This window comes from Gigantopelta aegis, chromosome 4, assembly GCF_016097555.1.
Source record: "Gigantopelta aegis isolate Gae_Host chromosome 4, Gae_host_genome, whole genome shotgun sequence".
Taxonomy (NCBI): domain Eukaryota; kingdom Metazoa; phylum Mollusca; class Gastropoda; order Neomphalida; family Peltospiridae; genus Gigantopelta; species Gigantopelta aegis.
This window is the reverse complement of record NC_054702.1, coordinates 13,044,783-13,159,254: the sequence shown is the minus strand read 5'-3', so window position 1 is coordinate 13,159,254 and position 114,472 is coordinate 13,044,783. Positions and strand designations below refer to the sequence as shown.

Sequence of the window (114,472 nt, the reverse complement as noted above, 5' to 3'; positions counted from 1 at the left end):
CTTAAATTGCCAGGAATATTTACAAAACTAATAACTGAAAAACGATGGGATCCTTCGGACCTAATTTAAACGAATCGGCGAGGATGCCAAGTTTGAAGCGTGATACTCATGCTAAACTCATGATACTCATGTAATCTACTGTTTTCGTCCAGTGGTAAAGCGCTCGCTTGATGCGCTATCGGTTTGTGATCGATCCCCGTCAGTGGGCCCATTGCGCTATTTCTCGCTCCAACCAGTGCACCACGACTGGCACATCAAATGACGTAGTATGTGCTATCCTGTCTATGAGACTGTGCATATAAAAGATCCCTTGCTGCTAATCGAAAAGACTAGCTCATGAAATGGCGACAGAGGGTTCCCTCTCTCAATATCTGTATGGTCCTTAACCATATGTCCGACGCCATATAACAGTAAATAAAATGTGTTGAGTGCGTCGTTAAATAAAACATTTCTTTCTTTCTTTCCTTCCTATTATTTTCGATTTAGTATTCGACAAGTTTCTTTGTATTCCGTATGAATACAGACTTAAGTCACAAGTTCGTTCAATAACACAATGTTGTTCTTGTTACTGGAATTAAGAAAATGTCTACGGAAAAAACATTAGGTGGAAGAAAATCGAATATAGGCCACAGAACACCACGGGATTGCGTTGTTCTTACAGTATACAGGTTCAGGCAGTAAGTGAGTTTCAATCGCTGACATCAACGCACGAAAATTATTATTATTATGGATTATCGTGATATAATGCAGTATGTACAGTTCATATTGAACAGCTTGTCATTCGGGTACAGGTTTTCTAAAACAAATTTTGCATCACGCACCATTTAAAACAATATTTAAGATACGAAAAATGAAAGTGAACTTTAACTACCAACAAACAGTTTCAAAATCCTTATTTGATTCATTGTAGAAGGAAAAAGTGAAGGTTGTTCCCCCCATAATGTTTTACTATGTGACCCTATTGTATTACAAATATCTTCTCAAGATATATATATATATATATATATATATATATATATATATATATATATATATATATATATATGTATGTATTTATGTATGTATTGATGTATGTATGCATTGATGTATGAATATCTATATAGTGTATGTATGTCGAGGTTGACTTTTACATACATAGATATTAACGCACTGGCGCAGGGGATAATTAAATCCTTTCTGGCCTCACAAATTGTCCCATGCCGTTGCTGGGACTCGAACCTGTGGCACCGAATCGTCCGCAGATTGGCAGACTAACCACGATGCGCTCTGAGCTATCGATAAATCCATAAAAAGGATGCTCTTTAACTAGGTATGTATGTGTGTATGTAGTACAATCATACATACATACGTACACTCATACATACATACATACATACATACATACATATGGATGCTACATACATATGGATGCCTGGATAGCTCAGAACGCATGGTTGTTAGTCAGCAATTTACTGGCGATTCGGTGCCATAGGTTCGAATCCAAGCTACGGCATGGACAATTTGTGAGGCCAGAAAGGATTTAATTATCCCCTGCGCCAGTGCGTTAATATCTGTGTGTAACAGTCAACCTCGACATACATACAGTATATAGATATTCATACATGAATACATACATACATACATATAGGAAACATGTAGCGGGTTTCCTCTGGTGACTACGAGTCAGAATTACTACGTTTGACATCCAATAGTCGATGATAATTAATCAATGTGCTCTAGTGGTGACGTTAAAGAAAACAAACTTCTTATTTTATTCTCCGTATACCTCTTACAGTACGCGCAAATCGTGACACAAGTTTGAACATTTTCGAACACGTTTCGTCTCCACCCCACAAGTAAAAGCCCAACACCTATTTATAAAAACGCCAATTGAATAAGCTCCGTGTAGTGTAGGGAACGGGTTTGGTGGCAGTGAAATGTTTGTCCTGCTGATCTGTGTTACTTCCCCATCTCAAATAGGTAAATCATATCACCGGGTATATACGAGATATATCGGAAGCGGATCTAGGCGTCGACCCAAAAGGCCCGGTTCTTCTATTTGTGGTGGGTATAAATATCACTGGGTTGTAACTATCAACGCAATTGCACGAGTCTCCTCTGGGTTGTCATGCCACGACCAGAAGAGGTCAGGTCCTTATAAGGACCCTACGGACAACCTAGGGAGACAACCAGCATCACGAAGGTCTATAATTAACGAGCTACTCTCGACCCACTAACGAGCTATTCTCGATTCAAAACCTATACTAGCTCGCACATTTACCTTTCGACCGACCTTTCAAAATTGCGCCAAATTTCCTCAACAAAAATGCGCACCTTTTCTCTTTGGCATTAACAGCTCCATTCAAATTCCATAGCACCACCACCACCCCTCCCGCCTGCTACCGATTCAATCGGGCTGCTGGTGCTCCCTTGCACCTGCCAGTGTAGGCGGTCCCTCCTCTCCCCCCCCCCCCCCCCCCCTCCCCACCTTTCCTGTCATGGACGGAGGAGCCGGCCAAGGCCGGCTCTTGTGCCCACGACAGGCGTGCGCTACAACAGCTTGTTCTGAATGTGCACGTAAAACACTTTGACCTTGACCTTGACCTAACTATCAACGCCACCTGTCTACATCACATTAATATCGAAGAACGTACCGCAAACCCTAGTTTCTGAGGTATGTGAACAAATAATTTTGAGTTAGTACAAATATGAGGATAACCATAAACATTTTGGGTTTGCTGAAATTGATAATTTAAACAAGAAGTAGTAGGTAATGTGTACGTTAACGGTACCACTCACTCCCGAACAAAAATCCCCTCTACCGAAAAAACAAAAACAACCCCCCCCCCCCCCCCAACACCAAAAAAAGAAAAGAAAAAAAAAAAGGAAAAAAAGAAAAAAAAGAAACAACAACAACAACAACAACAACACAACACCCAAACAAACAACATCTATCCATCGCTTAGTTAGTATTGAATCCTACAGATATAAAATGATAAAACAATTTACAAAGAAAAGACATTTCATTAAATCGCCTGGCTGCTAATGAAAACTAAATATCACGGTGGGTCACTTCCGAGAACACAGCGTCGTAATTAACAAATGTTTCACACTCAATATCCTATGAATAATAACTATGTTCTAGTTGTGTCGTTAAACAAAAGTAGGTTTTTTCATTAAATCGTTATAGAAGATAAAACAACACAAATATCAGCTTTATTAACCAGACTACGGAAATAACCGACACGGCTTGTTACGCACATAATAAACTAAGATATATATATCTATATTTATAATTTGTGATAACCACAACGGGTTTTTTTTTTTTATATATACTACTCAAAAGAATTTAAGGGTCAAAAATTTATAACCAAATAAGTTTCAGAGTGTATTAGATTGATGATGTAAACTACACCAAAAATTTAATTTATTGTTCCATATTCACAAAAAACCACACAAATAAACGTCACTGTATACAAGAAAGTCACATGACATGCTGTCAAAGTTGAAGGTTGTCAAACATGGATTTTACACATTAGAACATTCGTTTAATAGTGTGTGAATCCACCCCTGGCGCGAATACACTCGACACATCGTTGCCTCATGCTGTTGATCAGACGTCTGAAGAACTCTTGGGGAATGGCCTGCCACTCTGCCATAAGAAGTTGACCCAGATCATGAAGGTTGGCCGGAGGGGCATGGTTATCCCGAACTCTCCTGCCTAATTCGTCCCAGGCGTGCTCTATTGGGGCCAAGTCAGGCGAATATGCTGGCCAATCCATCCTGGCGATACCTTGTTGTCTGAGAAAGTCCGTTACCACCCTGGCGCGGTGGGGTCTGGCATTGTCATCCTGCAGAACTGCCCCGCCGCCAATATGCTGAAGGCCTGGGAGAACCAACGGCCGGATAATCTCATTCAGATAGCGGATTCCATTCAGATTGCCATCCACCATATAGAGGGGGGTCCTGTGGTGGATAGAGATGCCGCCCCACACCATGACGCTGCCACCACCGAACCGGTGACGTTGTCTAACGTTAACATCAGCGAAGCGCTCCCCAGGACGTCTGTAGACACGAACCCGACCGTCGTTGAACTGGATACTAAACCTGGACTCATCAGTGAACATCACTCGACCCCACTGAACACGTTGCCACCGCAGATGAAGCGTGCACCAGTGACGTCTGGCCGTTCTGTGACGTGGTAGGAGTGGTGGTCGAACAGCCTGGCGACGGCAGCGTAGATTATTGGCTCTCAGACGATTGCGTATGGTTTGATCAGACACTCGAGTTCCAGTCGCAGTCCGCAGATTGTCACGTAATCGGCGTGCAGTGGTTGTGCGTTGACGTAGAGCCATATTGGTGATGTAGCGGTCCTCTCTATTTGTAGTGCTTCGGGGTCTTCCCGAACGTGGACGATTTCGAACAGAATTCGTTGCTTGGTACCATTGCCACAGTCGGCCAACGACACTCTGACTGACACCAAGTCTCAGAGCAACATTTCTTTGCGTATTGCCATCCTGAAGCCAAGCAATAGCTCTTCCTCGATCTTCGATAGTCAGTTGACGTCGTACCATTGTCAAATTTGGAGTGTGCACCGTACACGAACGCAAGCTCCAATTATACGGAAATTCAGCATTGGGAACATGGAATACACACGCAAAGCGTGCAAATGAAGCGCTTTGTGAAAAAGCAAGTTATGGGCACTTAGCAGACCTTTCGCTTTCGCCCTAATTTACATGCAAATGTAAGCATGTTTTCGCCATTAGAACTAGTCGACAGTGTCAATGACAGTGGATTTTAATTCATTTATGGGTTGCTTAGACCCACTTTCGTCAAAATGGAACAATACCATGCGTGACATTATGGTCTAGCTAATATAATTGACATTCAGAAAATAATGTCGAAAATATCGTCTGACCCTTAAATTCTTTTGAGTAGTATAGATTACATCTTTCGGATGAGATGGACTGACAAATAAAAGTCATTAGTTTTAATAATATTACTAATATTAAGCAAGATATCCCCTACTAGTGTGATTTAGTTGATATTAATAAACTTAAATTGCGTTAATGCTAGGTGGAGTAGTGTTTGGTGGGTACTGAACTCGCACCTTGGTATCAGTTCCCACCCAGGGCGTGTCTGACTGGGTCAGTGTTTATATCTACGGCCATTACATAGGTTTCCCTCTTACTAACAACTAAACATTAACCTGCTGACCCAGAATGTGATATATGTGCCCATGGCAGCGTGCTTGAAGCTCAGTTGAATATAAGTCCGATAATTAAAGGGAATGTCCTGAGTTTGTTCTTATTAGTGTTGTGAATCGATTGGAATTTCTTCATCGATCATCGGTTATAATCGGTTAGCACCAGCCGATCAACTTTCGACTACACAATCGTAGTTAGAATCATATGAACATAATAAGGGTCATGTATCTGTGTTCACCGGGTTCTGTACCCTACAAATGGTACATTTTACCTTTAATAACTATATAATATATATTTTTATTTATGTAGACATGAAAATAAACACTAACCCCAACATATTAAAATCAATTCTAGTATCTAACTTGAGGGTACAGTTACAGTTAACATTTTCCCATACAATCGATTATCAAATTGGTTGAGCCAAACTGATAAATTTTCGATTATAATCGATCTTTGAAAGATCACTAGTTCTTATTGTTAAGACGTTAGCGTCTAACAGAGGCGTATTAATGACTTCAAATACATATTAAATACTTTTTCTGCATCAAATATTAGTAGCTGTATAGTACATGTGTTTTTGATCGTTCTGGTGTTGGTATTAGGTCAAACGTCCAATTTATTTCCTAATGTATGTTTTTCGTTACAAAGAAATTACTTAGACCAAATCCAGTTTGAGCCACATACAATCATTACAACGACTAGAAGGAAGGAAGGAAATGTTTTATTTAACGACGCACTCAACACATTTTATTTACGGTTATATGGCGTCGGACACATGGTTAAGGACCACACAGATATTAAGAGTGGCAACCCGTTGTCGCTACTTCAATGGTCAGAAAGGAAATGTTTTATAAGGAAATGTTTTATTTAACGACGCACTCAACACATTTTATTTATGGTTATATGGCGTCGGACATATGGTTAAGGACCACACAGATATTGAGAGAGGAAACCCGCTGTCGCCACTTTATGGGCTACTCTTTTCGATTAGCAGCAAGAGATATTTTATATGCACCATCCCACAGACGGCATACTGCATACCACGGCCTTTTTATACCAGTTGTGGAGCACTGGCTGGAACGAGAAATAGCCTAAATGGGCCCACCTAGATTGATCGCACATCAGACGAGCGCTGTACCACTGAACTACACCCCGCCGTTAGAACGACCAGTTCTAATCACATTGGATATACAGACACTGATATCTAAAGACGGAACTACAATGTATATGCAATTATAGTCGTTAAAATGTTAGTAGTCAGAAGCATCTTACAATGGCAGCAAACTCAGAACAGTCTCTTTGAGGGGGCGGGACGTAGCCCAGTGCTAAAGCGCTCGCCTGGTGCGTGGTCGGTTTGGGATCGGTCCCCGTCGGTGGGTCCATTGGGCTATGCATCGTTTTAGCCAGTGCACCACGACTGGTATATCAAAGGCCGTGGTATGTACTATCTTGTCTGTGGGATGCTGCATATGAAAGATATATTTGACATCCAAAACCGATGATTAATAAATCAATGTGCTCTAGTGGTGTCGTTAAACAAAACAAACTTTATGTCTCTTTGAGTTAAAAAGAAACCAAATTACGGTCTTTGGTTACAATATTATAACATCGTTTACCAGTGCGAAATACAAGCTCAGTGGAAATCGCTATCAACGGAAATCGTCAAAAGTATAAGCTCAGTTCGCCATCTGTTCCGCCATACAAAAATTATTTAGATACTCTTTCTCCGATTATAATCCAACGGCCATGGCGTCCCGCTAACATCCACTGCTCGGGCCCAGCGGAGTGCGATGTGTGTGCGCATCCGAGCCCAGCATGCCTGCACAATATCAGGCGCCTATCTCACTCCGTTCGTCCGCAGTAAACCCAAAATAAGTTGATCATAATGTTAATGTCCTATTCCATATCAAGTATTATTCCTTGCAAACCCCACCAAGGCAATGGGAATATAATAATTCGCTGTCTACAACAGTTATGCAGTTGATAGATATTTAGATATCTGTTTAGATATTTGCGTGTGTATTTCTATGTTACATAGTAAACCAATCCAACTTTGATTAACAGTTATTAGTATTTTGTTCTCAAAAGGTCTGAGACGATCCGTGGCTGACTTCAATCATCGTTGTGGACCAACAAGCAACTGTGTCCGAGTCATAGTCGATTTTACAAATATTCTGTCTTGCAGGTTATATTTCTACAAATAAAGTGCTTATTTAAAACAAAATACACAAGTATGAGTAATCCAAAATATTGCATAGTAATTGTTTAATGCATAAAATACAATAAACGGATATTAGCTGTGATTAAAACACCACCGAGGGCATCCGACTCACGGTCAGTTTACCCTAATACACACTTAAAGAGAATAATTTTGCTATTTTAACTTTTTGTTTTGTTCTGGTTAACATAGCTCATCTAACGATTATAATACAATGTTTGTATATTCGTCGTATTTTTGTTTTGTTCTGGTTAACATAGCTCATCTAACGATTATAATACAATGTTTGTATATTCGTCGTATTTTTGTTTTGTTCTGGTTAACATAGCTCATCTAACGATTATAATACAATGTTTGTATATTCGTCGTATTTTTGTTTTGTTCTGGTTAACATAGCTCATCTAACGATTATAATACAATGTTTGTATATTCGTCGTATTTTTGTTTTGTTCTGGTTAACATAGCTCATCTAACGATTATAATACAATGTTTGTATATTCGTCGTATTTTTGTTTTGTTCTGGTTAACATAGCTCATCTAACGATTATAATACAATGTTTGTATATTCGTCGTATTTTTGGTCATCTTGAAGCTTGCTTGAACTACATTTTATTTATTAATTTGTTTTTCTTCATATTTTAAGTTACCTCGAACATAAAATCATGACTCGAAACTCGTTAGGTATACGGGACACTGATATTTTAAAATGTATTTAATATACAATTGTGGTCGTTAAACTGCTTCTATTACTATGGATTTATAAAGAGAAAAAACATAGTACAATGACCAGGAAGTCAGCATGGTTTTCTTTAATGAGTTATTTGTGTTTTGTAATTAGAAATTATAGAGATATTGGGGCAAAATATGCTATCCGAAGACCTTTTTTACCGTGTTTATCCATGATTTTTACCTGCAACATTAGTTGTAATCCATGTAAAAATGTGCAGTGATTCGTTTGCAACCCTATATAGCTGATTTGCATAAATACTAATATGAATACAATTTAATGTTGTTATCCAGATTCGGGCATTTTCGTTTAATTCGGGCAAAAACCAGCCTGCCACCCTCTAAAAATAGGATCCCGTACGCCTATGAGTAAGAAAAAGAAAAAGAAATGTTTTATTTAACGACGCATTTAAAAGATTTAACCTATGGCCATATGACGTTAGACATACGATTAAGGACAACAGAAACAATGAGAGGAAACCCACTACCATCGCACAATGAGCTACTCTTTTCGAGGGCGGGACGTAGCCCAGTGGTAAAGCGCTCGCTCGATGCGTGATCGGTCTGGGATCGAGTCCCTTCGATGGGCCTATTGGGCTATTTCTTGTCCCAGACGGTGCACCACGACTGGTATAACAAAGGCCGTGGTATGTACTACCCTGTCTGTGAGATGGTGCATATAAAAGAACCCTTGCTGCTAATCGAAAAGAATAGCCCATGAAGTGGCGACAGCGGGTTTCCTCTCTCAATATATGTGTGGTCCTTAACCATATGTCTCACGCCGTATAACAGTATATAAAATGTGTTGAGTACGTCGTTAAATAAACATTTCTTTCTTTCTTTTTTCACTCTTTTCGATTAGCGGCCATGAATCTTTTGTAAGCATCATCCCACAGACAGGTCTCAGACATATGGTTAAGCATCACACAGTTAATGCGAGAGGAAACTCACCGCTGAACTCCATGGGTTATTCATTTCGATTAGCAGCAAGGCATCTTTTATAAGCATCATCCCACAGACAGGACAGTATGAACCGACAGAGGTAAAGTGGCCCGAAATATTGATTACCGTTTTTCATCTTATTTGCTTTATCAGTTTGCATTTTTGTTGGTTGATTCATAGGCACTTGGTAACAGAATACTTCTTCCCAATATGCCTCCAAAGAACACACCCAAAGCATGTAGTATAATAAAACTGTATCATCAAATAAATAAAATGTAATTTCTGATGACGTTTTAGAATAACGAGTTAAAAACATATTTTATGTTTTTTTTCTAGAAATTAGCGTCCCAGCCACGAAACCGTAACCTATATTATGACAAGCGTTTTTCTGACGTTGTCAATGATGTTGGCTTTTCCCCATACTCTGAACACAGGTTTGTAAATGTGAAAAACATACCTGAAATATAAAACAATTATTAAGAAAACATTTTAAATCTCTAAGTTACTGAGTAAAGATGCTATAAAATGTAAAATGTAGTTATTATACCCACTAATAAAAATACGTACCAGATCAGACTCAGATACATACTAAGTGACAAGGCAAGCAACTTTTAACAAATCATCTAGGACTGAAGTGCCCTTTATTATTCCATGTCAACCAGGTCAACGAATGCAATTTGTTTTTTAATCAGCCCCTCCAGATCAACAACACGAGGAGTGATGAAGAAACAGTACATGGCCTATATTCAGTTTGCAGTATGTAATATAATGGTAAGTGGTGCACAGTAAAATAATATAATAATGATTTGCTTAATAATCCAATTCAGTCTACAGTTTTATACCGATGTTGGTGCTTTTCGTATAGGGAAATGATTGTGAAATGACATAACAGCGTTACATGATTTTATTGGTGTATTTCGTAAGGTGCATTCATTCATCGTGTCAAAACAGTGATGATAATCCTGCAGCAGAGGCCAGCAAAAGTAATGTGCACCGGGGCTTGAAGTATAACTTTTGTCACTATGGCTGAAATTAATCTGTAGGATGTAGAGTCCATAAGATGACATATTCGAAAATATTAGTGTAATTAGTGGAAAGTGTAATTAACATATTTTGAAGAATACTAAAACAGCATATAACCCACAATTGAAATGTTTGTCTGAAATGACAATCAAGATGAGGTACATGTGCTATACCATTGATCAAATTGTTGTTTCACTGAATAATGAATAAATGATTGAATTATTGATTGACTGAATGGATTGTTTATATATATATATATGTATATATATAAAGTGAGTATCTTCTGATACCACGTTAGCTTCATCTGACTGTCAACTGGCGTAACTTTGTCTGCGGATCTGCACACTCATCATACTCATCTGGTTCATATACACTTCTTTCCTGGCGTTGTTCATGGTTGCCCATCATCTACTTTGAAGCACAAGAAATGGGTCATCACTTTCATACCAGTTTGTTCAACAATTTTGGCGAAGATTAAAACCTGGTTGATCAGCTTTGGTACCACATACCGAAAAAGTGTTTTTTTCGGTCATTTTGGAAAACTGCCTCCATCTTGTCTGCACGAACTTCAGAAAATGACATCTTATATGCTAATGAACTCCACACGAATAGAATAATTTCAGCCACAGTGACAAATTCTATACTTCCGGCCCCGGTTCTTCAAAAACAAAAGCTCTTTTTCAGCCTCTGCTGCAGGACTCTAATGTCAGGTGTTCATGAAAGATGAACATATCCTGCCTCACCGGTGATACCCGTCATGAGTACTGCCACCACAGTTGTGTAGTATCCAGACATCGTTGTTGTTTGGTATTATTATTATTATTTTTACAAATCTCAAATATGTCTAATACATTTAATTGAATAATTCTTAAACTTGATAAATAGATATTCGCAAGTGGTCCTTACAGATTAATGAGTAATAGTCTTCTAATAAAAAAAATAAATAAATAGCGAAGCTCACTAATCCAGAATACCTCTTGTTTAGGAAATGGATTACACAAATAACCAATATTGGAAGAAATACTGCCGGGTACTTCATCTACAAATCGTCATCAAAAACAAAACTATACTCAAAATGACAATAAAACTTACAATGTCTAAATTTGCAGGTAAAATGGACCATGAACGGATTAAAATAATAATAATAATAAGAAGAAGAATAAAGAATGTACATGTTTCGATCATTTTATTGTTTAGTGCTTCTACATCACGTTTTCAGACTCAGTACAATTCTATGGTACAGACAACGTCACTGTGTGTGGAGACGACCCCAACGTAAACGTTGTTCTCTTGTCGACCAGTTCCTGACCCTGGTACGTCACTTTGACCAGATAATCACCATGGAAACCATCAACAGAAAACTGATCTCCAAACAGGGACAACTTGCGGTACTTTCTGGTCATCCACTGGTTTTCAAACAGATCTAGGACGCGCTCACCAGCGGCGTTGATCTGAAACGAAGATACGTTTATCAGTCACTCTTGTATAATATATTGTGAGAAACGCTAAATCGTAATGATTTCATATACATGTGCCAGCAAAAGAACATTTACTATCGTGATTTAACTCGTAAATGATCAAAATAAAGGTCAACATGACGTGACGAGAGAGAGAGAGAGAGAGAGAGAGAGAGAGAGAGAGAGAGAGAGAGAGAGAGAGAGAGAGAGAGATTCAGGCAGTCAAGTGTATTTTCACATAGAACGATGTTGGAAGATTGACAACCTGTTACACAATCTGTTAGTCTTATCCTCATTATAAACAGGATATGAATACTTCACACTCCAGCTATGGATTACCGTGAGTCACTCACCGTGAACTCTGGTCCAGACACTAGAGCCGCTTGTTCTCCGTAACCATGGATCGGCCCCCAGAAGCCCCAGAACATGATCCCCTCCACTGCAGGGTGTGCGTACAGCACGCGCAGTACCGTCTCGAACATGTCCGCTAGTTTGGTGTAGTTGTCGCTCACGATGCTCAGTTCCGTCACCCAGATAGGAAGACCAACCTCGGCTAGGGTGTCTAATCGAGCCTGAGAATTAAATACAAAAGTATGATAGAATTGTTCTATTTGCTGTAGATAAACCCGAAGTTAGAATTCAAACCGCCGACTTTTTGTAATAGTTTAACCTGATATCGCTTCGCTGGTGCAACCACATTTTGTAGTTATGTTTCGATTTGGAAAAAAAGAAAAAAACAGAAAGAAAAAAACAAGCCTCTGAAATGTTCATAAGAGGCCGTTCAAATAGAATGTAACGCTCCGCAACGCCTTTGATATACCTGCAAATTTTTTTTCACTGTAATTACATGATTAAAGAACAGTTTATTTTGTCCGTAAAATGCTTCATCTTCCGTAATGATGTAATTTTCCGCCTGAAATACATATATAGATGTCAGACACACGTAAGCGTATTGCCGGTTAAACTACAATGTTTTGTGAAATTGGCTCCAGTTTCAACTACGTACTTTCTTTATAAGAAATGTTTAATTAAAATCCAGAAATCCAGTCTTTATAGTCTTATGAGCACAGGGTGAGATTCTTTATTCTGTTTGACAAACCTTTAGAATAGTGGGACTAGGAATCGTCCCGTCGTTGAAGTGACATTGGGCACCAATCCCGTAGAGTCCAACACCCGCCGCCTGGAACTGAAGAGCTTGCGTGACGTAGGCCTGTATAAAGAACAATCATTTTAGTGCAAACTTAATCACAAACAATCTGACACTAAATTCATTATCAACAGTGGTTAAAGTTTTTGTTTTGCTTAATGACACCTCTAGAACAAATTGGTTTATTAATCATCAGCTATTGATGTCAAACATTTGCTAATTCTGACTTCTAAGTCTTAGAGAGGAAAAACCGTTACATGTTTCCCTGATAGTAGCAAGGGATCTTTTATATGTACCATCCACCAGACAGGATAGTCCATACCACTGCCTTTGAATACGAAAATGTATCACACGGCATTTAAGTGATTGGTTTATTAGCTACCCACAAAGGCTTGTCGAATGGGATTCCCCATTCGTCCTGATATGTCCAATAATTTGTGGTTAGAGTAAGCAAACACACCAAAAACGTATGGGAAATGGCAGGTGTTTAGCACGTTTGGCCACAAGATACAAAAACTGTACATCTGCCACGGCTGGAGAGAGGAGGACTGGGATGTTGAGGTGGACAGAGAAAGAAGTTGAACGATAAGAGAATCAACCCGACCGAGAAGAAATACTATGGAATTCAACGGAGAGAACGGAAAGACAGTGGGAAAAAACAAAAGTTGTTGCAGGGTAACTTAACAAAATTAAATCAAATGTAGTTTTACCCCTGTGGAATAGCTTTTAGAAAGTACGTTGTAGTCGTTGAGGAACATCTTCACATTGGGTGCGGTTTGGTGCGCTAGGCTGAAGATGTCGAGGCTGTAGTTGGCGTTGTTTACACGTTTCTCGAAGAAGTAACCGTGGAGGATCTCGTTGTTTACATCCCAGTGTTCCACCCTGCAAAACAAACCGGGAATTGAAACAGTTTGTTTTGTTTAACGATACCACTAGAGCACATTGATGTATTAATCATCGGTTATTGGATGTCAAACATTTGGTAATTTCGACTCGTAATCATCAGAGGCTACATGTTTCCATTAGTACCAAGGGATCTCTTAAATGCACTTTCTCACAGACAGGAAAGCACATACCACAGCCATTGACCAGTTGTGGTGCACTGGTTGAAACGAGAGAAAAAACCCAATCAGTTGAATGGATTCACTGAGGCGGTTCGATCATGCGATGCAAAAACCTCAGCCGAGCACTTAACCGACTGAGCTAAATCCCGCTCCACAAACCGGAAGACTCCGACTTCAGAAATGTACCCATTAATATATGATTTGATAACAGTACTAATCGTTTAACTAGTTTTGCAGATCGGCATGCTTAGTGACAAAGTATATATTACCTACGAAATATATTACATGTAGTAGGCCTTTCAATCGGAAAAAGAGGGAAACACCAGAGCCGGTTTATCCTAGTAGCACATGTAGCACGTGCTACGGGCTCCACGCTTCGGGGGTTCCCCCGTTGATGTGTACATTTATTTCCCCCAAGTCACCCCCCCCCCCTCCCCCCCGCCTCCCCGAGGGGGTTGTAAAATATATATCCTGGGAAGGGAGACCCGCTGTTATTTGTGCTTCTGGCCCCGCGGATCCTTCTGGGAAGCACACTACTATAACGTCACCAAATATGTACACTCAAATGGTATGACTATATAACAATGTTCATACTTACATGCCACTAGTCGTCGACACAATATGATGATGTTCATACTTACATATCTCTAGTCTTAGACACGATATGATGATGTTCATATTTACATGTCACTAGTCTTCTACACAATATGATGATGTTCACACTTACATGTCTCTAGTCTTAGACACGATATGATGATGTTCATACTTACATGTCTCTAGTCTTAGACACACTATGTTGATGTTCATACTTACTTATCTCTAGTCTTAGACACGATATGATGATGTTCATACTTACATGTCTCTAGTCTTCGACACACTATGATGATGTTCATACTTACATGTCTCTAGTCTTCGACACACTATGATGATGTTCATACTTACATGTCTCTAGTCTTCGACACACTATGATGATGTTCATACTTACATGTCTCTAGTCTTCGACACACTATGATGATGTTCATACTTACATGTCTCTAGTCTTCGACACACTATGATGATGTTCATACTTACATGGCTCTAGTCTTCGACACACTATGACGATGTTCATACTTACATATCTCTAGTCTTCGACACACTATGACGATGTTCATACTTACATCTCTCTAGTCTTCGACACACTATGACGATGTTCATACTTACATCTCTCTAGTCTCAGACACACTATTACGATGTTCATACTTACATGTCTCTAGTCTCAGACACGATATGACGATGTTCATACTTACATGTCTCTAGTCTCAGACACGATATGACGATGTTCATACTTACATATCTCTAGTCTCAGACACACTATGACGATGTTCATACTTACATCTCTCTAGTCTCAGACACACTATTACGATGTTCATACTTACATGTCTCTAGTCTCAGACACGATATGACGATGTTCATACTTACATGTCTCTAGTCTCAGACACGATATGACGATGTTCATACTTACATATCTCTAGTCTCAGACACAATATGACGATGTTCATACTTACATATCTCTAGTCTCAGACACAATATGACGATGTTCATACTTACATGTCTCTAGTCTTCGACACGATATGACGATGTTCATACTTACATATCTCAGGTCTTCGACACGATATGACGATGTTCATACTTACATGTCTCTAGTCTTCGACACGATATGACGATGTTCATACTTACATGTCTCTAGTCTTCGACACAATATGACGATGTTCATACTTACATGTCTCTAGTCTTCGACACGATATGACGATGTTCATACTTACATGTCTCTAGTCTTCGACACAATATGACGATGTTCATTCTTACATATCTCTAGTCTTAGACACAATATGATGATGTTCATACTTACATGTCTCTTAATCTTGGACACGATATGATGATGTTCATACTTACATGTCTCTAGTCTTGAACACGATATGACGATGTTCATACTTACATGTCTCTAGTCTTAGACACGATATCGGTGACTCGAGTCGTGACGGCCTGCCTGAGGTCGTCCCCGTACAGAGGTTTCACCCAGTCCGGTACGTGCTGGTCTGTCGTCCCCCACACGATGTTGTGACCGCGAACTTTGATTCTGAATTTGTAAATTATCACTCTTGGTAACCAAGACTTTGTTTTTTTCTACTGTAGGAGCCGTTCAAGAATTCAGTAACGCTTCAGTGAGGTGGGTGGGTGTTTTATGGGATGCGTGGCAATACGTTAAACAATGTCTCAGTTTTACTCATAAAATACAGACGGCCATGGCAATTTTGTGTCTTAACAGATGATTGTTTGTCTAGTATTCGTTACCCCAACACGACCCCACCGCACCCCCCCCCCCCCCCCTCGAAAAAAGACGTAACTAAAATAGGTACAATTCATAAAAAAATAAAAATGTTGGTCAAAGTAATTCCTAGTAAAAGGAAAAGGAAAGGGGTGACAGCGAGCGTTAGACAGTTTTGAAGAGAGAAACAAACGTTACGGCCCGGTATGATACACTAAGATAGTAAATATAAATTATGATTAGATGATTATAATGTTTGAAAGATACGACAGCGAGCGTTAGACAGTTTTGAAGAGAGAAACAAACGTTACGGCCCGGTATGATACACTAAGATAGTAAATATAAATTATGATTAGATGATTATAATGTTTGAAAGATACGACAGCGAGCGTTAGACAGTTTTGAAGAGAGAAACAAACGTTACGGCCCGGTATGATACACTAAGATAGTAAATATAAATTATGATTAGATGATTATAATGTTTGAAAGATACGACAGCGAGCGTTAGACAGTTTTGAAGAGAGAAACAAACGTTACGGCCCGGTATGATACACTAAGATAGTAAATATAAATTATGATTAGATGATTATAATGTTTGAAAGATACGACAGCGAGCGTTAGACAGTTTTGAAGAGAGAAACAAACGTTACGGCCCGGTATGATACACTAAGATAGTAAATATAAATTATGATTAGATGATTATAATGTTTGAAAGATACGACAGCGAGCGTTAGACAGTTTTGAAGAGAGAAACAAACGTTACGGCCCGGTATGATACACTAAGATAGTAAATATAAATTATGATTAGATGATTATAATGTTTGAAAGATACGACAGCGAGCGTTAGACAGTTTTGAAGAGAGAAACAAACGTTACGGCCCGGTATGATACACTAAGATAGTAAATATAAATTATGATTAGATGATTATAATGTTTGAAAGATACGACAGCGAGCGTTAGACAGTTTTGAAGAGAGAAACAAACGTTACGGCCCGGTATGATACACTAAGATAGTAAATATAAATTATGATTAGATGATTATAATGTTTGAAAGATACGACAGCGAGCGTTAGACAGTTTTGAAGAGAGAAACAAACGTTACGGCCCGGTATGATACACTAAGATAGTAAATATAAATTATGATTAGATGATTATAATGTTTGAAAGATACGACAGCGAGCGTTAGACAGTTTTGAAGAGAGAAACAAACGTTACGGCCCGGTATGATACACTAAGATAGTAAATATAAATTATGATTAGATGATTATAATGTTTGAAAGATACGACAGCGAGCGTTAGACAGTTTTGAAGAGAGAAACAAACGTTACGGCCCGGTATGATACACTAAGATAGTAAATATAAATTATGATTAGATGATTATAATGTTTGAAAGATACGACAGCGAGCGTTAGACAGTTTTGAAGAGAGAAACAAACGTTACGGCCCGGTATGATACACTAAGATAGTAAATATAAATTATGATTAGATGATTATAATGTTTGAAAGATACGACAGCGAGCGTTAGACAGTTTTGAAGAGAGAAACAAACGTTACGGCCCGGTATGATACACTAAGATAGTAAATATAAATTATGATTAGATGATTATAATGTTTGAAAGATACGACAGCGAGCGTTAGACAGTTTTGAAGAGAGAAACAAACGTTACGGCCCGGTATGATACACTAAGATAGTAAATATAAATTATGATTAGATGATTATAATGTTTGAAAGATACGACAGCGAGCGTTAGACAGTTTTGAAGAGAGAAACAAACGTTACGGCCCGGTATGATACACTAAGATAGTAAATATAAATTATGATTAGATGATTATAATGTTTGAAAGATACGACAGCGAGCGTTAGACAGTTTTGAAGAGAGAAACAAACGTTACGGCCCGGTATGATACACTAAGATAGTAAATATAAATTATGATTAGATGATTATAATGTTTGAAAGATACGACAGCGAGCGTTAGACAGTTTTGAAGAGAGAAACAAACGTTACGGCCCGGTATGATACACTAAGATAGTAAATATAAATTATGATTAGATGATTATAATGTTTGAAAGATACGACAGCGAGCGTTAGACAGTTTTGAAGAGAGAAACAAACGTTACGGCCCGGTATGATACACTAAGATAGTAAATATAAATTATGATTAGATGATTATAATGTTTGAAAGATACGACAGCGAGCGTTAGACAGTTTTGAAGAGAGAAACAAACGTTACGGCCCGGTATGATACACTAAGATAGTAAATATAAATTATGATTAGATGATTATAATGTTTGAAAGATACGACAGCGAGCGTTAGACAGTTTTGAAGAGAGAAACAAACGTTACGGCCCGGTATGATACACTAAGATAGTAAATATAAATTATGATTAGATGATTATAATGTTTGAAAGATACGACAGCGAGCGTTAGACAGTTTTGAAGAGAGAAACAAACGTTACGGCCCGGTATGATACACTAAGATAGTAAATATAAATTATGATTAGATGATTATAATGTTTGAAAGATACGACAGCGAGCGTTAGACAGTTTTGAAGAGAGAAACAAACGTTACGGCCCGGTATGATACACTAAGATAGTAAATATAAATTATGATTAGATGATTATAATGTTTGAAAGATACGACAGCGAGCGTTAGACAGTTTTGAAGAGAGAAACAAACGTTACGGCCCGGTATGATACACTAAGATAGTAAATATAAATTATGATTAGATGATTATAATGTTTGAAAGATACGACAGCGAGCGTTAGACAGTTTTGAAGAGAGAAACAAACGTTACGGCCCGGTATGATACACTAAGATAGTAAATATAAATTATGATTAGATGATTATAATGTTTGAAAGATACGACAGCGAGCGTTAGACAGTTTTGAAGAGAGAAACAAACGTTACGGCCCGGTATGATACACTAAGATAGTAAATATAAATTATGATTAGATGATTATAATGTTTGAAAGATACGACAGCGAGCGTTAGACAGTTTTGAAGAGAGAAACAAACGTTACGGCCCGGTATGATACACTAAGATAGTAAATATAAATTATGATTAGATGATTATAATGTTTGAAAGATACGACAGCGAGCGTTAGACAGTTTTGAAGAGAGAAACAAACGTTACGGCCCGGTATGATACACAGCGAAGATAGTAAATATACACTAAGAATAAATATGATTAGATTGATGATTATAATGTTTGAAAGATACGACAGCGAGCGTTAGACAGTTTTGAAGAGAGAAACAAACGTTACGGCCCGGTATGATACACTAAGATAGTAAATATAAATTATGATTAGATGATTATAATGTTTGAAAGATACGACAGCGAGCGTTAGACAGTTTTGAAGAGAGAAACAAACGTTACGGCCCGGTATGATACACTAAGATAGTAAATATAAATTAAGATTAGATGATTATAATGTTTGAAAGATACGACAACGAGCGTTAGACAGTTTTGAAGAGAGAAACAAACGTTACGGCCCGGTATGATACACTAAGATAGTAAATATAAATTATGATTAGATGATTATAATGTTTGAAAGATACGACAGCGAGCGTTAGACAGTTTTGAAGAGAGAAACAAACGTTACGGCCCGGTATGATACACTAAGATAGTAAATATAAATTATGATTAGATGATTATAATGTTTGAAAGATACGACAGCGAGCGTTAGACAGTTTTGAAGAGAGAAACAAACGTTACGGCCCGGTATGATACACTAAGATAGTAAATATAAATTAAGATTAGATGATTATAATGTTTGAAAGATACGACAACGAGCGTTAGACAGTTTTGAAGAGAGAAACAAACGTTACGGCTCGGTATGATACACTAAGATAGTAAATATAAATTATGATTAGATGATTATAATGTTTGAAAGACACGACAGCGAGCGTTAGCTAAAGTAAAAAGTTCAAAAGTGTATATTTCAAGTACGAAATCCCTGTATTTAGTAGTCCTGCGACCCAGCCTTTAAATCTGTGTAACAATTAATCGGGAACAGATTTTTAAAAACCCAAAACGTTTCTAGGGTATATCAAAGCAGAGAAGGTACTGCGTTCTTATTCTTTCTACTCCCAACCCTCCCAGCACCTGTGAAAAAAAAGGCACGTGCATTTAGTACGCCACATGTCTTGCGACCCCACCTTTAAAATTTATATTAATTAAACCAGGACAAAAAATTAAAAACATTTGTCAATTTTTTTCTAGAGTATACACAAAGAAGGTACTATATTTGTATTGTTTCTACTTTCAACCCTCCCAGCTCCCTACGAATGTAAGAAATAGGTCATAACCATAATGCAGTGCTATTAGATGTCAAACATAATACCATAATGTAGGCACGCAATACATGTTTTATTGCTGTGTTAAATATAACTTACATCTTATTATGTACAAAAGATGTTTGTAACTATTATTTTTTAAATCCTGTAAGACTTATATAGATAAAACTAGTAATGATGGTGTTGTTGATTTGGTTTTGAAATTTACTCACCCATGACTTTTGAGAGTGTTGATGGGAATGAAGGCTCTGTCATAGTTACGCTCACCCTTGATTGATAGAAGATTTAAAAATAACATTTCATTAAATCTGAGATATTTATAGTCATTTACATTACTATTATTATTACTAGTATTTACTGCTGCTGCTGTTTCTACAACAACAACTACAACTACAACTACAACTACAACTACAACTACTATTGCTGCTGCTAATGACAATTTGACAACAAATATCTATTACAGTATTCAACATAATAATATAAAAAAACCCCATTAAACTATTCATTTTACTTCATGATTTATATAGCTCAAGTATTTATCGAATGTTGCTCCAAAAACGGTAAAATCCTGGGACGTAGGCCCTACAAATTCATAACTAACGAGGGTGGAGGTGGTGTTTTTTTGTGGGACAATCACACTGTCTATATATCGTGTTGTGGGGCTGTATAAAAAATATAATATGTGGTTTGGAAAAACAAGAGGTGTGATTGAGGGGCTAGTAATGTAAAGGCACTGTAAAACAGAGTAAAACAAATAAACTAAAAAGGGTGGGAGGGGTGGCATTACACCTGGCTTCTTTACATATGACCATGACACCAGAAAATTATTAGAATGAGTCACCTGTTTACGCTCCATGATTTTCCACTTCAGTGAGTTTTTCGTCACGGCCCAGTTGAAGTGCTGGTTGACAAAATCTCGATATTTCGGTTCTCCCTGGGTGTACTCGTCACTGTTAATGGCCATCCCAAAAGGATAGGATTTCTTTTTCTGGAGAATCTGAAAATTCAAGATGCGTGAATGCAACATTTTCTTTTAGTTAGTTTGTTTTTGTTCATTTGAATTTTTAAAATATTTTTGTTGGGTTTATATACGCGATATATTTATTATTCCGAAACCAATATGGCAACGTTCAGGTTGGGGCGCCCTGAGACCATGACATCACAGCACTGTCAGTGTGCTCTGACGGAGCGCCACATTTCAGTGGAATACAATCATCTGAAGGAAACTAGAAAATATATTATTTGGTAAAAGAAATGTGATATAATTATTACATTTCCATCCTGAACTTTTGTTGCAATTTCGTCGTGATACTGAATTTTATTATAAATATTAATTTCATTTATCTGTGATATTTGTCTTTTGTTCACATATCTTTACATAGTGTTTTAATTTACCTCTTGGTTGAAGTTGTTCATCACTTCATTTTTGCATTTACCAGAGTTTGACACCCGACAGCGTGCTGATGTATCATTCATTAATTCATTAATTCATTCACTCATTACATGACATCGCAATCCAAGCATTTACGTAATTTAAGATAGAATGGAAATATAAAAATATGATATTTTGTACGTAGAAACATAATACTAGTACTTACAATATAATTTAGGTTTAGATATCAGTCCCAAGAGTAATAAAATAAAAATAAAACTGTAATTCTTACTACAACTCTGACATCGCTTCTATCAATGTTATCAGGAAGTGTCACGCTAGACGAAAAGAGAAAACAAAATCATTTTACTCTTTGCCATGGAGTAACACAGTCTGATCATAAATACATGTGGGAGTGAACATTTAAAATTTAACTTTATAATGAAATAAAGTTAATACCAACAAAAACGTTTGTGGCAAGTTGTAGCCAAATATTAAGTGATACCATTACGTATGTTTTCATTTCCAGTAAAGGTTATTTCATTTTAATTTTTTTTATTGAATATCCTGCATTAAAATTGCTCTTTTGCTAAAAGGAAAAAAAGATCAATAGTTAACTCTCTTGAATAGTGACATAGTTGGATTATTTTCTCTTGAATAGTGATGCAATTATAACAACGTGTACTGCGTTCTTGTTTTCGTATAAAATGTGGACGTTTACAATCAGCAATGACATTTTCACAGTTCATAATTTTATTATAAACGTAACCGTTAATAGTGTACAAAATGTCGCTTACACGAGGAACCGTATTAAGAAAAGTCGAAGAAAGGCTGCACAGAAACTGTCACTGAATGCTGATATTAGTTTAATATACTACTATACTTCTGTCATGTACTGTACTGTTCTGTACTATACTATACTCTCCTCTCCTCTACTGTTCTGAACTGTTCTGCACTCTACTCTACTCTCCTCTACTGTTTTGCACTCTACTCTACTCTTTTCTACTGTTTTGAACTGCACTGAACTGCACTGTACTTTTCTGTACTGTCCTGAACTCTACTCTACTCTCTTCTACTGTTAGGAACTGCACTATACTGTTCTGAAATGTTCTGCACTCTATTCTTCTCTCCTCTACTGTTCTGAATTCTACTCTACTCTCCTCTACTGTTCTGATCTGTCCTGCACTCTACTCTACTCTCTTTTACTGTTCTGAATTGCACTGCACTGCTCTGTACTGCTCTGTACTGCTCTGTTCAGTCTGTACTCTTTGGTCATGTCATGTCCTGTACTGTTATGTACTATCCTGTACTGTTATGTACTATCCTGTACTGCTCCGTTCTATCTCAACTGTTTGGTCCTGTCATGTCCTATACTGTTATGTACTATCCTGTACTGTCATGTACTATCCTGTACTGCTCCGTTCTCTCTCTACTGTTTGATCCTGTCATGTCCTATACTGTTATGTACTATCCTGTACTGTTATGTACTATCCTGTACTGTTCCGTTCTATATCTACTGTTTGGTCCTGTCATGTCCTATACTGTTATGTACTATCCTGTATTGTTATGTACTATCCTGTACTGTTATGTACTATCCTGTACTGTTATGTACTATCCTGTACTGCTCCGTTCTATCTCAACTGTTTGGTCCTGTCATGTCCTATACTGTTATGTACTATCCTGTACTGTTATGTACTATCCTGCACTGCTCCGTTCTATCTCTACTGTTTGATCCTGTCATGTCCTATACTGTTATGTACTATCCTGTACTGTTATGTACTATCCTGTACTGCTCCGTTCTATCTCAACTGTTTGGTCCTGTCATGTCCTATACTGTTATGTACTATCCTGTACTGTCATGTACTATCCTGTACTGCTCCCTTCTATCTCTACTGTTTGATCCTGTCATGTCCTATACTGTTATGTACTATCCTGTACTGTTATGTACTATCCTGTACTGCTCCGTTCTATATCTACTGTTTGGTCCTTTCATGTCCTATACTGTTATGTACTATCCTGTATTGTTATGTACTATCCTGTACTGTTATGTACTATCCTGTACTGTTATGTACTATCCTGTACTGCTCCGTTCTATCTCAACTGTTTGGTCCTGTCATGTCCTATACTGTTATGTACTACCCTGTACTGTTATGTACTATCCTGTACTGCTCCGTTCTATCTCTACTGTTTGATCCTGTCATGTCCTATACTGTTATGTACTATCCTGTACTGTTATGTACTATCCTGTACTGCTCTATTATCTCTGTACTGTTTGGTCCTGTCATGTCCTATACTGTTATGTACTATCCTGTACTGTTATGTACCATCCTGTACTGTTATGTACTATTCTGTACTGTTATGAATTATACTGTTGTGTTGTCTTATGCTGTGCTCTTATGTTTTGTATTGCAGATTTTCGTGTATGTTTAGTTTTTTATTAATCGCACCTCTCAGAAACGAACATTTTGTTCTGTGTTCCACAGTGAGCTATTCAAGTCTTGTCAAGTCATGCCATATCATGGCGGTTATATCTCGTTCTAGCCAGTGCACCACGACAGGTATATCAAAGGCCGTGATATGTACTATCCTGTATGTGGGATGGTGCAGATTCCTTGCTACTAATGAAAAAATTTAGCAGGTTTTCTCTCGCAGACTATTTGTCAGAACTACCAAATGTTTGACACCCAATAGCCGTTGATTAATAAAAATCAATATGCTCTAGTGGTGTCGTTAAACAAAACAAAGTTTTCCTCAGAATAATCACGCCTCTCAAAAACGAAAATCTGATTCTGTGTCACGTTGTGCTGACGTATCATGGTGAGCTATGGAAGCTGTGTCGTGTCGTGACATACCATGCCATTTGTGTCCTGTCGTTTTAGTACTGTCTGAACTAATAAAGTAAAAATTTGTTTTGTTTAACGACACCATTAGAAAACATTGATTTATTAATCATCGGCTATTGGGGGTCAAATATTAGGTAATTATGACATATTTAATCTTTGAGTGGAAAACCGCTAAATTTTATCATTAATAGCAAGGGAACGTTTCTATTCACCATCCCACAGACATGCTAACACATACCACTGCCTTTGTTATACCAGTAGTTGTGCGCTAATAGAACTGATGAAAGCACGGAAGAAAACACGTTTTGTACTTTTATAGATTTTAACAAAGCTTTTGATTCAGTTTGGATAATTGGACTTTGGGGTACATTACTTAAAAATGGTATAAATAGTAAATGTTTTCTAGTAATTTATAATATGTATCAGAACACCAAATCTTGTGTCAGCGCACATAATTCTATGACAGATTATTTTCTCTGCTGTGTTGGTGTAAGATAAGGTGAAAATTTATCCCCTTTGTTATTTTCCTTTTTTCTTAATGATATTGAAGATACATTTAAAATGAATGACTACATGGCATAGACATAGGCGAATTATTCAGTGATTCTTTAATCCATACGTCAATTGTTCTGTTTGTTTTACTCTATGCTGATGACACTGTACTCCTTGCAGATAATTACCAAGATATGCAAAACGCTCTGAATGTATTTGATTCGTATTGCACGAAATGGAAACTAACAGTAAATTGTAACAAGACAAAAGTCTTAATCTGTAGTGGGAACAAGAAAGATTACAAAAAGGTGTTTTACCTTGGAAAATCAAAGCTTGATAACGTAGAAAGTTATAAATATCTTGGTATTATATTTCACAAATCGAATAGATTTACTAAGGCAAGAAACATGTTATATAAACAATCACAAAAGGCTATGTTTTTTTTTATTCTACGACAAGGCAGATGTCATAATATTTCTATCCAGTGTCAACTAAAATTATTTGACTGCATGGTTTTACCGGTCCTATTATATGGCAGTGAAATATGGGGGTTTCAAAATTTGTCATTAACTGGAAAATGATGTAACCAATTTATAAAATTGTTATTACCTGTGATAAAATCTACACCATTGTATATATTATATGGAGAACGTGGACGTTACCCGGTATATATTACCGTAAAAATAAGAATGATCATTTTCTGGTATCGACTAATTACTGGAAAACAGTCCAAGTTGTCATTATTGGTGTACACATTATTACTGAATGATGTTTATAATAACTTTTATAATCACAAAAAGATTATGTATGATAAATCTGTTTTAGATGATATTGGTTGTACATATATATGGTTATCACAATGCAATACTATTACTAGTGCTTCCATGTTGAAAACGTATATATTAATACAAAGCTTACGGATTAATACTTAGAATCATAGAATACTTATATTGATAACTCACCCAAAGCTTCAAATTATAAATTATTTAAAAATACTGTTGAATTTGAGACATACATCACAATTATATAGAGAAAACATTGACGTCCATTATTACGCTTCAGATTATCAAACCATAATCTTCCAATTGAAACGGGCAGATGGAAAAATGTACCACTACAAAATAGAATATGTCCATTGTGTAATAATTACAATATCGGAGATGAATTTCATTATATATTTACATGTTTGTTTTTCAAGAATGAAAGAAAGCGTTACCTACCATCTTTCTGTCAGTCTAAACCAAATATACATAAATTTTATAAATTATTCAACTCTAAGAAAGCTGATGTCCTTAGAAAACTTTCTATATTTTGTAATCAAATTATGAATACTTTCAAATCTTCTGGCTGATATTCTGTGTATTTTATTTTATTTATCAGTATGTATTTATTGTATTTATGTACATTTATGTACACCCACCATCTTGCTACAATTATATTGACTGCTCTATGTATATATATCCTCATATGCCGTAGACTACGGCCTGAGTGTAAATAAAGTTCAGTTCAGTTCAGGTTGGAACGAGACATATCCCAATACGCCCACCGACGAGGATCGAGCGAGCGCTTTTAGTATCATACAGACTGGATGCTGGGCGTCCGTGCTGTGCGACTGTTGCGACTGATGTGTCTGTCGTTTGCGTTTTGGACATTTACACCATACACAATGAATTCCCTGCGGCTAGCACGCATCGCACGGATCCGGTACAGATGCTCTCATTGAAACTAATGTATTTCGATTTTTCTATCGGACCGCACGCACGCGCCGCATCCAGTCTACATATGAGCCTTTACGCCCCCTTAATTAATAAAGACAGTCCCGAAACTGACTTACTTAACATTTATTTTACTGGTTCTCAGACTGGTGATGCTGACGTCGGTGTCTTGTCGCCAGGTGGTCCACTCCACCAACTGCTGTACGGACACGTCGTCCACGAGGAAGTCGACGCCGGGAAGGAAGTCGTTTACTGTTATTTTCGCTGTTGTCTTGGCTGAAACCAGAACATTGTTTGAGCCAGATATCCATTTTATAATAATAATCTCGCCGGATTTCATTCATTTCATTTATACCTATTTCGTGCTTATACCCAATTAAGGTTCCAGCACGTTATCTTGGGCATTCGTCTAAACAATCTGAACTCTCTGTCCTGCACAGTGGGTTAGTGGTTAGTTTGTTACTGGATAGCGAGAGAGTAGTTGGTGTAGTGGCCTTACATCTGTTGAGACGTTAAACCTTGTATCTTGTATACTAGACGTATTTTCATTTCGGCGCCATCAGTGCACAATTTGGGGCGCGACGTAAAACTGTAAACGATCGCCTGATGCGCGATCGGTCTAGGATTGATACCCGTCGACGGGCCCACTGGAATATATTTCGTTCCAGCCAGTGCACCACGACTGGTATATATCAAAAGTTGTGGCATGTGCTTTCCTGTCTTTGTTACTAATGGAGAAAAATGTTAGGAATGTCAAAATAACAATGTTTGACATCCAATAGCCAATGTGCTCAAGTGGTGTTGTTAAAAATGACCCCCAAAACAAACAAAACAATCTGACAGGTGCGTCCTTAACGGAATGAAATGACTGGTCACTGAAATGTACCGAAGGACCTTATTTGACATATGTCACTGAATGTCACGGTCTCGTCTGTGCATATCATAGACGTCGGAAGATGGTAGCAAACGGAAGAAGGACAGGCCCGTAGGATCGATGTTTGAAATGGGGAGGCACAATCTCTTGGGGTGGGGTGCACAAGTCAGATATGTGTATGTATTTACATAGAGTAGAACCTAAATCGGGCATTTTCGTTTTCAAGTGTTGGGCTGGTATGGAATACTGCTTTCTGAGTTCTTAAACTAATACCCTCCCCGCCCCACCCCGGCGCCTGAAGGGTCAGTTCTATATTAACTCGACTTCCAGTGTGGTAGTGGTGGGGGTGGGGTATTATTTCAAGAACTCAGAAAGCAGTTTTCCCTACCACCCCAGCCACCCACCCCCACCTATCTCTCATCCGCCGCCTATGTATATACTTGACACGTAGTACACACCTGTGTACATTTGTGACACGGTTCGTTTAGCTGTCTGCATGTTAGAAACAAACCACTGAGTAGCAACGATCGTGTTTCGCGTGACTAGGCACGTACATTGGACAGTTCACCCCGGTACATTGGACAGTTCACTCCGGTGCATTGGACAGTTCATTTCGGTGCAGAGTTCAGCCAGGGTGATGTGTGTGTGTGTGTGTGTGTGTGTGTGTGTTTGTGTGTGTGTGCGTGCATGTGGGGGTGGGGGTGGGGGTGGGGGTTTGAGGGGCGGTTGGACATGTAGCCCAGTGGTATAGCGCTTACTTGATGCGCGGTCGCACTGAGATCGATACACGTAGATGGTCCCATTGGGTTATTTCTCGTTCCAGCTAGGGACGTGTTGCGAATAAGCGAGAACAAATCCAAATATCACCCCACTTTCCCAGCAGGCGTTGTGAAAACGAGCGTATTTTTTTAACAGGGAACTTCAAAAAACCATTCAATTTCCTCTGTAACGAAATAATATAATATGAGTAGATTTCTAGTACGCCATCGGGGAGGGGTATCAGAACGGTGCTTCCTCATCTTTGAATTTGAATATCACCTACCTATTATTAGCGTCTGTATTCCAGGCCTCACCAACCGGTCTTCAGTGCTCATTTAGTGCTTAAGTCGTAAACGAGAATTGCGCCTTCCCCTTCCCCACCCTTTCCTGTCTTGGACGCAAGGGCTTGCTTCGCAAGAACGTACGCCCACAACAGGCGTGTGCTACAACAGCTTGCTCCGAATGTGCACGTAAAACCCTATGACCTGACCTGACCATACACCCACCATTACTGGGAACAGTGAAGTCTCCTTTCATTTGAATCCATCCATCTTCAACACGGATCCTTCTATCTCTGGCGACCGTCAGGCGTGTCTTCGTTCCGTCTGAAACACGAGGGAACCCAGATGAATAGTGAACGAAGTGATCACTAAAAGCATTTCTTTACAATGGTAAATATTAAACACACAGTGTCAGTTTGCACCGACTCGATTGGACAGTTGAGGAGCCCAATTCAGAAAGATGTCTGAAAGCTCTCTTAAGCAACATTGCATCATTGTTAGCATTGTACTGCAAGATCGCAAAGTTTAGCGAATTACCCGCTAGTAGCTGTTCGTTCAATGACAGGACAATCACTCCAGCGAAGCCTGTATAAAGCGCTGTCTTGTTTGAGTCATACATATAATATTCTACTTAAAAGAAGTTATGAGTCAAAGGAAATGTTTTGAGCATTTTTGTAAGTATGTCTTTTTAAGCTAGATAAGGTTAGAATATCCCCCTTTGTGTTGTCATTTGGACTATAGACATCACGTTATTATGGGACATGCAATCATAGCACAAATCTTTAGAAACGTTTTAAGTTTTAAGCTGATGAACAGCATTACTCCAATGTTGGCAAGAATGTGTGAATGCTAACGGTGGGGGGGGGGGGGGGGGGGGGGGGGGTGGGGGGGGGTGCATGTTTGTTTTTATTCATCAGGGTAATAAACTAGTGTCTAATCAAAAAAAATTGTTTCGTGTTTTTTGTTTTTGAGCCATCAAAGAATTATTTTGTCATCAGACGTCACTGTTTTAGCTCGTTAGCTCATATTTATGTGCACAACTATTTTTGACCCTTAACTTCTTTTGAGTAGTATACATTGGTATCAACTATGTGGGAGATCTGTGTCTGTCTTGTTCACGAGGCCGAACGCTCGCACACTGTTTGCCTTCTACTATATCATATTCAGAAAATGATGTGAACAAAAGAAACCCCCAAACAAACAAACAACGAAAAACAACTCACCTTCCACTGAAACTTAACAAGAAACAACAACTACAACAAACAAAAAATGACACAAAATCCAAACAAACAAACAACGGAATAAAAAACAAAACGTCTAACGAGCGACCTTAAACGTTCGCCCTCCTGAAAACGTCTGCATTTCAGCACATACCAAGGAGTCCGACGTTGATTACGATCTTCGCGCTCTGGAACATCTCGCCGGATACGTCGTTAACAAGACGAACCCAGAGGGAGGCTTTGTAGAACTTGCCGGGTTCAACATCTATTTTATGAGACGGTCCTTGCCACCGGGCAGTCCTGCGAAAACATAACCGAAAGCAATGGTATGTAGCATTGGCACTTTCTGATGGAAGGAAGGAAATGTTTTATTTAACGACACACTCAACACACCTTTTATTTACGGTTATATGGCGTCGGACATATGATTAAGGACTACATAGATATTGAGAGAGGAAATCCGCTGTCGCCACTTCATGAGCTACTCTTTTTGATTAGCAACAAGGGATCTTTTATATGCACCATCACACAGACAGGATAATACATACCACGGCCTTTAGTACACCAATTGTGGCGCACTGGCTGGAACGAGAAATAGCCCAATGGGTTCACCGACGGGTATCAATCCTATATCGATCGCGAATCAGGCGGGCGCAGTACCACTGAGCTACCTCCCGCTACCTTTCTGATGAAAAGCACTAAAGAAAATACATGTATTTTGAGTTATATGTAGTAATGATTCAATCAATGGTATGTTGCATTCGTCGTTTCTGAGGAAAACAAAAGTGTTTGTTTAACGACACTACCAGAGCACATTGATTTATTAATCATCGGCTATTGGATATCAAACATTTAGTTATTCTGACATATAGTCTTAGAGAGGAAGACCCGCTACATTTTTATCATTAGTAGCAAGGGATCTTTTGTATGCACTATCACACAGACAGGATAACACATACCACGGCCTTTGATATAAAAGTCGTGGTTCACTGGTTGAAATGAGAAAATCCCAATGGGGCCACCGATGGGGATCGATCCAAGAACGATCGCGCATCAAACGAACGTTTTAACACTGGGCTACGCCCCTGAGGAAAAAAAAAAGACACTATTTTTATATTTCACTGATTAACTGTTCTCTTCTGTGTTAAATTTTGGTTTTAATTCGTGTATAGTTTTAATAATTAAGGACTAAACTCATTTGATATGTCCAGTTGGCAGTATCGTTACGTTTTGGAGATGTGTGGGGTGTTTTTGGGGTTTTTTTTTTCCAAAACGTCAACACACGAGATTTTACTCACACAACAGTGATATAATTCTATTTGTATAAAATGAAGTTTAAATTAAAAATGAAATTAATAACCTATAGTTGATGGATATCCAAATCAAGATTATTGACCGAATTAACAAAGGCTCATTTATTTTTAAGGGCGGTTTTTAAGCATTGTAAATGTATGTAGTTTACACGCGTGCAAATTAATAAAAATAAAACAGGCTTCGTAAATCCGGCCCTATATGTTTCCAATTCGTCCTATCTTAGACCCAGGAGCAGCTGCTATGCCTTTGCCATATCAACATTTCCTGAAACGTCTTTCTATGTTTAATTATCTGGGAAACTATAACAGTTTTGGTCTATACATTATATTTCTCTCCATTGTTACCAATAACCGACACGCGAATGAGCTGCAGTGATTCACGTCTGTTAAACTCGAGTAGTAACAGGTGATTAAACAATGTGATGGACTGCCATTAAACCAATTATTGGTTTTATTTTTTTATACGTTTTATTATATGTCGACTGATAGATGCGCCATCTGTGCGTATTTTCACATAATACTGAGGGAAATAAAGTTAAAGCATATTGATGAATTAATCATCGGCTATTGGATGTTAACAATTTGGTAATTCTGACACGAAGTCACCAGAGGAAACCCGCTATATTGTTCCTAATGCAACAAGGGATCTGTTATGTGCACTTTCCCATAAGCAAGAAAGCACATACCACGATTTTTTACCAGTTGTGGTACACTGGTTGGATCGAGAAAAACCAGCTAAATGGATTCATCGAGGTGGTTTGATCCTGCGACGCCAGCACCTCAAGCGAGTACTCAGCCGAATGAGCTAAATCCAGCCCCATGGAGTGAAACAATGGCGACTATCTTAAAATATCTCGTAGGATCCGAGTTTTAAATTTTAAACAAGGAAACGATTGGCTATATTTTATTAAATATAGTTGTTGCGATACTTGCGGGGGATGTGGCGTCCACCGACGGGGATTCATCCTCCAACACTTCGCACACAATAATCTGTTAGTCGGAAACATATTACACTGGCAACAAATCCAGAACTGTTTAATACACTAGGATCGATCCCCGTTGGCTATTTCTCATACCAGTCAGTGCACCATGATTGGCATGTCAAAAGTCATGTTGGTACATGTAGCAGTATACAGTTAGCTCCCTTGTATACCCTGTCAAGAAAAAGACTTCGCTTCTTGTTTTTACACAGTTCCATGTTTGAAGGCTTATTATTTAGATTATAACGTAAATTCTTATGCCAAGGAATTAGTTGTTACAATGGTAGCTGGGATTTCACCAGCAGTGCAAACGGTATAGCTGTAATGAGGTTTAATGTTCATGCACCGGGTTTTCCTTGTAACAGAAATGTGGCGCTGATTTTGTGAAAAATTGAATAGCTAAACCTTTATTCAAATGAGGGGTTTTGTAAGGTTTGACGAGCAGTGTGTCCATAAATATATGTGTGATATCCGGTTGGGTGTGGTTTATATTGGTGTAAACATTGTCCGAAACGCACTCAAAATCATGCAGTTTGGACACATTGTTATCGAAGTATTTATTTTCAAACCATATGTGAGCATTTTATGATGCCAGGGGCTGGCAAGCATAAATCGCAGCTAAAGATTCACAAATAACTTTGGTCTTCTACCTGTTATGTGCTGTCCTCTCTGTGGGATGGGGCATATAAACAATACCATGTTACCAATGTAAACATGTAGCGGGTTTAATTAAGACTATATATAAAAATTACCAAATGTTTGACATCCAATAGCCGATGATTAATAAATCAATGTGCTCTAGTGGTGTCGTTAAACAAAATAAAACTTCAACTTTAAGACATACCTTCCGCTAGGCAGGAGAGCGGACTGCCCACTGTGTGACATGTTAGTAGCAGACGATACACACTTGTTACAACCCCAGCCTGTTGGAATTCCAGACGTTACACTCTCCATGTCACCATTCTGGAGAACTTCCTGCGACAGCGAGGTGGACACCAAACACAGCAGCAGCACCAGCGACAACATCGTTCAACCGTCGTCTAGTCTTGAGCGACACTTTAGTGCATTCGGCTGTGTATCTCGTCAGTGTTGATTGAGTTGTATTGGTATTAGATTATTAGTGGATACATTTATACTAGAATACGATCACGCCCATCTGTGTTCTCACTCGTTGCCAGTTCTCGATATAGGATTGTTCTTTGTGCGAGTGTGTGTGTAAAACATCGGCTGACAGGAAATATTTATGCCATATTTACCTATCTGGGCCCAATATCACAAAACTTCGTACGCCAGGTTTTGCACGTAAATATAAATCTACGATTAAACAACAATTCTTAGTACTATTGTAGTTCAACAAATATTATTAGAAGAACAAATATTTCATTTTGTTTTGTCTTTAAAATACTCCACCTTTCGTAATGATGTAATATTCTGCGTGAAATTGATGCCAAACACGCACAACCGGTATAACTGCTAGTAGCAGACGTAAACTTTTGATGTTTAGTGAAACCCCCTCCCCCGTTTATTGTGTTGTGGACAAATGTTTGAAAGCGACGTCATAAAATAAGGCGGCTTCCCCAGGCTTAGCTCTGTATAATATCTTACTAAAATGACTTCATTTCGTCGTCTCCTTCTAGTTACGTTTGAAACGTTTTGACATGGTCTTGTTATTCACAAAAACATTATTATGGATAATATAGAAATTATTACACTCGCGTGTGAATCGTACTGACTTTACGAAACTCAAGATATTCAGCGAAATATAACCAATATGACCCACGTGTGACATAATGATTTCTTGTGTACTATGAATGACGTAATTTTGTGAAGCGACGTTATAACTGAATGCGGCTTCCCCAGAGTAAACGCTTATCAAAATGACGTCATTTCGGAAAATGACGTCGTTTCGTCGTCTCATTTCCGTTACGTTTGAAATGTTTTGATATTGTCCTAGCTTGTTATTCATGAAAATAATATTTTCGATAATGTGGATAATAAAGAAATGATGACACTCGCGTGTGAATCGTACTGATTTTACGAAACTCTCTCTCTCTCTCTCTCTCTCTCTCTCTCTCTCTCTCTCTCTCTCTCTCTCTCTCTCTCTCTCTCTCTCTCTCTCTCTCTCTCTCTCTCTCTCTTCCGTAGGGACGGTGTACGGCAAGAGTTAATTGCACATCAGGAAATGCTTGATTTTTACCACTAAAGTAAGATTTCCTTCGTTATCACCGTGATATTTTTGAAAATATTTTAATACATAATTAACTAATCTGTATGAAAATTCAGGCTGTAAAAATATACAGTTTCGTTGACTTTCATACAGAACGTCGTATCGTTTTCTTCACGAACAGCATGAATAAATGGTACTGATTCGGAATCCACTGTAGCTCTTCAGCTCTCTTTCACAACAAAAACAACATAATGCAATTCATAACATCTAAAATTCAATACATAACCTTTTTTCGTAGATGATCATTGCATGTTCATGTTAAATATCCAAGATTTGTGTTTAGTATTAACTGCACAACCGGTACACCAGTGTACGATGCGCACCAGCCCGTGTATACGACGCGCACCCATTTGTCAATTTTCAAAGTGTACGAATTGCACCCAGTAATCTTCTGGTTTCTCGTTTGATCGTGTTCTTTTTATGAATTATTTTTCTTTCATAACTATAATTCTATCCAAATTAACATTAACATGCATGTGACTATTGAACTCTGGACTGTCTGTCAAGGGCTGAGGGTTAGCCGTTAGTGGTTAGAGAGAGAGAGAGAGAGAGAGAGAGAGAGAGAGAGAGAGAGAGAGAGAGAGAGAGAGAGAGAGAGAGAGAGAGAGAGAGAGAGAGAGAGAGAGAGGGGGGGGGGGGGGGGGGAGGGAGGGAGGGAGAGAGGGAGGGAGCATAAATAATAGAATAACAATAACGTGTTTCATGAACAAAAATGATGATGAACCTCATATCTCACCAGCAGGCAGATGCACATTCAGTTATGTACGTGTACAAACATGTTCAACACGCACGGACAAAAATATCGGGCGAGAGTATTTATGCAATAGGCGTACTTGTTGATCTATTTCAACATTAAAAAAACAGAGGGGGAAAGTGCAGTAATAAACTAAGGATTGTAAACTAGTATAAACAGATTTTATGGCTATACCATCACGGGTTTTTGTTTTTCGTCTTGAAACATATTTTATATAAAATTTTATATTGAAATTAGTTTCCGGCATACTTCGTAATTCACCCGAATCATTTCGTATACCTTCGGCATAATTCCGAATGTTTTCATATTCTTTTCAAATCACTGGCATGATTTTGCAAGTAAGGTTTTGATTGGTCGAATGAAAGGTAAACTGGACATGAGATCCAATGGGGTGCTGTTAGATCCACAGGTAATAGTAATTAATTAGTGGAGCTAATTTTAAATAGATTGATGTTTTCATGTAGGCAGAATCTTCAAAGTCATCAAATTGTAAAGCACAACAATAACGCTACCTACATGCACACTGCGCCCGAAAATGTTCACGACAAAGAACGGTACATGTCAATTAGAATACAAAAGTGAAACTGCCCAGCGGTAAGAAAACATTTGATTTTTAGTCAGCTCTTAGGAATAATACCAAAAGTTGCAATATGCCCAATAATATTCCAAAATTCGATTGTGGTCAACGTATCAATGCGTTTTGGTGCAAAAGATACCAAAAGGATCAGGTGAAAAGTATGCGCTCACTCTAGTTTAGTTATATGAATGTGGCGCACGGTACAAATGCCGTTCTTCCTTAAAAAAAACCCCACAGAGATACAAGATGCTTGGCGCAGTGACTTAAGTTGCTATATATTTGGTTTTGCTGTATTTCACAGTGGATCTGTGTTATGATATTTCATAGTTGTGGTATCTGTTTCAAGCCATCATGTTCACATGTTTTTAGATTTCATAGAAAAGGTAGATCTTTGTTTTTAAGTGCACAGACTGACGCCATACTGTTAAGTCACAAGTTCGTATAACAATCTCTATATAGGTACCACGTATGACGATACGTTACTATCGTCAATTTTGTAGAACTTTGTTATAGCTGGTGTCCCCCCCCCAAAAAAAAAACCCAACAAAATAATAATAATAAATAATAATAAAATAAATAAAAACAACCAACAAACAAATAACAACAACAACAAAAAAACCTACCCAAAAACACAAACAACCAAACAAACAAAGAAAAAAGCCTGTACCCTCTGTGTGCACCTATTAATAACTTAGTAAGTGGTTAAACCAAATACTATTTTGCACACCTGGGCCCGTGCTTATAAAACGTTTAGAGTCCAGACTCAATCTCGAATGACGTCACACACATACAATTTGTATGACATTGTCATGATATTAGTGTCTCAGACTCTATTAGAATATCGAATCTAGACTCTAAAAGTTTTATAAGCACCAGGCCAGGTATCATATGGGTATAACCTATTAGTGGTGCTGGGGTGGCGTGCATTTGGGGCGGTGCATGTCTTGTACACACCGAGTACCGTGTATCTCACTGTGATGACACCTGTCAGTCAAATGCCACGCGACAAATGTAGGTAGCCTGTCAGATTGTTTCAACTTATTTTTACTGAAAAAAGTCTTTGAATACAGGTTACTTTTAAAGTGACAGACCCTAGATTTCAAACACTATGACTAAGTTTAACTTTAAATTAGAAGTACTTACATTGTATTATTTAGAATATTAGTTTTCGTACACCTGAAGTGAAGAAGGAAAGAAGGAAATGTTTTTTTTAACGACACACTCAACACATTGCATTTACGGTTATATGGTGTCGAACATATGGTTACGGATCACACATATATTGAAAGAGGAAACCCGCTGTCGCCACTTCATGGGCTACTCTTTTTGATTAACAACAATGGATCTTTTATATGCATCATCTCACAGACAGGATAACACATACCACAGCCTTTGATATACTAGTCGTGGTGCATTGGCTGGAGCGAGAAATAGACCAATGGGCCCACCGACGGGGTTGACCAGTGGAATACACCTGAAGTGGTTGTGGTCATTCTCGCATGTTATAACCGTATGTAAATGTGTGTTGCAGGTTTGTAGTTTAACTAAACGTAGTGTACTTTGTCATGGTCATTCTCGCTGTTATAACCGTATGTAAATGTGTGTTGCAGGTTTGTAGTTTAACTAAACGTAGTGTACTTTGTCATGGTCATTCTCGCTGTTATAACCGTATGTAAATGTGTGTTGCAGGTTTGTAGTTTAACTAAACGTAGTGTACTTTGTCATGGTCATTCTCGCTGTTATAACCGTATGTAAATGTGTGTTGCAGGTTTGTAGTTTAACTAAACGTAGTGTACTTTGTCATGGTCATTCTCGCTGTTATAACCGTATGTAAATGTGTGTTGCAGGTTTGTAGTTTAACTAAACGTAGTGTACTTTGTCATGGTCATTCTCGCTGTTATAACCGTATGTAAATGTGTGTTGCAGGTTTGTAGTTTAACTTAACGTAGTGTACTTTGTCATGGTCATTCTCGCTGTTATAACCGTATGTAAATGTGTGTTGCAGGTTTGTAGTTTAACTAAACGTAGTGTACTTTGTCATGGTCATTCTCGCTGTTATAACCGTATGTAAATGTGTGTTGCAGGTTTGTAGTTTAACTAAACGTAGTGTACTTTGTCATGGTCATTCTCGCTGTTATAACCGTATGTAAATGTGTGTTGCAGGTTTGTAGTTTAACTAAACGTAGTGTACTTTGTCATGGTCATTCTCGCTGTTATAACCGTATGTAAATGTGTGTTGCAGGTTTGTAGTTTAACTTAACGTAGTGTACTTTGTCATGGTCATTCTCGCTGTCATAACCGTATGTAAATGTGTGTTGCAGGTTTGTAGTTTAACTAAACGTAGTGTACTTTGTCATGGTCATTCTCGCTGTCATAACCGTATGTAAATGTGTGTTGCAGGTTTGTAGTTTAACTAAACGTAGTGTACTTTGTCATGGTCATTCTCGCTGTCATAACCGTATGTAAATGTGTGTTGCAGGTTTGTAGTTTAACTAAACGTAGTGTACTTTGTCACGGACTGACACTAGGGTCTGCTCCTTTAAGAGGTTTCAAACTGATGATTAGTGAGAATGACAAACTACCATAGAAGCTTGTTTTATTGAAAAAGGATGGCGAGCAAAATAAAGTCATTTTCTGGAAAAGATTGAAATATTAGTTTGTAAACCATGTTATCAAGAATATTAAAGTCACTGGATCAAAAAGAAACTGAGGTCAGTGTGTGAACAGGATTTGGGGGCAGGGGAAGGTGTGGGGGGGGGGGGGACATTAGTAATCTCTTTAGGCAATTTAAGGTTCGATAAACGTTAATCAGCTTTCCGGCGTTACATTTTTTGACATGCAATATCGATATTTTAAAGACATTAGACATACACTGTTGGTTTTGTTTTAAACACAGATGGGTAACACTTACATTACTCGGTCCAGTCAGCGCACCCTACTGGCATATCAAAGGCCGTGGTATGTACTACCCTCTTTGTGGCATTGTGCATATAAAAGATCCATTGCTGTTAATCGAAAAAGAGTAGCCCATGAAATGGCTACAGCGGGTTTCCTCTCTCAATATATGTGCGGCCCGTAACCATATGTCTGACGCCACATAACCGTAAATGAAATGTGTTGAGGGCGTCGTTAAATAAAGCACTCCTTTCTGTTTTCACTCGTATTGTTATCCGGGTTTAAATTCTTTCCAAGTTATTAATCAGTAAAGAAAGAGCAGTACAGTTGTTTTTGTGTTTGTTTTGCTTTTGATTTGTTTTGCTTTTCTTTTCCTTTTGTTTGTTTGTGTGTGTGTGTATTTTTTTTTGGTAAGCAAAACTATCAAAAGGAATTTGGAAACAAAACATTTTACATAAAGGTGGTACCCGATACAAGGTTGGCAATATGTAGCAATCTGTATAATAATATTTTTACAAGTGCTACTACCACCCACACAAAATAAACGTTCTGCAATTACAAAAATAAAATCTAAAATATTGAAGCTAGAAGATATAAAAATCCCAATATTCCAAGAGAAGAAAGATACTCCCTTTTGTGTTCAACCATGATTGAGACAGAAAATTTAACACATTTCATGAATCAAGAAACACATCTAAACTATTTAATCGTTAGAAATAACTATACACAAACTATTGCCATCCAAGATGAACTATTTTTGTTTAAATCTCAGAAGCTACATACAGACTCAAACTGAAACGACTGCAGAATGTCATCCCCAAACGGTTGTTTTTATTAGCAATTCACCACGATCGCTGTTACTTGAGAAATCGGTCTCGGTGTCTTTGGTTTTGGTTAGTGACTTCGTTGTCGTTCCGGAGCGGGATTTAGCTCAGTCGGTTGAGTGCTCGCTTGATGCGCGGTCGGTGTGGGATCGGTCTCCGTCGGTGGGCTCATTGGGCTATTTCTCGCACCATTTCTTGCACCACGACTTGTATATCAAATGTCGTGGTATGTGCTATCCTGTTTGTGGGATGGTGCATATAAAAGATATCTTGCTGCTAATGGACAAATGTAGCGGGTTTCCTCTCTAAGACGGTGGCGTCGTGGTTAGGTCATTGGTCTACAGGCTGGTAGGTACTGGGTTCGGATCCCAGTCGAGGCATGGGATTTTAAATCCAGATACCGACACCAAACCCTGCGTGAGTGCTCCGCAAGGCTCACTGGGTAGGTGTAAACCACTTGTACCGACCAGTGATCCATAACTGGTTCAACAAAGGCCATGGTTTGAGCTATCCTGCCTGTGGGAAGCGCAAATAAAAGATCCCTTGCTGCCTGTCGTAAAAGAGTAGCCTATGTGGCGACAGCGGGTTTCCTCTAAAAAAACCAGTGTCAGAATGACCATATGTTTGACGTCCAATAGCCGATGATAAGATAAAAAAAATCGATGTGCTCTAGTGGCGTCGTTAAATAAAAACAAACTTTTTCCTCTCTAAGACTATATGTCAAAATTAACAAATTAATGTTTGACATCCAATAGCGGATGATTAATAAATCAATGTGTCCTACTGGTGATTTTAGAACAAAACAAGCTTTTGTCTTCTTTTGTTACTTTTTTTTATTGCTTTTTTTCGTATGTTGATCGTCACTTTTGATTTGCCTTTACCATAATTTGACACTCAATAGCCGATGTATTTTTCGTGCTGTGTTGTCGTTAAATATTCATTCATTCATTCATTCATTCGTTTTTCCGTTGTCGTTCCATGCAAACTCCTGCAGGCACGTGACACCCGCTTATCGGGGAAACAATTCCTTTCGTAAAGATGGCCACTTCCATAAAGTCAATTTAATCGGGTATTTTTACGGATTCTGGTAATGCACATTTTCTATTTTAAATGCATACATTTATATATGATATTTGGATAGACATCTTTCCAACAGAGAACACTTATCTTTTTGGAAATACTGCTCCTTTAAGAATCTATGAAGTAAGAGAAAATCTACTATATACAATAAAAAGAACGAACAAAGTTAATGTGATGCAAAGGTAGAAAACAAAAGATATCAAAAGACAAACAATGAAACCAGCAATAATACCCCAACCCAACCCATCCATACACACAACAAAGAAACAAAAAGAGAGAAAGGGAGAAAAAACCCCCCAATAACAACAACAACTAACAATAAGAGATAAAATGAAAGAATTAGCAGTACGGTTTGCTATAATTAGCTTATTAGTGTCGTGTCAGATACCAGGTTTGACCTCTGTACCAATCTACGTCACAGACAACGTGACTGACTGTGGGGGACGATCCCAGCGTAAACGTTTTCCTCTGGTTGACCAATTCCTGACCTTGGTGCAGGACTCGAACCTCATAATCACCATGGAAACCATCAACAGTGAACTAGTTTCCAGACTGAGACAGCGTGTGTGTCTCCTTGGTCATCCACTGGTTCTCAAACAAATCCAGAACACGCTGGCCCGCGGCGTTTAACTGAATATAACGAAAATAGTGTCACCAGTCATAAAGATGTGTGCGTGTGTGTGTGTGTGTGTGTGAGAGAGAGAGAAAGAAAGAGAGAGAGAGAGAAAGAAAGAGAGAGAGAGAGAGAGAGAGAGAGAGAGAGAGAGAGAGGGAGAGAGAGAGAGGAGAGAGTGCGTCTCCGTCTCTCTCTCTCTCTCTCTCTCTCTCTCTCTCTCTCTCTCTCTCTCTCTCTCTCTCTCTCTCTCATGTGGCTGCATGTCTGTAACAGATAAACCAACTCTACTACTCAGAGGATTCGAACCACAGACCCTTTGTATAAGAGACTAGCGATCTACAGACATAGCCAGTTGGAGCACTTAATACCACAGCTACGACATGTCTGCCTATGATATATATGTATGTACGTGAGTCTGTGTTTGTCTGTCACATTTCCTATCTCTTTACTCTGTTGTGAAAGATTATAGTGGTGAGGATACATACAAAGTGTGCTAAGTAGATGGTTTTATTTTTTGAGTATCCTAAAAATTTGCTCACCCTCTTTCCTGATCCGCCACTGTCTCACTTACCCTGAATTCATGTCCACTGATCAGACCCGCCCGTTCTCCTTCGCCGTGGATTGGCCCCCAGAAGCCCCAGAACATGATCCCCTCCACTGCAGGGTGTGAGTACAGCACGCGCAGTACCGTGTCGAACCGCTTCGCCCGCTCGTGTTCATCGTCCACACTGATACTCAGTTCCGTCACCCAGACAGGCAGACCCGCCTCAGCTATGGTGTCCAAGCGAGCCTAGAGGGCATATATAAAAAGTAAAAATTAATTCAGATGGTAGCGGCATGGTTAATCCATCGGACTTAAGGCTGCTAGGTACTAGGTTCACAGTACATGTAAGTGTAAGACCACTACAGGTAGTAATAAACAAAATAACTTCCGGCTAGGTCGAAGTTCGAGGTGCACCCAAGTTTTGATAGAGAAGTTAACACCACAGGTCCTGTGATTGGTGATAACTGTGAGTGTGTTGGTTGTAAAAAAAACAATAGTTTCATCTGAGCAAAAATTGAATGGAATTGTATTTCATCTAGTACAACTGTGTCAAGTAGTCTAGTGCTTGAAAAATGTATGAGGTACCTGTGAACATATTAACTTTTTGTGCGGAACTAGGGTAGTCATTGACGCTACCCGTTATCTCTGAAATGAGCAGCTTGACCCTTAATTTCTCTTTAAAATTAATTTTAAAGGTGAGATGTGGTAGTATTTATATCCGTGGTGTTTATGTCGATTGATACACTGCAGATAGGAGTTTTGGCCACATATGTTACTATTGTCCTCTATGGGATTTGATTTGGCAGTATACTCGTACACCCTATACCGACTTCTCTCTCAATAACCACTGGCAACTAACCCCGTGTCCTGGACAGATAACCCAGATAGCTGAGGTGTGTGCCCAGAACAGCGTGCTTGAACCTTAAGTGGACAAAAGTAGGAAAACAAGTTGAAATGAATGAATGAATAAATCAAATGTTATTACTACAGGTGCTATGAAACACACCCATTTCATTAAACCTCACCCCTCTCCACCGAACGGGTTCAGAAAAATGCAGTGTTCTGGAGATAGACACATTGAACTTGTTTGTTTTTACGGCTTTGTGTACAAAATGTCAGCGTCACATTTAGTCAATCCCATTCACAAGGGGCGTAGCGTGATCTGGACCTGGGGGGGGGGGGGGGAGGGTCGACTATGAACCTAGTGGACCTTTTTCTATTTTGTTTTTGCACCACCAAAAACTCCATATGTATAAATCTGTATGTTTTAGTTCTGAAAGCGGACCATTTGCTTCAGCGGGGGGGGGGGGGGGGGGGGGGTTCGATCGTTCGAAACCCCACGAACCCCACGAACCCACCCCCCCCCCCCAGCCTACGTTCCTGTTCACTCAGCTATATCTTTACTGGTCCGATCAACAATTCAGTTATTATTGTGAATTTCAACACCTCAATAACTGACAATTAATGCAAACTTCACACCAACATCTAAACTGTACATTGCTGGCGTCTCGTTGCTCATTGTGTCGTCATTTAAGTTTAGGTGTGACATAGATCACTTGCTGACCCAATTCGTAGAAAAATAACGTGTAGTAAGTCTCAACATCTGCCTACTTCTGCGCTGCGGCTTGTGTGCAGTTGGTTTGTAATAAATTAAATACTAAACTAGCATGCCTGTCATATTTAAAAAAATGAAACTCGTTAACAGTGTTGGTATCTGATTCGCTTTCGCTCGTCAGATATCAAAACTGTTCACTCGTTTCATAAAAATGATATGACAGGCGAGCTCGTTTAGTATTCTATATCACATGTTTATATATACATTTTGTACATGTACATGTTGTATTTGAATACAGTAGTTGTTCATTTAAAATTGCACCGTACTCTAAATTATACTGCAGGTGTTTTTTGTTTAGTTTGTTTGTTGTTGTTTTTTCTCTTTCTTTCATAGTTGTGTTTACGTTTTACTAACCTTAAGAATAGTAGGACTTGGAAGTTCCTTTGTCTTAAAGTGACACTGGACACCAACCCCATAGAGACCAACGCCAGCCGCCTTGAACTTAAGAGCTTGGGTAAGGTATGTCTGAATAAAGAACAACACGTTTAGTACAAATTAGATCACAAGCAGTCCATCATCAACTTCAAAGTATACCGTCGATGATTAAATTCTAGAAAATAATTCATGGACTCTGGTGCTTTACTATACGACCTTTTGAACGTCCTTCTGAATACACATCTTGTTAAAAGATGGCTAAAATATGTCCAGCTCTGCGCCTCCTTCTCTGATGTCCTAGATAATGGAAGTACCTAGAAAAGTGCATAGGGCACAAGGCTGTAGGAAGCGGTAACTCCGGTCATAAATAATTAAAAAACGATGAACACAAAAACGTAAAATGAAAAACCAACAAACAAAAACAACAAACAAACAAACAACAAACAAAACCCCGAACAAACACAAAAACAACAACAACAAAAAAACAACCCAACCAACAACAACAACACCAAGAGAGAGAGAGAGAGAGAGAGAGAGAGAGAGAGAGAGAGAGAGAGAGAGAGAGAGAGAGAGAGAGAGAGAGAGAGGAGGGGGGGGGGGGGAAGGGGGCAAAAAAAAAACCCAAAACAACCTTAAACCGAAACAAAACATAGTACACGGTATTGTTAATCCTGATCGAAATAATATGATAATGTCATCAATCAATTAAAATGTCTGCGAACTGCAGGATGCTGGATGCAGCATAAAGCATTTATTTAAAAACTTGTGTGGGACTTATTATCCTATATCCTCCAATCGTTTTGTAGCCAAAATAAAGTTTACCAACAATTGTGGGCTTTCCACTGGCCCGCGAGATGGTCAAAATGATAAACGAATCAATTTAAATAGGGAGTGAAATATGCTTTCCAAATTTGACCACACCTATAATATACTCTTCAAAAAGTAGGGGAAATTGAAATATTAATGTTAATATCGACTATTAGACCGAGCATACGTTTTGACCACAGAACGTTCAGGTCTGTTTATCAACACGCCGAAACACATTCCATAGTTTACACGTGCATCACGCAATTGCCTCGTACACGTGCGTGGCGTGTCATTCTCGATTTTGACAATTTCCAGGAAGGTCCATTAATCGCTGTGGAACATTATTTCTGTCAATTGTTTTCATTCTGTTTTTGTTGTTTGAATTTGCGATTTACTGATAAAAAACGTCAACTTTCAAATTACACTTCTGACCTCAATCGTCTTTCAAGCTCGTTGGTGGTCATAAAACCTACTGTAATACTGAACTACCGGTTGTAATGTTTGCCCAATTAATTCACTATTATCATATACCATTCCCCACAGTTAATATATCTTACACGTTTGGCAATTGTAAATTCTTATTAGAGTTCCCCTACGTGTTTTTAAGAGTATATATCAATACTATAATGATGTTCTGTAAAAAAGGTAATTAAATTGTGCAAATATATACAAATTGTTAATGAGAGCGTGTTCAACCCTCCGGGTTAAACAAATGTTTAATATAATATATTAATAATATTTTATGTTCAGTGCTAATACAGAAAACAATTAATTAATTGTATATATAATTTCTCTGTAGATTTTAGATAATAACATTCTCGTCTTGTCTTGCCTGGCTAACAAAGTACGGATGCAGGTTTTTCTGGGATGAAGTGTAATTTTAAAACATTACACTATTGTATCTTGAAAGCAAACTAACAATATGCTACATCCCCTGCACCAAAACGAAATACTTTCATTATATCTAACCGTTGACATTGGATTTCGGTGTCCATACCCCTGCCGTCCTGCCGTTCCCACTCGAGGACTAAAATATACCTTTTTTTCTAGCTCTCTATAACGGTAAAGCTATAGCTTGTTCCCCCACACCCACTAGAGGTTGTTACTCCCCCCTTACTAGAGATACACCCCCCCCCCATCAGATATTGTTCCGACTCATCGTTTTATTTTTCGTTCCAGGCATTGCATCACAAATGGTATAGCAAAGGCCGTTGTATGTGCTGTCCCTTATCACGAATGAAAAACATGTAGAGGGTTTCCTTGCTAAATGGTAAAATTACCAAATGTTTGATATCCAATAGCCGATAATTAAATAAATCAATGTGCTCTAGTGGTATCGTCAAACAAAACAAACTTTAACTTCAACTTTTCTTCCATACGTTATCAAGTGAATGAAAACAATGTGTGTGTTACCCCCGTGGAAGTTCCTCTAGAGACGACGGCGAAGTCGTTGAGAAACATCTTGATGTTGGGCGCGGTCTGGTGCGCCAGTCTGAAGATGTCCACGTTGTAGTTGGACTTGTTTACGTGATCCCGGAAGAAGTAGCCGTGCACGTTCTCGTTGATTATATCCCAGTGTTCCACTCTGAAACAAGTGAGTGACTGAGTCAGGCTTTATAACATGAGGTCAATCAGTAAACGCTGATATTTGTGTTTTTGTGAATAATACTAATAGTCAAGCTCAATAATACTAGGTCAATCATAAACCTGCGTATACGTGTTTGAGAATAAATAGTCAGTCCTTATAATATGAGGTCAATCAATAAATGTCATATATAGATGTGTTTTAGAATAACAGTCAGTCTTTACAATATGAGGTCAATCAGTAAGCGTGAATATATGCGTTTGACAATAATAGGTAGGCTGCATAATATGAGGTCACATAGTAAACATGAATTTATATGTTTGAGAATAAATGTCAGGCTTTGTAACACGAGGTCAATTGGTAAAAGTGGATTTATGTGTTTGATGGTAACAGGCTTCATAACATGAGATCAATCAGTAACTGTACATATATGACATTGGGATTTATTAGTCGGGCTTTATAAAAATTAGTTCAATCAGCAAAATGTGTGTATCTGTGTTTGAGAATAATAGGCTTTATAACATGAGTAAATGTAAACATATGCGTTTGATAATAACTGTCAGACCTTATAATAAGAGCCTCTTAGAAGTCAGTCAGTAAACGTGCATATGTACGAGTGAGAAGAAAGGGAGATGGCGTACTGTGGTTGGTAACGCATCAACACCTCCTCCATCCACACACCCTCCTTCCCCACCCCTCTATCCCCCACCCCCGCAGACATGGCGGGACGTTCAGAGTAGCAGACTCAAAAACGTTCCAATCGGAGTGACGAATTGCTGATAGTTTTGAAGATTTGACGATAGTGATACTTATAACAGGTCCATGTAGTGCTGGGAATCGATGGAAATTTCATCATCGATCATCGGTTATAATCAATTTCCACCAACCGATCAACTTTCGATTAAACTATAGGTTAGAATTGTATGATTATAAGACGGATTTGAATTATAATAATTATTAATATATTTTATTGTTTTCACTGGGATAAACCCTAAAAACTTTTAATTTTACCTTGAATAACAATTTGTAATATGATTTGTTTTCTTTATATATACACGAAAACAAACCCAACCCCAACATATTTATATCACTTCCACCAACTAAACCGGAAGAACAGTTACAGTTGGTAAAGTTAAAGCCACCAATGTTCGATTATAATCGATTATTGGAACATGACTACCTACAGGTGTTTGGTTCTCGTCACGACATCGGTGACGCGTTTCGTGACGGCCTGTCTCAACGTGTCTCCGTACATAGGCTTCACCCAGGTCGGCACATGCTTCGCAGTCGCCCACACGATGTTGTGACCGCGCACTTTGATTCTGCAATTAAAGGGAAACACGCTAGTTTTTAAACACTAGAGCATATTTTTTTCACAATTGAAGCCATTTATGATCACTGAAATCAAACATTACTTATATTGTATTGTTTAGATTATCCATTTCCGTACAACCGAAGTGTTTCTGGTCATCCTAGTGCTTCTAATACCACAAAATGCATTGTTCATATTTCTAAAAGCGCACGTGCATCTGAGAAGTAACGGTTATGCAGTTTTAGTCTATTTTAAGGGTATTTCAACGTCACAGACTCTTGTTACACTCTGTTGTATCCAAATTTGTTACAGGTTTGTAAATTAACCAAACTTAGTGTCCATTATTTCTAGGTGACAAATATACCTCAGTGTTTAAAAACTAGAGTCTGTCCCTGTAATAACGATCAACATCTGTTATCAAATCGCATCAATAACCGTTGTGCAACCCAACGTAGTGTGGACGCACTGTTTTGTATGTATGTATGTATGTATGTATGTATGTATGTATGTGTGTGTGTTTGTGTTTGTGTATGTATGTATGTATGTATGTGTGTGTGTGTTTGTGTATGTATGTATGTATGCATGCAAGCATGTATGCGAAGAATGTATTAGGAAATATAATGTTCTTCTTTAACATAGCTCATCCCTTCACCCCATTACAACCTCCAACGTAAGAAATAGGTATATTTAAGGCCAATGAAGAAACTGATATACAAATAAGCTCACAATACACAATATTAGAAAGACATTAATTTAGTTATTGTGTTTTGACTTTAGAATGAACTCACCCATGACTTCGAAGTGTACGGATAGGTTTGAGAGCTCTCTCATATCTGTAATGACCCTGAATTGGAAACAGAAACAGAGAAATACAACATCACTTTACAATCGTTTTGTTCAAATGTAATATGTATTAGATATTGTTATGTAAAATAGACATTCCCTGCCTGGCATCACGTAAGCTCCCTCCATCACCTTTTCCCTCCAACACTAAATATTTTGAAGAATGCAATATGCCCCTCTCAGACACTTCCAACCCCGGCTAAAATATTTTGATAATGGTGACACCCCCACACCCCGCTAAATATTTTGCGTAGTGCGTCACCCCATACCCCAGCTAAACATTTTCAGAAGTGCGATTTTAATTTCTTTTAGCTGAAATCTTTTCTATATTTATATCACATCGTGTTATATTGCGGTACATAAAATAATTTTATTTCTATCGTGAATTATGGCAGCCATATTGTCTGCCATTTTGAAACATTTTATCAAATGTAATCTCTCTATAAATTACCTGTTTCTGGAAACCTATATTTAGACATTATCTTTGTACTTTACGAGTGTTTGCACAATTTTAAACGTGTTACTGATTTGATAATTGTTTTTCACTTTTTGATTTTGTACTAAAACTAAAATAATGAACAACCTGTTTGTGTTCCGTTGCTTTCCACTTGAGTGCGTTTTTCGTCACGGCCCAGTTAAAGTGTTTGTTTACAAAGGCCTGGTATTTCGGTTCGCCATGGTCATACTCATCGGCGTTAATTGCCATTCCAAAAGGAAATGACTTCTTCAACTGGGTAATCTGAAAAACAGGAGGCTGAATGTAACTTCCGTTTTTTAAATTATATGTGTGTCTGTCTGTCTGTCTGTCTGTGTGTGTGTGTGTGTGTGTGTCTGTGTGTGTGTGTGTGTGTGTGTGTGTGTGTATGTGTGTGTGTGCGTGTGTATATGTGTGTGTATGTGTGTGTTTGTGTGTGTGTATGTGTGCATGTGTGTTTATGTGTGTGTATGTGTGTGTGTGTATGTGAGTGTGTGTGTATGTGTGTGTATGTGTATGTGTGTGTGTGTATGTGTATGTGTATATGTGTGTGGATGTGTGTGTGTGTCTGCGTCTCTCTCTCTCTCTCTCTCTCTCTCTCTCTCTCTCTCTCTCTCTCTCTCTCTCTCTCTCTCTCTCTGTGTGTGTATGTATGTGTGTGTGTGTGTGTGTGTGTGTGTGGTTTGTTTGTTGTTATTGTTGGTCTTGGGGGTTGTTTGTGTCGCTGTTGTTGTTTATTCAGTCACAATAATCAAATGCATATATACTTTACGAACTAATTTACTTACTCACGTTTTGAAGCAATAGACGTGATGCAAGTTATTCGTTGCAAATAAGCCAAGAAGACGTATAGTATAGAAGCAGAACTAAATTATTTCTGTACACAAAGGATGCTAAATGTTTTAACAGTACTAGAAATACTTGTTGATTTCATGACGTTCTCAGAACATCTGCAGGTTAAATGTTAATGCAATGAAGTGCATGTTTTACCAAAACAAGTTGGTTATTAAAACAAACGATTAGTAAATCGAATGAATAGTCTAACATGCTGTATACTTATATAAATCCACACAAGAACCTTACATATTATAAATATACATGAACAAAATACATATACAATATTGCATTGCATACCACGACCTGTGTTATACCATTCGTCGGTCATTTGTTGTATTGGGGGCGGCAATGGGTTCGCCGAGGGAGTGGGTGTTGCTCTGCCGACTGCGCTAGATCCCGCCCTCACTTAATTCAACAGGTTTCTCACACAATAAGCTAAATCAGGATCGCAACGGTCCACGATGTAATTAAAACGCGATAGAATATGCAATCCTTACTTTAATTTGAACTTCATTCTTGTCAATATTCCCTGCGGTCGCTACGCTGTAAATAACAAAACATGTTATTATTATTTTGTTTTGCACAGACACATCAATGTAAATATCAAAACATGTTGTACAGCATTAATATAATGCCGCAATAGGTAATCGAAGAATCGAAGACGACTGACCCTACACAATTTAATGTTATCTGCAGGAAGAATGGAGCGTTTTGCAGGCGGGAGGACCCGTTTTATTGGTGTGTGTCTGTCTGTTCCAGGTAAACCGTTTCCCGAAACGATCGTAGTATTGCTGCCATCATACATGCATACTATCGTGATCGAAACTTTGTGTGATTTATTATTGTCTTGAGTTTTACATTTACGATAGGTTGGATGCACTGGTGGGTCACTAACGTAGATATCAAATGAGAGTTTGAACATTTTCGAACATAGTAAACGGGCGTAAGAAGGTTCCAAAAAGTGTGTGTGTGTATGGGGGGGGGGGGGGGGGGGGGGGGGGGGGGGCACACATATATAAAAAAACACATCGCTTGTGCTACAAAGTGGGAGGGCACATGCCCCCTTGCCCCCCCCCCCTCCCCGCTTCCAACGCTAGTGTACTCATTTGTGTCTAGCATATACACTATACACTTGTTAAACAGATAGTACTTATATGGAGGGAAATACGGGAGGTAACTCGCAATTATTGTGCATTCAGCGATTATCGCCTCAAATGACGAAGTTCTTTCAGTAATCAGTCTGATAAGTTCCGAATTGTTATTAACCAAAACACCCCTAGAGCACATTAATTTATTCATCATCAAGTACTGGATGTCAAATATTTTGACTCTTAGTCTTAAGAGAGGAAATCGGCTACATTATTCCATTAGTAGCAAGGCATTTTTTTCTACGTGCCATTTCCAGGCTGGATAGCACATACCACTGCCTTTAATATACCAGTCGTGGTGTACTGGTTGGAGCGAGACATAGCCCAATGGGACCACCGACGAGGGTTGCTCCTAGACCGACAGCGCATCATGCGAACGCTTTACCACTGGGCTACGATCCGTTAGAGAGGTACCTACGACTACGGTATGCGGTATGGTTGCATTATGAAACGTTTGTAAAGCTTACAGGTGAAAGCAGTGACACTGACCATGTCACTAAATTCAACCGTATCTACGATCGTTTCGTGACACCTGAGTAAATATTCCATATATATTTGGTATAGTACAGTACGGTACAGTACCGTAGGGTAGGGTAGGGTTGGGTAGGGTAGGGTAAGGCAGGGTAGGGTAAGGCAGGGTTGGGTACGGTAGGGCATGGCATGGTATGGCATGGTACGGTGTGATATTTACTTACTTAATATTAATAGGACTTTTCCTCAACTTGGTGATGCTCGTGTCGGTATCTTGTCGCCAGTTCATCCACTCCGACAGCGGCTGCACGGAGGCGTCGTCCACGATGAAGTTAATGGCATGGGCAGGACCACGCACTGTAAATGTCGTTGATGGTTTCGCTGATGCCAAAACAAATTTAGACAATTCGTTACCACCAGACACTCAATATTTGATTCATGAATAATCATACAGAACCGCCTAGGTACATAACAACCACACATGTGCAAAGATAAATGTCATATACATGAAGCCCACACTTTTAATTTACATTTTAAATATATTTTAATCGGTTTATTGTAGGAGCGGGTTTTTTTTTATACAAGAATATCATGCATTGTTTTAACCATCTCATACAGCTAATACAATTGTTGGCGTCACATTTATTCAAGGATAAAGAAGAGGTTATTTTGTTTCTTTTTTATTGTATGATTTTATTTAATTGATCCATGCAAGGAAAAGACAGACATATTGTAATCATATTATTTTAATGGTCATTGATGCTTAACATCCAGTTCTACTTTAATCCTATACACTCACCGTTATGCGGAACAGTAAAAAATCCTCTAATTTGAATCCATCCTTCTGCAACGTTAACCAATCTGTTCATGGCGACCGTCTCGAGACGGTGAGAACCATCTGAAAAGAAAAGGATATATCAAATAAATAACAATCTAGGTGATAAAACAAACGATATCTCAGTATCTATCTGTCTGTCTGCCGACCTGCCTATTCTGTCCGTCTCTGTCTGATCTGTCTGTCTGTATCTGTCTGGTCTGTCTGTCTGTCTGGTCTGTCTGACTGTCTCTGTCTGGTCTGTCTGGTCTGTCTGACTGCGTGCCTGAACCACGTCTGCCTGCCTGCCTATATATTTAACGATCTACCTGTATGTGTGTCTGTCATAAGGTAGTACTAAACCAAATAACTTCCGGCTGGGTCAAAGTTCGAGGTGCACCCAACTTTTGATAAAGAAGTGAACACCACAAGTCCTGTGATTGGTTATAAATGTGAGTGTGTTGGTTGTAAAAAATAATAGTTTCATCTGGGTAAAAAAAAATTGCAATTTTATTTCATCTAGTACCAATGTGTCAAGTAGCCTTGTGCTTGAAACATGTATGGGGTACCTGTAAAAAAAAGTACTCGAATTTTGTGCGAAACTAGGGTAGTCATAGACGCTACCCGTTATCTCAGAAACGAGCAGCTTGACCCCCATTTTTTCTGATTCACTTTAAGTGTAAGGGGTGGTAGTATTTATATCCGTGGCGTTTATGTCGGTTGATACGTTGCAGGTAGGAGTTTTAGCCACATATGTTACTATTGTCGTCTATGGGATTTGATTTGGTAGTATACACCCTATAGCACATATTCAGTGCATAATAAAAAATATTATGATTTTGTCATTTTATTTAATTAAACTATACTGGTTGATAAATTAGCCATCACTCGATCATGCAAGTTCACAATGACCTTGACCTTGACAATAATCTCTGTACATGGCTCTGAATGGAGTTTGAATCAAAGTTAGCACTGAAGAAAAGTTGGTTTTGGCCTATAATTCATACTGTAAAGATTTCAATAATTTCTTTTTACATTTTATTTGACTTGCAATATACAACTGCTCTTAAATATGGTATTATATATAGGCAACCTGAACTAAGATTTTAATAGCAATTTATTTTTATATTAAAAATAGCATGTGCCAATAGTGGGTTAATGTCTTTAGTTTCCATTAACATTGTTAATTTTTTATGTATGAAATTCTGAAAACTCAAATTTGTAAAGAAGTCGATTTTTATTGTCATTTTGACATATTTATAGGGTGCTAAGTTATATTTTAGACAAATTTGTAGTTTTATGCAAAATTTAAAGTAAATGTTAAGAAAAACTTTACCAAAAACATAATTAAATTTGTTGTAACTATTGTGCCTTCTGTTCTTATTTGTACATAACAATAAGGTTGTTAAACATATACTTAGATCTCCAGATAATTTTTTTTTTTTAATAATCACCTAGTTAGCTCTCATGAAAAGCATTTTGAGTTTATACTAGATTCAGAACCAATTTTTTCAGATCTGATTATCTGCCTTGGTTTAAGTTGATAATTTATTTTATTGTTAAAGCTGTATTACCTAATGTTACTAGCTAAATACAATGCTGGATTACAGATTGTAGGAATACATCTAATGTACATATTGTATTCATCCGGATTAGAAAATAATGCAAGAAAATAGATGTTCGGGTAATTTTGTCATTTAAAAATAGTTTTTTTCAGTAATTAATACAAAATAAATGTGTTAAAGCTGCATGATAATTCCAGATATCACAACTATTAAAACCTCCAACTACAGTAGGCTATAAATAAAATATAGTCAGGAATATTGGTGGCTGCCAATAGTTTTGATGGTTCATTATGAAAATCAGCATGGCCGATGGATTTGAAATTCGCACACCTGGTAACTTGAAGACACCCACACCCAGCATACAGGATTTCCTCCCAACACTAATGTTCAGGACATTAAGTCATTACTTCATACAGGTACAGTCATGTTTGTGTTTCCTTCCTCAGACAGTGTATTTTTTTAATACTGATATTTCTTTGATGTGCCTGTTAAGGTCTTCATAATCTAGGGGTCAATCAAGTGCATGTGTTTTAATGGAATTCTTTAAAGGGGTAGAGGTACTCTGACTATCTTTGTTGTCTCTACATATATAACTGAGTACACACACCCAACTGAAAGTAAATATCTTCAGGAGTTTTATTTTAAAACATTTTGTTGTTTAATATGACATATTGCATTTGTACAAAACTATATGCAATATATATGCTTTTTGAGGTGTACATTGTATTAGGTTGCACTGTAGAAACAACAGTTTCAGTGAGGTTGTCAGTTTATGTCAGAATACACCAGATCCTGGTTGTCATAAAGACACATAGCTGGACACTTTTTGAAAAATGTATGTTATCAGTATAGGTAGTACTAAACCAAATAACTTCCGGCTGGGTCAAAGTGCGAGGTGCACCGAACTTTTGATAGAGAAGTGAACACCACAAGTCCTGTGATTGGTTATAAATGTGAGTGTGTTGGTTGTAAAAAAAAATAGTTTCATCTGGGCTAAAAAAAAATTGCAATTTTATTTCATCAAGTACCACTGTGTCAAATAGCCTTGTGCTTGGAACATGTATGGGGTACCTGTAAAAAAAAGTACTCAAATTGTGTGCGGAACTAGGGTAGTCATAGACGCTACCCGTTATCTCAGAAATGAGCAGCTTGACACCCACTTTTTTGTGATTCACTTTAAGGGTGAGGGGTGGTAGTATTTATATCCGTGGCGTTTATGTCGGTTGATACGTTGCAGGTAGGAGTTTTAGCCACATATGTTACTATTGTCGTCTATGGGATTTGATTTGGTAGTATACAACCTTAACTAACTAACTGACTAAAATGACTAACTACCCATCTACCTAGATACATATCTATCTATATATTTATCTGTTTGTCTCTCTGTCTGTCTGTTTGTCTATCTATCTATCTATCTATCTATCTATCTATCTACCTATCTATCTATCTTCTTTTTGTTCCTTCTTGTAATGATATCACAGGGAGATGTTTGCTGCCAGGATGAATCTCACAGTGACACGGAGGGATTCCTGGTCTCCATACAGTTTTTCTCCTGTGTTTTTTGATGTTGGCCAATGAGCATCTCTGAGTTGGCTGTGTTGTTGGCTATCTATCTATCTATCTATCTATATCTATATCTATATATATTATATATACACACACACACCTACTCTCTGGATATGGAGTGTCTTTCCAACTCTCAGTAACTAGACTTGGAACGAAGTACCTATAACCTTTAAATTATTCTAAACACTGTTTAATTGGAATATATTGTAATATGTGCATGAGTGAGGTTTATTTTGGAACACCTACCCACGAAATTGATGGTGAACACCAACTTAACAGTCTGGTACATGAATCCCGGCGCATCGTTAACGAGATGCACCCACGCTGACGTGTTGTACGTCGTGCCGGGAACCACGTGGACGTACTGCGACACGCCTTGCCAGTCTGCTCTCCTACGACGAAAATAGAAACACGGGTTATATGCAGTTAATTCATTTATTTTATTTCAACTTATTTTCGTGCTTATGTCCAATTGAGGTTCAAGCACGCTGTCCTGGGCACACACCTCAGCTAACTGGGCTGTTCCTCCAGGACAGTGGGTTAGTTGTTAGTTGTTAGTGGTTAGTGAGAGAGATGAGGGTGAAGTGGCCTTATACCTACCCACTGAGCCCTTAAGAACTCGCTCTGGGTTGGAGCCGGTACCGGGCTGCGAACCCTGTACCTACCAGCCTGTTGTCCGATGGCTTAACCACTGCGCCATAGAGGCCGGTTATGCAGTTAAAGGCTTACATAGGCTGTGGCGCGTGCGTTCGGTCCGGCTAAAACAAACTGTCGAAATACATTGGTGTCAATGAGAGCGTCTGGACTGTATGTGTGCGATGCGTGCGATGAAGAACGCATGCGGTCAGCCGCATCACACGCTACAGTCGGACCGCACGCACGCTCCGCATCCAGTCAACATGAGTCTTTACCCATTAGGTCATTGTTAGTTCTAGTCAGTGCGCCCCAATCGTAGCGGGTTTCCTCTCTAAGACTATATGTCAAAATTAGCAAATAAATCAATATGATCTAGTGGTGTCGTTAAACAAAACAAATCTAACTTTGTATGCAGTTATGTCCAATTTGGTAATCTATTAGTTATTTGCCTGCCAGCCGGATTTTCTACTAAAATGTAAACTCACATTTATTAGCTCTCGACTAGTCGTCGAGGGGATGTGGCGTCTTGCCCGTACGTACGTGACGCACGATATTGTTGATCAATCGACTTCAATTCTCATCCGAGTTTCATGAAACATCACATGTAGGATTACGACCATGGTATTTTGAAATAGCTCGCGTGTCGCCTCTCTGTGTCGAAGGTCAAGGTTACTATTGTTAAAAATAGAAATTACGACGTCACTGGTCAGCGACATCATGTTTTTCATCCTATTTTCATGAAACTTCACATATAGAAATACGCTTTTCTTAGAAATTATAATGATATTTATTAGCTGTGTGATGTGCTAATCACCTGGAATTTTCTAGAAAATAAAATCACATTTATCATCTGTAATTTTCTTGTCACGCGGCATTCATACGGAATGCAAGCGCATTAAGAAAAGAAAGCACAGTACCTTCCAGATGCTTTTATAGCATGTGACCCACTGTGATGAGTGTTTATCACGTGACACGTGAATCCCCTGCAATCCCAGTTGTGGGTGCTTTCCATGTGTGGGTTCTGTAGGAGCTCTTGTCCCAAAACCAGGGACAAGACACACGCGAAAGCCACATTATGCAGCATAGTGGATCTATCTAAGTGGTAACACAAGAAACACTAAACGACAATGTGATCCTACTGTCTTAGATACAGCCAATTTACAATGAAATGTTCAGTCGTAAATCAGGTCACGATTTTCATAAACACAGCTATCTTGTCACGGTTTTTTTCCCCAACATGTGAATATGTTATCAGTTCAGCACATGTTGTAAATACACAGCTATCTTGTCATGAAGTATTGTTACCGACATGCATATATCTTATGTCACACGTACAGTAACGTTTCACGTACCATTAAAAAAAAAATCAGAAATATATTCACGTTTTTTTCCTCTTTTTTGTTTGTTTTCTGTTGCTATTTCTGGAGTTTTGTTTTATGGCTTTTGTTTTTGTTTGTTTGGTTAGGGTTTTTGTTTTGTTGTCTTTTTGTTTTTGAAGCTGTTTTGGTTGGTTGTTTTCGTTTGTTGTTTGGTGGTTTGTTTGTTTGGTTGTTTTGGGTTTTTTGCGGATGGGGGAGGGGAGGGGGTATGCATGGCGGTGATGGTGGTGGGTTGTGGATCTCGTAACCTCAATGTACAATAGTTTTGTTAAAATCTAATTTTCTGGCACTCCCTTGTTATAAATCCCTGTGAGCAGGCCTGTCAGCCATTTGTCGCTAACGTATGCTAGTCTGGTTTTTACGCTGCACATTTAACCAAATGGCCACTTCAGAAACCAGTCGAAAAATCTTGCAAGCGATGAGCGAAAACTAGCTGGCTAAACGTAGGCCAGATCTAAACAAGATGGCCTTTCATTTGACCAATCAAGACAATGATTGCTTATATCTTTCAAAGGCTAAACGAAATTTAACCCAATGGTACCGGCCTCGGTGGCGTGGTTTTTAGGCCATCGGTATACAGGCTGGTAGGTACTAGGTTTGGGAATAACTGGTAGCTAAGAACTATCATGTGAATACATATACAACGGAGAGACAGTAAGATCTAGTAAGAGAAGGTTGAATGCAGAGATCCTTTTAAATGTTGAGAACGTTTTGTTTTCATTTTAAATTTATTTTCGTCCTTTTTCCCCTTCCAGGTTCAATCGAGCGCTGTCATGGGCAGACACCTCGACAAACTGGGTTGTCTGCCCATGGGTTAGTAGTTAGTTGCTACTGGTTAATGCAAGAGAGAACCATAAAGATCTAGTAGGTAGGTAGGTAACTAGTTTAACGTGCTAACTAAGGTTTCGAACACGTCAAGATCTAGTAAGTCCATATTGGATGTAGACGTCTTTGAAAGAGTTACCTCTTTATTTTAACTTTATTTTTGTCCTTATTTCCAGTTAAGGGTCACGCGCACGCTGTTCATGACACACACATCAGCTTTCTGGGCTGCCTGTCCAAGGATGAATGGTTCGTTGCTGGTGGTTAGTGCGAGAAAGGTAATGGTTAGTTGCTGGTGGTTAGTGCGCGAGAGGTCATGGTTAGTTGCTGATGGTTAGTGCGCGAGAGGTAATGGTTAGTTGCTGGTGGTTAGTGCGCGAGAGGTCATGGTTAGTTGCTGGTGGTTAGTGCGCGAGAGGTCATGGTTAGTTGCTGGTGGTTAGTGCGCGAGAGGTCATGGTTAGTTGCTGGTGTTTAGTGCGCGAGAGGTAATGGTTAGTTGCTGGTGGTTAGTGCGCGAGAGGTCATGGTTAGTTGCTGGTGGTTAGTGCGCGAGAGGTAATGGCTAGTTGCTGGTGGTTAGTGCGCGAGAGGTCATGGTTAGCAGTTGGCGGTGAGTATGAGAGTGTACCATCAAGATTCTAGCACATACCGTGCAGACGCATTTTGATACTGTCCACGACTGTACATCAAAGGCCGTGGTATGTATGAGGGATAGTACATATAAAAGATCCCTTGCTACTAATAAAAACATGTAGCGGATTTCCTCTCTAAACATATATATGTGAAATTACCAAATGTTTAACATTCAATAACCGATGATTAATAAATCTTATGTGCTCTAGTGGTGTCGTTAAAAAACCCCTAAAAAACCTTTAACTTTAGGCTACTGTCCTGAACTTCTAAGGGCATTAAAACAAACAAGAATGCATTGGATGTACAGAGATGTCTAATATTATTCTAATACTAAGTCTCAATCAGAAGAGTTTTTAGATGGTCACAGACCACAGTTGATTACGCTATATGTTTCTACGTAGCGTTAGTGGCTATAGCAGTTTTATTAATATCAACAGACCCACGGATTTTGTTTATGTACGTTTGCCTGCCTGGGGGCAACATACCCTGAAAAGGAGAACCCCTGTTAATTTAAATAAACGCACCCACTAAACCTGTCCGGAGTACACCCATTTTACACAAAAAGCAACAAGTTGCACATGCACATGCTCTCCCCTGTCAACGTTAGTTGAATAGTTGCCACTTCAAAGCTGTCTGCCATGAAATAATCACATTAGAACAGCAGACTACTTGCGCGGATATATTTCCTGATTTTGGTCAACCAAATGGGAAGATAACTGTGATCTGAAGCCTCATGTAGACAACTCTGAAGTTCGGGGCACCATTTTACCAAACGATCAACTATCTGCGATCTTAGCGCTAAAATCGCTAGTTACGAACTTAGGGTGATTTTGGCGCTAACAATGCTTCGTAAAACGAGGACCGGATCTTGATTGTGGCTGAAGTAGCTTAAACAGGAGTATTCTTCTTCGACCTTTTCTCTTTCAGAAGCTACAACAGTAATCCATTCTGTAACAAAAACAACAATGGATCATTCTTTTGGTATATAAACTGTCATTGAAATAATGTTTGTTCACGGTTTTCCTATAGAATGGAGTATTTGGTATTTCATATATGTATTTGGTTTCAGGCATAGGTTAGTGTGTATATGTAAATATTTGAATAATGTATTTTTTTTTATATATATGTTCATGTGTATAACAATGCATACATTTTTTTTCTGTTTTCTATTTACGTCAGTATTGGTGTGGGCTGTCGGTGTAAATCATCAGTTTACGAGCAACACAGGGCTGATTTGAATATCTAGGTGAGCAGCAGCTATTACATTACATGGGACATGTCCAAGAAGGCAAGCGGTCGCGGTTGCTCACTAAACTGTTTTTTCGCGTCTAACCTGAAATATATGTGATCTGATATAAAACAATAGTACCAGTCAAACTGTTTGCGAGCTCTTGGTCTTCTGAACACGACAAAGTAATAGTGGTCACGCTAGAGCGAGTCGAGTTTTGATATGTGTTACATGTTAATAGCATCTACCTAGACACGTTTTGTCCGTGCGTGCTAAACATGTTTGTACACGTACATAACTGAATGTGCATCTGCCTGTTGGTGAGACATGAGGTTCATTATCATTTTTGTTTAAGAAACACGTTATTGATATTCTATTATTTATGCTCCCTCCCTCCCTTCCTTCCTCGCTGTCTCTCTCTCTGTCTGTCTGTTTCTCTCTCTCTGTCTGTCTGTCTGTTTCTCTCTCTCTCTCTCTCTCTCTCTCTCTCTCTCTCTCTCTCTCTCTCTCTCTCTCTCTCTCTCTCTCTCTCTCTCTCTCTCTCTTGCCTCGCGTTGAATTGCATTGTATTGTATTGTATTGTATTGTATTGTATTTGTATTATATAATATATTATATTTCATATTATTACCCAGATAGTAGACAATAAACGATTGACAATATCGTATTTTCCTACGCTGTCTTTATGGTATGGACCATAACAATACATACAAGCGTCTGGCGTCATTAGCCTGTGCAGCATTTGAAAAAAAATATACCCATAAAATTTAAACTCAGGGAAATTTGTTTTGTTTAACGACACCACTAGAGCACATTGATTTATTAATCATCGGCTATTGGATATCAAACTTATGGTCATTTCGACAGTCATAGAGATGAAACTCGCTGTTTCCATTAGTAGCAAGGGATCTTTTATATGCACCATCTCACAGACAGGATAGCACATACCACGGCCTTTGATATACCAGTCGTGGTGCACTGGCTAGAGCGAGAAATAGCCCAATAGGCCCACCAACGGGGATCGATCCTAGACCGACCGCGCACCAAGCGCGGAGAAGTGCGGGGAATGGTATGCTATACGTTGAACGAAAATGCGAGCGCCGAAGATGCGAAGCTCGTAATGGGGAATATGGAGACCGTCCTCCAGAGAAAGTTGATGCATTGACTCCTTTTGGCACTATTATGGTGCGTTTTCAAACCATGGTTGGGTTCCCAAATAACATATTATTTTGATATGAAAGACAAAACACACAACATAATTATTTTTGCAAGATAAGAAGAGCTAGATGGGAAGAGCTATGCGAATACGAATACGAATACGAATATGTTTGTTTTGAATTGCGAAACCTACTCCGGAAACGCATAGACGCATAGACGTCTCACCGGAGGTATGAGGAGGAGATATAAGGCCACACATGCTATACACAAGCGCATTGTAGGTTGTCAGACGGTCATTTTAGCAACAGCTTTCGAGCTAAAGCTGCCAGGGTCACACTGCAGTTCCATACACAACTCACGTGTCAATTGTTATTAATAAAAAGAAGAAATGGAAGGAAATGTTTTATTTAACGACGCACTCAACACATTTTATTTACGGATATATAACGTCAGACATATGGTTAAGGACTACACAGATATTGAAGGAGTAAACCCGCTGTCGCCACTTCATGGGCTACTCTTTTCGATTAGCAGCAAGGGGTCTTTTATATGCACCATACCATAGACAGGATATCACATACCACGGCCTTTGATGTACCAGTCGTGGTGCACTGGCTGGAGCGAGAAATAGCCCAATGGGCCCACCGACGGGGATCGATCACCAAACCGACGGCGCATCAAGCGAGAGCTTTACCACTGGGCTACGTCTCGCCCTATTAATAAAAAACGCAAAGAAATGTCCACCAGTATTATGAATATCACTTCCTAAAATGTTGTGGTTGATATCCTTATTTATCGACAAAGATTTACAATGTCGGGAAACAGCACATGCTCTGACATATATTGGGGCTAACGTACAGGTCTTCAAACTTCATGGCCAAAATAGCAGAGGGTGCCCACTTTTTCAAGTCTGAAGATGCATTTGTAAAGTGGTATTCTTGTTAAAACAATCATTGAAATAGATTACACAGTATTTTACATTTAAATATTTGAGGGAATATTAAGTTCATAAAAATTGAACAAAACGACCTGGTTTTAGAATTTATGAATGATGATAAAGAAATGTACGTATTTAAAACATATTTGATAAAATATTATTAATCATTATTAATAGTATTATCTTTCAAGTCAGCTATTACGTTTAATGTTTGAGGAACCTAAACGATTTGATCACAAAAATAGGCGGTGTGTGTGTGTGTGTGTGTGTGTGTGTGTGTGTGTGTGTGTGTGTGTGTGTGTGTGTGTGATCGAAATCCGTTTACCTTTAGACTCATGTACCGTGAAGTTAAAGAGTACAAACAATAAATGTGTTTTATTATTATTTTGATAGACATGAAAGATAACCGCATACACTGAAATGGTACAGGTTATCGAAAGTCAATTTTAGGCATTTAACACACCGATGTTTTATACCCAATACTCTACCTACTAATAAGCTCAACAGCTGTGATGACATGCAGTCTTGAATCACTGTCACAAAACAGTGATGATATCAGGTGTTCGCGAAAGATGAGCATATGCTGCCTAACCGATAGCACCAGTCATGAGTAATGCCAAGCTGAGTAAAACTGTCAAGTCCGTCACGTCATCTAAAACGACGACAACATAAATGGGCAAGCGTATCACCAGAGAGATGAATGTGTGTGTGTGTGTGTGTGTGTGTGTGTGTGTGTGTGTGTGTGTGTATATACATATAACGACACCCCAGCACGAAAAATACATCGGCCATTGGGTGTTAAATTATCGCAAAAACCGTAAAAAATAGCAAACAATGAATACTAATAAAACAAAATTCATCATTTTGCAATGTACTATTTTCAATTTACTATGTTGGACTTTGTAGGCCTATTTAAGGAAGAAGAAGCTGAAATGGTTCAATGACTCTTTTCGTAGAGTTTACGTCAGATCTAGAAAGATTCTTTCCCGGAAACTTTCTTGCTTTCTACAAATAAAATTCTCATATTGCCTGAATGTCGAGAATGTGCGCATAAAAGATCGTTTACTCAGGCCCGACCTTTAGTGTGTGTGTGTGTGTGTGTGTGTGTGTGTGTGTATGTTGTGTGTTGTGTGTGTGTGTGTTGGGGAGGGGGGGGGGGCACAACCATATTTGTAACTTTACATAGAGTCGGTAATATCAACACATATATTGCCGTCCTTGAGTTCCTAAGGGCCAGGGCTCAATTTCACAAAACATCGTCAATCTAGTTTTGCACGTAAACGTACTATTAACAGTACACTAATGCATTTTTTCGAACACATATTTCAATTTCTTTTGTCCTTAAAATGCTCCATCTTCCATAATGATGTAAACCTACGATGTTATGTGAAATAGACCCCTGTTATATAGCTTTATGACTATGTCAATATTATCCAATATTTGATATTCAATAGGGAATGATTAATAAATTAATGTGCTCTAGTGGTGGCATTAATTAAAATAAATCCTTTAACTTAGATGTTCGTTGATGGTAAAACGGTCAGCTTTATTATCAGCGTAGATGATGATTCGTTTATGGCTTCTATTTAAAATGCGTGCGTGTGTGTGTGTGTGTGTGTGGCCGGTAATTTTGCGTTTGTTAACTCAGTTCCTGAATATAGCCTATTCTGCGTATTGACGAAACCGAACACTGCACTATGACAAAACCGTACACCAGATATAAAAGTGTCAAGACAAAACCGTGAACCGCGATCCCTAACAACATGTTTTAAAACGTTTATGGCATTAAATTAAACACTGCCACAGCGACAAGTATGGTTGTATTTGGTAAAGTAATCACTAAAGAGTACACTAAAAGAAAGCGCTCGCTTGATGCGCGATCGGTTTGGGATCGATCCCCGTATGTGGGCCCATTGGGCTATTTCTCGTTCCAGCCAGTGCACCACGACTGGTATATCAAAGGCCATCCCACAGATAGGATAGCACATATAAAGGATGCCTTGCTACTATTGGAAAAATGTAGCGGGTTTCCTCTCTAAGACTATATGTCAAAATTACCAAATGTTTGAAATCTAATAGGCGATGATTCATAAATCAATGTGTTCTAGTGGTGTCGTTAAACAAAACAAACTTTAACTTCCTGACACCGTGGATCAGCGTATTGGCTGCAGTCACGTTCTTTAGTAACTCTTTCTCTGTTCCTTATTTCTTTCCATTAGTGTATTTTCATCTTAATTAGTGTGTATTCTCCGTGAATTTCTGACTGTTACGACGTCCTGGGAAGTCCGGGTCGTAGCTAGCGGGGTTGGGGGGGTTGGGGGGGGGGGGGGGGTCAAGAAAAAATCCGTAAAAATTATAGAAACTTAAAGAAAATTATTTTCTTAACCGTTTGAGGAGTTTTAGACTATTAACTACTCAGTTGCACCCCCACCCCCCCCCCCCCCCCAAAAAACACAAAAACAAAACAAAACAACAACACACAAAACACACAAAAACACACACACACACACACACACACACACACACACACACACACACACACACAATCCTAGCTACGGCCCTCATGATTAATAGTTAAAACTAACTCTACTTGTACATATAACGATAGCTGTTTGAACATGTTTAAAAACGACTTATGACTTTTTCACACACAAAAATAAAAATCACACATATTGTATATTTGAAGTCAGGTTACCTTTAATAAGTGAAGCGCAGTGAGATACCGGCTTTAACATTCTTATGTTTATTCGGTGCACAGTCACTTCACAGTCAAAAACCCGCACCTCGTAACTCAAACTTGTACAGAGATATAATTTTGAAAACGTTAACTCTTTCATCGTTCAGATTATGATTGTATAAAACGTTTTTAATTAATAATCTAAATGTACTACAAACACAGACCATGGAGTAAACTATAAAAACAACCTGTGCTTCTTATTATTTTGTTTGTTGTTCATTTATTATTAACGCAAAATTAACTGCGTCATATATCAGCTAAAAATTAATAACAAAACCCCGAACGGAAACAGTTAAATGAAACAATATATTCAGCAACGGCAATTCCAAAATGTTTCGGAAACAAAATGTAATAAAAGAATAGTAATGTTGATGTTATCTAGAGTAGGTGGGTTATTTGAAAAACAAATACAAAGGCTGAGCGATATTATATACTCTTCAAGAAAAAAAAGAAAAGAAAAAAATCCATGACATTGGTAAAAATAATGCTATCGGATTATTTTTACTGAATCAAAAACATCGTAAAGACAATCAAGTAAGTGAGCGAATGGTTATACAAAAACACTAGAAAACACGTTCGATTCGCATAAACGTAGCCATAGTCAACGTTTGTACTGAAACGCAAAAGCGCAACCCTCAGAGAAGCACGTGCATCATGAAGTTCTGTAACTTTGCATGCCGAACCATCCGTTGGTGGGGCATAAAAGGTCGCATCAGCAGTGATTCAAACAGACCGCATAACGACACTGTAGGTAACGCAATAATGACATGCCTGACGTCAGCTCAACGCAATAATGCCATTAGGAGATTGCAAGTAGGGGCAACTCAACACGCTGTGACAAGGCACTTTGGCGTCTCCTGGCAGACCATCTCTGCTTTATGGGCACGGTACAACACCACTCAAAGTGTTAATGACAGGCCAAGGTCAGGTCGTCCCAGAGTAATCACCGCCGCTGACAATTATATTGATAAACTCACAAAGTATTTTTTTGTTTTGCCATCGCGGCCAATGTCCTTCATACTGTACAAGTATGCGGTTCGTTATAGTGATTGTGTGTTTGCTGCCAAACATTTTGGCACAGGAGCTACTTCAGAACCCAGACATGGAAACTCTGGACGGATGGGATTGTTGGGGATTCACCTGCTCAGTTACGGCTACCAGACACAGTGGAGCTTCTGCTATACAGGCATCAGGAAGGTATGTGTACTTTATAGATTTTGGCTTAGGTACGTAACATGTTAATAATATCAAACGAATAAAAATATGTGGGTTTTTTCTTCGTCTCTATTCCTATTTAATCTTTTACTTTATTTTTAGTTCCTTTATCATCTTCGCGGTCGTTGTCGTCGTCATCATCACCATCATAATCATCATCATCATCTTCCTCTTCTTCCTCTTCTTCTTCCTCTTCATCATCATCATCATCATCATCATCATCATCGCCATCACCATAAACAGGTACCCTCTAGATACGGCTGTTTTGTTTAACATTGCCTAAATCATAATAGACGTCGATCAGATTTTCTTTGATCTTATTAAATAAAATCAACAACACTCCCTAGAACCCAAACGAAGAAAAACTAGAAGGCTATTTCAGGGAGATTATGTCGGCCTGGGACTGTTTCGGGTGTTCTTGTTCTACCACGGACCAAGCTCACAGTGGAACCCTCGCTATACGAACGGCGATCAGGAACACGTTTGTTTGTTTCCACTAGAGCAAATTGATTTATTAATCATCGGCTATTGGATGTCAAACATCTGGTAATTTGGACTCGTAGTCATCAGATGAAACCCGCTATAGTGTGTGTTTGTGAGTGTGAGTAAAATATAGTGGGGGTGCGTTTTTCTGTGTGTACATGCGTTTTAAATGTGTGTTTTTCTATGTTGTCTGTGTGCGATATGCTTACTTACATACGTAAATACATGCGCCAGACCTTGCCTATGTATACAACCATCAAAACATGTATGCATACATGCTTACAGTCGAACGCTCATGCATACATACACACATACATACATACATACATAAATACATACATACATACCACCTATAGATATACATTTGGGTATAGGACAGGAAGTATGAATCCCAATGGGAACCAAATGCTCCACAACTCACTGAATTGTTTCTTTATGCAAATGAATCAGAATTTCTAACTGGTTAAATCAAAACAAAACTTTTAACTTTACTGTCCGCTATATTGATGATCTCATATCATTCAAACTAGCAGTATATCAGATTACCATCCATTTAGGTATAAAAAAACAACATCTAAAGATATTGATTAAGTTTCATACCTCGAAGCGGTATGATAACAAGGATGACTTCTACCTTCCGATAGTCTTTTACCTTTCATATCGAACAACATAGCTTCTGCTTCAGCTTTTGATGTCTAGATATCACAACTTCTAAGTTACCTTATGTCATGCTCATTGTATGCAGATTTCAAACAACGCCATATCATCCTTCCTGATACCTGGGGACGTTCAAAACGTTTCAGGGTAAACATTCGGAGGCTATATCTACTAAATACTATACTGACAAAAATAATGACTGATTGATGCTATTCCATATTTTGAACTTATGCATAATGTTTCATCTTTTTCAAGTAATTCTGGCTATTTTGTTTCATCGTTTTAGATGAAGTGAAGGACAATGTGTTCACCTTTCGCGAACACCTGATATTATCACTGTTGTGACAGTGATTCATGAGGCCATGCCAACACAGCTATATTTATTGCAATAAAGTCTGTCCTGTGCTAGTTTTGATTGAGTAAACTAGTCTGGGAGTGGCAGTCCTCTTTTGAGAGGTGCAGGAATGGCGTATTATGGAGTAAAGGATCTCCTCGGGAATGATTGTCCTTTTATAGACGAGGCACTAGGTAGATATTCATAGAATCACTATTTTGCCTAATGTACATTCGACTTTGCATTGTGGCATGGTGCATATAAAAGATCCCTTGCTACTAATGGAAACGTAGCGGGTTTCCTCTCTAAGACTATATGTAAAAATTAATCAATATTCGACATCCAATAGCCGATGATTAATAAACCAATGTGCTCTTTTTAACTTTTGATCGTGGAAAACAGAGAGAGAGAGAGACACACAGAGATATGTTCGAGGTTTAATTTATAAGATATATATTATAGTTTTGACTTGGTTACAGGTCTGCTACGTGGCAAGGTCCTTCCCAGTTCGTGACGGTTGAGTCGTCCAAACAGTTCACGTTCTCGGTCTGGGCTCGTCTCGTCAACGATCTGAGTGGACAGACTTCCCAGAGAATAAAAACAACCGTTCAGTTCAAATATCAAGGTAGGGGATCAAACCTCAATGACGTGGTTTCAAATAAGAGGTTTGTGATTGTTGTTGTTGTTTTTAAAAATCGAAGAATTGGCCGATCAATAGGTTTGAGATCTACTAACTAAGGCTTCGTTTGCAGGCAATCAACGTAGCTAGATCAAGTCGCTTCGGAGATTTAAAGGTCCACGCTTATAGCACATTATTAATACACAGTATATATATATATATATATATATATATATATATATATATATATATATATATATATATATATATATATATATATATATATATATATGTGTGTGTGTGTGTGTGTGTGTGTGTGTGTGTGTGTGTGTGTGTGTGTATTTAAATATGTGTCATTCTTATCGACCACTTTAAATAATTGTCGTAATCCCCAGGGATGAAGTGGTCACTGCAGATCCTATAACTTCGTGATGGTCCTTTCCATTACGCACGGGTTCGGTTTAAGAACTGCTTCCATGCAAACCCTGTGGTTTTCGTATTGTCTAAAGTTCGAAAAAACTGCAGTTTGGACACATCCAAACACTAAACAATGGTTCAACATATTTTACATTTAAAAACTCAACATATTTTACATTTAAAAACTATCCCCAAAAGAATATTCCATCCATACAATTCAGTTCAGTAGAATCAAATTTTCGCGTTTTAAAAATACATGTGTTCCACCTTCCAAGTAAAATGTCTGAAAGGCTGCGAATTACGCTTTCATGTTATGCCTGTTAGCGCGTCACGGGGTCATGTGACTTAGCTCTTGGAGTCGACAGGCGATTTGGCAGGCGATGGGAAAAACGAGACTTTTATTGCGAATATATTAAAAACGGGTCAATTAAAAAAAAATTGCTTTATTGATACTTCATATATATTATAAAAGGTATATGTAGATACCAAACAATAGTGAATTAAGTTTTCGATGAGTCTCGACCTTTATTAAAGGCACTGATCCCCAGTTTTCAACATACATGACTTTTTTGCATGAAATGCATTTTGACCTTCTACATCTTCGGAACAACCGGAAACACACCGGATTTGCCCCCCAAAATAATTTAATCAAGAAAAAGGAAGTGATGTGTAACTTTACAATAAAATATTCTGCTGTAGCGAACACAATTTAACATTAGCTATTATATAAGTTTAGTGCTTTTAATACATAGAACTTGTAGACGAAGGTTCAGTTGGGAAATCTGGATAGCCAATGTTCAAGTCAATTCTAACTGATACTTAAGATGGTTGTATATACATATGTTTTTATCCAGTGTATTTTGTACTCATACATTCTGATTTTCAGATGGAACCAGTGACTATCGCGCTATTGATAGCAATTCGAACGTTCGTACTGCTGATGGCTGGATACAGCTAAAAGGAGAGTTCACGGTGCCGAATGAACGTGAGTATATACAATTGTGTTGGTTTAGGCAACACCCACCATTTGTTATGTCGTTGTAGCAGCTTAACATAGTCCGATTTAGAAAATAGTACAAAATGTTGATGTACCTTTTTGATGATTACACCTAGGTTGACCTCTGTAACATTTGAATAACCCATTGCTTTGAGGTTACTTGTTATAATGTAGTATTAACTGATAACAACTGTACAAGTGGTATACTACCAAATACACAACAGCAACACAGTAACATTTGTTATTAATACGTCTCTCTTTGTCAAGAGAGCTGTTATTCACGCCCGCCTCATACTCGCTTCAAAGTGGTTTTCAGATTTCTGAAACTGGAGTTATTATCAGGAGAACATTGAATTTCCAAATGGAGGGATGAAAATAACAATGTAATTCATTAACTGTTCTACTGACATGAATACGTTATGTTTATCTCATTGTTTCTTCTTTCAGAACTAAAGTCAACAAGAGTGTATGTGGAAGGTCCTGCTCCTGGGGTGGACTTCATAACGGACGGCGCCTCATTGGTGGAAACTGCAGCGGTCAGGTAACATATATCATAGTCGTTCATTGGTGGAAACTGCAGCGGCCAGGTAAAATATATCATTGTCGTTCATTGGTGGAAACTGCAGTGGCCAGGTAAAATATATCATAGTCGTTCATTGGTGGAAACTGCAACGGTCAGGTAACATATATCATAGTTGTTCATTGGTGGAAACTGCAGCGGCCAGGTAAAATATATCATTGTCGTTCATTGGTGGAAACTGCAGTGGCCAGGTAAAATATATCATAGTCGTTCATTGGTGGAAACAGCAGCGGCCAGGTAAAATATATCATAGTCGTTCATTGGTGGAAACTGCAGCGTCCAGGTAAAATATATCATAGTCGTTCATTGGTGGAAACTGCAGCGTCCAGGTAAAATATATCATAGTCGTTCATTGATGGAAACTGCAGCGTCCAGGTAAAACGTATCATAGCCATTCAGTGTAGCCGTCTGAGTGGCGGTACGACTGGAGGTTGCGTGTCAAGGTTCGAGGTACGCAATGAAATATTTACGGAGTAAAAACAGCTGCGGCTGTGATTGGTAATAATATGTGGCATTGATTATTTATGCAAATACTACAATCCGTGGTCAGTAAATAAATACATCTTTATTTGTTATACAGTTGTTGTGCAGTATAGACATGAGGTTGAAACCAGTGCAGGGTAGCCCCAAAATGGAATTGCTATTTTCAGCAAAACTTAAGGCTGCTGATAAAACAAAACATTCATAACATCTCTTAAATGGAATGTGACTCCTTGTTTTCTTGCAGGTAGATTAAATGTGAGGTGCAACACGTTTTATCGGTGTACTGTATATTTATTTATTTTATCTATCTATGAATAGTGGTGTGTCTCAGAACCTCTTCAAGAATCCCGACATGGAGAGTTTGTCTGACTGGAACTGCTGGGGATTCACGTGTTCCATCACTCAGACTCGACACAGCGGGGAATACGCGATACAGACTAGTGCCAGGTACGTCCTAGTTCACCCAATATCACCTGTGTTTTAACATGTTCCGTCACTCAGACCCCACACAGCGAGGAGTACGCGATACAGACTAGTGCCAGGTATGTCCACAAATTCACACAGAACACAACATAACGGAACACAACAGAACTTTATTACACCCAGGCTGTTAGGCAACGGCATATGGGGAATACAATAATCATAATTTATTTGGAGTATATGCCCAAAACGCAAGCCACAGATGCATCAAACACAGCAGTCGGACCGCACGCACGTGCCGCACGCAGTTTAGATGACCCTGTACGCCGACATTTTTTATTATTATATTTATTTACAACTTGTCACCATATTAAATTCATACTATTGTAACTATTTCATTATTATCAATTCATCAATCCTTTCATTCACCGTTTATCGGTTCGTGCATTCATCCTTCCATCCATCCATCCATCCATTTGTCCGTCTGTCCGTCCGTCCATCCGTCCGTCCATCCGTCCGTCCATCCATCCATCCATGCGTCCATCCATCTAATCATCCCTCCCTCCCTCCCTCCATCCATCCATCCATCAGTCCATCCATCCATCAGTCGATCCATCTATTCACCCAACCATCCATCTAACCATCAATCCATTCGTCCGTCCGTTCGTTTGTTCGTCCGCCTGTCCGTCCATCCATCCATCAGCCATCCCATCCGTCCATCCTTTCGTCCATTCACATATCCTTCGATTCACTATTTATCCATTCGTATATTCATCCATCTATAAATCCAGACCATCCACCTATCCATCCATCCACCCAATCACCTACCCAGTTTTTGTGACATCTGGTTTTCGTTCTTCACATTACAGAACAAAGACGTGGCAGGGACCGCAGCAGTATGTTGACCTTCAACCCGGCAAGTTGTACTCAGCCTCGGTTTGGGTCAAGCTTGTTAATGACCTTCCAGGTCAGCTGGGTCAAAAAGTCAAGGTGACGTCACACTTCAAATTTTTAGGTAGGCATCTTTTTCCACCAAGGGCGGGAAGTAGCCCAATGGTAAAGGGCTTGCCTGATGCGCGGTCGGTCTAGGATCCATCCCAGTCTTTGTCCCATTGGGCTATTTCTCGCTCCAGTCAATGCACCACGACTGGTATATCAAAGACCGTGGCATGTGCCATCCTGTCTATTGGATGGCGCGTATAAAAGATCCCTTGCTACTAATAGAAAAATGAAGCGAGTTTCCTCTCTAAGACTATGTCAAAATTACAAAATGTTTGACATCCAATAGCCGATGATTAATAAATTAATGTGCTCTAGTTCACACATCCCAGGAATAATCGGAAATTACATTTGTCCACTAATATAGTAGTAATTAGTAAATCTAGTGTTGCACGCTGGCATAAAGGTTTCTCCGACAATTTGGTTTCTTTTTCAGACGGAACTGCAAGGTACAATCAAGTGGAGGCTTACAGGCTACTTCGAGTTGCAGATGGTTGGGTAAAACTGGGAGGAGACGTACATGTGCCAAACAAACGTAAGAATTTTACGTTTTAGCCAACATTAATTGGTGTGGGGGCGGGACGTGGTAAAGCTCGGTTGATTTTGGGATCGATCCCCATTGGGCTATTTCTCGTTCCAGCCTGTGCACCACGACTGGTATATGAAAGGTTGTGACATGTGCTATCCCGTCTGTGGGATGGTGCATATAAAAGATCCCTTGCTACTAATCAAAACATGTAACTCGTTTCCTCTCTAAGACTGTGTCACAATTACCAAATGTTTGACATCCAATAGGTGATGATTAATAAATAAATGTGCTCTAGTGGTCTCGTTAAATAAAACAAACAAAACCATTAACTGGTTGACTGGTGTCGGTGTTGTAGTGGTTAAACCTTCGGATGTAAGGCTGGTAGGTCCTGGGATTTGTAGGTACTCCCCGAACTTTGAATTACAACAATCGTCCAATGCATACCAGATGATTTATATTAGTTTAACGGGAAGATCCATTATCTTGGCTGTTTCTAAAGACGATTGACGTTCATGTAATGTATGTTAGTACAGATGCCCTATGAAATGCTCTAGCTGATAATACCGAGCCTCGTTTCTTGCTTAAGGATCTCAGTTCCATATATATATGATAAAGTAAGACTTTACGTCGAGGTGAACAACGCTTAGTTATATAATTATATACTTGGAGCAATTCCAGCGCTTGATAAAGTAAGACTTTTCGTCGATGTGAACAAAGCCTAATTATACAATTACATATTTGTACCAATTTCAGCGCTTGATAAAATATGTGAAGAACGCTTAATTATATAAGTATATGCTTGTACAAATTCTAGTTTGATAAAGCAAGACTTTTTGTCAAAGTGAACAAAGCTTCATGATATAATTATATATTTGTACGGATTCCAGCGTTTGATGAAGTAAGACTTTACGTCGAGGTGAAGAACGCATATGTATATAATTATATACCCGTACGAATTTCAGCGCTTGATAAAGTGAGAATTTATGTGGAGGGTCCTTCCCCTGGTGTGGACTTCATTGTGGACGAAGCCTCTCTGCAGCTTCTGGAGGAGTGGACCAACTGGAGACAAGACGTGGACTCGAGCATCAACCAGCTACGGAAAAATGACATCAACATACAGTAGGTTCACCTCTAACAGTCTCTATCATGTAGTATTGTCAGTTGCGATGATGATGATGATGATAATGATGATAATGATGCTGCTGCTGCTGATGATGATGATGTTGCTGCTGATGATGATAATGCTGCTGCTGCTGCTGCTGATGATAATAATGATTATGATGATGATGATGATGATGATGATGATGATACTAATAATGATGATGAATATCCACCAGTTGAGAAAAGTAGTAGTGGCATCGAATAAGTTAAAATATTAACAAAATCTCTGTTATATAGTATTGTAATTTGTGATCATGATGCTGTTGGAAATGATGATAATGACGACGGTGATGATGTCAGATGATCGTGACGATGGTGATGATGACGATGATGATAATAATAATGAAGACGATGATAATGATAATAACTGAAGAGAAGAGTATTGATCAGTTGATAAAAGTTAGTAGTATTATCCACTGTATTCGTATCCTTAACAGTCTGACTTGTAGTATTGTCATTTGTAATGATGACTATTTTTGTGATGAAGGTGAAAATGATGATGATGAGGAGGAGGATAATGATGATGATGGTGATGACGATGACGATGACGATGAGACGACTAGTTGATATTCCATTAGCCTTTGTATATTATGTTCTTCGTGTCTGTAATACAATGTTTGTTTCTTTAATTTGAATAGCATAGAGGTTAAGTACAATATTTTTTTAGGGTAACAACGGCAGCGAACATTAACCTCAATGAAGTCGAAATCAAAGTAAGCTGTTTTTCTTTTAAAAATATTAGGTATCATACCTTAACCACTAAATGCGATTACAAATACCAACCTGATACAGTATTTCATTGCATCACATAGCTTCTAATCGCATCACACCTTACTGCGTTGCATTGCATGTAAAGTATTGTATGTAGTCGAGATGTATTATGTTAACTTTTTAACCATGCAACTGACAGCTATACTACATACCCAAATAACCATAACTATGTTCATCAAAGTGCTATTCTGGATGTGCTCATTCAAATTCCGATTGTTAATGCTAATATGTCGAGTCCCTTCTTCATATATTATTGATATAATACGCTCGTTATGCCAACAGTTCTCCAATGACATCTAGCGCCATCTGGCAACCATACGAGTTCATTAATTTAATAACCACAAATAAAGAAAAATGTTACCACGATGCTTTACTACTAGCAAAATTGTAGTATGTAATCACTGCAAAAACTCAACAAAGACTAAACAATCGCACGGTACTTTGTATAATATATATATTCAAAGGCAAAAGTTATTGTGACATGGATTGTTTGAAGTAATAAATTTGTGAATGGAGTTATGGATGTAAACCAGAGAAAAAGTGCATGACACAGCTTAAAGAAATGCATCCAAGCAATTGTTGCAGCGATTGCATTGCTTTGTGCAAGAAAGATGGAATATTCGGGAGAAATGCTATCCTGTGTTCACCATAAAAGGCCAAACGTTCAGTCGCAAATCAGTGCCACTCTATGCAGCCTTCAGAAGTCCAGAAGTCAGAAAAACACCATTAGTGAACTGTTTGATGCAATTTCGTCATGCCACGCCTCAGTGAAAATTACAGATGGCGAGTCATAGGGATGCTTAATCTGGAGCCTCGCAGCGTGACGTCGCACGTCAATTCAACGTCGACAGAAACACCATATAACACTTATGACAACGATATTAACAAAACAACCAGGTCAGGGACCGTCCCCGTAGCGGAACGACCACACGTGACAACCCCTCGCCAAGACACTTGGATCCGAACCACGCATCTGCGAAACAGGTACCTGCCAGCAACCCTCACAGCCCGTACCATCCCTTTCTCCAGCGTTTAGTGGCCTCAATGAGTCGACGGTGCCAGGCCTGTATCAATGCTCAATGTGGACACGCTCGCTACTGACTGTGTGAACTTCGCTCTGGACCCCCTCTAGTGATGTGGCTCATTTGCATATGGGCCCTTTTCATGGACTATTGCTCGTTTCCATACCTTCAGACATTTCTCTTTCCATGTTATAACGTTTCATACACGGCAGTAAAAACTTATCAATTATCTTTGTCTTTTGTGTGTCACAATAACTTTTGCCTTTTAGTATATTTAATAACTATTAGCTTCACTCTTCTAAATGTAACTCATTTATTTACATTTTGAAGTATCTTTACACGTAATAAATCCATTTTTGTATAACATGTTTATTCAGGACTCGGTACACATTAGACACTCATAACTGATACAGAATTTAGTTGACCTGCATGTTACATTATGTCTTTATCTTAGGTAACTCAAACAAAAAAAGCGTTTCCGTTTGGTACGGCAATTAGCGTTTCTGAGTATGACAGTGGTGACACGAGGTACCAGGATTTTATTAACCAGCACTTCAACTGGGCTGTCACGGAAAACGCTTTGAAGTGGAAACAGATGGAACGGGTGCAGGTATGTCAGTGAATATTTAATCAAGAATTATATACACTACAAACAATCATCTGACGAGGCCATTGTAATATTCACAAAACCAACAGGGCATTTAATTTCATTTTAACTTATTTGTGTGCTTATATCCAATTAATGTTCAAGTACGCTGTCCTAGGCACACACATCAGCTATCTGGACTGTGGGTTAGTTGTTCGCTTTTAGTGGTTAGTGAGAGAGAAAAGGGTGCAACGATCTTACACCTACCCATTGAGTCGTTAAAACGCGCTATGGGTGGGAGCCGGTACCGGGCTGCGAATTCAGTACCTAATAGCCTTATGTCCGATGGCTTAACCACGACACCATCGGGGAAACGAACTGTTCCAGAGGCATCCCCCAAGTAGAGTGAAGTGACAAACCAGCTGTATTTAGTGGGTGTTGTGTTTAACCATTGTTAGCTGGTCCTGGCTCTGGACTATTACATGACTCCCCGTAATCAAAGTAAGGGACTCAATTAATCCTTCCCCATGACAGTTTTCACATGGAGATCTTAAACACCCGCCTGTCGTAGGAGGCTACCTTACTGTTCACAAAAGTAGAATGATCTAATATACTGCAGATTGACCTATATTAAAGATACTTTGCCGTGAAAATGTAGGTATTACATTTTAGTCCTTTAACTGTCTAACGGGAGGGGAATAAATGTTTCCTCTACGTTATTCTGCCTGTCTGTGTTTTTCTCTGCCTGTCTGTCTGTTCATCCGTTTGACTCGAATATAGTTTTCCGAACATTTTGTTTCACAATGCTTCAAGATGTTGAGCTTAAAGTTTGCCTATAGCTTTATCATGTACTATTACACATCAAGTTTGACAATTACTTTTTTGGCGATTTACTCATTTCTGACCGAGGTACTTGAACTTAGAAGATATGAACATTTGCTTTTCAGTCTTTTTTTTCGCAATGATCAAGATATTGAGCAGAAATTTTTTGTATAACTTTACAATGTACTGTTAAGGTTTGGCGTCCATAGCGATTTACTAACTTTTTACAGAAGTATGGCCCTTTGAACTTAATGCACAATACAGACATTTGTTGAACCCGGTAGGGGACATGGATTGCTATAGAAGTACTCTCAGAATGCTTGTTTTTAACTAAATGTATTTTATTATTTTATTTATGATTGGATTCAAAACCATATTTCGGAATACGCATCTCAATGTAACACACTGGAGGTTACAATAAATAATTGTATTTTTGTTTGTTTGTCTAGGGACAGATCAAGTATGAGCCTGCTTTTCGTGCAATAAACAAACTGAAAAGTAATGGGTGAGTGGATTTAATAACTTACGTACATAAAAAGTACACGAGGAAAGAACAACGTGAGTCTGTATATTAAAGGAACTATAGTTAATGTGTAGCCATTGTCACAATGTAGTTGTTTTTCTGATTATTAAAATTACAATATGCTTCCATTTCTTTGCTCAAAAGATGCATGTACCTATACTGAATACAATTACGGTCATCTTAATAAGTCCAGTATATTTTTTACTTAAAATAATTTCTTACGTAACATTAGTTTTTTCTTCAAAATCGACAAACAAAATTTGAAATAATTGGTCCAAAGGGATTCGTAAATGTATGTATTGATATAATGTTTATCATTTCAAACGTCTGTATAAATATTATTACCCAGATATATTGCATCTGAGTAGATTATTTCAGTATCTGGCTATAATCCTAGGATAATAAACTACAAAATTAGGTCAAGTTTGAAAGACAATACGACATACACATCCACTGAAGCCTTAACGCCCTGCTTGATGCTGACAGGAAACTGTGTATACTGACGTTCTGAGCTACGGCCGTTTGGGACTTAAATAGTTTAAATAATTTTGCTAGTAGAAAAGGCTAGGTGCCTATTGTCTCTTTCTGCCGGGGTCGGGACGTAGCACAGTGGCAAAGCACTCGCCTAATATAATGCGTGATTGGTCTAGGTTCGATACCTGTCAGTGAGCCCTTTCTCTTTCTGTTAGCAAAAAAAGAAAGAAACAAAGTTAAAGGCAAAGACACGCCTTAATTGTTTTGTTTTCATACAGAAAAGTATATTCATTTAGCATACCAATCAATGCTATTTTAACCGACCAGTTTTGCACCACAGCTGTATTAATATCTTCGACGATTTTAAATAACTCGAAATATACACCAGGGTGTATATGCATTAGTGATGTAACGATGTATCGATAAGTCGACATGTCGCGATATTTCTCTCTACGATACGATTCACGATACGTGCACTATTTTGTCGATACTTAAGGTTTTTAAAAATCGATATTTGTCATTTAAAGTATCGATTTATTTGAAATAAATGTACTTTTGGCAAATTTAAGTTCAATATGACCATACGCACAGACCGCATATCTTGCCCTAGTTTCCATTTCAGTTACCGTTATCGGAAACCAGGTCACGCACAGCTGTATATTGCGTTACGTTAAATTAATTTTGATTGTTTGATATCCAGATTTGTGGCCAATCGCTTGCTCGAACCAAGCACTTCATCAATATTGTTTGACATGTGCGTCATCTTTGCAAAGCACGCCGTTCTTCGCAGACGAATTTGAAAATCCGCCTGCGAAGTACAAGTCTGCCATGTGGCGTTTTTTTCAAGTTTCCCATTTATTATGAGAACGGTATTACAAAAGTGTGTAAAAATAAAACAGTGTGTCAGACGACATGGAAGTCTGTAATTAGTTACAATGGCAACACGACAAATATATCACACATTACTCGCCATCATCCATCATTGCATGACTCCCCTAATCCTACGAAACGTAAAACAGACTAGAGTACGTCAAATGTTTGCAAAAAGCTACAACGTTGAATAAAGTATTTGTTCCAAAACTGCCACTGAATTGTGATCGCAGTAAAACGATAACAAAACGCATATGCAAGTTTATAGCACACGATTTGCGACCATATTCTGATGTTGAAAATGCTGGGTTTGTTGAGCTTATTCATGCATGTGCTCGAGCCTAAATATCAAATCCAAAGCGGAATAGAAATTAGTACCAAAGTAATTCCAGAACTTTATAAAGAGGTTCGAGATCAGGTTCAAATGCAACTAAATCAGGCCCATATTTTTTTTTTAAAACAAATAATTAAACACATTTGTGAACCATTTGTGGTTCTTTTCTTTGCAATCGTCACAAATATAAGTCTGGATTTATTTACATTGTTTGTGATCTATTATTAATACATTAATAATTTTCTAGACCAACAATTCAGCATTTTTTATTGTAAATTTAATATCGCGATACTTATCGTATCATGAGGTGAATATCGTGATACGTATCGTATCGCAACCCTACTGTATCGTTACACCACTAATATGCATTGCTCTCCAGTTAATGCTACAGATACTCTACGCAGTTTTTAACAATTTTATTTTATTTTATTATTGTTTGTTTGTTTGGGTCTTGTTTTGTTTGTTTGTTTTGTGTGTGTCTTTCTGTTTATTTGTGTGTGTTTTTGTTTTTGTTTATTTTATTTAATTTTTATTATTATTATTATTATTATAATTTATTATTATTATTATTATTATTTTTTTTTTTTTTTTGGGGGGGGTAGTTTGTTGGTGAAAAAATGTTAATCATATAGCATTAGCTAAAAATTAACAACATAGCTATAATTTCATTATAGAAGAAAATCGTTAGAATATTTAGTAGGTCAATATGCTATAGTGGTGTCGTGAAAGAAAACTAAATTGAACTTGTTTAAGTGCTTCAGGACAGGTAACATGTCTAAATTTCAGAATCAAAGTGCGCGGTCACAACATCCTGTGGTCTGTGGAAACGAAAGTACCCAGCTGGGTGAAACCACTGTACAACGACACACTCAAACAGGTAGTCCATGACCGAATCGTTGACGTCGTGTCGAAAACTACAAACCTGTAAGTATATCAACTAGGGAATTAGTATATAGAATAAGAATGAAATAATGTGGTAACAAGCAGCTTAACTTTAGTCAGGGGTGGAGGTGATGTTGGGAAAGAGCAAGTGATATCCGCACGCACCTATTCACTCTTCAATCTATATTTTACCCGCTTCATATAGAAGCATCGCATTTAATGTTTGTTATAAATATTTTAATATTTTAAACGGAATAAATGGAATATGTACCATTTTCAGTCGCACAGCCATATTGTTTCGTTTTTAAGTGCAGTTTCCTCCAGCTGATATGTTTAAATTATTGAAGACATCAGAAGACACTCGTTTCATTCCGAAAACACACACATTGCTTCTGATTTGGTTATCAACTATTTTCGGTTCCGCCCGTAAGAATTAATTCCGATAATGCACAATCATTTTGCTAAATTGAAGTCTAGGCCTAAAATGCCATGAAAGTGACAAATGGAGGGGTGCTGACGGATACCATTCCGGACTACATTGGTCTGTTAGTCAATGTAATGAGTTATAGTTTGACATGTTTTGAAAAACACTACGTGGTTGCGAATAAATATGGATAGCTTATATTCCTGTATAGTGCATCTGGTAAACGCACGCACACAGAGACACACAGAGGTACAGAGAGAGGTACAGAGAGAGAGAGAGAGAGAGAGAGAGAGAGAGAGAGAGAGAGAGAGAGAGAGAGAGAGAGAGAGAGAGAGAGAGAGAGACAGACAGACAGAGAGACAGACAGAGAGAGGATCAGACAAGAGATATGACTGTGATCGTATTCTGTGTGTATTTTATCTCGTGTTTTATGTTTGTTGTTTCAGAGTAGAACACTGGGACGTAAACAACGAAAACCTGCATGGCTTCTTTTTCCAGGAGCACGTCAACGACATGGACTACAACCTCCAAGTGTTCCGCACCGCACATGACACCGCCCCCGACGTGAAGATGTTTCTTAACGAGTTCGCCGTTGTGGCTGGTGGATCAACAACACAGGTACAAATACACAAGACCCACGGGTATATAACAAACATGCACGGAGGTAGAAAGGTGGACACACAGACACGATAGATTGAGAGAGAGAGAGAGAGAGAGAAAGGGGGGGGAGAGAGAGAGAGAGAGAGAGAGAGAGAGAGAGAGAGAGAGAGAGAGAGAGAGAGAGAACAGCAGGCAGAAATACGAAAGGCAGGCTGAGAGACTGACATGCAGACAGAAGACAGAATTAATTAATTTATTCATTTATTAATATGAGATATTTTTGCTGATTATATTTGTCTTTTAAGTAAACAATGCGATGTTGTGTTTTGTTATTGTCTTTCGTATTATCGTAGATATCACCCAAGTTGTTGTGCTTGTTATCACTGTTTATTGTGTATGCAACACACACTAGTACGCCCTAACTACGTCTGGAGTATTGTTCTTATTGTTCTTACCCAGGCATACCTCACTCAAGCCATCAAGATCAAACAGGCGAATGTTGGTCTGTACGGAATCGGCGTCCAGTGTCACTTCAGTGCTGATAAGATGCCCAGTCCAACATTAATAAAGGTTTGTGATGTCTGATCAAGGTTGTGTCACAGTATAGTTAACAAACAGTGCGGATGAGGATGAGGATTATGATGAAGATTGTGATGATGATAATGATGATTTTGATAATGATGATTATTATGATGATGATGGTGATGATGACGATTATGATAACGATGATATGATAATGAATATGAAAATGACGATGTTAATAATATTAATGAATGATTATTATGGTTACATAAAAATAGAACTGTTTCAAAGTGTAAAATATGTTGTGGCTAAGAGTATACATTAACATAATAAGACTTCTGTATGTTTGAATGCGATTACAATTGCTACCAAGTATATATATATATAGTTCAATATATAAACTTAAAACACTGATGTATGTTATAATACCATTTTGTATATATACATGGCGGGACGTAGCCAAGTGGTAAAGCATTCGCTTGATGCGGGGTCGGTCTGGGCTGTTTGTCGCTCTTGCTGCTAATCAAAAAGAGTAACCCATAAAGTGACGACAGTGGGTTTTCACTCTCAATATCTGTGTCGTCCTTAACCATATGTCCGACGCCATATAACCGTAAATAAAATGTGTTATATAAAACATTTCCTTCCTTCCTTCCTTCCATTTTGTATACTGTTACTGTAGAACCATTATGTATTGTCATGGACGTATTGCGAGATGCCAGCAGTAGGTCAAACCGCGTATAGAAAGTATTGCGATGTCAGCTGTGGAATACATAATATGTATTACGATGTTATCTGTTACTTGTAGCAAAGTCACCATATTAATGTTTGAATAAAGTATTGCGATCATTATTGTTTGGCAGTTTTCGCAGTTCTAGTGTTCTCTTGTTTGAAAAACGGTTTTGATCTATCGCCTCTACACCTACATGGTCACCTGCCGGGCTGTGTTGTGTTGTATTGTGTTGTATTTCTCTTCTACACCTACAAGGTCACTTGGACACACTCTCACAGATCGGGGTGTGTTGTATTATATTATTTCCCTACACCTTACAGGCTCTCCTGGGCACTCTCTTATAAACCGGGGTGTGTTGTTGTATTTTCCCTCTACACCCTACAAGCTCACCTGGACACTCTCAAGCCAGGGTGTGTTGTTTTATATTGTATTTCTCCTCTACACCCTACAGGCTCACCTGGACACTCTCCCACAAGCCGGGGTGTGTTGTATTTTATTTCTTCTCTACACCTTACAGGCTCACCTGGACACACTCTCAGAAGCCGGACTGCCGATCTGGGTGACTGAGTTGGACGTGGGAAGTAGCAACGAGGTGGATCGCGCGGACTTCTACGAGACAGCTTTGCGCGTGTTGTACGGTCATCCCGCAGTGGAGGGCATCTTGTTCTGGGGCTTCTGGAGTGAGCGGCACTGGAGGGGGGAAGATGCGGCTCTGGTCAGTGGCACCGAGTTCAGAGTGAGTTATTACTTGTACTTCACGTGTCGCTTGTCATGCATGATATATCATATCGGTGGTTATAACTGTCGAGTCGGGTGTAATTATCAGGCCCGTATCAAGAATATTTTTGTTTAATGGATGCATTTATTTTATCTGTGTACTGAACGCAATTTCACAGCATCTAGAAAACAAAATACCAATGATTTGAATGGCATTTTTTTTCCTGTAGAGGCGTGTGCGCAGGAGATTCAGCAGTGGCGAGCGAAGTCTTTAAGGGGGTCGGGTCATGCTCCCGTAGAAAATAATATTTATAAAAAAAACATTCATTACCTCTATTTGTTTTCTTTTCCTTGTATGTCCTTTCAGTTTATTCAATCGTTTTACACAAGCGTTTACTTTAATTAATTAATTTATTATTAAATTATTAATTATTGTCTAATTTAATGTTTGTAATTAGGAGAGGGCCTCGTAAGTTTGTTAACTTATGCCCAATACGTTTGTGTGTGTGTATAATATATATATATATATATATATATATATATATATATATATGTGTGTGTGTGTGTGTGTGTGTGTGTGTGTGTGTGTGTTTTCAATAAAAAATTCGCCTTGAGCAGAGTGTCTAACCAATAAACACCCCTCCTGCATGATTGTTTTAAACGTTATTATTAAACTACTTTTATGTAATAGAATCAAAATCTAAATCATATAATCCTGAACTGTAGAAGCTTACAGATACTTACAGACCTGGATGGGCTTTTTCATTTGGAATGGTATATTTTCTATAGATACGTAACTGACCAAACTCCAGTTGACTTAAAAGAAACAACAACACGATACAACATGCTAATCCATACAAACTGATAAATATTATAACACAGCTGTTTGCACTGTACAATGTTGTGTGGAATGTTTGCTCGCCATCTCTATGAGAAGTGACAGAACACTGATGAGGTTGACAGAAGATGAGACCTCTGTCAGATTTTGAGATCACAAGCTATTGTAGAAACAAGCTGCGAACTAACAATCATGCTTGTCCAACGTTGAACCAAACACATGGAGCTTAAGGCAGAGACACAAATATAATTTCCTGCTATCTTTCCTTCTTTTGATTTCTTTTTTTAAAATCCTAAATTCCTTTTTAATTATTAAAAAAGGTTCTCCAATGGTTCGTATTAACAACATTGAATAAGTCCTTGTTAGCTTGGGAAAATTGTGTCTAATCCATTTAAAACAGTTAGCAATGCAGTTTGTACCTATACGCAACACAGAGTCCACTAGTTAGACGAGGTTTGCACATAATCAGCTCCATACTGTTTCTTTACTTCAGTTAAACGGTGCGGGTCAGCGTGTCCTGGATCTGTTGGAGAACCAGTGGATGACCAAGGAGACTCACACGCTGTCTCAGTCTGGAAACCAGTTCACTGTTGATGGTTTCCATGGTGATTATGAGGTCAGCGTCATGTACCAGGGTCAGGAATTGGTCGACAAGAAAACCACGTTTACGCTGGGGTCGTCTCCACATACAGTGACGTTGTCTGTGGCGTAGATTTCCACGAAGTCGGCACAATATAAACTATCTATAAATAAAACTCAGCACACAAATTATTAAAACATATATGATTAAGCATGTCATATGTAAACAAAAGTAAGTAATAAATATGATACAAACAGGAGAACTTTTTTTATGAATGAATCCATTTGATGTTAAACCGGCCTCGATGGCGTCGTGGTTAGGCTATCGGTCTACAGGCTGGTAGGTACTGGGTTCGGATCCCAGTCGATGCATGGGATTTTTTATCCAGATACCGACTCCAAACCCTGAGTGCTCCGCAAGGCTCAATGGGTAGGTGTAAACCACTTGCACCGACCACTGATCCATAACTGGTTCAACAAAGGCCATGGTTTGTGCTATCCTGCCTGTGGGAAGCGCAAATAAAAGACCCCTTACTGCTAATCGGAAAGAGTAGCCCATGTAGTGGCGACAGCGGGTTTCCTCTCAAAATCTGTGTGGTCCTTAACCATATGTCTGACGCCATATAACCGTAAATAAAATGTGTTGAGTGCGTCGTTAAATAAAACATTTCTTTCTTTCTTTCCATTTGATGTTAACTGCAAGACGCAGCTGGAAATTATGTTTCTTCTGTGGTTTTGAACCAAGATATTTTATTTACACATATATCGGATTTTTTGTTTTTCAAATATAGGTTCCGATGCAATGTTACCAGCGTACCAGAATCTCGCTTTAACCTTTCTGCATGTCATACATTTCAAGTGTTTGTGTCAATACCACCAGTTGTTCTTGACGTGAAAAGAAAAGGAAAGATGTTTTGGAAATAACACAAATGTTTGTTATGTGCGGTTTGCAAAACTATTGGTCAGTGTACCGGGAGATTAAGACAAAATGTTCCACATTTCCAAGAGGGAAAGCGGAAATAATGTACAATGCAGTGCATTGAAATTTTGCACAAAACCAGATTAATGTGTTTTATTTTCCACATATTATAATATGTCTGGCACACATGATGGCAAACGATTGCAAAGGATTGAGTTTGTTTTTTGCTTTTTTGTTTTGTTATTTATTTATTATTTACCAAGGGGCGGGACGTAGCCCAGTGGTAAAGCGTTCGCTTGATGTGCGGTCCGTATAGGATCGATCCCCATCGGTGGACCCATTGGTCTATTTCTCGTTCTCGCACTATCCTGTCTGTGGGGTAGTGCATATAAAAGATCCCTTGCTGCTAATCGAAAAGACTAGCCAATGAAGTGGCCTCAGCAGGTTCCTTAACCATTTGTCTGACGCCATATAACCGTAAATAAAATGTGTTGAGTGCGTCGTTAAATAAAACATTTCCTTCCTTTTATTTACAACATCCTGCGGAGAATTTCGACAACATACACCAGATAACCATTTTAATGTATTGCAATCGACAGCGCGCTATTCGTGTAGAGATTAAATACAAAGGATCAATCATTTTAAGTCCTTCATATGTATACTCATTAATTAGTAAATTCCTCATAATTATGTCTCTTTTACCTTTCCAGATAAATTTGTATAATAATGTATTGAATCGTTTGAAAAATAAATTATCTGGGTTTGGAAGAGCAATAAATAAATGTGTGAAAAGTGGAAGAATTTGTGACTTTATAATTATTATTTTATCATTAATAGTTAATATTCTGTTTGACCACGAACATATAATCCTTCTCGCTTTACATAATTGTCTTTCAAGTTAAGTGAACACATTTTCTGGAGGTCTGTTGAAAATATTATGCAGAGAATTTTAAAAGGTTCTTTCGACCATTTTAGTGATTAGATTAGAGAAACTGGTTTACAGTGCACTGAACAAACGTGTATCGTAGACGAGACATTTAATTCTGAAACATTCTTGATAAATTAATTAATTAATTTATTTATTTGGTCATTCCATAGCAGAACCCCTCGCCACCACCACCACGTCTAATGCGAGGTCGGTCTAGGGTCGATCCACGTCGGTGGACCCATTGAGCTATTTCTCGTTATAGCTAGTGAAACACGACTGGTATATCAAAGGCCGTGGTATGTGTTATTCTGCCTATGAGATGATGCATTTGAAAGATCCCTTGCTACTAACTGAGTTTCTTCTCTAAGACACTAGAAATTACCGAATGTTTGACATCCAATAGCCGATGATTAATAAATCAGTATAGTCTAGTGATATTGTTAAACAAAGCAAAGCTTTTGTAATTCAGCCAGGATATTTTACTTATAAATATAATATGTCCATAAGCCCTTTTGCATAGAATTTTGCTGGCTACATGTAAGCATTTCGTGATGCAAGCTATTTATTTTATAGATAATTCTGGACGAGTTCCTATGGGGGACGGAATATATTTCAATTAGTGTGTTTTCAAGCGTACACCATGAGCGAAAGCAAGTGATGCACGATCGAAAACACACGAGTTCGAATTTAAACAGTCTCTTTTGGAAACGAATGTAGTGTTCTATTTATTACACTGCACATCAATGAACAACAATCGGACAGAATTGCTTCAAATATAATTAAACGGGATATGAAATGCACAGACCTAAGTCGGGGAAAGATGACGACAGTCACAGCGAAAAATCGTTCACGTTACGATACAAGCACAAATGCATCACAAATTGTCCAAAGATGGCATAATGCCATCTGCCGGAAAACAAAACATAATATCTTAAGATATGTCCTTAAACACAACCAACAACAAAACATTATATCCTAAGATATGTCCTTAAACACAACAATAAAACATAATATCCTAAGATGTGTCCTTAAACACAATCAACAACAAAACATTATATCCTAAGATATGTCCTTAAACACAACAATAAAACATAATATCCTAAGATATGTCCTTAAACACAATCAACAATAAAACATTATGTCCTAAAATATGCACTTAAACACAATGAACACTAAAACACAATATCCTAAGATATGTCCTTAAACACAATGGACAATAAAACATTAGATCCTAAGATATGTCCTTAAACACAATCAACAACAAAACGTAATATCCTAAGATATGTCCTTAAACACAATTAACAATAAAACATAATATCCTAAGATATGTCCTTAAACACAATCAACAACAAAAAACATTATATGCTAAGATTTGTCCTTAAACACAATCAACAATAAAACATAATATCCTAAGATTTGTCCTTAAACACAATCAACAATAAAACATAATATCCTAAGATATGTCCTAAAACACAATCAACAATAAAACATAATATCCTAAGCCATGTCCTTAAACACAATCAACAACAAAAGATAATATCCTAAAATATGTCCTTAAACATAATTAGCAGTAAAACATAATATCCTAAGATTATGTCCTTAAACACAATCAACAATAAAACAGTATATCCTAAGATATGTTCTTAGACACAATCAAAAATAAAACATATTCTAAAATATGTCCTAAAACACAATCAACAATAAAACATAATATCCTAAGATGTGTCCTTAAACATAATCAACAATAAAACATTATATCCTAAGATATGTCCTTAAACACAATCAGCAATAAAACACGATATCCTAAGATTTGTCCTTAAACAAAATCAACAATAAAACAATATCCTAAGATATGTCCTGAACACAACAATAAAACATAATATCCTAAGATATGTCGTTAGACACAATCAACAACACAATATAATATCCTAAGATATGTCCTTAAACACAATCAACAAGAAAACGGTATATCCTAAGATATGTCCTTAAACACAATAAAACAACAACAACATAATATCCTAAGATATGTCCTGAAACGCAATCAACAAGAAAACATTATATCTTAAGATATGTCGTCAAACACAATCAACAATAAAACAATATATGCTAAGATATGTCCTTAAACACAATCAACAATGAACAAAATAATATCCTAATTTCGACTTTGAAAAAAAACCTCGCATTTCACTGCCGGGCTCGAAATAATGTACCGATCCCTTGTTGATTGTAAACAGTAACTTTTGTTTGTTTGTTTATTGTTGGGAGGTGTGTGGGTTTTTTCTTCTTTTTGTTATTTGTTTTTATTTCAGTCATGATATGTGCTTCACTTGGAATCATCTAACAACATTCACTGGAGTGTAAACGACCTTTCTAAAAATTAACAGCAAAAACAATAAACAAAAAACCCCAAACAAAACAAGACTAAAACAACCCCGCTTCTTCACCTATGTTGGGTTTTGTTTGTAACTTTGTTAATCAATTCCGTTCGATAAATGATTAAGGAAGGGATGTTGTTATGGAATATGATTCGCAATGTGATTCGGCGATAACGAACGTACTTTATTTAGTTTGAATGGGGAGGTTGTGATAACGTTTGACGCGTTAACATTGTATGCATTTGTTTTGGAAGTGACAGAACAAATAATGTGTAGATTTGGGATTCGACCACAAGCTACGCATTAACATACCATGCACAGTTCATAGGCGATATCATAGCAAACAGTCTCGTTGTATATTTGTGTGGTTACCTTAGCCATGAATATGTCAGAGAGAGTTTCAGTGCAAACGGTTCCATGGTATTTTTGTCTTCTCTACTTGGTGTCGAGCTTGACATTCCAAGATATTCCAGGACGTACTGGTCATCTAACGGGGTCAGAGCTGAACACGGACATAGTGAAGAATTGTTATCAGTGTAAAAATCTATGTGCTCATAATTCGCTATGTAACTCCGTGAACTACAATCCCAAAACTCGGGAATGCACTTCCAACTACCAATATATGTGTGTGTGTGTGTGTGTGTGTGTGTGTGTGTGTGTGTGTGTGTGTGTGTGTTTGTGTGTACGTGTGTGCGCGTCTGCGTATGTATTCTCCCCATGTGTTTTGCTGAAATATTCTTCATCTGGATCCCATCTTTTACATGGCATTTTCAGTGTTAAAGAGTTTGCCATGCATGGACATATATAATTTGTATATCCCTGATGCTTATTGTTGACCGATCTGATCCTTGAACTTGCTGAAAATGCCGAAAACATGGCATATCTACAGCGTAAAGTATCAATATAATACAGCTAAATAAATATCCTTTAATACACAGTTTTATTACAAGCACTGTATTTCTTTGTAAGAAAGAGCTTGACATGCCATAAATAAAGATGTTTTTATATATTCTACAATCCTATAGTTTTGGGGGTTTTTTTATATCAAATTACAATGTCCATAAAAAATTTTTTTATTACGTTATCCCCATTATGTAGTCGACCAAGCACATTCATACTATATATTAATTAATGCTTTAGACATTTATATATAGAAAAATCATTATGCATAATAATAATAATAATAATAATAATAAAAAGTCTGTTCTTGCATAAACTATTAAAGGAAGGAATATCGGAAATAGCGCGACCTTTTGAAGGATGTTTATTACGATTTCGGTTTTGTTTTCAGAATCAGTCATTCCTTTAATATATTAGGCCCTATCACCTTGTTGCCCGACATCACCGTACCACACAAATATGGAAAATGCAGCAAAAGCAGGGTTATGTGCTGGAATGTAACAACGTTTATGCTATCAGTTTATTACGTTATCGGTAAAGGCTGTTGCTGTTGCACACACAGCCGACACACAACAGCAACTGACCACGTAGCAGGCGTCATGACGTCAGTGTTGTTGTGGCTCACCACAGTTCTGTCGCACACACAAGCAACAACGCGACCACCATAAAAATTAATTTTAATCCCCTGTCCGATATATGGAAAATATCTTGAGAAAATAACTGCCTTGTCATTCCAACAATATTTAATTCTTAATTTAAAAACAGCAATAAAAGAAAACTAAAATGAAATTATGATAAAATAAAGCATATTCATTTTGTATATAGCCAAAATAATGTCACGCTGGCCTGTCGCGAATTATAGTTTTGGGGGAGTTTTTGTTTGCTTTTTTAACAATTTAAAACTCACTTTGTCTTGATCGTGATTTTTACAAAAATTTAAATGTTGTACAGAGTTTGTTAATATTAATAAAACTTAATCAGTTTAGCAATATCTTCATCTGAAAGAACCGCCACACTAAATATTTAGTGACCCTGAACTTTTGATTGGTTGCACCAACGCTACGTGTCACACGAAATAGGACTGGTTCTATTCCGCTCCATACATATTGCCTGTGGCCGCGCCACAACCAAGCAACATTTTGTGGCGTGACTTTGTTCTCGCAACACAGGCCTCACCACAAGATATTGTTACTTAGCTGTTGCGTGGCCTCGTTGCTGTGGGATATAGGACAAAATGTCAATGGTCAAAATGTCAACGGTCAAAATGTCAGTGGAAAAAAAATGTCAACAGTCAAAATGTCAACTATTAAAGTGGTACCTAGGTCAAAATGTCAGCTTTAAGATTATACATAATTTAAATAAATAAATAAATCAAAACACTGTTTGCATACATTTGACATCATTAAACGAGTATATGATTTTCTCAGTCACAGAATATGGGTGATGTAATTTGTCCGTCGACATTCTGTCTGCACACCGTCGCTGTGGCGTGTCGCGTTTGTGTGCAACGGCCTTTAATAATCTTCAAACAATAACATTTTCATAGCAACTTTGCATCGAAAACAAAACAAATCCTCATGCGGTAGTTTCGTTTTATGTAAGGATATCCAAAATGACGTATTTTACGTTTGACATCATTCCCATTAAAAAATTGATCGAGACACTTATTTCAAGTAATGGCTGACTTGAATTATAGTTCAAGTGACCAGACCCTATAAACACTACGACGTATTTTTCACTCTAAAGCCGTTTTTGATCATTTAAATTAGAAGTACTTACATTTTATTATTTAGACTGTTAATTTTCGTACATTTCGAGTGGTTCTAGATTTTTGTAATACCCCAAAATGCCCGTTTCATCATTCTAAAAAGACATGTTCGTTTAAGAAATAATGGGTATCGAGACAACCTCTAGTTATTTGTAGACGGTATTTTCCCGTTTGAACATCACGGACATTAGTTTCTCTCTCTCTCTCTTATAACCTTATCCAAATGTGTGTTACAGGTTTGTAAATTAACTAAACTTAGAGTCCATTTTCACGGACTGAGACTAGTGTCTGCGCCTTTAAGCATAAACTTTATTAAAAGTAGTGGTATTATTATAAACTGAAAAAAAAACCCATTTATGATTATTTTTCCTTCTCTTTCTTCCGTTCTTTCTTTGCCAGTATAATAGATGGTCCATAAAGCTTTACTAAATTATTTCCAGGATAATGTTCCTTGTAACAACAATGAATGCGGTGAAAGACAAGTCTGCATCCGGGTGGGCTCTGCAAAAACATGTCTTACTAAAGGTAATATAGAATTTGATAACTGCAAATTAGAGGTAAATTAGTCGAGGTCTCGGCACTAGGTTTATTGACATTTAAGCAAACATACTTGGGTGACACTCCATGATTGACGTATGCATTCATAGTCATCAAATAAAAACATTTCAATGGCAATTTGACACTGAAAGCTGTTCAGCGTTCAGAAAATAAAACCGTTAGGCATAACTTTATTTTGATGTAAGGACATCCAAAATGACGTCATTCGAGTTTGACGTCATTTCCATTCAAAAATACACCGCGCCACATATTTTTACGTCATTTGAATATCTAGTAATGGCGGACTGGAATTAAAGTTGCGTGTACAGTTTACAAAAACACGTTGTATTAAGCTTGAGCTTATATGATAAAGAAATTATTACCCGCGTGTCTTTCGGTATCGTCAATATCATATATTAGGAATACAAATAATCTATTATACTCGTCAGAGGCTCGCATAATACAATTTTTATTCCTAATATATCATATTGACAATACCGAAAAACACTCTGGTATACATATATACATTCATATATACATACATATATATATATATATATATATATATATATATATATATATATATATATATATACATATATACACACATACATACATAGAATCATACATACATACATATACATACATACATACACACACACACACACACACACACACACACACAAACACACACACACACACTTACACACACACACAAACACACATACATACACACATACATATCTATACATATCTATATCTATCTATCTATCTATCTATCTATCTATATATATATATATATATATATATATATATAGTTAAACTTCGATAACTCCACCTTCGATCTCTCGAAAATTTCGATCTCTCGACTTGAAGCGACGGTCCCAGCCCAATTGCTATACAAACTAGTAGTAACGACCTTAGAAAACTCAAAATTCGAACACTCGATAACCTCGATCTCTCGACATAATTATTTTGTCCCGCCATAAAGATTTTATTGTTTATGCATCTCAAAAACTCGACGCGTGTGGATTGATCAAACTGTCGTTGCTGGTAGGATTTTCAAAACGACCGACTTGTCAATCAAGTCAATCAGATGAAGCGCGCCTGACTCGGGTGGTCTGGGCTGTCGAGGATTAAGGTGATAATTACAGAATAATAGATCGCCGGCTACGCGGAACGCACTGATACTGTGTTTGGGTGTCGGTGTTCGTAAATAGTATATTATTATATTACCTCATGTAACATATATATGGTCTGAGTGAATAATGAATTGAATTGAATTGAATTGTTCGTACATGGCGTCATACATAATTCAGATACAGTCTGGTTAACTTCAAAGAGCACTTGTAATAATTGTTAGCGCTTTTTAAAAAATAAATGTTAGTTCCTGATTTGCATTAGTGCTTTTTAACGATTTTTTTTATATAAAATGATAAAAATGATTAAAATAATTTTGTGAACAAATCTACTAAGTGTTATTCGGCATTCAGTGTTGTATTGGTTAGTTACGTTCCACCATGTTTTGACATCTGCAAAATACACCAACGTTCATTATATCATTTACTTACTTTTACAATATACGCAAAATAAGTGTATCACAGAAGTCTGAAGATGCCAACAAAAGGGGGGGGGGTGACATATATATATATATATATATATATATATATATATATATATATATATATATATATATATACATCGTTAAAAGTGTATGTATATCTCTACATGACAGGCTTGTTTCGTGAGAGAGTTGAATTGCTCTCACTCATCAGATGTAGATTTAATTACACCGTCAACGGAAAGCTGATGACGTAATGGACATGAGCACTCTATAAAATAGCGTCTTTCAACTCGAAAACGACTACTATATATAAACTACTCAAAAGAATTTAAGGGTCAGACGATATTTTCGACATTATTTTCTGAATGTCAATTATATTAGCTAGACCATAATGTCACTCATGGTATTGTTCCATTTTGACGAAAGTGGGTCTAAGCAACCCATAAATGAATTAAAATCCACTGTCATTGACACTGTCGACTAGGTCTAATGGCGAAACATGCTTACATTTGCACGTAAATTAGGGCGAAAGCAAAAGGTCTGCTAAGTGCCCATAACTTGCTTTTTCACAAAGCGCTTCTTTTGCACGCTTTGCATGTGTATTCCATGTTCCCAATGCTGAATTTCCGTATAATTGGAGCTTGCGTTCGTGTACGGTGCACACTCCAAATTCGACAATGGTACGATGTCAACTGACTATCGAAGATCGAGGAAGGGCTATTGCTTGGCTTCAGGATGGCAATACGCAAAGAAATGTTGCTCTGAGACTTGGTGTCAGTCAGAGTGTCGTTGGCCGACTGTGGCAACGGTACCAAGCAACGAATTCTGTTCGAAATCGTCCACGTTCGGGAAGACCCCGAAGCACTACAAATAGAGAGGACCGCTACATCACCAATATGGCTCTACGTCAACGCACAACCACTGCACGCCGATTACGTGACAATCTGCGGACTGCGACTGGAACTCGAGTGTCTGATCAAACCATACGCAATCGTCTGAGAGCCAATAATCTACGCTGCCGTCGCCAGGCTGTTCGACCACCACTCCTACCACGTCACAGAACGGCCAGACGTCACTGGTGCACACTTCATCTGCGGTGGCAACGTGTTCAGTGGGGTCGAGTGATGTTCACTGATGAGTCCAGGTTTAGTCTCCAGTTCAACGACGGTCGGGTTCGTGTCTACAGACGTCCTGGGGAGCGCTTCGCTGACGTTAACGTTAGACAACGTCACCGGTTCGGTGGTGGCAGCGTCATGGTGTGGGGCGGCATCTCTATCCACCACAGGACCCCCTCTATGTGGTGGATGGCAATCTGAATGGAATCCGCTATCTGAATGAGATTATCCGGCCGTGGGTTCTCCCAGGCCTTCAGCAGATTGGCGGCGGGGCAGTTCTGCAGGATGACAATGCCAGACCCCACCGCGCCAGGGTGGTAACGGACTTTCTCAGACAACAAGGTATCGCCAGGATGGATTGGCCAGCATATTCGCCTGACTTGGCCCCAATAGAGAACGCCTGGGACGAATTAGGCAGGAGAGTTCGGGATAGCCATGCCCCTCCGGCCAACCTTCATGATCTGGGTCAACTTCTTATGGCAGAGTGGCAGGCCATTCCCCAATAGTTCTTCAGACGTCTGATCAACAGCATGAGGCAACGATGTGTCGAGTGTATTCGCGCCAGGGGTGGATTCACACACTATTAATTCTAATGTGTAAAATCCATGTTTGACAACCTTCAACTTTGACAGCATGTCATGTGACTTTCTTGTATACAGTGACGTTTATTTGTGTTTTTTTTTGTAAATATGGAACAATAAATTAAATTTTTGGTGTAGTTTACATCATCAATCTAATACACTCTGAAACTTATTTGGTTATAAATGTTTGACCCTTAAATTCTTTTGAGTAGTATATATATATATATATATATATATATATATATATATATATATATATATATATATATATATATATTAATTCGCCTTTCAACTGGCGATGCATAGTTTTCAGATTTTATAAGTAGGCAGTGGAGTGCACGCTTCTTACAATATTAAGCGAAAGCATCCAGCTAATTTTAACTCTTACATATTAATTTCGAAAACTCAAACTCCCTGAAACTCGAACTATTTCGTCGTCCCCTTCAAGATCGAATTATCGAAGTTTGACATATATATATATATAAATATATATATATACATACATATATATATATACATATATATATACATACATACGTACATACATACATACATACATACATACATGTGTGTGTGTGTGTGTGTGTGTGTGTGTGTGTGTGTGTGTGTGTGTGTGTGTGCATATAATATTCCTAAATGTCTGAATCTCAAATTTACGGTACTTAACAGAAACTCCGAGACAAAACGTGACAGCAACTGTAACTGAATCTCATCGAAACTCCCAGACACGGTTCGTCATAGTCCGAGTACTCACTAATACACAAACTATAGGAAGAAACCCGACAGCACTCCCTTTCAATTATGCTGTGGTTAAATATGAGGACGCCGGTCTCACATAAGTTTGCGCGTTATTTATTTTGTTCATACCTAGATGAACGTAAATAACGTAAATGAACGTAAATAACAGACAATACTTATAATTACATTTGAATGAAGCTTGCTAATAATTACAAAAAAGGTTCATACTTTATTTTCAATTATTTTTGGTCCATAAAAAATAACTCTCAAAAGGACAACTTGTCCATATAAAATGACGTCATTAGATATGACTTACCATGATGACGTAATTTATACATTCATCGAGACGTGAACAAACTTCCGTTGCTACGTCTGGACCAATCGGACGCTATATTGTATTGAATGCAACGGCAATTTAATAATTCAAACATTTACAACAACGTCGACACTAATCTGTTTTAGATATTATAAAATAATGTCCTATAAATCGTCAACATTTAAAACGAGGTCGGCACTCAGTTATTTCAGATATTGTAAAATAATGTTTTACAAATCTACAACATTAGCACTGTGGTTAAATCTTAGACTTGGTGCTGGTAGGTGTCGAACTCGTATCCCACTACTGAATCCAACACCGACTGAGCGTGTGAAGGTGTATAACCATGTCCTAAGATAAAAAGCTCATATAGCTGAGATGTATTCCCAAAAGACAGTAATTGACATGTATTTTCAGCAAAGGATTGCGGACAACCTATTAACGTGGCAAATGCTACATTCACAACGACGGAGACGGCATATAACTCCGTGTCTACGTACAGCTGTCTCACTGGTTTTAGTTATACTGGCGGAACGATCACATCAACCTGTGCAGAAACGGGGACGTGGACACCAACTAATTTGTACTGTGAACGTGAGTTGAATTTCTACTCACAACGAAAACCATGAGATATTGTTAAAATACAACATTTATACCAAGCCAGTTCACAAATTCTTAAAGCCTATTTATCATAGTTGCAGATGCCAAATTTCGCTATTTGTACATTCACTTGTGATATATAACTACAATTGAATCGAGCTTGTACATAATGTTTGCATAATCACTTCGAGAATATCAAACTTGTATTGGTTGTAAACAGTAGATTTCAACAATAATTCATCCGATATAACGACATTAAAATATCCTTAGACAATATGGCTCACTTCCAGATGTCGTTACAACAATCGCTACATGACGGCACAAAAAGTAAAGTTATGCAATCCCGTGAACACCAGATAGCGTGAAACTCGAGTCATTATAACCATTATACGACCTATATATATATATATATATATATATATATATATATATATATAGAGATATATATATATATAGATATAGAGAGATATAGAGAGAGAGATAGATAGATAGATAGTTTGTTAAAATATATAAAGGTTCATTATCATAATTGCTGGTGCCAAATTTCGCTATTTATACATTTTCCTGTAACAAAATCACAGATGAATCGGCTCCACGCATAATCTTAGCATAATTACTTCGATAACATCAAAATTATTGGTACTGGTTCTAAACAGTGGCTTCATGAAGAATACTGAAGCGAAAAGTGAAAATACCTGTATACACGTTCCCCGACTGAATGTACGGTGGATGTTAGGTAGCATTCCTACAGTTACTTTGGCCTATATACATTTTGTTGTTGATTGTAATTCATTTAGGGTGAGAAGTGTGCACAACTGTCACGTAACGGATTTAACCCGTCAATCGACATATTTAGATTATTTAAATACAAATATATTCTGGTAATGAACTTATTTTATAGTTATTTTTATCTGCATGTATTTGAGGATATAATCGTACATTATAAATCAAAACGTAATAAATATGTTGGACAGAATGCCACTGCACCTGTAACAGAGCCATGTTAAAAAGAAATACTGATCATTTTCATAAATTGTTAAGATACACCAAGGCATCAGCATTTACAAAGAGATCAATAGTAATCTATATGAGTCATTGTAAAATAATTTCCTACATATATTTAAGGATTGATTGTCTGTTATTTCGTTTGCGTTCATCGTGGTATGAAAAAAATAATCATCCGCAAATTGTGTGAATCGGCGAAGCCGTTCTCATATAAGTTTGAAGGTGATTTTTTTGTTCATACCCAGATAAACGTAAAATAAATAACAGACAATACTTATAATTAAATTTGAATCAAGCTTGCTAATAATAACACTAAAAGTTCACACTTTATTTTGAATTATTTTTGGTCCATACACAATAACTCTAATAAGACAACTTGCCCATATAAAATGACGTCATCAGATATGACGTACCATGACAACGTAATTTTTACATTCATCGAGATGTGAACAAACTCTCGTTGCTACTTCTGGACCAATGGGATGAAGCTATATTATACTGAATGTAACGGGAATTTAATAATTCAACATTTACAAGAACGTCGACACTAATCTGTTTTAGATATTGTAAAATAATTTCCTACAAATCATCAACATTTAAAACTAGGTCGGCACTTGACTTGTGAAATGTAACTACAAATGAATCGACCCTACATATAATATTGGCATACTGACTGAGAATATCTAAATGGTGAATGTGACTGAAGAGGCTAACCCGTTCGCTGGTGTGTTTTTTACTTACTGAAAATGGATATGATAAATGTTTTTAAACGTACCGCTTTATATTCACTATAGTCCTTCCCACAGGGAACGCCTTTTTTCATATTATGGAATTTACTAAAAGTTATTAATTTCTAAGCCGACTGTTTTCTAAATTGCACACACATTTTTGCATTGTTAACACTTATTTTTCTTCTTACGTCAAACCAAATTGCAATTATTTACAAACACTAAAAGTTAACATTTTTGTAGGAGGATGGGATGGACTATAGGTAGCTTTAGGGAAAACTGATCTCGAGTGTGACACATTTGAAGCTGTATTTTTTAAGTGTTACACTTATTATATTACAAAGATTTTTTTACTATATATTTTCGTTTGTAAACGGGATTGTTCGCAGTTTAAATGATTAAATTGCCAAACTGCCGATAGGCGTGATAAACAACAAACGTTAAAGTTTGTTTCTCTAACGACACTACTAGAGCACATTCATTTATTAATCATCGGCTAGTGGATACCAAATATTTATAATTTTTATATATAGTCTTAGAGAGGAAACCCGCTACATTTCCCCATTAGTTAGCAGGGATTGTTTTATATGCACCATGCCACATATAGGATAGCACAGAGCACAGTCATGGTGCACTGGCTGTAACGAGAAATAGGACAATGGGTGAACCGACGGGGTCAATCCCAGACAAACCACGTATCAAGCGAGGGTTTTTCCACTGAGCTACATCCCGCCATTGATAAAGAACGCGACTGTCGGGTATATAGTGACACTTGTTGCGCTATGTATGTAAATTGGAGACCAATTCTTTGATAAGCAGTCTGCTAAACATATTTCATTTATTCATTCGTCATAAAGACGAGTTTTAGCTATTTGGGGTGAATTAAGGCTGTTAGTAGTTAATTTTAGATATTTTATGACGCATATAAAAATGGGCCTTAGTTGCAGAATTATACTAGTAAGTACCCAAATCGTCGTACATTTAATTTACTATTATGTTTTAAATATTAAGGCAGCAATGTCTGCTAAGCAGTCAACTCCACCCCATTTCTCTCTGATGTTGTCCTTAGTAGATTTTGTCCTGAGGGATATTTCAAACAAGATGTTGTCTGTTTTAATTTATGCCATGTGGTAATTAGCACTGGCGTTTATGTACAGGGTATTTGTTTTGTTGTTTTGTGTGTATTTTAAAATATATACCAATTTATTTCAGAAATAGTTTGCGGACAACCTCCTGAGGTGGCTAATGCTACATTCACAACGACGGGGACGTCATATAACTCCGTGTCTACGTACAGCTGTCTAACTGGTTTTAGTTACACTGGCGGAACCACCACATCAACCTGTGCGGAGACGGGGACGTGGACACCAACTAACTTGTACTGTGAAGGTAACTTTCATCTCTACATAAAAATCTCCAGAAGAAAAAAATTCTAACTGAACACCTTCTATACAGAACATAAAATGTGAAACAATATATAGTATTACTAATCTTGCATGCTAACAAATTGTCATAATAAAATTACGGATTTTTATTATTGCTAAAATTAATATGTTTTTGACGATTGAGTCTCTCTTTCTCTCTCTCTCTCTGTCTCTCTCTCTCTCTCTCTCTTCTCTCTCTCTCTCTCTCTCTCTTCTCTCTCTCTCTCTCTTTCTCTCTCTATCTGTGTGTGTGTGTGAGTGAGAGAGGTGTGTGTGTGTGTGTGTGTGTGTGTGTGAGAGAGAGAGAGAGAGAGAGAGAGAGAGAGAGAGAGAGAGAGAGAGAGAGAGAGAGAGAGAGAGAGAGAGAGAGAGACTGAGAGACTCAATCGTCTACTTAACTATATGAATTAAATCCCAGTTGCTCTGTTCTAGTCGACTGTGGAGTTCTTGACGTAAATAATGGTTCCCTCGTGTCCAACTCCACCACAGTCGCCAACCGAGGAACAGTCCAGTGTGACGAGCTTTTCCAGTTCTTTGGCAACAACGATTCAGCGGTCTCTCAATCATCTGGGAGGTGGGCGGGACCTGATGGACGCTGCCTGCAGGTGGAATGGAGAAATAAGGTGATTGTCTTTAGTATCGTTCTGTTTACAATGGATATAAGCATACAGAGTTTTTAAGTTTGCCTGTGTCATTGTCTATTATTGCTCGGCATTAGCCTGAGATCATGAACATTCGCGGACATCAAATAGTCAATAAAATCTGTAAGTCTATACGAGCTTCATCATTATTTATATTAAGTAGTGAATCAATTACTGGAAAAATTGACAAGTGGTTTTGGATGAAAGAATGTGAAAAGAGGTTAAATGAATGGTGATGGGTGGGAAAGACTAATACCTTATGTTTCGCAGTCGTTAACCAATGCTGAAAGTAAGTATGCACAAATAAACAAAGTGGTATTAGCTCTTGTATACGGTGTTAAGTAGTTCTATAATTATCAGCGGTTTATGGGAGAAGATTTTTAGCCCGATTACGGATCGTCAGCTGATTGTGGCAATTTTCATCCAGCAAAGTCATTGTCAGCCATTACGGCTGCAAGATACGCTTTGCTTCTTGCAGGACATGGCTATGATATTGATATAAGAACACTCTAAAGCACTTGCGTAGGCCACTGCCATGTACAGCTAAAAGTGTGGAAGATTCATTGAAGATGTTTTAGTGGAGATGTTTCACTTGTCACAGTTTGAGGTGTTACACGTTACCTGTGAAGCAATGAGTGGAATCAAGAGCGATGTTTATATCACAAAAAACAAACAAAAAACTATGACATGCGGTGTTGGATGAAATGCACTCTGGATATTTGGGGGTAATGAAGATCAAAACGTTAGCCCGAAGTTACGTATCATGACACAAAATAGACGAAGAAATCAATAACTTAACAAACCATTGTCCAGTAGCTCGAAGTTACGTATGATGGGTCAGTATAGACGAAGAAATCAATAAGTTAACAAACCATTGTCTACTAACCCGAAGTTACATATGATGGCCCAGTATAGACGAAAAAATCAATACCTTAATAAACCATTGTCCAGTAGCCCGAAGTTACATATGATGGCCCAATATAGACAAAGAAATACGAAGAAATCGAGAACTGAACAAACTATTGTTCAATAGTCCGAAGTTACGTATGATGGCCCAATATAGACGAAGAAATCGAGAACAGAAAACCCTAAAGGTGCACAATCTATCACTCAGCAACAAACGGCCAGGCTGAACCTCTCGTCCAAACTGTCAAGCATGCCTCGAATGCAATGGAGAAAGACACTGGATCTGTAAATAAGAAAAAAAGTCAAGAATGGTCTTGATAAATAAGTTACCCGCAGCAGATGTTTTGAAAAATTCAAGAATGTCGAATTCAAACATTGGTACCCTTGATACTACTTTCTGGTGTACTCAGCTAGGCACGTTGACTCCGCTAGTTACCCGCAGCAGCTAGAGCTACTTTTGAATTCAAACATTGGTACCCTTGATCAGCTAGAGTACCCATTGACTCAGCTAGAGTCTCAAACTTTCCGTGAGCTACTTTCGTCGATTCAAACATTGGTACTCAGCTAGAGTACCCCTGATCAGTGAGAGCTACTTTCGTCGAATTCAAACATTGGTACTCAGCTAGAGCTTATTTCGTCGAATTCAAACATTGGTACTCAGCTAGAGCTTTTTTCGTCGAATTCAAACATTGGTACTCAGCTAGAGCTACTTTCGATCCGTTGATCAGTCTGTCAATAGGTGTGTGTATTAGTAATTCAGAAAACAAGGGGCGGGACGTAGCCCAGTGGAAAAGCGCTTGCTTGATGGGCGTTTGGTCTGGGATCGATCCACGTCGGTGGGCCTATTGTGCTATTTTTCGTTCCAACCATAAAACCATTAGAAGTGGCCTTCTACTTCTTGGTATCGCATACATGTCAACTATTCGAAGTGGCCACAGGTGCGTTTTGCTAACTGGACTACATCAACACCAACAACTAAGATTTATCAAACAATCTTCACTTGAAATGATATTTTCTGGGGAACCGTTTAGTGACAATGGTCCTCAGTTCAAATCCGATGAATTTAATCAGTTCATGAAGCAGAATGCAATTGTACATTTTACTTCAGCTCTCTATCACTCAGCAACAAACGGCCAGGCTGAACCTCTCGTCCAAACTGTCAAGCATGCCTCAAATGCAATGGAGAGAGACACTGGATCTGTAAATAAGAAAAAAAGCAATAATGGTCTTGATACTATCTGGTGTTGGCACGTTGATCAGTTACCCGCAGCAGATGTTTTGAATTCCAACATTGGTACCCTGGATTAGCTAGAGCTACTTTTGTCGAATTCAAACATTGGTACCCTTGATCAGCTAGAGCTACTTTCGTCGAATTCAAACATTGGTACTCAGCTAGAGTTACTTTCGTCGAATTCAAACATTGGTACACCGCTAGAGCTACTTTCGTCGAATTCAAACATTGGTACCCTTAATCAGCTAGAGCTACTTTCGTCGAATTCAAACATTGGTACCCTTGATCAGCTAGAGCTACTTTCGTCGAATTCAAACATTGGTACTCAGCTAGAGCTACTTTTGTCGAATTCAAACATTGGTACTCCGCTAGAGCTACTTTCGTCGAATTCAAACATTAGTACCCCTGATCAGCGAGAGCTACTTTCGTTGAATTCAAACATTGGTACTCAGCTAGAGCTTATTTCGTCGAATTCAAACATTGGTACTCAGCTAGAGCTTTTTTCGTCGAATTCAAACATTTGTACTCAGCTAGAGCTACTTTCGATCCGTTGATCAGTCTGTCAATAGGTGTGTGTATTAGTCATTCAGAAAACAAGGGGCGGGACGTAGCCCAGTGGAAAAGCGCTTGCTTGATGGGCGTTTGGTCTGGGATCGATCCACGTTGGTGGGCCTATTGTGCTATTTTTCGTTCCAACCTCTGCACCACGACTGGTATATCAAAGGTCGTGGTATATTCTGTCCTGTCTGTGGGATGATGCATATAAAAGATGTCTTGCTACTTACGCACACATGTAGCGAGTTTCCTTTCTAAGACCAAATGTTTGACATCCAATAGCCGATGGTTAAATAATCAATGTGCTCTAGTTGTGACGTTAAACAAAACAAACACTTTTGTGAAAACAATGTAATTACACCAGTCATCCCCACTCATAATTCAGCAAGTAGGGCGAATGATATTAGTCCGGGAACATAACAAAAGCAGGCTTCTGATATAAGAACTGACCCACCTGAATGTTGATGTCCAGTCCGAACAAGACAATTTCCAGATAGACTGAATTTGTAAAATATTGATATAGGACACATCAATAGGACACAATTCATTAAACAAGTGAACTTGTGAGGTAGTTAAAAATTATTTTGTTCTTTTATACACTGAATGAATGAACGAACAAAAGAATGACTGAATGGTTGAACGAACGAACGCATGCATTCTTCAATATATATTTCAATAATAAAACCAAAATCTGTTTTTTAATTACAAAAGTGTAATTTTTCATTTAGACTTCTGCCAGCTATCTCCACGCTATGCTTCCTGGTCCAATAAGTGATGGCTGGGAACTGGTCTTGAATGGCATTCCAGGGGCAACTGAAAAACAGTAAGAATATTTTGTTAACAGACTCTCGAATTTGCTGCTATTGTAAGATTTTGCCGACTAATGGAGCCTTTTTAAATACTAAAATAGCATATTAAATACATTTTATTATTTAGAATATGCAGGCACATGCTCTATGTGTTTCTGGCAGTGATAATGTTTTCGTTAAACATCAGGAGGACTAGATTCACTTTATGTATATGGACACTAAGTTTGGTTAATCTACAAACCTTTAATATACCTGTATAACATTACAATAAAGTAGAACATGAGTCTGTGGCGTTGGAACGGGGAATTGCCTTCCAAAACTAGAGGTACGTGCGTTTTTATAATTACGGAACAAGCATTTCACTGTATTACAAACTGGATGTGCTGAAAGACTTGGATGTATGGTGATGGATAATCGAAACAATAAAATGTAAGCAATGTGTGGCGTAGTGGTTAAGCGTAGTGGTTAAGCTATCGGACTAAAGGCTGGTAGGTACAGGGTTCGCAGCCCGGTACCGGCTCCAACCCAGAGCGAGTTCTTAAGGGCTCATTGGGTAGGTGTAAGGCCACTACATCCTCTTCTCTCTCACTAACCACTAACCAACTAACAACTAACCCACTGTCCTGGACAGACAGCCCAGATAGCTGAGGTGTGTGCCCAGGACAGCGTGCTTGAACCTTAATTGGATATAAGCACGAAAAAAAAGAAGAAAAAAAGAAAAAAGAAAAAAAGATTTGAATTATCAAAAGTCGATCCATTAGTGAAAAATAAGCAGTGGTATTTTAAAAATTGGGTCTGTCACTTTAATAAATACATTTAGTCGTAGAAAAGGGTCTGTTATTCGGAAGCAACTTACAACTCAAGAGATATCTTTATAGAACGAGAAGGAATATTTGTATCTTCTTCAAACAGATTATGTCCACATGTGAGATTCACTTCTTTATTCCAGACTGACCCTTGATCTACCTGAAATTATACTTAAGATATTTAAATGAAGTTTTATCAGCAACCCTAATATTGTATCCTACACGGGTTTCAACAGGAGTATACAATGCGTAATAAGTGTATATTAAATAAAAAGTACAATAATTTCTTGCGAATAGATAATAGTATAGTCTTTATTTAACAATGTTATCTATGAAGATCATTTGATTCATTTCATTTCAACTTATTTTCGTGCTTATATCCCATTAAGGTTCATGCATGCTTTCCTGGGCACACACCTCAGCTATCTGGACTGTCTATTCAGAACAATGTGTTAGTTGTTAGTTGGTTAGTGGGAGAGAAAAGGGTGTAGTGGTCTTACACCTACCCATTGAGTCGTTAAAACTCACTCCGGGTGGGAGCTGGTACCGAGCTGCGAACCATGTACCTACCAGCCTTATGTCCGATGGCTTAACCATGACACCACCGAGAAGATCAATCAGAGCTGCACCTAGAGATGTCGCTATATAAAATATCTTGATTATGACAAAGAGTATGTACGCTATATACAAGAGATGATGACGAAAAACTAATCAAGGTAATTTCAATGTTTAAATATGCTGATATAATTATGTAGTATTAAAACAACTACTGGCCTGTAATGATTTTTTGGGGGTAATATTTAAAATAAATCAATGACATCCTTAAAATAACTGTAATAAAAATAACTGAAAAAAAAATGAAACCCCTAAAAATACTTAAAGGGAGATTCCTGAGTTTGCTGCATTGTAAGATGTTTCCGACGAATAAAATATTTCTACGATTAAACTTACATATTAGATATATTTTCTTATTTATAATATCAATGACTGTATTTTCAATGTGTTTTTGATCGTCTTAATTTTTGGAAGAAGCCCAAACTTGATTTTGTCTTCAAATAATTTCGTACGTACGAACAAATAATATTTTAGGAAATAAAATGAAATTTAACCTAGTACAAATATTACAACGACCAGAAACACGTTTAATATACAGCCACTAATATTTTATGCAGAAAAATATATATGTAATTACAATCGTTAAAAAGTATTTGTTAGTCAATAACATCTTAAAAGTTGCAACAAACTCAGGAATGTCCCTTTAATGGTATAAATATTACTAATGCATATATTGCAGCCCACACAAATCACACATAGAAACATAAGTAACAAAATAAATAATCAATTCCATTCAATTCAATTCTTGGTGCGAATAAATGTTGTTCCGCCATATTGTCTTTCCACATTTTCGATTTTCAGTGCACCAGAATAAAAATAACTTTCAAATGTTTCATTTTCAAACATCTAATTCTGGAAAGGTGACGAAAGGTATTGTAATTAATATTGTATATTGTAATCTTAAATTGATTAAAATATGTTCTTGTATGTGTTGAGGCTCTTAAATAAATCACATATGTCTTAAATTGATTACAATATGTTCTCGTATGTGTTGAGGCTTTTAAATAAATTGCATATGCCAGATTTTATTAAATCCTGAGTGCATATGGAAAATTCGATGCAATGGATAAACGTTACGGCACAGCAATAAACATAAGAATAATAAATATCGTGCCGGAGACGTTTATCTTGATGAACTAGTCCACTTTTATTTTGCCTTATTATTATTTTTTGAATCTATAAACATCAATCCTTTTGTGATTGACAGAACAAATGAACGGTGATTGTCAGATTATTCTTGGTTACCTTGGCGACAGTCAAAACAATGCATTGTCGATACAGTATCATAGAACACAATGAAATCTATTCAAAGTATCGTGAACTTCTAAAATCCTAGCTATTTATTATAATATCCGAATATCGCCTGGGGGCACATCGCGGTCACACACCCCCACCTCAAAAAGGATATTTCCTCTACTCTAGGATTAGGGAAATATACTACATTAAAACAAATGTGCGTTAACCGACGCATCCGGGCATTTATAACACATAGTAGTAAGGTGACTACCAGTAATCACACTGAGTCTCTGAGTCCCTGGTATACAATAAAATATATAAAAACAAAAACAGAAATCAAGAACGTCAACACATTATCACAACGTTCAACTTCGGGACAGGGCATCAGCGATTACATTGGATGTGCCCTTGATATGTTCAATGGTAATTGGGAATTCCTGCAGAAGAAGACTCCATCTCAAAACTCTCTGGTTGGTGGCTTTCATTCTGTTGATGAAGGTAAGCGGATTATGATCAGTAAAGACAACCACTTGATGCAACGCCGATTTCACGTAGATCTGAAAATGCTTCAGAGCTTGTACCATGGCCAAAGCTTCCTTCTCTATAGTGGAATAGTTCACCTGGTGTTTGTCAAACGTTTTGGAGAAGAAACTTACAGGATGGTCCAGTCCATTTTCGTCTTCCTGGAACAGCACAGCTCCAGCTCCCACGTCACTGGCATCCACAGCCAGCTTGAAAGGCATTCGGTAGCCTGGTGCTGTCATCACGGGAGACGAGGAGAGCATCTGCTTAGGACGGTTGAATGACTTCTCGCATTCATCTGACCACTGGAACTTCGTTTCCTTCTTTTTCATTGTCGCACGTTTTCCAGGTTTTCTCCGATAGGCATGCTGTCGAATCGGTGTAGCGTTGGGTTCCAAGCGCACATCCTGGATTAAGGTGTTGGTAACCGTTGGAAGGTCCTGACAAATGGAAACATTGTCTTGTATCAATGTAGTCAACTTTGCTCGCTGGGGGCTCAAGTCTGCTAGAATCTGGCTGTTGGTTAATTTGATCTCTGCAGTCTTGACGTCATCACAGGAAATTGAGTGACTCTCAATTTGGACAGGTAACTCTGGAACTATCGGCAGTCTGTCAAAATAACCTTTTAGCAAATTGATGTGACAATACCTACTTTTCCTAACCCTATCAGGAGTGTTTATCACATACCCTGTCTCATTAACCCGTTTGTGCACAACATAGGGCCCGAAATACCTGTTCTGTAATGAACCCCGTTTAATGGGAAGGTACAGAAGCACTTTATCCCCTGGTTTAAATTCCCGACTCCTAGCCTTCCTATCAAACACTGATTGTATTTTGCTCTGAGCATAGCTCAGATGCTTCCTAGCTAGTTCGGTCGCCGGCAACCTCCTATCTCTAACTCTCTTATTCATTAATACTCCCTCAGGTAACAATGTAGTGCGAGCTGCCAACAAATATGGATCAGCCCCCTGCTCTAGGATTAACTCTTGTCTATTACAAGGTAAGTCCCCTCTATCAAACACAACTGGTTCATTTACGTTCGTGCATTCCCGACCCCTAGTCTTCCTATCAAACTCTGATTTTATTTTGCTCTGAGCATGGCTCAGTTGCTTCCTAGCTAGTTCGGTCGCCGGCAACCTCCCATCTCTAACTCTCTTATTTATTAATACTCCCTTGTCCACAGTTAACAAGGTAGTGCGAGCGGCCAACAAACTTGGATCAGCCCCCTGCTCTAGAACTAACTCTTGTCTATTACAAGGTGAATCCCCTCTATCAAACACAACTGGTTCAATTCCCCTCTGCGGGAGATCAACAGGTTCCACCACATTTAATTTGTCAGTTGACTTATCTACCATTTTACTGATAACCTCATCCACTCCAATTTCATGGCTCACACACGTATCAGACAAATCACAAATTTCCTCTGGGTCTCGTGCTAACCCTACTGGCCATAGCCCTAGTCTTTACACACGCAGGATATTTAATCTAATCAACCTCACTCTTTTATGGGTAAAGGGCTGTCTTCAATTAACAATTTGGTCACCTTGGGGCTGGCAACACTGACTAGTCAAATCGTTACCCAACAAAACTCCTATGTTTTCAACAGGCAAGTCCTTCACAACACCCATAACGACTGGTCCCGTCACAAACTTCGAACACAAGAAAACGTTATGTAACCGGACAACCATTTTTTCTCCAGTAACCGAGGTTAAGGCCAAACTACGTCCTGTATCTGAATTCTCTATACCGGCTAAACACTTTGACGTTATAAGCGACAGGTTACACCCTGTATCTCGATAGATTGATATTGCCTTAGGACACACTCTTGTTTCACATCACAAACCATACCAGTGGACACATACGGGTTTACTCTCTCTGCCATATGACTAACCATTAACTCTCTCGCTAGCGGAGCTGACCTCACTAAACCGACCACTTGTGCATTATCGCGTTTCCTTTTAAAACAGTCCCCGACAAGATGGTTATCCTTTTTACAGTAACTGCAATGTGGACGAAACGTTCGTGCATTGGCTGATAATGCAGGTTTATCCTTACTTTGCCCACCAGGTGCATTCCTTGCCCGACTAGCTGACCAGCTAGATGACTCTCCCCGATAGTTACTTTCCCGGGAAAAACCTGGCTGAAATTTCTTCTTATCACCCTGTTGTATAGAGCTACCCTGTACTGCCTGAGCTTTGTGTATTAACACGTAATCATCTGCCACTATGACTGCCTCCTCTATTTTTTTGATATCACGATCCTCTAAATGAATACGTAAGCTAACTGATAATCCATTTTTAATGTCCTGTAAGATCAACAACTCCCGTAACTCGGTATATGACTCTACCTGATGAGAAACCACCCATTTATCAAACATCCCTGCCTTCTTAGCCACAAACTCACTATACGACTGACCCTGCGTTTTGAACTCGCTATACCGTAAACGATAATCCTCCGGTCGTAATTCGTAGCCCTCTTCGCAGACTTAACTAGGTCGTACTGACTTGCTCGCTCATCACTCATTGAATTATAAGCCACGCTAGCCTTCCCTTTAAACTTAGACTCGGCTAACAATGTCCACTTAGACTGCGGCCAACTTAGCTGCTTAGCGGCCCGTTCAAAACGTTGGAAGAACATATCTACGTCCTGGTCGTCAAATACAGGCACTGATCTATAAGCCTCCGACATGTTAAACCCATTTCCTGCCTCCCGTCTAACTTCTTCAGTATTCAACTTTAACTCGTGTTCCACTTTTAATTTTTCTAACTGGAATTCTCTATCCCTCTCTCTCTCTCTTCTCTACCCCTCTCTTCTCTTTCTCTCTCCCTCTCTCTCTCCCTCTCTCTATCTTCTCTATCCCTCTCTTCTCTCTCTCTCTCTCTCTCTCTCTCTCTCTCTCTCTCTCTCTCTCTCTCTCTCTCTCTCTCTCTCTCTCTCTCTCTCTCTCTCTCTCTCTCCCTCTCTATATCTTCTCTATCTCTCTCTCTATCTAATGCACGTTCTTCTCTTTCGTACTCAAGTTTTTTAAAAGCTAATTGTTGTTCCACACTTAACTTATTTATCTCTATCTCTGGAACAATCTCACTGTCTTCCATAACAGGCCTATCACCAAAAACTTCCTGGATAATAATTGTCTTTATATCACCTAAGGTTTTAGCTGATGATAAATCAATTTCTCGCTCACCCGCGATTTCAACTAATTCGGCCTCACGTGCTCGCTTAATCTCCACTACACTGAGCGTAGGCCTATCCAGCAAATTCTTATCCATGTTTAGATATGACGCACTTATTATTAATTAATTTTCTAGTGAACAACGTTGCTACTTCTAGTAAATTTGTAAAAATAATTTATAAAAGCCCCCATTTACAAACAATACTTTTTAAATATGCATGTCCCGTTTCAGATCCGGGACGAGCGCCCCAATTTTTACTCCTGTCACGGGGATCCTATAATACCCGTAACTGAATAAAACACAATTATCCAAATATCTCTCCTAACTGTATATCTATTAGATCTCTCTGTATCAGGCAGTCCAATACCCGAGTAGCTCGGCTCTAGGTATCTCAGAGATAGATCTTATATAAAGTATATATATATATATATATATATATATATATATATATATATATATATAGCACGTTTAGTTCACTAGAAAACACAACAAAACACAATACACTTTGGAATCTGTATTAACACTAACGCTAACAAATGTACTTGCCGCAGTAGTTAATTAACATCAACAATATAATAACAACCCAGAGCTAAACACTTAATTAGTTAATCTCTAGGTGTCTAGTTTACACAATATTCTAATCACTTGACCGTGACACAACCCCCACACGTGTTATAATTGAGAAACGCTTCCAGGGGAACTTAATTAATAAAGGAATTCTATTCCTAACTGGTTAATTTTTAATTAACCCTTAACTACTCATTCAGGAACCTTGTAATACAGAATTAATACTGGTACATATCCCAATAAAGACAATAACATACAGTTTACCTAGGTCCTCTAGGATGACTGGCTACGCTTTAATAATTTTAGAACAGTGAAGCCTACAATTTACTTCGTCAGATTACCGGAAACACTGTCTAAATAATATTGGTATAATACAGTATTAAAATATCTAATGTCACATCAATCACATCAAGGTTATACAACAGAGCAGAAAAATATAATTACCACGTCCGGACTGAACTTATATAGATCGTTCAGTGGACGACGTCCGTTTCCCCTGGATACTTCCAATGTTTCTCCTCGATATATCTAAAATCCTAGCTATTTATTATAAAACCCGAATATCGCCTGGGGGCACATCGCGGTACTCCCGCTATCATGGGATATATTAGAACGATACATTAGAACGATCAGAAACACGTTTAATATACAGCCACTAATATTTTATGCAGAAAAATATATTTGATATGTAGTTACAATCGTTAAACAGTCTCTGTTAGTCAATAACATCTTAACAATTGCAGCAAACTTAGGAATGTCCCTCTAACTTATTTTTGTTTAAAACCCAATAGCCGATGTGCAATTTATGTGCTGGGGTGTCGATAAACATTCATTCATTCATGCATGCATTCATGCATCTATTCATTCATTCATTCATTCATTCATTCATTCTTCGTTATCAATAATTATCGTTATCGTCTGTGTTATTTCTGTTGTTTTAACTGCTATTATTATTCTTGTCATTACAGTTTTCTGCCAATGGAAGATTTCTTTATAATTACACTGTAACACACTCAATGGAGCAAGCTGAAGAAGTGCTTATTGCTTTTGATATTTTTACTGAGAAACTAAAATTTATATATATATATATATATATTAGATAGTGTACACTTGCTATTGCGAAATCGTCATATATGCTTATGTTTGTGTACAGCTCTTAACACGAGGAATGACTGTGCACTTAGTATAGACAGGGGCAATAGCATAACAATCTAGCAAAGTGCATAATTTTTGTTTATAAACTTATTTTAATAACCGCCGTGTGTCATTAAAAAAATGCATGGGTAACTGATAGCCAGTTTGTGAAAAGGGAGGTAATCCGCAGTAGTGAGACCATTACAGGTTAGACACAATACTTTAGTTATTTGCATTATAACAAATTCAGTGTTATTGTTTGATATTATGTTTTGTGCTATCCTTGTTACCTCTACATTGTATATTTTTACACATAGCAGCTGCTAACTTGATATTCATATTGTAACCTTTCCACTATATTTATACTGTCACAGAAATATATGGGTATTTAAGCTATGTAATAAGTACAAAACTATTTTGTTTTTATATAATAAATAGAATAGTATATTATAAGATTGTATTGGCGTAGCCCGAGGAGGAGGCATGGCGAGACATGTCCCCTCAATCACACCTTGTGTTCCCCAATAAGTGCCTCCTAATGTTGGTGACTCCCAACATAAAAATTATTAACAGTTCTATACCAGTTTGAATGTTGACACAGATGTTAGAAACATTTCTATAAAATCCAGATGTATGTGAAAATATAATACTAAATTTATTGTACACCCATTGGCCACAACAAATATATATCCTGGAACCTAATCCTACCTAGAAAACAACAACAACGACTGTACCTTTTTTGATGTAGTCATTTCCTTCAAGGTAAAACAAGTACATACTACCATTTTATCTATACCCGTAGGAGTGAATGTAATAAAAATATAAATAAAACAAAACAAAAGTAAGCCGACCTCCCTTATCTTATTTTGGCACATTACAGGAAACACATTTTAGGCCTTATATTTAACTTGTATAGTTTAAAAGTGTCTATTACAGTATTTAAATACCACTGAGGACGAGATCTATCTCAGTCGGTAGTTTGTTTGTTTGTTTGTTTTGTTTAACGACACCACTGGAGCACATTGATTAATTGATCATCGCCTTTTGGTTGTCAAAGATTTGGTACAGTCGGTAGACTGAGGTGCTTGGATCCAATAATCTCACTGGGTTTTCCCGTCCCAACCAGAGCACCACGACCTGTTTTGTGGTATGTGGTGTTCTATCTGTAGAAACGTGCATATAAAAGATATCTTTCTGCTAATAAACACAATATAGCGGATTTCATCTACATGTAAGAATTATCAAACGTTTGAAAATCCAGTAGCTGATGGTTGATTAATCAGTGTGGTCTAGTGGTGTTTGTAGGAACAAAAACCCAAAACACTTTAATATCATTGAATAGAAGGAAGGAAATGGTTTATTTGACGACGCACTCAACACATTTAATTTACGGGTATATGGCGTCGGACATATGGCTAAGGACCACACATATATAGAGGGAGGAAACCCGCTGTCGCCATTTCGTGGGCTACTCTTTTCGATTAGCAGCAAGGGATCTTTTGTATGCACCATCCCATAGACAGGATAGCACATACCAAGACCTTTGATGTACCAGTCGTTGTGCACTGGCTAGAGCGAGAAATAGCCCGATGGGCTCACTGACGGGGATCAATCCCAAACCGACTGCGCATCGAGCGAACGCTCTACCACTGGGCTACGTCTAGCCCCTATCATTGAATAGAAGACATTTAGAAAGTCAATAATTATCTCCCTGTAAGTGCATTAAAACCAGTAATATCAGCTAACAAATAGTACAATATTTTAACTGTGACATCACATTTGTTCGTGTAATTCGTGCGGTCACCAAATTTAATAACACAATAAATGTACACATATAATGAAATCTTATTATATTAAATGTTTGATACACGAATTGTAATATGTTTGGGTGGGGTTTTTTTGTAGTGGTTTTAAATTCTTCTTATTTATTTTTTATTTTTATTTTTTTGCAAAAGCACGAAAATATAAACCAACAAAAATAAAGAATTTCACAGTACTGACATGATTTGTGATTTATGTAGGAGTTATTTCCATTTTTGATTTTATGATTTGTGATGTATTCTTTGATGTTGATGTTTGGATTTTATAATGGGTGAAAGAAAACAAATGTTTTTTTTGTTGTTTTTTTGTTTTTTTTTGTTCTTGTGTGTGTGTGTGTGTGTGTGTGTTCGTAACATCATATATGATGAAACGAAAAAATCCAACGACATAAAAACAACAACAAAAAAAACCCTAAAAACTCAACAATTGATGATATACGAATCCAAGAAAATACAATAATTTAACAATTTAAAATATAATTTCTACCAAAACGGTATTTTTTTTTCAAAACAGAAACAATGTTTATGCTTTTAAACTTAAGGTAATCAAGTAAACAACAGAGAGACCCTTTTTTTGCATTTTTGAACCGTGTCAAAATTGCCATTTTGGAAAAAAAAGAGTCCTAATTTCTCCAGATTAAAAACAAATGATAATTGTGTTTGTCAGACAAAATGGTTAGAGGAAAGGA

General features: G+C 38.0%; 3 protein-coding genes across 5 annotated transcripts; 1 reads left to right on the top strand and 2 right to left on the bottom strand.

Moving 5' to 3' along the window:
- Positions 1-11,267: 11,267 nt before the first annotated feature.
- On the bottom strand, positions 11,268-34,745 carry LOC121370298 (anti-sigma-I factor RsgI6-like). Of its 3 annotated transcripts, none has more exons than XM_041495435.1 (13): positions 34,670-34,743; positions 33,061-33,530; positions 30,078-30,223; positions 28,929-29,027; positions 26,909-27,065; positions 22,032-22,077; positions 21,209-21,364; positions 20,580-20,635; positions 15,739-15,879; positions 13,410-13,581; positions 12,652-12,762; positions 11,906-12,124; positions 11,268-11,546 (listed from the first exon to the last, which is right to left on the bottom strand). In XM_041495435.1, the coding sequence occupies exons 2-13, from the start codon at positions 33,240-33,242 to the stop codon at positions 11,328-11,330; spliced, it is 1,704 nt and encodes a 567-aa protein (XP_041351369.1). In that variant the 5' UTR covers positions 33,243-33,530; positions 34,670-34,743; the 3' UTR covers positions 11,268-11,327. The 3 variants fall into 3 exon arrangements, with proteins under 3 accessions (XP_041351369.1, XP_041351371.1, XP_041351370.1); XM_041495437.1 differs by lacking the exon at positions 33,061-33,530 and adding an exon at positions 30,472-30,621 and having other exon boundaries at positions 34,670-34,725; XM_041495436.1 differs by lacking the exon at positions 33,061-33,530 and having other exon boundaries at positions 34,670-34,745.
- A 5,572-nt stretch (positions 34,746-40,317) lies between these two features.
- On the bottom strand, positions 40,318-61,009 carry LOC121369687 (endo-1,4-beta-xylanase 3-like). Its single transcript, XM_041494738.1, has 14 exons — positions 60,928-61,009; positions 59,439-59,567; positions 56,700-56,877; positions 55,393-55,538; positions 52,001-52,099; positions 51,426-51,582; positions 50,080-50,125; positions 48,854-49,009; positions 48,216-48,271; positions 47,300-47,437; positions 45,944-46,115; positions 43,703-43,813; positions 41,761-41,979; positions 40,318-41,203 (listed from the first exon to the last, which is right to left on the bottom strand). The coding sequence occupies exons 1-14, from the start codon at positions 61,007-61,009 to the stop codon at positions 41,114-41,116; spliced, it is 1,779 nt and encodes a 592-aa protein (XP_041350672.1). The 3' UTR covers positions 40,318-41,113.
- A 4,678-nt stretch (positions 61,010-65,687) lies between these two features.
- Positions 65,688-84,500, top strand: LOC121369686 (endo-1,4-beta-xylanase 1-like). The gene is made up of 17 exons (XM_041494737.1): positions 65,688-65,876; positions 66,242-66,375; positions 67,848-67,993; positions 69,291-69,389; positions 69,849-69,942; positions 70,783-70,911; positions 71,754-71,899; positions 72,320-72,418; positions 73,375-73,531; positions 74,241-74,286; positions 75,821-75,976; positions 77,224-77,279; positions 79,762-79,899; positions 80,728-80,899; positions 81,341-81,451; positions 82,654-82,872; positions 84,185-84,500. Exons 1-17 carry the CDS (start codon positions 65,688-65,690, stop codon positions 84,401-84,403), a joined length of 2,310 nt encoding a protein of 769 aa, XP_041350671.1. The 3' UTR covers positions 84,404-84,500.
- The last annotated feature ends 29,972 nt before the right edge of the window (positions 84,501-114,472 follow it).

Bases quoted from the DNA above. Each gene is read 5' to 3' on its own strand.
- LOC121370298 (XM_041495435.1), bottom strand. From the start codon at position 33,242: ATGTTGTCGCTGGTGCTGCTGCTGTGTTTGGTGTCCACCTCGCTGTCG. The intron at 13,582-15,738 runs GTAAGTATGAAC...TTTGTTTTGCAG, and splicing joins GTGTCTAAGACTAGAGACAT to GGTGGAACACTGGGATGTAA. The intron at 12,125-12,651 runs GTTTGTCAAACA...TTTAATTCTCAG, and splicing joins CTAGTCCCACTATTCTAAAG to GCTCGATTAGACACCCTAGC.
- LOC121369687 (XM_041494738.1), bottom strand. From the start codon at position 61,009: ATGCATCAACTTTCTCTGGAGGACGGTCTCCATATTCCCCATTACGAG. The intron at 59,568-60,927 runs GTATAGCATACC...TTTTTGTTACAG, and splicing joins CGCTCGCATTTTCGTTCAAC to AATGGATTACTGTTGTAGCT. The intron at 43,814-45,943 runs GTAACACACACA...TTCTTTATTCAG, and splicing joins CTAGAGGAACTTCCACGGGG to ACATACCTTACCCAAGCTCT.
- LOC121369686 (XM_041494737.1), top strand. From the start codon at position 65,688: ATGTCCTTCATACTGTACAAGTATGCGGTTCGTTATAGTGATTGTGTG. The intron at 66,376-67,847 runs GTTTGTTTGTTT...ACTTGGTTACAG, and splicing joins CGAACGGCGATCAGGAACAC to GTCTGCTACGTGGCAAGGTC. The intron at 81,452-82,653 runs GTTTGTGATGTC...TACACCTTACAG, and splicing joins CCAGTCCAACATTAATAAAG to GCTCACCTGGACACACTCTC.